Source organism: Zychaea mexicana, assembly GCF_025766255.1.
Source record: "Zychaea mexicana strain RSA 1403 chromosome Unknown BDB00scaffold_87, whole genome shotgun sequence".
Lineage (NCBI taxonomy): Eukaryota > Fungi > Mucoromycota > Mucoromycetes > Mucorales > Lichtheimiaceae > Zychaea > Zychaea mexicana.
In genome coordinates, this window is record NW_026516750.1 from 1 (window position 1) to 131,148 (window position 131,148).

A 131,148-nucleotide genomic window follows, 5' to 3' on the forward strand; every position below is an offset into this window, starting at 1 on the left:
CACTCGTGATCTTTTCCTAGTATTCGATCGTGAACGATGATGAAGCTGGCATAGCTGACAATGTTTTGCATGTAAAGATTTCTGCTGCTGGTTTCAACACGAGCTTGTATAATCTTTTGTTGCAGTAACTGGTCAAAGCTGCTTTCGGTGGGATCTTCAAGGTCCTCCTCATCGAAATCCTTATCCGTCAAGTGGAAGATGGATGACCGGTTTCGAATCTTGTCTCCTTGAACATAGGCCTCAGCCATCCATGTTTTGGCGCTATTGTCCTTAGGAGTAGATATTTTGGTGGCCTGTGGTCTTGTCTTGAACTGTAGATAGGCACGTAAAATATCATTATTCTTAAGTATACATTGGAGCACGTCTGCTGGGTCTCCGAATACCCCTTTGCGCTCGATATTTAACTTTGCACCGTGGTCCCAGATATACTGGCGGAAGGACAAGACAGGACCTGTAAAGTCCTGCTGTCTGGACGCACTCCAAAGGTCTGATAGTAAATGTGCTCTTTCATCATTATCGATTTTTGGAGGTTCAGGAATGTAAGGCAGAATCACCCTTAACATTATTTGTAAAAAGCAGTCGATGAAGCAAGCATTATCAGCATTGGGAACAATAGCGATTGGATACTTGTTTAGCGAGCTGAAATGCGAAGAACGTTCACTAAAGGTATCAGGTATACATAAGATTTACATTAGGCTTTAAATAATTTCTCTCTCAATTTACGTACGTCATATTTTTCGTTGCATTTTTCTTCGCTCTATATTCTTGCTTCTTTTGCTGTTTGAACAACTCTCGGATATCAGATAGCTTTTTCGCGCGTTCTTCTCGAGCATTGGCCGCTTCTTTTCTTTTTCTGTCACAATCTTCAGCTGCTTCTTTTTGACTACTATAATCTTTTTTTTCGGTATCCTCTCGATATTCAGGTACAGCCAAAGAGTCTATATACATGTTTTAATTAGGTTTCAATTACTGTATTCTCAAACTCTTACAAACAACAAGCTTATTGTTTTACCAAGTGAAGTATCATTAGTTGTTTTTCTTGCTCTTTTGGTTGGCTCATTTTGATCTGAATTATTTTCTGTATAGCGCTTTCTGGTATTGGTGGTAGAACTTCTTGACAATAATTGCTTGAGTTTCTCTGGAGGACGACTGTCGCTTATGTTTTTCTTTTTAGGCGCTTTGAAAGGACTGCATATATAAAGCGTAGAATAAGCCAGATGCTAACTAGTTTCGATGCAATACACACCCTCACTACGCTAAGAAGAAACTTACGAAGGCGCAGATATCTTATAACGTATATTTTTGCCAGCAAGAACATGTTCCAAGTTACTCTCTTCATTTCGCATGTAGTTGAAAAGTTCAGGTAACGTTGAAAGAATCGGCTTGGATTGCTGAACGAAACGGTAGATATTACGATGGAATGATTCTACGCCGTTCGTTGTTCTTGTGGCATTGAGTAAAAGCTCTTCATGCATCGTCGTTTTCGAGCGAAAGATCATACTAGCAACGCCAGGTCGAAGCCACCAGTTTAGCCATTTTGAAGTATGCGGGAATTCTTTCTCCATTTGAGCGGTTACAACATCAAACATCTGTTCCACCGTCGTCTCATACATGACCCTGGTGTATTCCAAGAATATCCTTCGGCGTTCCACTGGTACAACATCACCCATTTTTTGTATACGTTCAACCGACTGTTTCCAGTGAAAATAGCAACCCTTTAAGTAAGTCTCCCCACTTTTGGCACCGGGAAAAATGTTGCTGAACGCGATAAAAAAGCCGGTTCTTTGCGCTTGGGAAAAGTCCATCATTATCCCGCACATAGATGGTTCACCGTCGTCGTTTTTCTTTACATTCAAAACTTTGAACATTGTCGTGAAGAACGAAACGAAGTTTTTAGTGGTTAAACCACCAAGAACCGCTTGGAAAACTGGAACATACTTTTCCAGTTTTTCTTGATATATGACAGAGTTGCAGAGGTAATAGCCGTCGCCAAAGCAGGAGTAAGTGACATCCATTGGAATTGGTTGGCAGCTGTAGTCAACATCGTCCAGAATGTACGGCGAAGCGAAAGGAATGCAAAAACTGTCAGGATGGAGGTCGAGTGGTGAACGAAGATAACCGGGATACTCGACATTGAGCTTCATTACTGAAGCAGTTACTGTTTCGATGCTGGGTATACCTTTAGCGTTGAAGCCATTGGCTGCAAGGATGTTGCGGCGGTGATACGCAACTTTACCAGCATGCTGTAAGTCGCTGTCGATCTCGCGCAGAGGTTGTGGTGGGTTCATTGGTCTTTGAGAGCTGGTGCCTATAACAAGAGCCATGGGTCTTTCCTGCGGGGATCGCAAAACTCTCTCGGCAAGTTTGGCGACGGAGCTCTTGCTGATATGAACGGCTTCATATCGACTGTGCGAATGCACACCACAATGTTCGACACTGCCCACACTGCCAACGAACTTGAAGTGGACACGAACCTTACAGGGAATATGTCGCAACTCCGTATCGCACTTGACACACTTCTGCAGCTTGATAAGTGCTTTGGTGCTGGCTGACTTGACCGGAAGGTTCTTTCGTACGCAATCGTCTTTTACACATTGCACGGCACCGAGACAAACCTTCGTGATGCTAACACCGCTTTCAGTTTTCTTTTGATTTTGCTGATGTAGCTGCCAGCCGATGTCAGTGGGTCGCGCATAAGTTTGGTCCGTTTTACGAATTAACGTGACCTGCTCAATCTCATCGCCGTCGATCCATTTTGTAAATTCAGATTTCATGTTGTAGGACATGGTACGTAAAGGTTGATGTACGTAAAAATTGGTGTCAGTGATTTGTATGACTAGTGAGTGTAAGTAGTCAAGGAACGCACTCAGAAAAAAGAGACCGGTTTTCCTGCCAGAGCGACTGCTTTTCCTGCAATCGCCGAAAATGGAAGTACGTAAAAATTCGCGCACCCCAACCAAGAGTATCAGAAAACAAAATATATGATGTAATAAGTATCTTTGCTAAAAACTTATAATGATCTTTATTGTTGACGAGAGGGACGTGCATTTGGATTGATAATTTTTTCTATGTCTGTGTATAGCCTTTTTTGTAGGACAATCATATTCTCTAGTTGTGTTGTAGATATGTTTGTTTTGTTTTTTGCAAATAGAGAAGCGACTTATTTATTTTTACGCATTGCGACTTGGGCTCATCTGCTGAGTCGACCTAATTTATCACTAAGAGCGACTAAAATTCCATCCAACCAGCGACTTAGATTTTCTTGTATCGTGACACAAATTTCACTCCTTGAACGACTTATGATTTTTGGGAGGACCGCCTAAAAATTTGCAACTGACTGTACATCGTTTGCATTGTATCGCCTACTATCAGCTGATAAGAAGGGTGTCCGAGTGGAACCTCAAAGTGATACGGTGAATGAATTATCCGGATTTATTGGCTTTTTTCAGAGCGCTGTAAATTTATGATTTCATGACAGCCTGCCTTTTCTAAAACACGACGTCGACCCCATAAAATCCGGCATATTGTTCTATAGCTCTTTTAATACTATACACAAACTCCTTGACAAAGGCTCTCTCCAAATGATCGTACAAACATGGAAGAGGACCATTAAGATGTATTATGTAGCAAGTTACATTACACATCGTTACAACTGAAATTTTGCTATCCTGATATTATTCATATTTCCAGATCAATTTATAAATTCGCGCTAAGCAGAGAACATTTTCATCTAATGCTAAGAGAGCCGATCGCACCCATGTTTAAAGTTCTTTTGAATTTGTAAAACAAAGTCGTATGTATCGTTTTTCTCTCTTATCATGAATTAAAATGCTACCTTCAAGCTTATACATCTGTTACAGTCAAAGCTACATCGGCCAAGAGTGATTTTGTATATCATGACCTTGCGTTAATCACGGCAACAACATTAAGGCAAAAGAGTCGACTTTTTCCAGTGACAGTCGTCGAAGAACATAGTTGCTCATTACGACCAAAAGAAAAGTACAACTGTTCGTTCACACGGCGAGTGTCATTAGCACATTCGTTATTCATCTAACCAATTCGACTTAAATAGCTGTAGCTTGAGAGCTATGAAGAATCGACGTGAAAGTTCGATCAAAGGAATAGGTATATTAAAGAACTGGATCAAAGGGCGAGCTGATGATGATGTCTGTATAAGCATCTGATTAAACAGTATCATAACGGCTCCATTTAGCGATAAATCATGATAACGATACAGAAAGCGGTAGCGATGGCTACTAAAAGATAGGGGAGATAATTTGTTTGGGCTTTAACCTTTGTTATCGGCCTTTTTTGCTGTTTATATAAGTTGAAATCTGCTTCATCCATACGACTAAGTGGCTTCGACCTGAACGACACAATCCATCTTCGTTCACGCTAAGTTGTTCAGCTGTTTTGCGATAAATCGATTTAAGTACTCATGACGCGTTATGTGTAGTGTTTGGTACCTACTAATCCATTGCCTCATTACGGGCCTAAATTTGGCACGGTCATTGGCGTCCTGGACCTGCAAGTGATACTCTGCTTCTTCCCGTGACCGAAGCACGTATCCATTGGGTTTTCCTTCTTCAACACAGGCGTCGCAAGCGCATCTGACAAGAGGGGAGGCAGCACCAAAACGGTTCATCACAAGAAAATAAATAAATTCTGACACAATAAAAATAACAATTCATGAGTATTCAGCGGTAAGAAAAAAAAGTAAATGGGTTGTATTAGTATATAATATGCTTCATTTACCAAGATTTTCTTAACACTAGGCAACAAAAACGCAAGAACTAAAGAGCCAGAATTGTTTTTCATTACGTATTTATATGAGCTGTAATAATAAAGTTAGGAGACATAGCACGGTCTCAAGCAGCGAGCTGCAGACGGCCGGCATTCCGTGCAGCCTACATTGTAAGTGTCCTGCATCCCCGGTTCGCTAATATATACAACATTGATCTGAGCACTGTATCCTAAACGAATACAGCTGTACTCGATACTGCCAAGGTCAACTCTCAAACATCACTGAGCGCGTTGACGGTTAGGTTTTACATTTTGCTTTGTCACAGAGATTGAAACTCATTATTGACTAGCACCACGTTATGAGCAAGTTCTCGTACCTACGTAGGTATTCATTATACCAAATACATCCAAGCCACGCAACCATCTATTTCTCGTTACAAATTTATGTATGTAACCTTCGAAAAAGCGGATGAATAAGCAGCCAAGATGTGAAGCAACTAGTGAAATGGAATACCTTTACAGAGGGGTCAGCCCCTTTAATGTCGACCCCCGATAAGGTCAACGTTTTTCTGGGTGCCAAGCCAGGGTCGACCTCTCATCGAGGTCAAACATTTCCAATCAAAAAAAGTTTATTTCGTCGTTGGTTGATCAGGGATGACTGCGTAGCATACATATATTCTATACTGATAATTACAGGATATTGTTCTCCTCTATTGCGAGCCCTTTTGGCGTCCCTTTCATCACCAAGAACTTCGGTGGATTTTCGCTTAATAATCTCGGAGATAGTGCTCTTGGTAGGGACCTAACTTAAGCAAAACTTCTTTTTGGATAAATCTGCTGCCATTTGCAGTGTAATGCCTTTCTTCGAGTCTTTATAGGCGACAATAAGACCGCCCGTTACTCGTTAGTGACGGAGACATACTCGTGTAGTGTGGTAGTTGGGGTGGATCCGAGCATTTTGACAACATCTTATTCTCTCAGAAGCTATTCCTTATATACAGTGTGTCAGGATGCGTTGGTTCAACATTTTTATTTAGTGCCTGACTAGTCCAGCCCCGGCGAAACGTCAAACCCCCGTTTGCGTCAACGCTTTCGGCTGAACTTGAGGGTTGACATTAACGGGATCCATTGTATATCCAGAACGATCTAAAAATAGAGAAGCATGTTCTTCTAACTGGACTTTGTCTCCCAGTGACCAAAGAAGTTGCTCAACATGAGTTGTGCAGCATATTTTCAACACCACCAATTATGGGCACGCTCACTTTTCAAACAGCAAAGATGTTCTTGAGCAGTATTTCACCTGCTTTGATGGTTTCCCAATTTGACGTACACCTTGATACACTATAACCTTCCCAAATGTTCTGTATCTTACTACTTGAAACTTAGTTAGGAGAGAAGTTAATAGGAAAGCCACAGCGATATGTACCATTGTTACGGAGATTTGTATTAAAACCTGATGGTGCAAGTTAATCCTAAGCCCTTGGTATACACCACTGCTGTTGATTTTAATTAAAAGAAGTGCTTTGCTATGAATGATAGAGAATCATTACAATTGTATCAAAGAAAGATGCTGCGTTGACGAAATTTTCATCAGCAATCGACGTGATATAGTATGTACTGCAGCGTTTATGACTCAAACATGGGCGCCATTTGATGAAGGTGAGAATAAATTATTTGGACATCTGAACTTGTGCTTAAAATGTGCTATTATTATGTTCTATTTAGAAGGGCTTCTGCATCAATGAAGTTGTTAAAAGTATGCAACACCTTCCCAGCAATGGGTAGTATTTAATATTGAGAAGATTATCCATATGATATTATACTACATGTACTTGTCTGTGCATGAATCCGGGGAACAACATCACGCATCACCACAGCACACTGTCAATCACATTTGTATCTGGGAGGAATACACCACCGAATATGGTTTTGCTTGTCTAGCGTAAATCTAGTTCTACGAGCTCACGTTTAAAATATTATCGTGTGGCCGCTTTTCAAATAGCTCCGTGTATATAGTGTCTTGTTTGTAATGATATTTTAACCATTAGTATCACTTTCACAATCTCGCTGAATACACGAACTCGTCCTACTGGCTATTTCCTTAAACATTTCCACTTCAAAAATTTTTGGAACCTTTCCAAAATCCAATAGAAAGATGAAGCACGTCGATAGCATTTTTCTGCTCGATTGCTATAAAGACGATTGCTTTGACACTTATAAGAAATAGCCGTAAGTTATGTAAAGTAAAAAGAAAATTTTTATTATTAATATTCTGTAATTTTTCTAGAGCTTTTGTCACAGCTTCTTATCAGTTCGGCGTACTCTCTCCAAGGTGTTTTGCTACTTCAAACGAAAGCTGATCCCATCCTTTTCTGTATTCTTAGTGGGCGTCTTGCGGTTGCTTATGGCCTTACCCAACTTACAAAAATTTTCGATCGGGTTTAAAACCCACGGCTTCTTTGAGGAGGCCAAAACCCTTGTTATCTGTCATCGTGCCTTCTTGAACTAAATAGTGTAGCTACCTCTTCTAGGAAATTGAACTCGCGCCCTGTTTCTTTAGTGACTTGTTCGAGATATGGATGGAATTTGATCGATCTTACCATCCATGTCAACAAGTGGCCCCAAGCCTCCTGACAAAAAGCAGCCCCAGACCATGACAGATTTTCCTCTCAAACGCTTACGTTTCAAGGATATGCTTGTCAAGGAAGAGTTCCATCATGGCGTATTCCTCATGCACGTCCGTCGTTTTCAACCACACGGAATCGTGACTCGTCAGATGAAACCACATCGCTCCACTAATCTAGTGTCCAATCCTTGTATTACGCGTCCATAGAACAATGATTTCATGCTTAATGCTTTCTGACAATTCTTTACGTCATTCGCAAGAGGCATTGGCATTATAGGTAGAAGGCATTTTGTTTGAAAGAGAAAGAGGTGAAAAGCATCCAAATGTGATGGATATGCTTTTATTAAATCCAAATTTGGGTGGAAGTGTATAGTACTTCATTGTATCATCCACCAGGTGATATAAATAACACCTGACCCAATGTCACACATGCTTAGCAGCAACGCCCCCTGTTAGATGTAACTGTGTTCCTAAAATTAATACTACTATCATGCTACATCACCGTGTCTGCAAACTATAGGCAAGAAGGCGTCGTGTTACTGATGTCGAACTCGGCTGTATCGTTACTGCTGTATGTATACATTTGGTCACATATACGCACGCCATATAATACGTAATGTCGACGTGATACTGGAAAATGTTATACCTGTTTACGTATGTATCTACTAGTGGCGTAAGGACGAATTCGCTGGTAAGAACACCTGATTTCAAATGGTTTGAGCTCTGTTCGTAAGAAGCTTTCATTGAATAGAAAAGATCATACCGTGTCTATTCCTGGGCCCTGCATCTGGGAAACCATGTTAGCACTTGTTGCAGCGACCCTGATAGCAAATGATGATGCTGTTTCCAGAACTTTGTTGTTATTTTACGCGCCGTGTGCACTAAAGTAAAAGGAACGCCACATTCTGTAACACCAAGCGTAATGCATGGAAACTTCGAAACAGAGCAAAGACATAACTTGCCGTCGTGTGCAACAGATGGCGAAGAGGAACAATTTAGTAGTAAATGGGACGCTCCCCCCCCATTTAAAAGCCCAAGAGTCGGTAAAATATAACGCCGCTGAATTGCTTCCGCCATTCTGGGCAAAAGTACGGAGTGTTTGTGCTGGATTCGGGTCCCGAGAGAGGGCAAGAGGCCTAGAGAGACACCGAAAGAAAGAGCTGTCAGGCCAAACCCGAAACCAAAAAATAGCCTCATCAGCCTTCAGGAACGATTCCCATAACCAGTGCTCTATAACAACAAAAGTACGCTACAGCGAAAACTGACACGTCCTTTGCAACGCAGACAACGAGATTTGACGAAAACAATGTGATTCTGACGAAGTTTAATTGTTTTTAGGGACTGTTCTTCGATGGACCACGGTGCAAGTGTGGATCCCAGCACATTAGCAACAGTAACGGGCTGTTTGCTTTTGACATGGCATGCGTTCATGATTTGTCTTAGTCTTTTGGGCCAATATGTCGGGTAAGAGAACAAGAAACACGCATGGAGGAATATATACGTATACTCGAACAAGAAGGGAAAAGAATTCACTCTCTCTCACACACGCAGTCTTTAGCCAAACGCGGTATACGCGAAAACCCAGTCCGCTATCCAGCAAGCTTGGGCAGGATGCACCTGGAGTATCGATCCTGCGACCACTCAAAGGCGTCGACCTCGAACTCACAGACAATCTTATATCATCGTTTGAACAACGCTATCCGAAATTTGAAACAATTTTTTCCGTGGCCAAAGAAGATGATCCAGCTGTGCCTGTTGTTCGCCAGCTAATGAAAGAATACCCGGATGCCGAGTGTCGACTTATCATAGGTATGCAACATAGAAATGGAAGAAAGAAAAGAGAGCAAGAAAACACAATTTGATACTCTGTGTCAGCGCGAGATATGCGAGAATAATAGTAAAATTGATGCGAGATTATGATATTCGCTAGGCGATCGTCAAGTTGGCATTAACCCCAAAGTGAACAATATGGTAAAGTCGTACGAGAGCGCTAAATACGACATCATCTGGATTCTGGACTCAAACGTACACGTGGATCGCGACACTCTTGGCCGCTCAGTAGACGAGCTGATGGAACCTGGTGTTGGTCTTGTTCACCATCTGCCTGTTGCGATGCAACCTACCAGCTATGCGGCCGAAGTAGAACATTTGTTTCTGGACACAAACCACGCGAAAATGTATTTGGCCATCAACCAGGTCGGGATTGCATCGTGTGTCATGGGCAAGTCGAACCTGTATCGCCGCTCAGACCTCGACCGTGCAGGCGGATTGGGCGCGTTTGCGCAGTTTATGGCCGAGGACAACATTGTAGGTGAAGCGCTGTGGCACCAGGGTCTTCGTCATCGCATGAGTGCCGATTCAGCTTGCCAAGTCTTGGGGCATATTACGCCTTCTGAATACTGTCGTCGACGCGCTCGATGGGTCCGCCTACGCAAATACATTGTCACTTCTGCCACACTGACCGAGCCGTTCACCGAGTCGATCCTATGTATCCTCATGGGTGCTACAGGCGCCAATATCTTGTTCGGCACGTCTATCTTTTGGTACTTTTTATTCCACTGGTGTGCATGGTTCGTGAATGACTATGCACTCTATCGGACATTGGTGCACACAGCATCGTATGCTCGCAAGTCGCATCGGCCGCTAGGTCCTTGTCGCTTTGCACGTGCATGGCTTTCGCGGGAAGTACTGGCCCTTCCACTCTACTTGTACGCCATGGTCGGGACCCGCATTACGTGGCGTGGTCAAGATTATCATTGTCTTCGCGATGGCACAGCTGTGCCCATCCTAGCAAAAAAATGACGGGCTAGATCTATAAAATTAATAATAATAGTAGTAATAATAATATCCTCTCTTTTTTCTCATGCTTTCCAATTTCTTCCATGATGCCCGCAGCTGAGACACGTATGCGTTTGTGTTTTATCAATACACTGAGCAGTAGTATTTGTTTATTTCAACACTTTGTACAAAAAAATATATTGGTATGATATTTTCTTTCGTGGTAAACAGAAGGAGAGAGTATGTGTTTGTTTGTGAGGATAATGAGAGGGTATGGTTTGTTTTCTCTTTTTCCTGTTTTGCTATTTACTGGGCCTCGAAGGTGACGAGGAAGTGGACCTCGCCGTGGTCAGACAGACCTAAATGGGCAGGAAGCTTGACCCAAGTGTCAAGGGGTTCGCCGTTGAGGGCACTGTCGAACTCAAAATCAGCATCGCCAATCTTCTCGGTGTCCATTTTGTCCTTGTCAAGAACCTTGAAGTGGAGCTTGTGGACCTTGGAGCCTTCCTCAATGTTGAAGGTGAAGGTCTCGTTCCAGGCAGGCTCGTCAGCGTTCTTCTGGACGCTAGTCTTCTGCTTGTATTCCTCGTCAAGCCAGAGCTCACTATAATTACAAAGGCAACTAGGTTAATATCACGCGTATCTCATTACGTGTAGGCCAACTTTAAGAGCAGGCATCTTGAGCCTGAGAGTGTAGTAATAGCAATAAGCTAGAGAATAGGAAGGAGCTATCCTGTTCCGCACCGTTCTAGCTGCTGACTACCACCGCTGCAAGCAATAGTCATTCTTGACCAGAGCTACTTACACGTAGGGGTCGTTCTATACATAGGAAGGAAGAAACTTGGTGAGCAAAAAGCACTGGTTTATATAGCAACACATCCCTACCCTAGTCCCTATTTTCTTTTCTTTTGCTACTTACGTGGCCGATGGTATCCTCGTTCTTCAAGTTCTTGGCCTCGACTAGAATGGTAAAATACAAGAGAATAGGTCAACATCGCAGCTACTTGTCTTGACAGTAACACCCATCCCTGACCAACAACCAAAGAACAAAACGCAGGTGCAGAGCAGATTACTTACGGACTTGAACGGTCAATACACCTTTGGGGTTCGAGCGGGAAGAAAGCATTTTTGTTTTAGTAGATGTGGATATGTGAAGAAAGAAGAGGAAAAAGAGAAGACGAATGTTGAGCCCTTTTTATAGACGAGGATAGCGGGCTGATGAGGGACTACGAGAGAACGACGCGTCTTTTCTTGTTTATTTTTACAATATATCTTCCCACACAAAACGATTGGCTAACTTCTTATTTACTGCATTAAGCCGAGCTCCTCCGAGTGAGTGTGTGAGTGAGTGAGTGCGTATGTTGTGTAAAGAGAAAGATCTCGAGGTCTGTTACATTTGCAGCGGAGGCTCTAATTTCATGCGTCCGTGAAACACTTTTGACAGTTTTGGGGGGGAGGACCTCATTCGCCACGATCGGCGTGTAGTAGGGCGGGACGATTTACTGGTCCCTCTACCTAACGAAATCCCCGCTATGTAATAGGTCGTAATAAGTGGCGGCGGTGCTCATCAGCCAACCACCTGATGTCATTATTGCCTAGACAAAACGATGCCTACGACCGGAGACTGTCACAGCCTTATCCATTTTGGGAGAACTTCTATTTTACAATGCACTGGGCTTTATCAACAAAGATTACTTATTCGTTCTCTTTGTACCTGTGGTCATGAATTGCTTGTATTGCTTTTTTTAAAAATAAAAGATAATGGAATAGTTGGGGTATTTTCTGCTTTTTTTTACATGCTGCTAGAAGTAATAATATGTACAAGGGAGAGGGACAGAGAGAAATGACATATAAAGAGAGGGGATTGGGGTATGTTGTGGAAGGAGAAGGGTTATGGAAAAGAGAAAATCAGATGAGAGTGTTTTTGTACAGCTTTTTTTTACAGTAAATGCCCGAGAATATTTATCCGTGGCATATGAGTTGTAACAGCCTCTTTTCGTGATGGTGATGCCGGTCGATCGTCATGGTGATGTGTTTTGTTGTATATGCTGGAAGCGCTACTTGAAATGGATGAAGAAAGGGATGGTATCCCAAAGGAATGGTGATGAAGGTGAGGTAATGATGATGATGGTGCTGTTGTTGTTGAGTTGTTGGATGATTCTTGTTGGTTCACTGTTCCCCAAGACGTCCGACGCTCTGTTGCATTAGTGGACAAGAAGCCTCGATACTCGCTAAAGTCATAGCCGAACACGGGATGATGCTGCAGCGCATCTTGGCGCAGACATTCATCAGAGCAATACAGTGAGTCCTGTAGTTGACGCAAAGGAAAAGTCAAAGTTAGGTTCGAATCACAAGCGCAGTAAAGCTACTGTATACATGGTAATGTGTCATGTATACAGGTTGAGGTCGCGTGGCTGCTGCTGTTGTTATAGGTAACTCACCGAGAACGGACTGACAGCCTTGTCGCAATATGAGCACCAATGTGTATCCATTTTTCTTCTAATTTGTATGGTGATTGTTTGTATATATCCGACGTAGGTGAATTGCTGGGAAAGAGATGCGATTTGAAAAGATGGAGAAAGAAACGGAAAGAGCAAAGGAGAAGAAGAAGAACGGCTTCCCAACTGAAGAAGTGAAAAAGTCAGGTTATGAAATAGGTGAGCTGTGCTTTTATATATCGAAGGCTGCGGATGGTTCGAGACATCGCCATGCAAAGATCGTCCAACAAATTTTCAATGTTGATTGGCCGAACTAGCCGGAAAAATTCTGGCGTGCTTTGCCTGTTTAGTAATGCATCGTTCTGCTGTGTTCCACCACGCAATCGAACTTTTCGTTTTCGTTTTGGGTGATCGATTATTCAGCACTGGGCGCGATCGCTCATTCTGATCGATTTTTAATAAGCAATAAATTTATACACAAAATTTTTTTGCAGCGCATCGAACTGAATGGCTGCCACAAGAAAGAAAAGAGTGAATAGCAAAACAGGCTGAAAACAACCGGAATATGCATTAGAAAATTATATTAATTATAATGTTATTACTGCTACTGCTGTTATTATTCTAAGAAGAAAACCGTCGTATGATTTACTTATTAGCCATCCCATTTGACAGGCTCCCATCTCATGATTTTTCTTGCCAAGTCTTTGCTCCTATCTTCTGTCTGCTTGTCCTGATTACTGCTTGGCCCTACCGCGGGGCTTTGTGTAATCGAAAAAGTAAAACACAAACATTGCTTTACAGATACACAGATAAGCATGGTACACATTTACTCACAGGCCAACAGCACGCTGCCGCTTATATAGTAATAATATCGACAGCCAAAAACGGAAAGGAGCTACAAGCCCGATGCGGCCCGTCCGATCTCCGGAAACGAGTGGACCGACGCCATGACCGCAACCGTGCATGCAAAGCGACCCGACACATGCGCCGTTTCATAGCATTTACAAATAAGGCCTATGGGGTAATCTCACTCTCTAATTTTTCGATGCCAGCTCGCATTCAAGATTCACTTCTTTAGTTTTTGAGAAGAAATTCTTTCAAGAAAAGATGGGGCATTAAGGAAGTGAAACCAAAACCAATAAGTTCCTAAGCCAAACTCACACACACAGCCCCGGAGTTTGGAACGCTCGTTGCCAGGTCTATTCCGTCGCTTGGATACCATATAAACTGGGCTTTTCGAGTTGCTTTAAAAAACTATTGCAACTGCTGTTCCAACAACCCCAAAATCGACAAAAAAGAAAATCAGACGGGCAAAACATATACCTTGCTTACAGACATCGCAATGCTACAAAATCTTCCTTACGACTTGCAACAAGTCATTTGCGAGATGGCCATAGGTCCTAATGGCAATGACCCATTCGCTTTCCGGGCCATGCGAGTATGCAAGCTGTGGGCTCACTATGTTTGCAGCGTTCTGTACAGGTAAGGGAAGAGGTGGACAAAGGGGGGTCCATCTATGTACAGATATTGAAGAACGACTTAAATGGTAGGGGTGCTAACTAACATTGAACCATCATATGTATATTTAGGAATTACATCATCAATGACTATTTACAGTTCGTCGGCTTTGTCAAAGTTGTCTCGTCAGACAATCCATTGTTGCCCTACGGCGCATATATCCGTTCGGTTGACTTGACAGCCGTCAATCGCTACGGCATCGACATGCGCGCACACAAGCTGATCAAACACTGTCCCAACTTGCTATCGGTCACATTGGGCCATCCTACGTCCGTGAAGCCGTCGACCATCATGATGATGGCGCGTCACTGCAAGAAGCTGCACTCTCTCCAGATTGGTGGGCTGGAAAGCCATCCTTTTATGCTAGAGTGCAATTTCGCCTGCCTCAAGAGCCTGCGACATGTTGACATTCATACTACCCCGCTGACTGGTTCTTCGCTGAACTCGCTGCCCATTACCCTTGAACGAGTCCGGTTGATGAAACTGGATAGCTTGGAAGACCAGGATCTGGCCACCTTTGTCAAGAACCGCAAGAAATCCCTGAAATCCCTGGCAATAATCCGCTGTGTGCGTTTCAAAGGGCGTATTAGTGACGTCTTGCAGCCATTGACCCATTTAGAACAACTGGAATTGGTTGGCGCCACCATTGACGACAAGCGTATGGAGGGTTTATTTGATTTACCTTTTACGCTCAAGAGCTTGCGCCTCTGTGATACCCAAATCAGTGAACAAACGATATTAGCTTTGGCTGCTGGTCGGCTCAAAGTGCATCATTTGGATATCTCGCACAATCCTCTGCTTACAGACGACTGTGTAAAGTCACTGCTGCTGAAGCGCCATCTGTAATTTGTTTTTTTTTGTCCCTTTGTTTTGGTTCACAAACGACGACAACAACAACATCAGCCCCGTATACAAATGCCTCCAGCGCTCAGCATTACTCTTACCACACAGTAACCACAACAACACACCCGCGTCTATATATATCTCTTGTTTCTATCACCGACTGTATATGTTGTCGCTGTAAATAACCTCTTTCAATCAAGCGTCCATATGCAACCGTCTTGAATTGTCGTGTTTGTGTAATTGAACGGCGTAACATCGTCTTTTTTTTTACCTGGTTTGGACACGAGTATAATGCCTTTATTCAGGGCTCATTAAACCGCCGCTCGAGAATAATGGCGCTGTGGCACCGCGAAAGCTTATTTATAAACCATAGAGTTGTCGGAATCTTTTAAGAGGCAAAGAAAAGGCGACGACAACTTCTTTTTCTTCTCTCTTCCTCCTCTCTCTACCTTTCACTTACTACCCTATCCCTTGATTATCATCACCACCCCCTGGGCCTGTTTGTTCCTTCTTTCTTTACCTTCAAACTGCCACAGCTCCCCTAATTCGCTTTTTCTGTCCTTTCTTCCTTTCTACATCTACTAATAATGATCTTCAAATCGTTCATTTCTACTTCCACAGCCGTTATGGCTTTCGTTTCGGGTATCGCTGCGACTATGGCGCCTAATTACCCTGGGCCCGGCACTATTTGGACTGCCGGCAAACAATACACTCTCACCTGGGGTAATTAATCGACATAGTGTGTACATACTCAGCTTGCGCAATTCATTCTGACGGTGTACTATTTTCTTTTTACCACTTTTGTTAAATTTATAGCTGATGATGGTAGCTCGCCCAGCATGAACGAGACCTGGACGAACTTCAAGATTGGTATGTCACTTGAAACCAACATACTGCCCCACAATCGCATTTTCTGCATTGACAACCCACTAATTGGATGATATATATCATAGACTTTATGACTGGAGACAACACCAACATGGTTCTCTTGGAGAATGTTGCCTCAGTAAGCAAAAGCACCAGAGGAATATAGAAAATCTCCCTTTTTTATTATTTTTTTACTAATGTGGAGCACATTTACTCTATTTAGGGATTGGACGCAAGCACCGCATCCTCTTACACGTGGACTGCTCCACAAGTTGATCCTTACTCCGCAGTCTACTTTTTCCAATACACCAACGGTTCGTATACAGTGCCATCGATCTCATCGTTCATATATCCACTTTATTCTGTGATCAATTGGAACGAGCATCCAGCTAACTCGGTTTGTTTTTGTATATCTGTATTTGTGGCGTAACACTGTAGATGCTGGCGCGGCTGCATGGACCACTCGCTTTGCCATCGTCGCTCAGGATGGCGATACTCCCACTGCTGAGCCCCAACAGACTCAGCCCGGCGGTAAGTTTAACATCACATCAATTATAATCGCTTAATTCAGCAAATTCGGTAAAGTAATTAAGCTGTTATGCTGACGATTTCTGTTTTATTTTTTTCCTTGTTTGACAATAGGTGAGGCCATTCCATGGGGTACTGGTAAATTAGCCAGCGGCGTTGCTGCTTCGTCTAGTGCTGCCTCTTCTCCTGCAGTAGAGTCTTCTCCTGCTCCTGCAAGCAGCTCCGTTGCTGCTAGCAGCAGCAGCAGCCCTGCTTCCTCCAGCAGTGATGATGCTCAGAGCTCGCCTGCCTCGACATCTTCGGGTGTTCCCGCATCTGCCGATTCCGATGAAGTCGCTGACGATAACGCTGCTGGATCCACCCGTGCTTCGCTTGGTGCCATGGTCGTTGGCTTGGTTGCTGCTGGCTATGCTCTTGCTTAAATCCAACATAATAGGTTATTTTGTGTTCTGTGTTGTAGACGTTGACGTTGTGTGTACTAGTACTCTAAATTATTATTGTCGTGTATACTCCCGCTACCTCTCACTCCCTTCCATCACTGTTACTAATACTACCTACTACTACCCTCTATTATCCACCATTATCCACCATCTATTTTCGATCGTCCCTTTCCCTCCTATTTCAGCTTCCTTTTTTTTTTGTTTTTGGCAAAAAGCCGAGGAAAAACAAACACACAAATTCAAAACGCTTCCTCAGTCAAAATACACAGCAATTAATTTATCAGATAACTTAACTTAACTCAATTTCAATATAAACGTATAAATAATTATTTCAATCCTTTCTCTTCTATTTTTTTATGCAACGAAAATAGCATCCTTGAGCGCGTTGTAAGCAGTCTCCAAATCATCATTAACCACAACACGATCATAGGCACCAGGGGTTTCACCGTATTCCCATTCTCGCTTAGAAGCTTCCAAACGTGCCTTGACGGCTTCCTCGGTCTCCGTGCCACGACCACGCAACCGTTGCTCCAAAACTTCAAGACTTGGTGGCCGAACAAAGATATAACGAGGGTTCAATTGGGTTTGCTTGACTAACTTTACGCCTTGCATATCAATATCCAACATGCATACTTTGCCTGACTCAACCACATCCTCAACTGCTTTGATCGAGGTACCTGCATACAGTATATAAATATGTGTACGTGTGTGAGTGGATTTGGATATATGCATTGTGCGTGAATTAATACATAATAGGTTACCCTCTTTTTTTTCCCAGATATTAAAAAAAGGCTTATTTCTCTCTTTTTTGATTTTTTTTTGGCCGTGAATGACTTACCATACATGTTACCGGAAAACGTGGCGCTTTCAATGAACTTGCCAGCAGCAATTTCCGCTTCCATACGTTCCTTGGCTACAAAGTGGTAGTCTTTGCCATTACTTTCTCCTGGGCGTGGCTTCCGCGTAGTGTCTGTGTAATTTTTATATTCCAGCATTTAGAGAAATTGTATAAAAAAACAGGCCACGATAATCTCGCTTGTTGTTGGAGAATTCAGAGAGTAATTGTGTTATTAAATACATTACGCGAAATGCTGAATCCAAAGGTGTCTGGGTATTCTGCAAAAAGACGCTTCAACAATGTCGATTTTCCGGATCCGGATGGACCTGAGATTACAAAGATTCTGGAGGCAGTTTGCATGGCTGTGTGATGTGGAATGTGGATTGTCAAGAGTTAGGGAGACGACAAGGAGGAAAAAAAAGTTACAAGGAAGGAAAGAACGTGGGCTAAGCCTGCTAACTAAATACGAACAAGGATCGACAATTTTTGCTGTTGCGTTCCCGACTCCGAGTGATTAGATGATGCTAATTAGTTTGCACTTGATTGAACTTCTGATGCATATGTGTCTGCTTTTTAACTATCAGTATTTTCCTTTTATTACCTGAATCAAAGCATAAATTAGCAACTACGACATGTGGTACCTTTGACAGACCTGTCAAACGCATGAAGACGTCATGGGATATTCTCTTGTACCATGATGACATGCGGCCTCTATCTAACAGATAAAGAAGGGATCAAAGGCAAATTTAAGCCATATACCATTTGGACTTTCACAGTACACTCTTTAGGATACTGCAGATTAGTATGCGCCTTTGCCATACTGTGATAACTCCCCCACCTTGTACCGTGCCTTCGCTGGAAAAAGCACGATTATCATTGTAGGTTTTTCACTTCCCTAAGTGGTTGAATGTGGTATGCGGACATGAGTGATTCAATAGAAATGCTTCTAGTAAATCATTGTATGCGTACTGTTAGCATGCTTTGATGTGAGAAAGTGATATATCAATAGCTTCTAGTTAGTCCATGTCGTTTGTCGGCCTCAACAGTATAGTATAAAGTTTTCTGTATCACCCGTTTTATCTTATCGCATCCGCTCGGGCCACAAAATACGACCATGGGCATCATTAAACATGCACCCGTAGGTGTCCTCACTATTCTGATTTGATCACTATCAGTACACCCCGCCATTATTGGCTTTGCTTGCAACGAAAGTAATCATAGCTTCTAGTGATTCAGACGCTACATACGGTAACTTCTAGGTGTTTGTTGCAAATGGCGATAACCACAAAACATTGCTTGTCGCCCCTTTATCGCTACTCAAGGATTCATACATAGCGACCAAGGGAAGACATAACTTCAAGCTGACAATGACCCAGTATTTCGGCTCAAAACTGAAGGGAGTGTCGCTGATAAACAATTAAGCTTACTTTTAACAGCGAAAATCATCATCATCTTTATGAGCGATTTCATGCCAGTCTGCTGGTGCGGGGCCCGAGAGTCTCGGTCTTTATTCTTACATTCATTAAACTGAAGAAGCAGCCGGTTCAATACTTATCCTCATCAATAACTTGGAAAGACGAACATGCCCAGTAATTGAGTTACCCATCTACTAAGCATGAGTGGCAATAGCTTAACCACTATCGGTTTTGGCATTTCACACAAAGTAGGGAAATTTTTTCTCCACACACTACTTTGACCTGGGCCTGAATTTTCACTCGTTTGTTGAGGCAAACCAGATAGAAGCAGTAGCAGCTTATTTTATTTACACTTTCAAACAATGTTTCGCAACATAATTACGAAATCGTTACCCATTCAACAAACAGCTGCACGACGCAATTATGCTTCTACACCATTCTTAAAAGATTTTATCACTTCTGAAGAAAAGGGTCCTGTCGAAACCTCGATTGAGGCCAAGGTACGCTTGCACAAATAATTAAATAAAAACGACGTGATACTGATACTATTTCCCTTTAACATACATAAAAGCTTATTGAAGAATTTGATCCCTCCACACTGCACATTGTTAATGAATCGCACATGCACTCACACCATTCTGCCATGAAGGGCAACACAAACAAGGAAACCCATTTTCGGTATGTCACAGGGGCAAGAAGGGAGAGTTGACAACTTTTCAAAAAAACATAGCACTAAATGTTATATGGGGAACAACACAAAATTATGACAGGATAACGCTTATCTCGAAAAAGTTTGATGGCAAGGTAAAGTTGATATATTGTTGAAACGAGTTGCGACAAAGTACTGATCCTTAAAACGGGGAACTATGTATGTAGTCTTTGATGCAACGCCATCGCTCAGTCTACAAGCTTTTGCAACAAGAAATTGATGAAGGCGTCCACGCCCTTACCCTTAGAACTAAAACACAAGCAGAGATCGAAAAGAAGGTTTAGAAACAGCAATAAACAATAGTAAACCCTCTTATTAACGAGATGACGATGATGATGCATTACTTGTGTATAAAAGTTTAATCTAGTATTAGTGAATCAACAAATTGACGAACGACTGCTTGCCCACCGGAATTAACAAATCGATTTGCTCGACATACAATAGAAGCATGTGCGTTCATTGCGTCGATATAGATAAGTACACGCTCCCATTCGAGCTGGAGCATGTTCATTTGGATCTCAAACTGCTCCTTTGCAAGATGCATGGCCGAATGTTTTGTTTTCAATGCTTTGGATGGTTCGATGTTGTACAACGACCTGTGATCTTTGGTATCACGTTGCTGCTGAGTCGTTTGCGGAGCCTTATCAGCATTGGCCTCGTTGGGTATCGTTTCTCCAGCGTCGAGTGTATCCACCAAGATGGGGTCTTCTTCGTGATCGTTGTGATGGTGATGGTGACGCTTATTATTATTATTTTTATCGTGAGTTAGGGTATCGTCGCTATAGCTATGACCACACTCTTCGTCATACTGCAGCATTTCCTTTCCGCTCTTGTCCGATGCTAGCAGTCTTGCTACTCGATACCGAGACGCGAGTCCTTGGGTGCCGATATATGTGAACGCCAAAATTCCAAAGATGGGGACCAAAATTGGGCTAAATAGTAGCAACACAAGTCTGATCACTGATCCAGTTTTGATTCGTCGCTTCTTATTCTTGTGCCGTTCTTTGTCTGGATGCCGTGCGTCAAAGGCAGTGATCACACTCGAGTATTCCGAATCTAGTGATCTAGCGTTCGATATTAATATCATTATTTCTAATATATTAATTAAAAGTTGACCCCCTGTAGAACAGCTCGATATCTTTTACATACAATTCAACTTCCTTGATGTCTTTAAAGTAGTTACATGTATCCATGGCTGCACTCCAGTAGGGCACAGTACGATCGTTGGCTACGTTTGCATATGTGCGCCGTGTCTTGAATTTGGCCAAGTATTGATAAAACTCGCGGTCTGGATCTGCTAATATGCTCAATATCGGACGCCCATTTTCATGCGAATCCAAAAGTTGTAATTGCTCGCCTGTCCTTGACAGCATATGACCAGTGACAAAATTGTACACTTTTCCGAACTTTGTGTTTGCTTCACGGCGTACGCCTAAATGAGGTGTGGCAAATGTTACGTACAGCTAGGTACACAAAAAAAGCAACGATACAGGGTGCCAAGTTAGTCTTAAAGAAAAATAGCTCTTTTGATTCCTGAGATAATCACCATTTCCGTTACTTACAAGAGGTTCGACGGTATCAAAGAATCCTTTTTTGCCCAAGACACCAATGGCATAACGAGCCATTAACCCTCCCAATGAATATCCGATTAAGATCAGGCGAGTAACGATCTTGCGTTCTTCATCTGCCAAATACTTGACATAATCTTGTATCTATTCTTAAAAGTAGCATTCCATTACGATCTGTCACTTTTATGGTTCCTTTCCTCTAAGGCTCCCATACCTCGGCAGCAAGTCTTTTACCGCAGATATCAACCTATCCATAAAATTCATCCTTCCCTTTCGTCAGGAAATGTATGATAACGTAATATCAACCTAAAAACCTCGTACCCCATCGTAGGTATATTTGCTCTCGTTACAAGCAACATTTAACTTTTAATCATGAAGAAATAGGAAAAAAGAAAGCATTAGTTTATATTCCCTAATAATTATTTTGTCATGACGATCAATAACTTACCACGGAAATGGATTTAGAATCCATGACTTCCGTGATTTGCTTTTCAATGAAGCCCATGTGGCTTTTAACTCCCCACAATCCGTGCTGGCATACTACAAGTGTGGTTTTCTCTGACATTCTTCAATCGAAAGGAAGAGAAAAAAGAAGGATGCAAGGGCTGAAACTAAGCTTTATATATATTACTGCTTAAAGGAAGCCGAAATAATGATAATGCGCATTTCGGGTAAACTCGGCCCGTTCTGATTAGAAAGTACGCGTTCACTTGCCTGATTTGCTTTCTATTCTTTATGTCTTGGCGATCTGTAGTGATGTTCTCCTCTCATGCGTGTATGTATTCATACGTAGAGAACACAAGAAAGCATTGCTCAAGATTAAATATGATGATTGTCTTTATTGCTAGTGATGCTAAAGGTGGCAGATTATGAGGCAAAGAACCGAAAAAAAGCCGGACTGTTCCAGTAAAATATAAAAAGGGGAGAAGATGCGATATATAGCGTAAGCCTATTGATCTGATTTTTATTCGCTTTTAAATATATCATGTCGGGTATAATACATGACTCATCTTCAATTTCGCGCATGCCAATGATTATTCAGTTGTTATCATATAGCAAGACCGAAGAAGCCTTTACTCAGTCTACTTGATGATGGCGCAAACCAGCCCCTTTCCTACAAAGATATACCTGGGCAAACATGGCAACATTGATGATACAATGTGGAAAGGGATAGATGAGAAATATAATCCTGATCTGTGCCTGCCATCATTCAAGATCTCATAGTATAAAGATACAATTATAGTATCATACTGTATGATCGTACAGTACATACTATTATTCATCTGAGGTCGTTCCCGACAAAACGCCAATGTCGTTGTGTATAACCCTGTGAATGACGAAGATGGATGGTTTTTCAGAACCTTTGTGTATGGACAGTGTACACATGTAGTGCTCAATCAGATACACGTGCATTCGTTGTAAATTACTCTATTTTGTTGATGTGCTATTTAACAAACAAATAAGTATGTACAATTTCGCATGAACCGCTTTTCCATTAGGCTGCTGACATTGTGAGTAGTTCATGCAACAAGAATAGATCTCATAGGAACAGACCTTATAACTCAAAGGAACGCTTACCTACTCTGAGCCCAAACAGATCATATTCTCCATTATTCGATATATACACATTACATATTTTCCCTTAGACTTCTAATTTTTATTATTATTCGGTAAAGATATTTGTAAACTTTAATCGACCTTAATGCTGCCAAAAATCTTGCGCAAGAAGAAAAGACATGCCAAGTAACCGACAGCACCTGTAAATAAAGATTGTATTAGGTCCGATTCTCGCTCCTTTGTCAATGATGCTTGACATATTTTCCTTTTTAAAAAAAACATCACTTACCAGTCAAGACCGTCAACAATATACTAATAATGGCAGAGTACCCAAGGTAAAGTACAGTACTCGTGAAGCTGTTGATATCGAGTTTGGTGAGGTAGTAAAGAATGGAGTACAAGAAGACGTAGAAGCCACAGGCACCGGCAGTCAAGAATGAGCGCCATGACCAATGGTAATCTTCATTGCACAAGTGGAAATAGCACATGAGGATGGTGACTTGGGAGCAGGTCAGAAGCAGGACGCCAAAGACGAGGAACAAGAAACCGATGCCATAGTAAATGCGGTGGAACCAGATGCTGTTCATGATGAAGTATAATTCAATAAAGATGGCACCGAATGGTAAGATACCACCCATAAAGATTGAAGGGATAGGGCGAAGGTAGAATGGCTGGTCAGGGATTTGGCGAGGGATCTGGTTGGTGCGAACGGGCGCTTCGATTCTGGGCTTACGGAATCCAAAGTAGGAACCAGCAACGCTGAGCGGGAAGGAGATGATGGCGTACAAGCCAAGTACGGCGACCATGGTGCCAAACGGAACGGCTCCGGATGAATCCGAGGCGATCAAGAAAAAGTTGAGAGCAAACAAAGAACCGAGGATCAAACTAACAGCATAACGCGATGTCAGTTTCAGTTTTCTAAAACGCATTTCTCTGTTTCTTTACCACCACTTTTTTGTCTCCTTCCACTAATTGATATAGCTTACCCAGGGAAGAAAACAGCAGTCAAAGCCACGTTCGACTTCCATGCCTCACCGCCATTCATCTTATATGTGCGAGCTGACACGAAACCGGCAATGCAGCCAAAAACCATGAAGAAAATGATCATGACAGTAGCAAGCGAACCACGATTCGATGGCGAAAGGAAACCGAGAACAGCGAACACTGTTGAAAGCAAAGATGTTTAAATGAGCAACCGCGTGAAAATTCACCCGCCTATCAACCTTATTTGCGTGCCGTTTCCTTACCAAGGGTCAGCGCTGTCATGGCAATCAATTGGGTACCGCTACCAACAAGAACAGACAGCATCATCAACTGGGTTGGTGGGCGGAAAACATCACCATGGACCAACTTCCAGCCATAATCTTCCTGGACATCCTCCTAGACATTATACCCCCATTATAATGTCAGTAACCTTCTTTTTTTTTTCTCTCTCTCTCTCTCTCTCTCTCTCTTCCATCGTAAACAGACGCACCTGAGCCTCAACAGCGTTGTAGCGAGAGATATCCTTGTGCAATGCACGGAGCAAAATCATGCCAACCATGCCGGTCAAGAACAGCACAATGACAATCGAGTTGACAAGGGAGAACCAGTGAATCGAAGGATCAAGAATATGCAAGTAGTTATCCCATCGAGTGGCCCAAGCAGTGTTTGATGGCTAAAATTTAAGTTCCCATTCAACACCAAAAATAGCAAATTTTTCAGTTAGTTTCTTTTTTTTTTTTCTACTTGCTCGTATACCAAATGTATTTTAGTCCTAGTCAACTAAAAATATCTCTCCGTTTGAACCCTTCTCTCAACGCCATCGTGAGCTTCCCCGTGCACCCTGACACACTTACCAACCAAGTGACGCTATAGGTGTAGACAACCTTGGACTTGCCATCCTCCTTCAAACTAAATGCCAAATCCTTCTTGTCGCAGACAGGATTCTTGTTCTTATCCAACTTGGTGTCCTTGCTTGCGGGAAACACGACGACACCGACAACGCGGCGGAAGCCTCCGGGACGATCATGGAAATAGATATAGATGTTATAGTGGTTGTTGAGCATCGCCTTGTCACCGTTGGTGTAGCCGAGGCTGAAACCAATGTTGTAGTACTTTTCGCCAGTGTGGTCATCTGTGTTCTCGTGTGCAGCTGGCAAGCCATCAATTACCCAATTGATTCCATAGTCGTCCGTAATGAGCTGATTGATGAACTGAGCATCTTCCTTCGGGATGGGCTTGGTTTCGCACAATAACTGGCAGGTTTCGTTGCTAGCCATACGAAGCTATATATAAAAACATATGTGTATAGAGAAAGCTTCACTAAGTATATCGCATATAGATTTACAGGGCACGCCTCTCCCCTCTTATAGCGCACTTGGCCAGGGTCCCTTCCCTTCCCCTATTCGTTTCCAACGCCTACTTACCTCAAAGGGCGAAGTGAAAATACGATCACCAAAAAGAATGCTGCCCAGGCTTTCTGATTGCTTTTGTGGACCGCCTTCCGGTTCGCAAAAATGAAGCTTTTCATAGTAATAGTCGTACGAGATAATGGACTTGACTTGCTGGTTGGACATGGGCGTTAAGCTGTTGACGTAAAGTGCTACAGGATCTTCCATAGCATAATCCTTCGGCGCCACACCGGGCAAGTAAAAGGCTGTGCAAATGTTAGACCATAGTGCCACCAGGGCTACTATGACCCAAGTTTTCGGCAAGCTGTGCATCATATAAAGATGATGGAGAAGGAAAAGATGTAGAAGAATACAAGAGAGAGAAAGAAAGCGCGAGAGTTTAAGGAAAAGCCAAGCCCGTGGCACCAAGGTACTACCTGTTCCGCCTCCGCTTTTGGTAAAGGCGTAGATCCACGATCGGGTAAATGGCATTCCGTATCGAGAATTGGCACTAAAAACCGTTGCGAGTTAGTTTAACGCTACTTCAAGCTTATTCGATGAATAAATTGACTGTGATATTTTGAGCAAATTTATGCCTCACAAAACATATGCTCATTTGATGACAGCCTATACGCGAGTAATTTTTGGCATTTCCCCCTCACCTTTCATTCGTTTAATACATGAACAAAACAAACAGAGCTCCAGAAAAAGTAGTTCTTCGCACTATAAGAATAACCAAGCTAATAAAAGAGACATTACCTAAAAGTGTATGATGTCAGCTTACGCGGGAAGTTATATGTAGTAGAGCTTAGTACTAACACTACGTGCTAAGGATTGAGAAACTTTGCCTTGAAAAATGTCAACAATGTTTTGGTTTCTTTAATATTGCGTCCGCATCTTTGGTAACGTTTACAACTGTTTATATCATAGGTTATAGACATATAAATTAAGGCAAGAGAAATCCAACCTTTGCAGGATGATGCTTTTAGCAAATGGCACTGGTACCCTTATAGATAAAATTATTGCTGTATGAGTGTAACCATGAGTGACGCTCTTGTAATTCGACTCTTAATTTTATGAATGGATTTCGCCTGCAATTTGATTAGGCGAAAGACTCTGACGCATCGTTTTCCGTGCACTTTCCTCCTTGATACTTTCCTACCTACGCAGTAATAACTTGAAGTAGGTATGTATGACTCTAATGCAACGTAGTTAACAGAAATATTAAACTTGGTACATAAGGTTTTTAAGTGACTTCGGAACATCCCAAGGACAGATCTGTAGCTTACGCATATGTAGATAGGGTAAACCAAATCAAAGATCCCTCTCCCCTTGCTCATTGAAGCCCCTTCTACTAAAATTTAAATGAAGTGAGCAGGGGTGGAGGATATCATTAAATATAAGCCAGCGGGACCTCTTTATCTGTGTAAGCTACAGATATGCACAATATGGCATGTATGGTAAAGTGCTTCGTTTTCAATGGTGCATTAAAAAAACATGACGCGAGTTTCTAGAAAAAATGTTTAGTCGATACATTCAACATATCATAGGAAAAAAGCATGACTGGTTTCGTTATGGACTGAATAGCTCACCTACAAACAACAGATTGTACGGTAATTGTGCACTGGATAGACAGTCGCAGTGTGTCATCTGTATGCGTCAACAAATGTTCAGGGAGAAAAACAACATCATTAATGAGGAACACGTTCAAGGGAGATCAATCAGCAACGAAAGCAGAAATTCTAATGTTTACAATCTGGTTTGTGGTTTGCAAAAAGGATGGGACCCCTGTTTGCAAGGATATAAAACCATAAGGACCTTCATCGTCGCTAGCGACGGATGGTGTTTGTAGTAATAATGAACAATGTGATTACGACGAATTGGATGTTTTAAGACCACGGCCAGTTTTTGATAGTAGCATATAGCGTGACCTGTGCCTATTGGACCAACATCTGCATCTTTCTTTGCGGATCTTCCACGCTCTTGGTATATGTCTTTGTCATTTAAAGGTAAGGAATCCATAACAACAATACAAGTTTTACCCTTTTCTAAGTTAGGGGCGTCAATGCAGTTGTATTTATTATGCTTGTCATTGATGCTACTGTATCATTAGATGTCATTCAAGATATTTATTTATGAGTCTAATATTTTTGGAACCGACCCTGACCATCTTACTGACATAAGTTGAAAGCTTGAATCAAGGAAGTATGTTTATATATTCGATTCCTGCAACCAACATGCTATATGTGCCCTGGGGACCTATAAAGCTGACGATTATTGGATCTTTTTATTCTTTCCTTAGCCTCATGATGCGGAAAGAGCTGCGGTATGTAATTGTTCACAATAGCAAAACCATTACATAGGCTTTTCCCCCCGTATTTCCTATGGATATACCAATATTTTTAGAGGCACTAAATGTAATGTAAAATAATTTTGATATGACCTCGAATGGCGTATGCACTGGTTTAGGTGTATGTAGGATGTAAGTACATAATGCTCAAAGCTGAAGATCTGATCGATATTATAAATGTGAGATGAAGCAAACAGTATATGAAAATGCCCATTTGCCAAAGTAAACCTTCGATAACCTTTTTGATATGGGCACAATTAAAGCGAAGGGCGGCGTTATAGAACGGCTAATAACGATGAAGCAAACCCCAAACGCCGATTTCAAACACAGTATAAGATGGTGGATTTCACGCAGCAGTAGTTGCTGTGCATCCTCTCTTTCTACTGCTCATGCTCAAGTTCAAGCATCCAAGTCGCGTAGATGCACCTTTCGTATTGTTTTGCGAGTATCTGTAGTTGCTAACTTTGACGTTTGCTTTTCGTTGTCGTTTTTACTACTATTTACTTAACAATGAGCCCTGTTGCTTGTGATTTAAGAAGGAATTGCGTTTACGCATCTGATGTCTTGGTTTGCTCCTAATTACTGGGATCGATCGCGTTTCCTGTCATGGTAAGCAAAATCTCAGGTTTATTGTATATCTCACAACAAAAGGAAAGGAGCTGCATTTTTTTTTCTTTTTAACTGAGTATAGATCTCACGTACTCACTGTCATGCTTTCGCTTTTTTATTACATATGATAGCAATAGCTTGCTTCTCGCACTGTCTTGCTCAGGTAAAGTAACGTTAAACCAAAAACAACTCAGCATCTTATTTTGTTTGTATCATGAAAATGCTAGGATAATCAAATTATACTGCTGTTATCCCTTCTCCTCCCGTTGCCGCCAGGTTTTCCATTGCTACGCGAATGCCTAACTCGCTGATTTTGATCAGGTGTGTTTGCTATGGAACACGCTTGAGGTTCGAGTCCTCTCCTGATCTGGGAGGGCAGGGCGCGGCTATAGGCTTCTCGGCATCCTTTACGGTTTGCCTTGAGAGTGCCTAAAAGTCTGAACATGTGAGGGTGAGATTCCCTCAAGGCGACCCTGCCTCCGAGTGTGGACTGAAATAAATTATTTTCCACCAGGTGGGTACCGAGAGCAGTTACCATTAACAGGAATAGCGTATATGCCGGCGAAAGTCGCGGCAGCTGTCAGCGGGTCAAGTGCCGGTGGCTTCCTGGGTAATCATTTTCCACTGAAACTAGTGCTCTCCGCCATAGGTTCTTCGTGAACCTGCGCCCATGCGACAGTTGGGCCTGTCTCCGTCCCCCATATTCTACTTTTTTTGCGCTCACTTTCTTGAGCATTAGCAACGATCCTGGATCCTGTGGATTAAAACACAATCTTGAGGTAAGTACTCATTGCCTATAGTGGGTTTATTTCCGATAAGGATGACTCACTTACTATATCCTAGTTGTTTGGATGTATCTGCTGATGACGGCGACACACGCATTTGGCACACAAGAATTCTTAGTGGATTCATGCCTTAAGGTAATGTTGCAGTTCAAATTTTGTCTTCATATAAGAAACTTCATTCAGGCCACAGAAAACTGACACGCATAGATCCTACCGTATTTACGGTTGGTAGCAGAGGAAAAGAGGAAGGAAGGATTCGGCGAATTGAATTGATACAGTCCATCCCTACTAAATTGACCTCTTTAAAATCAATCCTCGGGAACTCCAATCTTTTGGCGACAACGTCCCCTCAAGCAGATATAGCGCAGAGATCAATCCCACCAAGCTTCAACACTCGCTACTGTCAACACATTCGGCGATATTTGAGGGTCGAAGTTAACGGGGATTGACTGTACAATAAATGATTAAATCATTTTCTGCTTTCTATTATAACTTAATACTTCATTTTCTGACTTAATGTTGTATGCGATGGCTACGATGGGTACATTCTTCAATTACGGATCATATGAGCCTAACAAAGTTTTCTTCAGGTAGTGTTTTCGCTACCTTAATTAGATATGGACTTCAAGTATTGAGGATCAATGTGATAAGTTCTTTTTCGCGTCAAGAGTACGGTTCACGGATACTTGTAGCCATGATTGTTGCTAAGACTAGAAGGTGAAGTATATACTAAACATAGACATGACACTTTCCTCCAGGAGTCGCTAGCAATAGGTGTGTAGTAACTGAACAACTTCAGCTCTTGTAAGTGCGGCGACCTACTCAAATTTTCAAGCTTTGGTTGGAAACCGGTATCATACGTTGGCAAAGCTTACTTTTTCCAGGGATCGTGTTCGTAACAGAAAATCGAGGTTGTTGAACATGGGTTCAAAATAAAGTCTCATATAACCGTAGTGGTACAAGGTGAGATATCTGGGCCGCACTAGCATACCGATAGAGCTTCTATAGCCCTCTACATTTTCTGTTGCTTTGCCGCGATCCTGGATCTTCAGTTAAAGGAACACGACGTGCTGCTTCGTTGTAAAGAATTGGTTCCAGTCCCGTTGAGGTAAAGCCGACATTATCCAAATCTCTGATATGGTGTAGAAAGTTTATAACCAACAAAATTGAGAATCATTTCAATATGAGAATTTAAAATCCTGATTCCTTTATAGTAAACATTTATTTTAGGGCGCTGATGATGAAATGTAGAAACTCTTGTGGTGAAGTTGCACACCTCTTCGTCTGCTGCCCACACATCTATACCCTTACTATAAGCCTCAATGTAGCGCACACATCCATTAAAGTATATTCTAATCTTCGTGGGAGTATTACTGGGTGGAGATGCGTTACACAAAGCTATGGGTAAGTTCTTCTTCAAACTGTCAAATATGTAATATAGAAAGAGGTGAAGATGGATTTAGCGCGTTTCATGCTGCCGTATGTCGCGGATACACTTTGTACCGACTATGCTGCCAACCATTTCAATTTCACCTGCCCCAGCTAAAAGTGGCAGACTTTGAGTGCCCATACCTTTTTTTTGCTGAGACAAATGACAACATAAACGTATAACAATTGTACAGAAAGTACCTAAAAATCATTATTACAGGTTTGTTTTAGCTGGTCATGCATACAAAGGTATTTATGGAACCTCAAAAAAATGCATCGTTTATGTCGGTTATAAACTTGTTGCACCATAACCGTTTGGGCCTTCAGGGATTTTACAGGGCCGTGACGAGCGGCATGAATCGAAATTTGGACTTTTGGGATAGTAACTAAAATATAGATAGATTGAGCGAGTGAATTGCGCACTTGCCAGAGAGTCGAAAACGCGTAATGCTATTATGATTATCGGCAACGCTTAGCTCCACCACTGTTTGAACATATTCTTCCAGTAACGGGAGTAACTTCTCGTAATTGCCTTTTACCCTAGTTGTTGTAGCCAATACTTTAATCTACAGACATGAACGACTCGTTTATTGTTCGTTTTTCAGTCAAAATACTTACACATTATGTAGCGCATGAACACGTACGTTCCATGAATTTTATCTTGCTTTCCTGCACAGTACGCGGGATGGATCTTTTGTGCTCGGTACTAGGCGACAACATTATGTAAAGCATTAGAAAGGTTATGGTTGAGTCTATAGTACATCCGAGCACAGATGTGCAATAATGCGGTGGTGCTTGGTATATACAGTAATGCAGTGAGTGTCCTCATCTCAGGTCCTGCTTGATGCAAAATTCACGGTATAATACGCTGATGACTTTTAAATGCTGCACCACACAGAGAGATCTAAATATCAATCCCAACAACACAAGTTACATAGATAATAAGTAATAGCTTTTATGTATTTAATACATGTATCAATAATATTCTATTTTGAGGAAGAGAGCAAGCTAATGATTTGTTGTTTGTCTAAAAATGGGCGAAATACGCGTTTGAAAAGGATGAGGAATATGATACGAGAGTTATATGGGTACTTTAACATAAAAAGAATCTGGTATGTGTAATAATATGCAGAGAAGAATATATATGCCAAACTATCGATGATTATGAAATCTGTACAATCCGTCTAGCTATAAGGGCTTTGATGAAGATGCTTTTGCTGCTATTGATGTCACGGTGCATCACTGTACCGCAACCGCGGCACCGGTACAGTACACTTCTACACCACCCAATATCCACGCTCCTCCACAGCTCAAGCAGGCCACTGTGGTATGCCTTTTTTCTAATTTAATGATTGTTGCACCACGTACAGCAGCTATACAACAGCGAAAAATGAAATCAGAAATTATTAAGTTCACAATCAACCTCGTCCGTAATTGTTTTCCTCTCATGTGTGTTAAACCTCTCTCTTTCAACTTCGCACGAAACTAGTAGTGCGACCATGTGAGCATTGCTCGGTCTGTTTTATTGGTAATGGACCGTGCTCGACACATGGAAGGGGGGAATGATCATAACATCAAAATTGGCGAGCAACTAATTTATGGCTTGGTTTTGATACTCGTCTCGCAGTTGGCGTATGCGTCGAAACGACCGATGCACGATCACGCTTAAAAATCAGATCATTGAGCTCCGTAGCCAATCGGTAGAATCGCTTCACTGCATTTGGTGCAAGCAAACCTGCCCCCAAAGTTGAGCTATACCAGGCGTGTGGGGTTCGTACGCCTGGCTCCAAGGCAACGACATGCATCAAAACGAGGCTTTGCTGGGCCTTCTGGCGGTATGGTGAGGTGCATATCGAACCAAGTATCCCAATGTTCTTCGAACATGTCGACGTATTTGAGAGTGGGTGTCCACAAAACCGCAGCAAGCTGCTGGGTTCGGAGATCCCAGAATGATCGTGGTTGGTGTTGCTGAGATGTATTGCCGAGGTTCGCGTCAAAGTCAAAGGCACCTGACCAGACGTGTAGCTTGTTAGCTGCTGCGCAAATGTAGCAAGGGTGTTGATATGCGGAACAAGCGCTTGCAAAGGTATGATATGGTAGACAGCAGTGATTGAAGGACTTGTATGTGAGCCTCATGTTGCGCTTGTTGGTGTCGAGCTTGTGCCTCAAAACGCGATGCAAACTGATGGTTGAGATCAGAGAGTTGATGTGCGATTTCGGGAACAGTTCTTCTCAGTCGCATCTGCTCCGGCTCTTCTGTCTCTTGTACAGCCGCCTCAACAGAACTAACAAATAGGCGTTAAAGGGATAAGAACACACTTTATATGATTCTCAATATAGTTACCTTTCGAACTGCTGATACAACTCGCTTTGGAACAAAGGATGGTTCCAAAGGTAATGCTGAGGATACTGTTTCTTAATTTTAAGAAGAACGGAATCCTGCAGAAAGACAACACGCAGCTCATCCAACAGCTTCAAAAGCATGTCGGCGGCGCAAGATACTTCTTCAACTCTGCCTTCATCTAACCTTTGACGCCAGTAATCGACAAACTTGAAGATTTGCTTGCGCAGTTCTTCCGGTGGTTCAACATTGGCGCGAGGAAGGTTAAAAAAAAGCCGCATTCCATTTGAAAACCTGCAAGAGTTCGCAGGAGTTCGTGGGGGAGGTTGGTGAGGTAGGCGGTCGTCAAAGAGCTGGTGTTCCAACGGCCTGCACGACGAATTGCGCCCTCGCTCGAGCCACCAATCTCTGCCATCCGAGCAGCGGCGCCACGCATAGCATGTGTCTTGGCTTTCGAATGAAGCGAGGCTCCCTCGAAAGCCTTGGTGATTGCTTTGAGGTGCTGGCTGTATGACATCTCCTTTTCAGGAGCTGTCGGCGACGCCTTGATCACTTTGCGTAGGAACCAGTCCACGTTCTTGTTGACACCCGGAAATTGTTCCCTGGTTATCTCGTAGCGACTGAACAAATAGCAAGCGAGCATCATTTGCGGACAGATGTTGACGTTTTTGTTGCGCATACAGCCAGCAACCTCCACACGCCCAAACTTGTTAGTCTTGCCTTACTTTAAAACCATTACGAGGGCATGGCAAGGACTTGAACCTTCATCCTCTAGATGTAATGTTTGCAAATCTGCAAACTCCATCTTTCGAATGCTCTCGCCACGAAGCAAACCGTAGTGCTGCAAAAGGAACGCGGTGCCGTTGCGGAGGCCGTTTTCAGTTCCCTTTGCCCAGAACTGCTCGACGATCTTTTCCATCTCTGTATGGGTTGTGTATCCGTCTGCTGCAGTGAAGGCACCCTTTAAATGAAAAGCAGATCTGTTAAGTTACTGTGCTATTAAACATCAATGGCTTCTTTAACTTACCCTATCATCGGAATTGGCGCGAGCAATCTTCTGATCCTCTCTGCGCAACCAGTCGAGTAACGCTTCAACACGTTTTCCGCGAGGGCTCGGGCGGAAATTTGTCGACTAAGCATTGTTCGGCCCATAGGTCGACAATTGCAGCAGCATATGCTTCGACGGTTGTGTATCGCACCCTCTTTCCAGAGACGCCTGCAGCAAGTTGAGCATACGCTGCGAATTCTGGATTAATGAGCGGCTCGGTAGTGGAGGAGGAGGAGGAAGCGGCAGCGGTAGTGCTATTGGTGGTTATGGTCGTGGTAGTACTAGTTGTGTTGATGGTGGTGCCGATAGTAGAAGCGACCGTCGATGCTTCTCTGGCCTCGTCCATAGTGTCCATCATGTCCATCACTTCGTAAGCTGTATCGACATTGGACAGTGTGTTGAGCTCCGTAATGTCGTCATGGTCATCAGCATTGCTGCCATTATTGCTCTCATTAGCGACTATCGACATCGTGTGCAGCTCATGGGCAGGTGGAGACAAACTATTCGCGGCAGCAAGTGCGGGTGAGGTCTCGCTTCAGGCTGATGAGGGTTCTCCGGCGCAGCTTTTTTCTTCCTCGCTTTTGGTGAGCTCGGAAAGCAGCCTCATAGAAGGTTATGATCAATAAAATTGTGTTTATTTCTCTATACGTGTTATATCGTGAACAAGAGAACCAACCTCTTCTTTCGGAAGAAGGTGAAGTTTTCCATCGTCAGGAATGGGATTCACACCCATCTTGGTACACCATCTTTTGAACTCTTTTTGACGGCTCAAGTACTGGTTGGTGGTGTCTGCAAGGCGGCTTTCACGCGCCAGCCTAAACGTCTCGAGAACAACGCAATCTCTGGCCTCTCTGTAAACCACATCTCCATCGTTTTCGACAGTTGCTGCAGCAAGTTCAGCATCGTTCTGCAGAGACAATTCGGTCAAAGAAATCTCCGTTTCTGTTTCGACTTTGTGCAGGAGTGCTGTTAAGCTGTCTTCGTCCGCTTCCAAGACCACCCATGATTACGAAGATATGAAAAGTAAAGTGTGTTTAGTCAAGGAAGAAAAAAGAATCTTTTGAGGGCCGGGTGCCTAAACCACGCATTCCTGCAAAAATTGAATTCGGGTTTTGGAAAAAGATTTTTTCCAAATCCCCGATGTAGTGCGTATCACGAGACATCATTTGCCAAGCTGACGTCTATGAACAACAAAACTTTCCAATATAAAACTACTTACCATTTTCATGCACAGAGGTTTATTTATAAAAGCTGTACTGATCCAATAAAAAGAGGGGTACTTTTATTGTGTGTAGGAATAAAACATGTGGGGTATCATCTCAGGGAAGTTGAGGATCGAGTAAGCGTGAATTATTTATACATGCTCTTTTGATGGACTGACAAGAGATTTCAAGACTATATATTCCTTCAACTTCCTCACTATCTAGCAAATCCTCTGCAAAGTCATCCGCCATTGGCCGAATACCCAGCACCCTTTCATCATCTCTGTTTCGTTGTTGTGGTTGGCGACTATTAGTGCTGCTAGATGGTTCGTTTGTGCGTCGAAAATCATACCATCTCCTACTAGTGGCACCCAAAAACGCGTTGCTTCTTCCTTCTTTGGTTGCTGCTGGCTTGTTGTAACACTGAACAAGCCCAATAGCTGAGAACTGCTGGCCACTTTGCTTGAAGATCTTGCGCACTGAGTGCTGTCCCTCGAAAAGCATATGATTCATGACGAGCGTTTGCAAACTAAGGCTTGGCATTAGAATCGAGGCGCGATACGGCTCTGTTCCAATGATGGCACTGTCTTCCACAACCAAATCTTCCAGAGACGATGGAATGTCACCAAAAAAGGATTCTTTGAGAACTGTTTGTCGAATTGTGAGCTGCCGCAGCGATAAGCATGTAGCCTCCAATGCTCGCTGCTGTAACCGTCGTTGGATATGCAAAAGTAGACTAGCACCACCATTGATGTCTCCTCCGCCCTCGGTGTTATTACTAGCAACGTTGCTATTATATGTGATGGCCATATGTTCAAGTGTCAAAGTTTCTAGACCAGGACAAGCCTCAAGCAAGGAAAACAAGGTGAAATGCTCATAGCGTGCAAGGTTCAGATGTTTGAGATGTATCAAGGAGCCGAGAAATTTCATAAATGAGTCATTGTTGGCAGGCGGTGTGACACATGCTTGGAGTGAAAGCGATACCAAACTTTCACTAAAGCACCAGTTGTTTTCAGCCGTCCAAATGCTGTGAATGTTACGTGTCGTTCCAAAATGTTGTATGGGTAATCCACAGGCAAAGATGGTTGAGAGTAAATGGCGTGTGAGATAGAGCTGGAAGAGATTGACGGTTTGTACCTTGGGGCAAGAGCGTACAAATAACCCAAAAGCTGGGACCTCGGCCTGCTTCCATGTCCGGCTCGCCCACTTGTATGTCATTAGCATGTCCAGTAGATCGTATTCAAATGCTCTTTCTCCAACGCGATCAAGGTGCTTGGGTCTTGTTTCAAGTGAAAAGGATTCCAAATTAGGATAATTCCGCGCAGCATAAACGAACCAGTCGCTCATGTGCTCGGGAAGGCCGCGATAGATGGATAAATAGAAATGCGTAAGCTTCTTGGCAACACTACCACTACTTGTAAATTTTGCTGTTGTTGTTGTTGCTTGTAGCGGTGATGGTGGCGGAAATAGGCGGTTGATGATTTCGTCCGGCGTCATATCGGGCCTATCCCACAGATCTTGATCTTCTTCGTCGTCGTCAATGGCAGCATTCGGCTCGCGCTGTCGTTCTCGTGCTTGGCTCTCAGTATGGAAAGTCTCTGCAAACACCCACACGTGCTGGAGATCTGGACAAAGCTGATGCACAGCATCCATGTAGCTACACGTCCATGAGCCATTGATCCAGTTAAGGTACATACTTGTCAAGCGTGGCACTTTCCGCAGTAAACGAAGTATTGCTCCTTTTTGTAGACGAGGGATTGATAAATGCAGTTGAGTCAAGGTGGTAGGCAGTGTCCAAAACGTGTCAATGGACGTTCCGAGAAAGCTTCTGCTGGGGGCGAGTTTGCCGCAGCTCAATGCCGGTGCTGTTGTTACTATTAAGTTATCGGTGTCATTATCATTTGTGATGTGATTATCAGCCGACTTGGGTAAAGTAATAGAGTGGTTGCCGTGGTCACAACTGGTGGTGTTATTGTTGCCATGGTGATTGCTTTGATGATGAAACGAGGAGACAGTAAATGATTTAAGGAACGGCAAGTGCCCGGGTAACCGACTCGATGACGGCTTTTCCAGGACCTCAGTGCCCAAATCCATATGCAGCTCCTTGACAGCGTGACCCAACTGCAATAGCTCTTGTTGTTCCTCCTTGCCTTGAGATTGCGCGATCGCGTCAAGTACACCGCAAAGGTGGGCACACTGGTTTGCAGTGCGGATAGTAACGCTGGTGTAAAATTTGGCAATAAAGGAGAGGTACCACTGGCGGCAAACAAAGAGGCACGCATAGCAGTCTTCTTCGCAAAGGTAATTGTTTATGTTCAATAGTATATCCTGAGGAAGCGACGACGCGGCGGAAAGAGTTGGTGTGGCGGTGGTGGCTACTGTTTGTGAGCTGCCAGCCGCAGTGCTACAAGTAGTACTAGCGTGGAGCATACTGGTGTATTTGTGTTTAGAAGATGGGCAAGAGAAGAGGAAAGTAAGAAAAAAATAAGAAAGAGAGAAAGAGAGGATGAAATCCGCATTCAACTGTTGGTGCTATTGCTGCTGCGGCTGCTGCTTCTGCAAGTCATGGGCTAGGCAGGCAGACAGGCACTTGGTGTATGTGTGTATGTGAAAAATGGTCGTACACGGCGCAGACCCAGCTGTGCCATGACAGGCTGCTGATTCATTATTGTTGCTCTAATTACATAAAAAGGCAACGCACTCCTTACAAAACGGTTCCCTCTCGCTTTCTCGTGCCCCGCATACTGTGTATGCGCTGCAGAAGCTGATATCTTAGACTCAGATCAAATTTTGATGTAACGACGTACCAGCAAACTGCAATCAGCATTGCTTGCCTTCCTAAAAAGTACCGCCTTTCTGTTTGCTTTTATTATTTGCTTTTCCTCTTCCCTTTCTTTTCGCTCTTCCTTTCTCATTTTTGAATGCTGGAGCTCGTTGAACCATGGTCTTGAATAAACCTGACGAATATAAAAAGGGTCTTGATTCCCCATACGGCGATGAGAAACCGCCCACATCAGCTGGTCTAGTAGGCGATCCTGAAGCGCGGTCTAAAGACGTGTTTGCACAACTGACCGATTTAGATGTAAATTTAGAACAATGAAAAAAAAAGAGGAATCCTTCTTTTGCTTCTTTGCATTTGATGTTTAAAGTGGTACTCCTTATTCGCTCACGCTTATATAGAACGGCTTTCAATGTCTGTTGGACAAAGTCAAGCAAGATATGCAAGCTTCCAAGGTAAAAAATACTATTGCTAACTGAGTGCCACATACATATTTTCACCTCTGACACATAACAAACCATATGCGTATTGAACAAACTTTCGGTCTTTAGGATGCAATGCTGTTCCTAAGAAAGCGAGCCGCCCTTGAAGAAGAATACGGGAAACAGATGATCAAACTCGCGCAATCAATGTCAGAATCTTTTGACAAGGCACATCCGCGTTCAGGGTTTGTGATTCACTTTTTACACGCACACAAAAAAAAATAGAGAAAGGGGGAACAGGGGAAAAGGGAGAAAGCGGACAAAAGGAATGGCGGTTGGTGGTGAATACAGAGAGTTACTGATATGAATGGTCTTACAACTGTAGCACGTACGGTGATGCCTGGACATCGTTCCTCAAAGTACACGAAACGATTGGTGAACAACGTTTACGGTTTTCTTCTGACGTTACTGAAGTCGCAGACGATTTGCAACTGTTAGTCAAGGATACTGAAAAGGGTAGAAAGCAGGTAACGCTTAATTGTTTTTCGTTAGTACAAGAAGCGAAGCGATCAATTAGGAGAATTAAGCCGGTTTTTCTTTTCCTTCACTCCTCCCCCACATAGGTCAAAGATGTTGGTCTGAAGCATGAAAAGCAACTTAGCGACGCAGATCTGACTTTGGAAAAGGTCCGTTCCCATTCTACACTAAGAAATAAGGAGGAAGAGAGCAAGTGCGAAATAATTTACTAACAGACAGACACCATTTAGTGCAAGCAAAAGTACGAAATGCATAGCGAGGAATGGGAGCGAGCAATTTTACAAAAGAACAACGATCCGTTACATGTTCCTAAAAAAGGATTGTTTAAAAACAACAAAACACAAGCCCAGGTACCCGACTTTTTAATACTCGAAATTATTATATATCGTGCTAATTGATTTATCATATGATAGTTGAATAAAATGGAAGAAGATGCCCGAGTCAAGGCAACCATGGCAGATCAAAACTATAGGCAACAGTTGCAGGCAACCAATGCTTCACGGCAAGAATATTTCCAAACCCATTTGCCAAAAATAGTATCGGTACGTTATGGAGTTCTATTTTAAGGAACGAATTCAAGCTAAGGAGCAATGATAATAGCGGGAAAAAAATACTTACTCTTGCTATCTTTACGTAATAGAGCTTAAAAGATGTAGGAGATGAATGTTGCGTGGCACTTCGATACCAACTTGCACGCTATGCGTATATCTTTGAACAGGCATTGACTGCCGACGGTTTGGCGCTCGATAATGATGATGGATTGGGATTACGGTCTTTGACGGAGAAGATTGATAAGGATGCAGATATGACCGATTTTATAAAGTCATACAGCAGCCGTGGAAATGGCAGGGCATACAAAAGCGAGATCCCTTTCAAAGAGTACAGCATGGTAAGAAGGATTGGCAGTGCGACCAGTGTCAAATCGATGGAGAACAGTGGATAGGTCAGCTTACATAGTATGAAATGTGCTTTCTAGTCTGCCAATGCCCTTACTGTCCTAAATCCAAATCCAGTGTTTGGCGTGGATCTCAACACATTGATGGATCGTGACCGAGAAGAAGTTCCATTAATTCTTATAAAATGCGCTGAAGTTGTCGAAACATACGGCTTGAATACCGTTGGCATTTACCGTCTGTCTGGAGTAAATACCCAAATCCAAAAACTCAGGGCAGCATTCGACCGCGATTGTCGTGGCGTAAACCTCCTCACGGAAGAATACATTTCGGATATCAACAATATTACCAGTGTACTGAAGTTATGGTTCCGCGAGCTACCGGATCCACTATTCCCACGTTCAACTTATCAGCACTTTTTGTCTGCAGCCAGTAAGTAAACATTTTTCTTGTTGCGGCGTTACTGGCTGTAAATAGGGCGCTATTGCTGCATGGGAAATGGAGCGCACATTTTATTGACGTGATCAATGTTACACAGAAATCGAGGATGAGCGGATGCGTGTGTTGGGTTTGCATACAGTCATCAATGATTTACCAGATGCCCATTATGCCACATTGAAATACCTCATGGGTCATCTTGACAAGTAAGAATGCCTCCATTTTAATTCTTTTGACGGAAAAGAAAAACCAAAGAAAAATGTCCAGATTACTTATTGCAAGCATGTATGTTTATCGCAGAGTACAACAACTTCAGCGATATAACAAGATGGGTTCTGCGAACCTGGCGACTATTTTCGGCTTGACACTGATGGGCAATGAGTCGGGAGTGACAGGCGCAAGTATTGATTCGCAGGATAGTGAGCGGTTAGCAGAAACACAATGGCAGGTCAGGGTTGTTCAAACAATTCTGGACAACTACCGGTTGATATTTGAACCTGATGAGCCATAAAGGTGGATCCGCGATGTATAGTATTTCAAGACACACACTGACGCATTTATATAAGATATCCCTCTTAATAAAAACCATCAAAAAGGTTACTTCATCTCTTGTATTTAATCTCCTATAGATTATCCCAAACAAATCACACAGTCATCTTCTGTTGTTACATATGTGTGGATGATCTGATTTGAGAAGACCTGAGTACTGCAGATTGCAGAGCCTTGATTTAGGGCTGACAGACAAACTATGAAGCTATTTTATATTATGGTAGGATTATATATGATACTCTTCGTATACCCTGTGATGGATTTCCACTCTTATGCGGTAGAAGATGGCTTCTGCCCGGGTCCCTGACCATATTTTGTGTAATCACAGCAGATACCCACTCTCCTTGCCACATACTTATGTGGTCCACTGGGCCACAGTAAACATGACAACAATAACGGCATGATATCGTTATACGAGCTCAATTTGTAGAGCATTAACATGACTTCTATTCTGATGACTCTTCTAGACCATTACATGTTGTTAACTCACAGTAGCTGCTTTTAATGTAGTAGGTGTAGTACATATTGTGTTACATTCCTCCGAAAAAGAAAGAAAAGCACCAAGACATATGATACATACAGTTATATACATTTCATGGCTGGAGAAAGACGATGACAATACCCGTTCGGAACTCTCGGCCACCCGAAAAAAAAACAGAAGCCCCTACATGGTTTACATATAAGTAATATGTATCCCATTTTTTTTTATTGTTTCAAAAATATTCTAAAACAGATGCTTCAATAATTCATCGTCTGGTGATCAGCTAAAAAGGCACCCAAACCGACAGAAAAGCTACAATTAACACTATACCTTCCTTCTCTCTAGCACATATACAAGCACACGTATATCACCTACCATCAGACCGCTTGATGGTTCTCTTGGCATTCTTTGATAGCGCATTGACGATAAAAATAAAATATGCATATACTTTAAAGTACTGACCTGGAACACTCGAGCATATAAACAGCCAGCAATTCTGTGTTACCGAAATCGGCCACGTACAGAAACGGAACTACGCCTTGAATTTATTGATTGCTGTTGCAACAAGCAACGTGCCTGTAAGTATGCAGCACGTAGTTGATAAAGAAAACGTGGGCTTTTTGTTTCGCTAAGAGTACGAAAGTTTCTACTGCTTATGCTCGTACTAAGCTGCTGTGATAACAACATCATCGTCAGTGTTGTTTGTGCTCCATATTAGGGTTCAATACAGTATAGTTTGACTTGTACACTTTGTTTTTACCAAGAGTACAGACACAAACAAACAAACAAAGCTCCATTTTTTATATGTCGAGAAATCCTTAAACGAAGGGGATTGCACGACGACAAGGTAAATATGCAACATAAGACATAAGGGCGATTCCGATGTCCCTGATGACGATATTCAGATTACTGCGACGAGTATGATTTCTTGCATGGTTGTGTTAGCAGTAGTAGCTTATACTATATTTCGGCAATGGAAATGGCTTGTTGTTTTTTGTTTCCGCGTGATGAAACTGCATTTCCTTGGCTATGTGTCTAGAAAGATGCCAATAAGCGCCGGGGCATGAAGAGTGGAAGGTGAGAGGGGCTTGAACTGTATGATATGTAGATAGTGAGCCGTGCATGCATTACTACTGCCACATGAGACGAAGGTTGCAGCAGCGTCGTGATATATCTTACGTATTTAGAGAGATTGTTCTTCTTTCCGTCCTACCAACCTCCTCGTGATAGCAGTGACAGTAGTGTCGCAGCAGTGGCAGTATATAAACAGAGCATATTTTATTTTACCTGGCGAAGAGTAAGATTTTGATATCCTTTGCGCACATCGATTTCAAAACAGGACGGGTTCGTTCACTTCTTTTCATTCACTTTGGTGCCGTTGTTGTTGTTGTTGTTGCCGGTTTGACCACCAACGGGTCTGTGCCCAACAAATTTATTTACCCGGATCTCGTTTCTTCACCTCTCCCCTCTCCCCTCTCTTTCTCTTTCACTCACTCTTTCTTCTTTTTCCCTGTTTCTCTTCTACCTTCTTTCTCGTCTACCGTCCTAATGCTTGCTTGGCAGTGGGCTTTGATAGCGTTGGCGATCGCAGCAGTTGTTTCTTCAGTAGCTTTCACCATTTACTTGCTATGGAGGCGACGTGTTTGGCATAACAAGCAGCAAATACAAGCAACCCGCTGTTGCCCGGGGCCCCACGATCAACGACGACGACGGAGAGGAATGGATTTTGGAGCCGACGAAGTACGAAAAAAGGACAGCGACTCTGCCATCGGACGGGTATCGCCAAAGTTTCCGTCTTCGTTTTTACTGCAGCAGCATCGGCAAAACAATACGACCACAACACCATCAACAACGTCAGATTCTGTTTTTTCTGCAGAAGATCTCGAAAAGGCACAGCATCTCGTCATGATGCCACTTTCGGCACCGCCACCGCGAGCAGGAAAAAAACCAAAATTATGCATGCCACAACAATCAAAAGCGGACATTGATTGCCCCATGAAGAGCGTCTCATCTTCGTCGGCAACACAGCAAAAGAGGCTGGCACAAAAAGAGGATAACGGCAGTAGTAACGTCAGTAAAAGCGAAAGTGAGTGCAATGGTAGTGGTGTTGTTGATCACGATGACGGGAACGTTGAAAACTATGGTGACCAGACAAATATTTTACCAAATACAGCAGCGTCTGTTACATCAACCACCTCCGCAACAACAACAACACCAACACCAACAAAGAGATCCTTTGTATTGACACCGTTTTTGGAAAGTCCCACAACAACACCGACATCCGGGCGATCGACGGCCGAGCATATTGTGGCCAACGCTATAATAAGTGATTCCAACATGGAGCCTCACTACCACCACCATCATTATAGTTTTCCACAACAGCATCATCAAAATCATCAAGAACATCGACAGCAATACTATCATCGACGTGGATCGTCTGCGACAACAACCGCATCGTCTTCCAACAATCTAACAGCTTCGTACTCTTCTTCTAATGGCAATATCATTAGTAGCAGTAAAAAACAATGCAGTAATAATAGTAGCGGATGTGGATCATCACCAACACTTCCTCCGCCATCATCTTCTTCTGTTGCTATGCGAAATAGCACTACTACTACTACTACATCTCCATTGACCACAGGGCAATGGCGTGGGCCGACACCGCCTTGGACCCTACTAGGAAATGACTCATCGAGCAACAATAAAAATTGATGCATTATCTACCTCGGTGAATTTCTGTATATAATATCATGGTGTGTGTATATCTACGACAATATGTATCTGGCTGTCGGGATCCCTCCAGTTCTTTTCACTCTTCTATTATTCCCACTTTTTACTTGTTTCTATTGCATTACGTTTATACATAAATTATTGATATAGAACTATGATTCGAGAGATAGTAAATGACACCGCCCGTAATCAACGATTAATAAATGAATATCGACGAATGACACAGCTGGGTAACGAGTACGAACGGAAGCAAGTATATCAAATTCGATGCGGTCACTGTCAAACGATGCTGACGAATCGTGGCATGAATGTTCGTCATCAATTGTCTGCCTTTTTTTCATGACTGCTGCAAAGCATACCATATTATACTCAAATACAATATCATATAGGCCGTGCTTTTGTCAGATCGATCCGTTCAATTATTCTCAACAGATTTATTACCAAACACGTAAATCACATCAACATCAAATGATTGAAAACAAAAAGGAGCATGTCGCATCTAATTTGTTGTATATAGTCTCGGATTTGTACAAGGAGACTATTCTGCAGCATCATGTACATGCAGGGTTCGAGACACAGCATGCCTTAATTGGTAGGTCTAGTCAGATCTTCAATTTGATTCGATCGCAATATGTATTTATCTATTCTTTGTTCTAACGAAAACGTAGTGGTAACGTAGTAGGCTATCATGTCAATGTCCCTTGTAAAGTGTGTTTAAGTCAGCCGAACAATGGGCATTACTGGATGTTTCGAAGTGCGGATATCAAGCCATACCAGATCTTTGCACACTGTAAGGAAGAGATAATTATTACAAGGACGAACGCAAGTGATTGTCATGCACCACTTACAAATGATAAGAATCTAAAACAATGCATTTGCCTTTCTATCCCAGTAAACGGTCCTAAATGTTCAGATTTGCCATTGCTATGGGGATTCGTACATGGTGCAGGAGACTTTGTTGCAGGTTATCATCGTTTGGGAGACGAAGTTGCTGCATTTGAATCGTGTCAATTGTCAGTTCACCTGCCAGCATCTGTGCCACTGATTGTTTGTCACCCTAAAATTACACGAGTAACTGCAAGGACGCCAGATGAACATCTTAGAGATCAATATGCGGAAACTTGTAGATAGCATCTGTTTTCAACCTATAAAACATATTTATTTTTCAGCTGCCATCCATGCTTCATCACTATGATGAACGAGTCGATTTTATATATGCATCAGTTAAGCGGACTACTTCTAATAATAAATATGTGTTGTTGCGTGTCATACTAAAAGTTTTCTGTTGAAATAAACGTACGTTATTACATCCATGCTTCTTTAAACGCATAGGATGTATCTTTTGTGCTGAAATGAAAGAATTTTGTGGAACAAGGGGAAAATGTTGATCGCCGAAAAGTGGACAGCCAAATAGATACAAGCGTCTTGGCATTAGCATGTTTGTCGGACTGCGCATGTATTGATAAACTTTGAATTAAGAGAAAATCGAGCCGTTGCAATTGCAATGGGTGGTACAACAAGTTGACCTGTCAACATTCCGAGAATGCCTGAAGATAATACCACCTGCATATGTATCACGATCAGTGTACAAGTAGTTGATATTCTGCTATACTGCAAATGGCGATATAAGTTGAGTTTGATCTTTAGATTACAATAGTTCTTTACGCATTTTTGTTTCCCTTTTTCCTTCTCGCGTCTGGGCTGTATACGCTCCTTTTTTATTCTTATTGTACACAACATCGGCTGCGACCGACCACCAATAATCATTATCACGAACGATGAACATTGGCCGCTTTAGCACATACAGCAACTTGGTCAGGCATTGGTACCTGCTGTTTCTGTTCAACATATTAATACTTTTATTGCTACTTGGATACCGTTGCCGGCCACTGATAGGCGGCGGCCAGTGGACAGCAGCAAGTGTTGGCGATCGCTTTGCCAATGGTGTTGCGAATGATCAGATCCCAATCGCGGACTACCTGGCTGCAATCGAGGGCAATGACGATTATGCAATCGATGCTGCACTGATACGACTATTCCCAACACGAGCATATGAAGTTATACAAGAGCTGGAGGACTACAGAGCACAATCGTTTCTATTCAGGCCGTTGTGGACCTGGTGGCATGCAAGGCAGTCGTGGAAACGGATCACCAGTGCAACTTTGCCTGCCTTTGCGGGGAATGAATCCGTGCCCTGTCCAGCAGATGAGATACCGCTGCCACTTTTGCGACGTATGGTATCCAACAATCTCGGCTTGCCTGATCCAAGAGACGGCCACACGATCGATGAGCCCTATATTTTTATCACACAAGCTCAATCAAGGCTCTGTGTTCGCGCAGTCATACCAGAGCCATCAGCTTTCACGACTATCAGCAGCAACGTATCCGAATATCACTATTTCTACCAACCTGCAGATACACAACAATCGACGCTCAGATCACCTTGGTGGGACTCGTTCATGGTTTATGCATTCAACATGGACACAGATGGGACTATTCCAGTTCACATGGAGCCTTGGAAAGGGCATAAAAAGCTACGTGATGAGTGGCTCCTGCACTCACCCGACAAACCGCATTTTATGCTTGCAGTTGAAGTCATGATGCACGAGCGCAAGCTCCTCCATATCTACGAAGGCAGCCTAGCGCTCCCCGATCCAGGCCTTTACAAATTGGATGCTCGACTTGAGTACCAAGGAGGGGAGTGGAACTTTGAAAAAGGGCCGATTGTACCTTACAATCCAGATAGCATGGACGTGTACCCGCATGGGCTGTTTTCGGTTTCAAACCCCATGTATGATAAAGAAGAACGAGAACATATGAATGAAGAGAATGATGGCAAAGATACCGAGGTCCGACATATTGTTGCGCACCACATGTCATTGCCTCTTTGCACACGCGCAGATTTGCCAGGACGCTGGTTACCATCGTTTGCATTACCAACGGATCGATCAGCCGAGCCGGCAGCGCTCGATCGGAACGACAAATTTTGGGCTCCATACGCATGTCGACTTCGCCGCATTAGCTACGAGGATTTTGGTGCATGCTTGAAAAAAAAGTTTCCCCGAGGCATTGACACGTACGGCGACTCGAATACGCGTCGGTCGATTAAAAAGATTATTACGCACGGACGTTGGTGTGACGACTGGCATTTGGTAGGTGATGCAGGAGCATCATTTCCTCCGAAGGAACCCTTTCGAGCGCCCCCGGTAGCAACAGTAACGAACACTTCGGATACGTACGATGATCCGCCACTACGAAATCAAAGCGCCGATCCACTCAACTGGGATTATATAGGCAGCATGTCACAACTACGGTCATGTTACTGCGAGGACTTCAAGGAACCAGGGTGGAACAAAGAATGGTTTGATCCAGAGAAGCGAAGTTCGGTGGTATGGGTTGGCAACAAGACGACAGGCGTTAGATTACACAGCTACAAGTGGGATGGATTGACCTATCTCAACAACCCTTCGTGGCGCACAGCACTCGAAGCGACCACGCTCGCTGGAACAATCGGTGATGCTGCTATAATTTCCGTCGGCAACTGGGATGCAGCCTTTATGAAGGTCGAACAATTTGAAAAGCAACTAGATATTTTGATCGAGTTAGTACGTCGACGTTATAGTAACAAGCTTATCATATATCGGACACCCCAGTACTACTGTTGTCGCGTTGACCATTCCGATCGAAATCGTCTCGTAAGCGGACCACGTGTACAGCTTTTTGATCAGCTAGCGAGAGACCGATTTCTACAAGCGTTTAACAACTTGATGGTATGGGATACAATGACCATGGGAGAGTCAAGGACCTGGGAAGAGAAACAACTAAGCAATGGCTGCGCATCAAATCACGTTGCTGCTGATGTTGTTGAAGTGGAAAACCAACTACTTATGAATGCACTTTGTAACGCCAACTAAAAAGATTGTACATACCCCACATTTAACTGTTATACACGCAATAAAGAGCATTAAAATATTAAAAAGAGCTAAAATCATACATCCACCATGGTATCATATTAAGGTTGGATAAGTTCATAACGACAAGGAGCGCTTTTACAAAATTTCATCATTTAATTCTACTAGCTGGTTATGCTACGGTTTTAGGCCGTTGCTATATATCGAGACCTCGTTTAGAAACTTGGTAGTGCTCAGAGATTATAGGTAGCATATACAAAGCTGGTCCGCTTACAAAGTCGATCTAATGTGGGCTACTTCGATATCATATTTGCGCGAACTTGTTGTGCAGTAGCCTTCAAGCTCATTTCTTAAACTTGCTACGCACCTCTTTGTTGAAAAACTACACCTAATAACCTTTTCTTCGTTAATATTTTCTATTCAATAGATTCTTTTCTCATTATTATGTGATGACTAAACATAAACTGCTCCTTTTTCATTAATCCCGTCGGGTTCAATCCCTTCAGCATGCTTAAAAGTAAAACAAACCCAAGTGTGAAAAATTTATTATTCCCTCTATACCATTGCTGCGAATTCCTTGAAATAATGAGGGTTGAAAGTTGACGGATATATAATGAACGGGTGAACCACTGTATGAACCCAAAACTATCAGTATATTAAATTATAGTTATATTTAATGGATACTCAGGGCACGGAGTCTGGGAAAAAGGCTACAGTATCCGTGTCATTTTGTGCAGATGTTTTACGAAAAACAAAAATATACAGTATGCGGTACTGACCCATTAATGCAAATTAAAAGCTAAAAAGCAGCTGACTGACTTTACTAGGATTGCGTAGTTATTATAGTTTTCTTAAGAAGGATCAGCTGAAAAGATAACTCCTCCTTAGTGAATGAATGACACAAGACAAGTGCATTTTTCATCATATCACTCAGTAAGAGCACTATACACTAGAGTGCTTGGTATACTGACGTTTTGGAGCATCTTATCGATCGTTCAGCGTCAAATAGTGAAATCGGCATCACACGCGAGAATTCTACCGTCATATTAAATTATTGGAATAGCGCGCGGCCACGGATGATGCTTTTTCTGGCAATAGCACCATAACAAAAATAGTGGAAAACATATTTGATCCATTGATCGTCGAAGCACAAGTACAAACGAGCGAAAAATGGCTCCTCTTGATGACCCAAAAGTTTTTTGTGTGATAGAAAATGAATTGTAAGGAATGAAAGGAGATATATATCTATATTACATTTCTTCCAATTCATCATCAGTAGCCATTAAATCCTCCTCCGGAAAGTCGCCCACGGTCACCTTGATTGGCCGGACAAACGCACCATACTTAGGAGGACAAGAGAAATACCGAGTGCCTTGAACAGTACCATCGTTTTTACCCATGGGTTCATCATACTGTACACCAACCCACACACCCGGCTGGAATTCCGTCGTGCCGACGAAACGAACTGTTCCACGCCGCCGATTAAGAGCATCTTCTGACAATGCGACCTCGCACCGATCGCCTATTTTGATACTGGCTGCTGCACGTTCATTTTCATTTGCAAACTGTGCCATTTGTTCTTGTGCTTCTGCTGAAAAACGCCCCAATTTGTTACGTTCCTTAAATGCACGGACAGTATCCGTGCGTTTCTGGTACTCATCCTCGGTCAGTTCGAATTTTTCCACCAAGGATACGTCCGTGTATTGGTTCTTTATCCGATTTGGGTTCGTGTCAACGACGTGTAGCCGCATGAAATCTTCGATTGGATAGGATCCCACCATACGCTCGTCGTCGTCAATAGGTCCAACAAGCGATTCTCCCTGGTACAGGCTTAGTTTTTGGGTATCAGCCGGGACGCCCGTAATGGGCTCGAGTTTATACTGGATCGTGCAAGCGGAGGAGCTGTCTGTCAGGTTGCCCATATGTTTTGAATCCATTTTCTTCTTTCAAGATCTAAACGAGTAAATTTACCTTGAGGTCCAAAATGGTCCATCCTTTGTCAAGTCTTCTTTCAGCGTTGATATTTTCGGGTGTAGTTACAATGACTGTTACGATTGACATAATTCTCTCTTTTTCTTTTGTAGAGTGTGACAAAAAGAAGACGTGTGTTATAATGGAACGAAAAAGAAAGGAGACGAAAAAAGACAGCAGCACGCGGTTTGTGTTACAAAGGTTCCAATGAAAAAGTTTAATTTTAGACACGGCGTTCAACCATGCTTTGAATCATGCCAAGTGCAGAAGGATCATATTCTTTGAGTACAACTTGTTCGTTCTCAATGAACGTATTGCCCTGTACAAACACTTTACGAGGCTGTTTACTACGTAATACAATATCCCGAATGCTCTTCCAATCTTCAGGTACGCTGGTTGCATCCAAGTAGAACTGTGTGCCTTCCTTTTCGTCTGCAGTTGCCTTGTAGATTTGGAGTTTTGCCAAAAAGTCAGCCACAGCAGGTGCACCAACAGACCGAATCTTGGATCGATCCATGTTGATTTCTAAGCTGCCGTCGTCTGTCTTTTCAATGACCACAAAATCTTGTCCAGCCTTCAACATGACATTGAAGATGGCGTAACGACCCTGCATGTGTGCTTGGCCCCACTACACAAAAATAATAACATGTCACGTTGGTAAAATCTTTTGAGATCGATAATAACTGAGAGATTTCCCACTACTGCCGTATCAACTAATCGATCTCTCTTGCTTACCTTCTTTGCCTCTGGATCGTAAAACTCCAACGCCATTAAACCAGCTCTAGCCATATTTAAATACATGACATAGACGACATCCTCTGCCTCTTGATCCCGGTATCCAAAGATGTCCAGGATATCCTTGTGATGACTGAGCGTCAATGCAATGCACTCTGCACGACACTCTTCATAGCTACTGGCAATAGCCTTGAAAATGGAATTGAACGTTTGACCGGGTTTGTACCATGTCTGAACAGTTTTTCCAGGCGTGAGCGGGTTCTCGACCATTTCCTTGTCAAAATTGAGCTTGCCATCCGCGTCCTCAGTGAACAATTTGCCAGTTCCGTGACCCAACTCGTGCGTGCCCACCTGAACCTCGAATGATGGATTGCGGTACTTGCGGTACAAATCGAGATCGCACTGTTTTATAAACGGAAATTTTTCATCCGGAGACTGCGCCGAAATCACGTTGCCCAGTGACACGTTCTTGGATCCCAACACTTGGGTGATATTTGTGTAGTTGGGGATATTGATTCCCGCAGGGACACCACCGGTAGCGAATGCAAGCACTTCGAGCGAGGTGAAATCAGGTTTGTTGATGGTTTCACGCTCGAACGTAGATGGCCATGGCAACCGTGAGACAAATGTCGGTGCCTGGTCGACTAGGTTGCCGAACTTGATCGTTTGTTCCTTGTTCACCATGGCAACAAAACCTTCCCATTCCGCACGGACACCTGTGTGTAACGGCTCTTTATGCTTAACACAAAATCCCAAATACTTAGTTTGATAATAGGAGACATGACACTTTACCTTGTGGATCGCGGTAGGTCTCAATAAATCCAATGTTGGTTTCCACGTTAGGTCCAATATCCTTCAGCCAATGTCGCTGTGATTCCATGTGTGCTTCAACGGATCCCGTAGTAAAGGACTCGTAGTAGGCTTCCAGCATATCGGTTTGATGTTCATTGGCACTGTATGCAGCTGCCTGACGTATATTCTCGGAAACCTTTTGCATCTCTTTTTGGAAGTCACCAAAACTAATTTCGAGCTCCTTGCCATTACTCAAAGCATACTTTCGAGAGTCTGCCACATTGCCTGATGCGGTCACCACTTTGTATCCTTCGTTTGTTTTGAAGATTCTATACCAACCAGCAAAAAGCATGTTTAAATTATCTCTTGAAGGGAGGTGAGATCGCAATAATCGCTATTACCTTGTGTTCAATGGTTCGATCTTATGCTCTTCTAAGAAATCCTGCACAAGGCGGATATCAGCCTTAGTCATGTCGGAAGAATAGTAACCAGATAGATGGCCGTCTTCTGGGAATCCAAGAAGCGTGTTTTTCTCCACATTGTAAATCTCTTGTTGGGTCTCCAGTGAAAGCCTTGCACCCGCAGCCTCTACAATCTTCTTCAAATCTTCTACGGGAAGACGTGGGATGAACTTTTCGTCACCAAACGACTTGTAGTTGCTCAAGTTGCCCAGGAACTGTGCAGAGTATTGCAAAAACTGTTCAAATGATTCTTTGGATACACCACTACACAGATGATATAAATACAACACACGCATCAAAGAGTCAATAGCAGCAAAGAGTAGATATTTTCCTTTAACTGTTTTTTACCTCTTGGCGGCAAGCTGTTCTACGTTGACCATTCCGCCAGTCTTGTCGTCACGGAAGATTTCAAGAATCAAGATATAGATGGGAACGGCGTTGGGATTGGTTTGGGCGACGATCACACGAGTACCTTCAAAAGAAGCGCGCGACATGTAATGAGCATAGTGCTTTTCACGGTTGGAAAGTGATTCGAAGAAGGGCTTTGCCTCCAGACGAGAGTAAGGGGGGTGTTCGTCAGCAAAGTAGCGCGTCATATTAGCTTTGTTGGCAGTAGCAGTAGCAGTAGTAAAGCGACGGGATAATAAAGTGTTGGAATAGTGGTGTTTTGGGGTAGAAGAAGAAGAAGAAAAGAGGCGCTTGACAATAGGAGCAGCAGGCGATCGAATTGCGTAATAAGAAGATAGCATCTTTTTTTTGTGTGTTTTCGCAGGCTGCGTGTGATGATGCTTGTGTTTTGGTGGACCTGAAAATAAAAAAACGCCTTGCACTAAAACAGGCAATAATTGTCAAATGCGACAAAAGTTACCCTATATTTCACATTGAATATGACCGAACCACCGAAACCTGTTAATTTAACCCCGTCTGTCCGTGCTCATTAGCCTTGCTTGCTTGCTCTTGCAACAGGACGAAGGAAGCGGATGTGGGCAACGTTTCTCAATACAATAAAATCCATAGTATATACGCTCAAGAACTTGTATGATACAACTTATGGCGCCTAGATTTGTTTTTCAGCTTGGCGTCACACGAACTTTTTGAACAGGGCAGGTGATACTTTTCTTTTTTACTTGGCGATTCAATACTTTTTAGGGTTCTATCTGTCACAGTAGTAGCTCTTGTAAGTTGCTGAGCTGCCAAGTAACTTCTGAGCTTAAGTATGTGATTGAGCAATTGAAGCTTTCTGCAGAAGTGTGTGCGTGTAGTAATGGAACTATCCATTCACTATGGAAGCTTTATTCTTTGAAAAAATGTGTCCTACATGGTATAATACAGAAAAGACAGGCAACTAATGGTAATACGTCAAGTATAGCAAATGGTAATCCGCAGTGACTATTTTCTGAAAACAAATATTGCTGCTATGTCTTCTCTATGCCGGAATGATGTTCGGTGCACGCCATCCCGATTGACCTTTCGAAATCCACCACGTCAATATAATTGAATACAAAGCACATCTTGAAAAAAGCCAGGTCTGTCCCCAAACTCGGCTACCTAAAAGTCTTACTTAATTTAGTGCTGTCATAGCACTTTGCAAGAAAAAGGATCGTAATACTCTTATTGCTTGAAATAGGAGCAGGAATGTTATTATACATGTACAAATACACCTGCCGATGATATCATTTTCTTATTGGTAAAAAAATTGTTGTTGGTGTCAGAAAATACAGGGTTACTGAAAAATCTTGTCGCACATTTTGAAATATCAAGTTGTATTGTAGTAATAAATAATGTCGCATTTTTTAATATAGATATCGCCTGTTTTAGTAGCAACATAACGAATTCTGAATAAAACTGTCTAATGAAGACTATTTTAAATAGTATTTGCATAAAGCTATGATGGTTCACTGGATATGATAAAGAAAAAAGAGATTCTACTTACCTTTTATACTTACAATTTACTACATAGGTAGCTCTCTTTTCTACAACACTTAATTAAGCATATATATATGTGAATGAGAAACGAATCCTAGAAATCCATAGATTTTACGTATTACATGCCTCACGGATTCTTGTAGTCAAGGTCTTTCTTGTTGTGAGAAATCGCTGACGTTTAATCTTGCTCTTTGTTACAGACCAAAACTGTTTTACTGTACATATGTATTGGATTGAGCTCAGGCGAATATGAAGGAAGATATGATATGCACATTGATATCCACGACATTGAATATATTCTGCAGTATCAATGGAAGTGTGGATAGGTAATGGCCTTTCATATGTGGATATTCATTCATTTCATCTAAGTGCTCCCTTCAAAAAATTAATATAGTGACCTGTAACAGTCCCAGTACTCAGAACTTCATATTTTTGCCTGGCTTTTCTCTTCTTTTTAGGACGAAGTGTTCTCACATTAACTCTAATTAAACCTAGGCAGAAATGGCGCCCAACACTGTTATAGCTTTTGCGCTTGTAGTTGGCATCGTTACAACAGCAGCAGTAACCAACCTTTGACCAAGCTCTTGTACGCTTCATATTTATAAGGAATGTTGATTTATCCATAGATACACAATTAGTTAAGAACTTCATATTGGTTTGATCTTATTCTTAAAAAACATGATCAAAGCGTTCTTCAAATATCTGTCCTATTTCTTTACAGAGAGAAACTCTGCTTTTTTCAATAATAAGTTGCATTCTGTCCTTATAAAATTATGTACATACTGTGCTACTGGATACTTTTAGATCACTACAGTAGGGCTAAACTCAATTCAATAAATGCTCAGTAATATCCACGACTGCAGCAGTAGGATTAAAGTCAATGTACTTAATAATCGTCTTTCAATGTTCCTCATTAAGAATGCATTTGCGGCCTTATTTCTGACTATCTACATAAATCGAATACAAATTCTCTTGATATTGCTTTACCCATCTCTGTGCAGCACGAACATGTATACATAATTGCTTCGCAACTGCTGAAGCACTCATACATTTATCAATCTTTATTTTAAAAAAATTGGCCTTGTCCTCATTGGCATACGAGTATATAAACGTTTCACAGCTATTCCTCTCATATATACGTCTTCATATCTTTCCTCCCTTGGATGATTTAAATGCTGTACATTGACGTGTGTAGTACTGGCAGATATACGGTGTGTGATGTGAGCGATCCAAGTGCAAAATAATTCTGATGAACTATGTTATCCATAGGTTCAGGTCTGCCATTATCATCAACAGCACTTCCCTGCCATCTCCATAGAAAATTTTCTTATCATACTATGATGTAAAGTTCGATGATGTATAGTTTGATTGTAAAGCCTTCCAATAGTATTTATATTTTTACAGTGCGCAAGTATCTGATATCGAAGCAGAGCGACATCAATTTTGAAACATGTGACACTGATTGTGCTGCCAAGCGACTTTGATTTTTATCATTTATCACTTCATCCTCAAATCTGGGCCTTTTAAACTTGCATAACATTGATCATCAGTACCGCATACTTTTGATTAAAAAGCCTTCTCAATGGAATTGGGAAGCTATTGCTTACAGCTATAAGTGTAGATGCGTAGATTCCTGATTACAGTAGCATTTTTGACAGAATATAAGAAGTTTCAGTCGCTGTAAGATAAAGTTATATTGTGTTGGGGGCAACACTTTATTTTATCTCATCACAGTATTATAAAATTGAAGCCACACAGATATGAATATATACCATTGTATATCAAGCGAATGGGTTTATATTGGCGTGTCTGTGACATACTTACGATGCTACTGGCGTATATACGTAAAAAAGCGTATCTGGTCGTATCTAGGATTTTTTCAACGTACTGTATATAGCTCCGTATATGCCATAGATCTCACTAGAAACGTATGTTGGCGAAACTGGTGCAAGAGAACCAAATGATCTCCAGACAGTGATTTCGTTCTTTTAGTCTTTGCACGATATGTAGCAGCTGTTACAATAGATAATAGAATGACCATTAATAAGTAGGTATTCATGCAAGGTGTATCACAATCAGGCGGAGGGTCTATATATAGACAATCTCATCATGCTGCTGCTATTGCTGCTGCAACAAATTGCGCTATAATTCGATGATGGTTGCACAATTAATGTAAAGCGTAGATTTTTAGGCTCAAATGGCGTGCGGATTTTCGTTTTAACTCCTTCCTTGTCAATCTACTTACCCAGTGCGTGCGACAGCATGAATGTGCTTGCCACATGGTATGTATTTTTAATGCTTCAACACTAAAGAGATGCAACGTCCAATGCAAGTACTAGTATAGATCATATAACACGCTCGTATATTGGTACTACTATTGCTAGTAATGCTATTACTTTCTAAGAAGATGATGACAAAAGTAGTGTTGTGATGCGCATTGATGTACATACCTTCCTTATTCGTGCTACACTCATCATGGGTTTTTTTTTCAGCTTTTCGCTCTCGTGAGGCTTTAGTAACAATGAATGATTCGGTAGGTTTCAAATGCCTTGACCCGCCAACCAGGCCGAATAAGTAACCAGTACTTTGGTGGTTTCTTAACCCACCTGGAAATCAAGTCACAGCAGAGAGTAGAAAGAGGCGGGCAATGCTTAGTCGCCGAGTATTTTTTTTTTTGTTTTTCTGGGACCGAGAAAAAAACATCTGCAAGCCAAGCGCGGAGAACTGTCGCATTGAATGATCTGCTTTTTTTTGTGTGTTTGCAAATCCTAATAAGCAGCATTTTTTTTTCTCTCGTTTTGCCTCTCTCTCACTCTTTCTTTTGAAGCACCTTTTTTTATCTTCTACTTTCCTTACCTTTTCTCTCTCTCTCTCCCTACCACCCTACTCACCGTTTTTACTCTTTGTAAATGAATATTCAAGACTATATTCCATCTAATGCAAAGGAATCCCAACCTTTGCATTATGCAAACGGTGATGACCTTATTCGCTCAAATAACTTTGAGTCCAGCAGACGCATAACGGCATCTTCTTCGACAATGCTTTCGAGTATCCCAGAAAACGAGGCTGCTACAACCACTATGGCTCCGGCGGTACCGTCCATAACGACAACACAAGGCATGAGCAACGCTAATAATATGTCTTCGTCGATTGCTGTTGGCGACGACTTTGGACAGCAACCAGCAACACAAGATTTAATTGACAGTGACACGCAAGATTCAGTACAAGACACATTGGACCCAGCATTGCTGCTTTCTCGATACTCTCGGTACGACAAGCGCAAAAGTAGTCCTGCAGTATTGGGCTTATTGCCAGGTCTAAGTCAAAATCAACTGGCCATGCATTTGTCACAGCAACGAAATTCGATTGAGGCTGCCATGTTGCTCGCCAATTTGAATAAGCTTAGTACGGAAGCCACTACAGCTGCCCCCACAGCAAGCAACAGCAGCAGTAGCAGCAGCAAACCTGAACAAGGCAACAAGGGTAAGATTTGAAACAATTTAGTGCGTTTTGTTGGGGGTTGTTGTTGAAGAGTTTGAAAGAATTGGGAAGGGAGAAAGGAAAAGACGACGCCTGTAGTCTGGTTTTTGTATTATTGTGGTGTGTTTGCATTGTGTATTTCATGCCAGAAGATGAGGGCGTGTATATTTGTGTGAGGGGGGCTGGTTGGTGGGATTCAATCTTTATGCGCATAAAAAATTTTCATCCTACGTTACTACCAAAATTTACACGCCCACGCTAAATCTCCCTTGTCTTTATCAAATGTATACTTTGCAGGCACACCATGGCAGGATGACATGTCTCTTGAGACACAGCAAAAGTCTAGTTGGGATGACGATCTCGGCACCTCTTTGGAAGCAGAAAGTATGCGGCGCCACTCGTATGATGTGGGCATGACCTGGAACACCATGCCCGAATCTTTCCTTGGCCGGTCCGATCTCATGCCGAATCTTGGAAGCTCGTCTTCCTCCACCGAAAACGAAGAAATGGAAGTGTCAGCATCAAAGCTTACATGGACGCAAGATGGTATGGTCGTGACTGGGAACGACACAGGCTCTTCGACGACAGGCGAATATGCACACATGTTTGAATTCATGCAGCATCCAACATCTCCACGACCGCCCTCTTCGCCACCATCACTACCACCATCATCATCACAAACGCCCTCGTTTCCAAAACACTCGCCGTTTTATTACCAGCAGTTACCGCCTCCACCCTATCCGCCTCCACATCCATCGTATCCTGCATACCAACAACAACTGCAACACCCGCATCAGCAAACCCAAGGTGTTTCACAACCGCCTCTGCCACAACATCCTCAGATGACTGCCCATCACGACCAGTCTCGTCCTTTACCGCCACCTCCACAGCCGATGGATCCTTACTATCGTCCGTACAACCAGCATCCAATGCATCCTCCTCCACACCCTTACTATTATCATCCTCACCAACAGCCACCGCCACACCAGGGCCCTCCACCGTTGATGCACCCAGCACAGATACCCGGATCGATGCAAGCTGCACCACCCCCTCCTCCCGCGGCACCACGAACCACAAAACGGAAAAAGGCCAAGGTGGATGAAGACGAAGGCGATGTGGTGGAGCCAGGCGACCCTGATTTCCCTGACATGGCACAACGAGACGTTGAAGCTGCTCGTAATGATCCAGAGGCTCGTCCAAGACGTCAAAAAATGCGTTTTGATGATGACCAGTATACTCCACGATGGGTCCGTTATAATGGTCAGGCCAAGGAAGGTCTTTGTGATACGTGCACGCCGGGCAAATGGTTACAGCTCAAAAACAGTGCTTTTTGGTAAGAAGAGAAAGAGAGAAAAGACGTAGAGGAAAAGGGATCCTCTTCTTTTTTGGTCCTTCGTGTAGGAGCTGTTTTAACATGTCATTTCTTTTCTTAACTCCCTCCCCCTCCCCGCAGGTATCACAAACAGTTCTTCCACGGTATTTCTTCAGTTTCGGGTAGACCATTCATCCAGCCAGTGGAGACTCGATGGGTTGACCAAGATCTAGTGGAAGGCCTATGCCATCAATGCGGTCAGTGGGTTGCGGTCAGCAATGTCAAAAGGAAGAACAGTGTTCTGTGGTATCGTCACGCACACAAGGTATGTATAGCTGTCTAGTATCGTTGCTGCTACTAAAAGGCCTACTATGTGAGCTAACAGAGTGATTGCTTGCTATGTAGTGTCACGTATATCACAAACCTAAAACGGGAACACCTAAAAAACGTTAATATCGTATACCTTGTCCTTCTCTTTACTGCACTTTCAAAAGCACACTCTCCTAGCACATCTCGAACGCACACAACCACACAACCACACACACACGTACACATATTACCATCACACTAGCAGTAACAACATCAAAAGTTTTTTCCTCTTTATTTTCATACACTTTGCTTATCGTTGTGCTCTGAAGTATTAGTAGAAAACACATCACACACAAATTTTATTTTCTCTTTGTATATAATATTGTTATCCCTCCCCAGCCTTTTTTCCTCGCCCTACACTTTTCCTTTTCATTTGTATGTTGTAAAAAAATAACGCAAAAATAGCTATAATACACTCTTTATCTCCTCTTGATAGTTCTTCCTTATCATATAAATAAGTACTGTACCTTACTTTTACCCCGGCATTGAATTAGCCGGAGTGTTCAAACTAAACATGTAGTTTCATCCCAAGGCTGAATATTAACACCTTTTCGTACCTGAGGAATCTTACCGCCGTGTTACACATGTTCTCGTAGTACTGCACGACTGTACATACCGCTAGCACACAGTTTTGGACATTAGTACCATGCTTAGAAACATTTGCCAAAGTTAGTCAAAGGAGTTTGATAGAAAGCTGCTCGCTGCTAAATTCACTACTCATGAAGCATAAAAAACATTTTACAGTTGGCCACATTAAGATTTGAGCTCTTTTGAGAGAGAGAGAGAAAGAGACTCTCTGTGCAACTAGGCGCGGCTTGTTTCCTTCTTTCACTTCTTCTTTATCCTTATATCATCTTCAGACTTTTGGTGAGGTTACAAACGGATCGATCTTCTCACTTACATCCTTCCTTTTATTATTATAATTATTATTATTAGAAGCATATAACTAAATAGGCAGCGATCAACATCAGCTAATGCACGTTGACCCGTTCCACACTACTATATGACTTATTCTATGTACTCTGATGATGACCATCTGTATGTGCTTTCGCTCTCCGTTCTTCTATCTTGTTTTATTAGCATGAACAAGAAGTCTGTCGCACCATAAGCATGTATAATAGATACTCTTGTACACAAAGAAGGATCTGCAGCGATTGGTCATTCTGTTATGTAAACATTCCCCCCCCCCTTCACACTTGTTCCTTCGAGTACTTCACGAAAGGACAGCGATGTGGCTGCTTGTACGTGGAGAAAGAAAAGTAATCGGTCAGCCGTATAGCCGCGTTAGGCCGTCAACTAGTTCAATCACAAACAGTCAATTTCTAGCTGCAACGTTGGACAAATGTAAATATGTAAACTATCGTTCCAGAAGGTTTCCTGGTTACATATTTCCGCCCACTTGGTGTCGTCGGGGCTTAACACTACATTCTTTTCCCGAAGAGCCGTAAAACACTCGAAAAACGGCCTATTCTGCGTCTGCATTTAAGACCGGTGGCGACGCACTAGTCATATGGAGCGTACTGGGAGTCATTAGCAAATATAGAAATCTTTGATTGAGGAAGATAGACGATCTTGTCAATAATAAGCAAGTCCCGGTCTTGGTTGCACTACATATTTGGCCCCTGTGACAAACAAGAACCCTCTTTCTCCTACCACTTTTTAATTATGTAAACTGTTATTAATTAAAACTTCTATTAGTTACTGTATCAGGTATTGACTTAATAAGAACATGCGTTGATTAGAAATATGCATGCTGATGTAGCGCCGCCTCTTCTTGATGATGCACGCGTACAAAATTAATCCTTGCTGAGCTGGGAATTGATACACAACATCGGGTTAGTTGTTGATAATGATTCAGAATCACATCATAATCATCGTCCAATGCTATCAGAGATTAGTACGTCCGCAGGTTTCGCTCTTGGTAACGTGATGGGCTTAGCATTGACGCTCTTATAATATGCTCATCAATCGACTTATTATATATGAATTGTGGTGTCACGTTCTACTACACCTCCAAAATTGGAAAACTTCCCAATAACAGCTACTGCGACAAATATATCTGGCAAGAATGAAGAGAGCTATTTCATACTAAACCATAGTCGACGATGATTGCTCTTTTTCTGTTGCCGGTTTATATGATACACATGATAAGTAGGGAGCGTTGCTGTGTATGACAATCTCTTCGTCTCCAAGAACAGAAAGATTCTAGTTCGTACGACGTTGAAGCAGGTGGGCGAGGGATCGGAAAGGGATATTAAGAAGACATGTTGTGTGGAGAAATAGGGTCATTCTCTTATGGAACGGGATACGAAAGGTGAAGCGGGGTGAAAACGTGCGTTATCGGCTTGATACATTTTTAGCAGCAATCAAGACTGTTGGAAGAACGTCAACCCAAAAGAGACTCAGCAACGGAGAGCGATAAGTTTGAAAGAGATGACCAAGTTTTAAAAAAGGTGTGTATGCTTTATTTCTTGCTGTGGTACAGTGGTACAATGTGGTAGTAGTTGTAGCAATAGTAGTAGTAGTAGTAGTAGTGAAGTGCGCGGACGTTGGAGATGAAAAGTCCAGCTCTTCTTGTAAAGGATCTTTTTTTGGCGTGTTTATATGAATTGTGATTGTGTACATGGGAGCGTGCTTATGTGATTGTGTGTGTGGGTGGGTGGTAGTAATGATAAATTATTTTCTTTTTGGATGTGGGAGACTGTTACAAATTGGAACGTTGTTCACGCATGCGTATGGCTTGCCGTCGGTTCTGGAACCAGATCTGTACAGTCCTCGGACTCATCCCTAGCTCCTTTCCCAGTTGCATTCGTAGCTGTGTTGATGGGAACAGCGTCTGCTCAAATACTTGATTAAGCACTCGTACTTGCTTTGCCGTTGCTCTTCGTCGTTTGATTTTCTTCTTTTGCTGCTCCGGTGACGACAAGGGTGAGGATGTCGATGAGGATAATGAAGTTGCCGAAGAAGAGAAGGATTTGGGTGATGCAGGTGGTGATAACAGATTGCAGATGTCTAAAACTGCTGGGCGTTGTTGTTGTTTTGTCGCTGTTAGCGGTGGTGACGGGAGTGGTGGTATCAGCTGCAGCTCATTCACTGCTGTTGTCAGCAGAGATGAAGTAGAAGATGATGAAGGCGAGCCTTGGTGGTATGGATGATAATGCGACGAGTTGTTGTTGGAGGAATGTTGATAGACACATGGAGGATCTCGGTTGAGTAAGCTGGTGACTGAAAGCATTTTGTGTATGGAAGTGTGCAAGAAGAAGAAGAAAGAAAGAAAAGAGAGTGAAAAATGGCAGGTCTATGTTTACGATTGATAGATGAGATAATGGGGAGGTGATTAATAAATAGCAAAACATGTTTTGCGCGCGCCAAACAAATAAATAGCAAAGCTACTTATTATCATAAATAGCAAATGCAAGGTTGTTGGCCGGATCACCGAAAAAAGGGAAGAGCAGGTTATTTTTATTTGATTGGAGTAGGCGGCGGATTTGGCGAGGCGATGCGCAACTTGATTTGTCTTAAGCATATGACACAAGGAGGATTGCTAGGACAGAGCGGAGACAGGCCAAGGGTAGAGAGGGGGCAGGCGGGTTACATAAAATTCTTAGTTCCGGCTTTGGGAGCAGTAATACGGACATAATAATACACAGGAAGCGCGGATAGCAAGGACAATAGAGCGCTGTGAAAATGGCTATTTATATGACATAGAGCTATCACATATATTGCATCCAGCCCTCAGACAGATCACGATTAGCGAATGTAGCTTAGAGAGAGATCGAACTGGTGGTAGGTAGTACACCGTCATTTCATTAAGATTTCACGGTGCGGGTTACTAAAACGCCGTGCTCCGAGAAAACAAGTAACGTGCAATTCTATATATATCAACTACTACTCTATAAGGGTTTTTGCGTCCAGCTTCGTTTTGCTTCCATTCTCCCGTTGTGTCTGTGCATCTCGTTCTTCCTCCTCTCCGGGCAATTTTTCTTTCTTTGTCGACGCGTTTTTCTCATTCGTATTTACGCGCTCGTTCAATGTCGCTTTCTCGCAAAGGTGCACTAATTGTCCCAGCATCAATGCTTACAAACACTTCACAGCTGTAATCGTCACGTTAATGAATCGTTTCAAGTTGAAGTGTGTTTAATCGCTCGAGCAACTATCGTAGATCCGGAATTATTTACACATATCTGAGACAAGACATTGGGCCCATGTCAAAACGTTATGGCTTCGAGGTGGATGGTATCTGACAATCGTCAGAAGCTGGAAGATCAAAAAGCAGTGACTTCTAAGGTGATGGAGTAATAAATGCATGATTGCTTTTGGCGGGTGTGGTCTCGATATGAAGTTAGGAGATGAACAGTCATTACTGCTGGTCAATATCGACTTCATACAAACACTCTAGGCCCGGTGACAAATGCATTTTAATGACCTGTGCGACCATTGCCTCAGCGATTATATATTTTCAATCGTGGACTTTTAAGAGCAAAGATGTTTTTACATGGCCATTATGATGACGGTATATATTTTGGACACACAAAAACGAATATGACAACGCTCTTTTATAAGCTTTTTTTTCAAAGGGTATGCGTTGAGGGAAAAAGATTGTTTACCTTCTAACTTTTGCGTATTTAAGGTGAAACCACAGTTGTCCACCCTAGGCTTTTCTCCGTAGTAAAAGTATGTAAGCGGCCACAGATGTTTTAAGGGAAGTAAGGAGTTCTGTCGACAATTTATGGGATCCGAATATTTAACCATCCTGTGCCAAGCATGTGCTACCTAAAAACTGAGGGCTGTTTTTTGTTTGTACCACACTGCTGTTACCGTTATTTGCCCTTATCCTTTTAGAATAGCATTTTACGGTAGGCTCGCGGTCAGGCATCTTTATAAAAGGCTTGCTGTTGTTTACTGTAATTTACCGTTATTAGCCTATGAAACAGTCTTTATCATGGAAGGCTAGCCGTTGACTACCTTTTGGTAGCCGTTGTCGTTCGTCTACTAGCTCTAAATACTGAATAACAGAAAGGAGCGTACTATTGGTAGGCTTGCATCTTCTTTTGACCATCTTTTTGGCTATTGAATTATTGAAATAACATTCTTGAAGTGTGTTCTTTTCAATGATATCTATGGCGCTGCTACATTGATTTTTTATACATATGCTATGTGCTGCTCTTGGGCAGATACTTCCACTACTACATAGGATTGTACTCTTCCTCAATTGTGTTTCAAAACACCTCCTCATGCGGATCTTCTTCTTCCTGTACATTTGCACCCTCTGGAACTACAGACTTATCAGATGTTTCTTGCTACATATCTCTTCAAAACGTCGCTCAATTAATCTTTTCTGACACCTTTTTCCAAATGGTACGTCCGTGCTCAGAACAATTTGGAAGAAAAACTTCGGTGTCGTCTGCTTGTGCTTGCACGTTTGCGCTAAAGCAAAGTAAAGCTAAGTATCGAGGAGAATTATACCATCCCTATATGAGATTACTCCACTCTTTCATATACCAACCAGTGTAAAGCTCAGTGCTATTATCTCCTGCTATGAAATTTGACGCAATCATGGCTGTTCCTTTGTCAAAACTTAAGCCAAAAAAAGCAAGCTTGGATACAATTCAGCATGGTAGGGTTCTATATACAGCCACTCTGTCTGTTTGAAAATGTGGTCATTGAAAGCTGAATAAAGCACTATTGCTGTCAAGGGTACTCATGTACTACAGTCAGGTATACCATAGTTCAATGCTGCAATACGATATGTAGCAACAATAACTGGAGCTGAGAAGAACAGAAAGACTATTTACGTAAGTGTTCGGTTTGTTTTTGTAGCTATTGCTCTCCTCATCATCGTTCATCAGCTTCTTGCTTTCTTCGTTGGTGCGGCACAGCAACATTAAAATGATGTCCTTTGCTTTGCTGATATATGTACTACACTAACTGTGCTGGTTACATATTAGTGGCAAAGCGGAATGTTGTTGGGCGCGACTCCGGGTTTAAGTTATTACGACGTCGCAATACAGCTATTCGTCTTCGAGCCTAATCATTGCTTAGTTGAACTTTCTAATTTTTTTTTCTAACACCAGTATAGGAAAGCTTACTCTAATATTTTCACCACCAGCAGCATACAGAGCGCGTGCAGCTTCGTTTCTCTGGGTTTGATTTTGAAGGTTAGAACGTCTATGTCGACCGACTTTGAAAAGAAACAAGAAGCTAAATAAGTTGCACCTTCTCTCCGCCTCCTGTCTAATTTGGGTTTTCTTGTTTCTTTTCAAAGCTTTGTGATTGCTCCAATACAACAAATCGACGTCTGCGAATCCTATGAGCACAAAGGTGACGCGTTAACATAGCTGTGGCAAGAGGAAAAGGCCAAGTTTATCTTTCTGCTATAAAAATGATATAGAGAAAGAAGAAAAGCGGAAAAAACGGGGAGGTCTGTCCGCAAAATTCAAGTTTTGCCAACGGCAAAACTTGTTGCTCCAAACTGCAGAGCTCTTCCTGATTTGAATTGATGTGCATAATAATAAACAATTGATAGTAGTAAAAATCGTTTTAAAAATTGGAGCTCCCTGTTCTTGCTTAACAGATATATATAATTAAAACTTATTTACTGTGAATTGATGTTATTTTCTCTGTGAATCATGTTAAAACTTGTTATTTTTTTTTCTGTGGAAACTTTATGGATTTGCCATTTTCATTCGGACTCACATAAGAAAACTTCACACAGAATTATATTTTTCCACATATTCTTTTGCCGTGGTGTAAAGCCGGCTCTTGAGAGCATATTTGTATATAATGATATTGTTATTCTTTGACAAAAAAGTGGCAGGAGAGAGAAAGAAAGGAGGGAGACGTAAGCATGGAAGAGAATGGACTAGATATTAAAAACGAGCAAAGAAAGAAGTACATAGCAGGGCTATTTGTTTATAAATCGACGATCCATTTGTTGACGATGCTGCGTTTGTTGTCGTCAATATGCAAAAGATCCACCATTCCTAAAAAATCGATTGTGTATATAGAATGTAATTTTAAGATAAGGTATATATTATGCCTAAAAAATACACTAAAAACTTACGACTTTGTAACGGAAATTGATACTGTGGATTTTAACCTTGATGAAAAAGAAAAAGGTCGTATCATGACATCTCTTTTCGGAACATGATGATACTACATACCTCTGTACTGCTTGGATATCCGCCAGTAATATCCAACAAATGCAATTGCTTTTATCAGGCTGCATGGCATCTAAAGAAACGTGCTTGTCGACCTCTTCAAAGAGTTCATTCTTTTCAGTGGTATTTTGGAACCTGGTTGGTGGCATTATATATCGTTAGTAAAATACATTTTTCTTACAGTATTTCCATCCTACTGTAACTCTCAACACAGCACGTTGGTTGGTGGCTTGCTTACATTTCCTTGATATCGGAAGAAGTACACCGTAATATCCAAACAGGTTCAAGGTTGGATGATGATTTGGCTGCAGTCTATCCCAGCTTTCTTGTCGAGCAGCCTTGACTCTTGATACTGTAATATATGCAATTAAGTCGTAAAAGTTGGAAGTATAGTTTAACCAAGTCTACGTTACAACATTGTAATTTTTTCAACTCTAAGAATCTTGCCGGGCAGGCTTGGTCTTGGAAACATTTATCAGCGACATCCAACTTTGGTCTCTTATAACTTTTTATAGCATGATTATTTTAGCAATCTGATGTGTACAAACTACTCACTAGCATCTAAAGAGTATGCTCGACATTTTGTTTCTTGAAAGAATTTATTGGATGCTGCCTGTATGTTTCGAAAATGGTCGCTCACTATGGTGGTTTAAGATGAGCTGCACCAATTTAGAACTTGATTATTAGCATGTTCGAAAGGCCATAGCAACTGGCCGTTATGGACGAAGCACTCTGCACTGTTTTGACGCAGGCGGAAATGCTTTGCTTCGCACTTCCCAGCGCCTTAATCTCGTGATTCTGCATGATTGGCGCAGAGCATTGGTCCTGCGAAAGTTGCTGGGTTTTTTTTTTATCTGGCGTTGGGTTTTCTACCTTTAGCTTTGATATAGCTTATCACACATTATTCGCAAATGTGTAACTGATCGAAGGCGGCTTTAATACAACAAGCAAATCAGTCGTGACAAATCGCGGCTATCGATGGGTAGAGCAAGAGCAAGAGCTAGACAACCAACTTCATGGTAATTGTGAAGGTGACGAAGAAGTACCGATAGGCCTCTAAGGATGAATTGGCCAGCTTCAGTACATACTGGGATGAAGTGTATGATTCTTTTGAGGAATTGCGGTATGGCAATCTTCTTTGATTTATCTCTTTCCTCTACTTAGTACATATGATATACGTAGTTGTAATTATATCGTTCACTAAATTTTTTCGATTCTCCTCTATAATTATAGAACATCACATAAAGAACATGAATAAGACTTATGACAATCAGGAACTAATTTACTCCAAGTACGAAAGTATGTGGATAATGGGTTGAATAGAAATGTATCGTTTATTGAATTAGCATAATAAAAAACGATGGTTAAGCAGATGAGCCTGTATATGTTACAGACTGCGCTGGTGTAATGGAAAGACTTGGTGCCTCTGCAGCAGAATACATATATCCTTCTGTTTCCATCACTGCAAGACCGATATTGTTCTCATCAGTAACGCCGTTATCGTCGTCGTCGTTATCACCACGGTCGTAAACAAGGCCTGATCCCGAGTCATCAATATAACGAGCATCAATAGCATTATGACACGGTAATTGGGTACCAAAAGCGTTTTCTTGGTTCATGCCGCTGCTTTTTTTAAATTTGCAGTAATTGTATAGAAAATAAGAATAGCTGCCATAGCAACAGATGAAAGAGCTGCGTGCCCACATGAATGAAGCAAATTTCAGCAAAGCGTCAAAAAGGAAGCCAAAAAGAAGATAGACCGGGTAGGCGACAGCATAGATTGGTATAAAAGTAGCAAGGAATAAAGTTTCACGCCATCCGCTTTCACTACCTATGATATTGATGACCAAATGCATATTTCGATGAGAAGCTGTTATCTGCTTCTTAATTTCAATGTTTTTTCCCCTTTACACTTTTCCACACGATGTCTTTATTTTCACTTTGATCGAGAGCTGACTGATACTTACTTGTTTTCCAAGGTTTTAAGATACAAAAAATGCACAAAAACATGAATAGATATATCCCTAATATTATCGCGGGCAAATAATATTTTAATTTATTCGTCATCGGCACTCCATCGTCAGCGGGGTAACGATCCATGATTTAGGCTTTAATTTTGGGCTTTTTTTTAAGAAAAAAAAGAAGAGGAAGAAAAATAAAAGTATTCGGATTGCAGATAGACACTTGGACTCAATATGTAAGAAATTGAGATTGCATAAAAGCCATCAAAGATTCGGGATCGATTGCCTCTTTTATCCTGCTGAGTACTTTTGGTGCTCTGCTAAGCATATATACAGTATAGTGCCGCATTACCGTTACATACATATTCACCTCTATTCATGAGATTGCAGAGCGATAGTGATAGAGATAACTAAAGGAAGCAACTAACTGATGCTTTCTATTGTGATTCGTAAGTCATGCACTTTGTTGTTGATTTTGGACACTACATCATATACAGTAATGCTATTAAGTAAGCTGCTAACATGCGGTGATAACGTTGGTCGAAAAAGCTTCTGAATCTGCTACTAGCTGATATATATATATATATATATATATATAAGCTGTATGTATTCCTGTAACACCAAAACGTTTTAGAGGCTAAGCCTTTACACTAAAACAAAGCCTTGTGTAATGACGACGATAGAGCTGCTGAAGATGGATACACTATTGTCGGTGAAGACCAAAAAGAAGCACATCTGTAAATCAATAGGACACCTGTCTAGAAGAGGTCTTTTATTTTCACTTACTTTGTCTGTCCACTACATCATTGGGGCTGGTTAAGCATGATGGGAGTGAAAGAAAGCAAATATCTGACATAAAGGTGTTCCAGTAGTAGCTTTACGCTGCGGATTCTTGTTTAGAATTATACTTGAAAAGAAGAAAGCTAGTTACTGTACTATGCATGATATCAATGCTGCTTGTAACATAAAAACATGTGTAGAAACCACGACATGCATCATTCAAACATGGTTAGCCCGTGTACTATAGTGATAATCTGGGATAATCACTTTGTTCAGCATGCATGTTGTATTTCATCAAATATACTTATTTGGATGACTAGACTAATCCGCTTATACATATCCTACTTTTGAAATGTGAAAGATTGCAATTACAGCCCAACCCAAAAACGAAAAGCGGAAGGAAGGGACGATCGACTTCCCGGGGCATTGTGTCAAAAATGTAAACAAAGCTGTAAGTACATAGAGGAATTCGCGGTGGCCTAGTCCATAATAAAATCACGTCGCACCAAATCAACATTCACAGCATTCGATTGGACCATCATGGCGTCCGTCGCTCTGGGCTTAAATAGAGTCGAATTATTTCCACAGGTGGCCACCATTTAGAGGTCGAATAAACGTAGTCCAAGGCCAAAGTCGTATGCCTCGTGGTCTTCCCGCCCTCTTATTCTTCTTCGTGTGGCCTTTCTTACCGCTCGCAGTTGCTCCTCCAGTTTTTGAACGCGAGTTTTTCAATCGCAAAATGCTTCTCCCTGCACCACTCAAAGAACCCATCGTCGCCCTTATTGGCGATAAATGCTACGTCTCATTAGTTGAAGATTTCGATTTAACAGATGTGCCTTGCATCAAGTACGCCATTTCCAAAGCCCTCGGTTTCGGTATCGTTCTGGGCGGCTCCATTGTCAAAATTCCGCAGATCTTGACCATTGTCAGCGCTGGTTCCGCACGCGGTCTTTCGTTGACCTCCTATATTCTGGAAACCCTAAGCTGCTGCATAACTTTCTCATACAACTGGCGTCAAGGCAACCCGTTCAGCACCTATGGCGAAACCTGTTTCCTGACAGCGCAAAACATCATTATCACGCTCCTCATTTTGTTTTATGCACAACGGCTCTCTGAAACAACACTCACATTGGTCGGCTATGCGGCTGTATTGTATGGCCTGACTTGTGTTGTGCCATCCTGGGTGATGGCCAGCCTCTATGCTGCCACGATCCCTTTGAGCCTCGCGAGCAAGGTGCCGCAGATATATACCAACTTTGCCAACAAGTCCACGGGCCAACTGTCTGTGTTTGCCGTCGTCAACTATTTTGCTGGAACCACTGCTCGTGTGTTTACTACAATGACCGAACTGGATGATCCGTTGATGCTTACTGGGAGCGTCTTGGCTAGTGTACTCAATGGCATCCTGATGATACAAGTGTTTTTATACTGGGGCAAGAAATTGGAGGAGGAAAAACCAAGAAAGGTTGAATAAATTCGTATATAACTCAAATCACAAATAAATGAGTGCACTGGCTCGTGTTTTGCTGGATTCATGCTGCAAACCTATCGGCTCGCTCTTTCCGGTTGATCCGACCAGGGGCCCTGTTTAATCACCACAGAAGGTTCCACTATACCAGTTGTTGGGGAATAGGGGAGAGACGGCAGCTGACTTTGTAGCTAGGGGATATCGTGTATATTGCGTGCTTTATGCAGTTGATCAACCGTGTAACCCACACATACAACTGACAACCTAGCAAGCTGTAGCTACGATCGTTATTTCTGGCGAAACGGAAGAACAAATGCTTATCCAAACCGGGAACGATAATTTCAAGTAATATCTTCGGAAAACAACTTTAGCCATCATTTTACTCCGATGATACAACTCTTGGGCATTCGTCAAAAGGAGGGGTGATGAACCTGCGTCTGCTGCATCGACATCCGAGTCGCCTGGCGTCATCTTGCGTACATAAGATACGCATCACTGCTTCGGCTCTTTATTGCTCGAATTGGATAAAGAAACAAACGTCGTTACACACAGCTGTCATCTCTGCTGATAACAGAAAAAGTACGTGCTTCTAGACAACAAAAAAAAATGATGACCAAGCGTACCGGATATTGAAATCCGGCCAATAACCAGTACCAAGTCAGCCCAAACTGTATGAAGCCAACACCCAGCAAACCCAACTCTTTGCAACAATAGAATGCTCAGCTTATTGCGACGATCCGCAATTGAAACAGCGGCAAAGAGTATATATAGACGGGGTATCGTTGTCCAGCGTCCGAGATCATTTTCTTCAAAGCAGCAATCGTCTCTCTCTAAAAAGAAGCAAATCTCTACTACCCTCGGCTGTTGCATTCTTACCGGTGTCGCTCTTTATTCTACAATGTCAGCACAACATGCTACCGAACTTTATGACCAGAAGCAGGCCTTGACCGGTGCAAGCGACGAACACTTTACTGTTGCGAAGGCCGAGCAGGATGCTCTTGCTGTTGTCAAGGCAGCACGCGAAAGTCCGGATTATTTCGAGATTGAAGCTTATGGCCAGCTGAATATTAAGGGCAAAGCCCAGTCCTTGACAGCTTCGGTAAGCTTATTCCAGAAGAATCGGCGGGAGCAGAGAAAGGGGAGGGATCAGAAGCAAACAGTTATTGTTCGGTTGGATGAAATGCATGCAAGTGTAACTAAATTATTCTGGTGAGTGTGCCATATCAGACTTTGCGTGGTAAGGACAAGATCATTGTGCCTCCAGTCCTGTTTTATAACAAAGAGCAGAGCGAAGTTATGGCTGCCGTCCATCTCGGCAAGGATCTGTGCGGACACCCATCGGTTGTGCATGGAGGCATGCAAGCCACTCTTTTGGACGAAATCTTGGCATGTGTGGTAAGTGATTGGAGAGGTGGCAGCTATGTTACAGAGGGAAATTCAGCAGATGAAACCTAACTGCGCGTAAATTACGGTTATTAGGCTATGCCTGCGCTGCCAAACAAAATTGGTTTCACTGCCAATTTGAACATTGACTACCGCAAACCTTTGATGGCCGATCAATGGGTCATTTTGCGTGGACAATTGGATCGTGCTGAAGGTCGCAAAGCGTATGTCAAGGCATGGATCGAGAGCCCGGATGGTAAGACCGTGTACTCTGAAGCCACGTCGTTGTATATTGCTCCCAAGACGCCAATTCCTGGTGCCTAAATATAGAAAAAGCTCGACATGTACACACACCGCATTATTATTGCCATCATCCCATCCTCAACCAAACCCACTGTTACCCAGAATCCATTAGAAACAACCACTACAAACATTACACACGCATACTTACACACCAATACATATCTAATTAGTTTGTCGCTTTGGTACACATGCTTATGTACTCTTCCTCGGGGCTGGGGCGCATGTGTCAAAAAGTTTAATTTTGGTGTTTCCAGGATACACAGTGTGCTTTGCTTGGCAACTAGCAATAATAGATCATATACATTTAATTAAGATCACTCCCAATAAGAACTAATTAGCCAAGCCTGCAATCTTCGAACATTCCAGTATGCCCTTTGCAGTAAACATGAAACTGCCTTCACCAATGATATTAGGCAGAGATAGGAAGCCAAGACTAATAAGCCTCTTTAAAAGACGTCATGAATGTGGGCAAGTTTCAGTATATTTAGTGGACCACAGCGGTTTCAAATCGACATTGGAAAAGTCCGCATTGTTGTTGATCCCTCCCGTCGTGTGATTTGGGAAAATTCCGCATAGATCGATCCCTTTCTTCTGTTTTTTTACTCATTTTTCTACAGCGCTTCATACCCTCGTTTCTCCCTTTTCTTACATCATTTCCTTTTTTCTTTTTCTTCAAAAACTCTTCTATTCTTCTGTCCAAAAAGTCCAGCGAACAAGCTCTTCATACTCTTCTTTCGATGTCCCATTTGACCTCACCCTCAGAATGGGTCGCTCCGATTGTTTCGTTACTATCCCTAGCGATCCTGCCTTTGGGCCCTGTCTTGTTTCCTAGAGCTTATTTGATCCTGCTCTTTGTCTATTTCTTTGTATTCCTGTATTCCCAAGTCAACCATTTATGCAAGTTCTATTTGACCGCTCGCCGTATGCGTCGTACGATCAGCAAATGGAACGCACGACTTGCAGCAACTTGCTCTTCGGCCTCCGCCTCGTGCGATGACGATACCAGCGGTTATGGTGACCTCATTGACGATGCCAAGGCAAGCAGCAGCGGCAGAATCGAGTCACCAAACTTTACGCGCGGACGCATTGTGGATATCGAAGAAAAGCTGCAGTACTACGAAGATCCACGGTTCATGCATGCCTTCATTATTCCCAACTACTGTGAACCCGAAGGCCTTTTACGTGACACGATTGGCCGTCTTGCGAACCACCGGTAAGAAAGGGTCTCACATTACTATGTATATTCATCGCTCTTATTATAAGCAATGATTTGGATATAATAGAAACGCACAAACGCATTATATCATCATACTTGCAATGGAACAATCTGAAGCTGGTTATGAAGAGAAAGGGCGACGCATTCAGGAGGCTTTTGCAGGTCAATTTCTCCAATTCATCGTGACAGGCCATCCTGCGGACATCCCTGGTGAATCCCGTGGCAAGGGGTCTAACGTTGCGTATGCGGCCCGGTACGGTTGTTCAGAGCTGTCAGACCGAATTGATCGACGCCGGGTGATTTTGACCGTGACTGACTCGGATTCTGCCATCCCTGAGCTCTATGTGCGCGAGATGGAAGATGCGCTCAACAAGGCAGACAATCCATACCACCTCCTTTTGGCCCCACCCATTTTCTTTTCGCGCAATTGTTTTGAAGTGCCTGCAGCGGTGCGAGTGACCGACATCACTTGGTCTGCCATGGTCATGGCCAATTTGGGCAACAGTCGCGGAATCGCTTTCCCTTGCTCCACATACAGCCTGAGCATGGTGCTCGCAGAACGTGTTGGGTATTGGGACACTGGTGCCGATGCCGTGGGCGAAGACATGCACATGTTTCTGAAATGCTTCTTCAAAACGGATGGCCAAGCACGCACAGTACCAATCCATGTTCCTATCAACCTCACGAACGTTCAAACAAGCGGCTATCTTTCCAACATCAACGCTCGTTATATCCAAGCCAAGCGTCATTACAACGGCGTTGCCGATGTCGCCTACACTTTACGAAATGCAATGCGAAGCCGCACAATGTCCTGGTATGATAAAATGCTAGTCTGCCTGAAGGTTTTGGAAGCGCACATGATCCCTGTCACTTCAGGTTGGCTCATGTTTGCGGCCGTGCCATTGATGCAATTTATCCTGTTTCCGCCCTACCCATTGTTTGCTATCGTGAAACCTCTGGAAAACCCCATCTTGACTTCCGACTTTTATGCCAATCTTTGGAATATCGTCCGACTTGTCACGGTGTTTTTGCCATTCCCTTTGTTTGGTACTCTCGCTGTGTATGAGCACATGCATCGTTCTGTCGATCGTGAACTTTTGCGGAAGGTAGAATCGAGACGATGGACCAACTTGTTCGACTATGCTACCCTGCCCCTGGCTGCCTGGCTGTTTATGACCCTACCGTCGACGCTGGCGTGCGTCAAGCGCCTGAGGAAAAGGGAAGAACAATATATAGTCGCGGAGAAGTTTTTCAAGGATGACGGTGTTGCCGCAAGGATTGAGGCATTGGCTGTATAACAACAACACAAGAATGGGAAAGAATCCTGACTCTATATTTGGGAGGAAAGGAAAAATAACAGACGAGAGGGAAGGGATGAGGGACAGGATCCCTTATTTTGGTGATGAACTGCATTTATTGATTTTTTTATTTATTTTTGTTCCTATTATTATACACTCTACCTACTTATTCATGTTGCATTTACTCTATTTTACCATTTACAACTGCATAATATATTATTCACGTTACAATTCTGAACCTACTCCCATAGTGCCCATGTAACAAATGTTTGTGTGACAATGCTAACATAACAAACTATATGCAGCCCTTAAATTGTCTAGTGTCGTTAGCTCAGAAATCTGCCAACATATTGACACTTGCATCCATACAAGGCAAACATAATTAAACGGATCGATTACTCTATGCACCGTTCATACAAGTGTTCGTGTTTAATTGTATATCCAAGCATCATAAACTGAACGCTTGCAACCGATGCCTCACGTTGGATGAGTGCTTCTCTTCCTGGAAGTTGGCAGCATATTGTGACAATCACATTATTACACTGTACGCTTAGAACTTGGATGAAACATTCTACACGTCAAAATTATAGAGTCTATAAAAATTCGCTTTTTAGGAGTTGCTTTGTTTTTCTTGAGATGATACTGACTATGTCCTTCTGAGTTTTAGTCTAGACGCCCTTGACCCGGCCTCTTTTCTTGTAGCTTCAATCCGTGAGCGATAGCTTGGTCGCCGCTTGCCGTTCTTCGCAGCAGCGTCTTGGTCTGCATGGTTGTCTGAAAGTATTTTTTCATATGGACTAGGAAGCACGAGACAGTTCAGAATTAACAGTAGAAGTTGGTTAGGAGACCAAATTATATAACATTTTTTCGAGCTCGTACGATGAACGAATGTGTCAATGTATCCGATAGTAGAAACAATGTTGTTGTCGAGTAGCTCCAATGGCTTCCGTTAGGTACTACGGCGATAATAATACTTAATCGGGTTGTAAGTCGAGTTGTATACCCCCATGCGATGGTCCGGACATTGTAGTTATTTTTGTTTAATCGTACTTGATGTATTGATCTATATATAAAGATAACCACTACTACGACAGTACTTGATTGATCATAAGAGAGGTCTCGCAGTTTTTGGGAGCCGCCATATGCCATAATGTAATAGCAGGCGGCGCTTTTCACTCTCGAGAAAAGCAAGGTTTTCCTTAAAGACGTCAAAAAAAGCAACTGAGATGTTGTCTTATACTGCGTACTTATCGATGACGTTGAATATTCACTTAGTATGAAAACCCGAACAAAAAACTGTTGCGCATGCTGAAAAATAAAAGTATACATATTAGATCAGCCAGTTGTATACGATATAGTGCAATGTGTGATCATAAAGCCAATAGATATTGCAGGTGTGTCATTAGGTTCATAAGGAGGGTACTTGTGCTTATTTAGAGGAACAGCAGTATCTAGATTATCTCGTTAATTTAAAGAAAACGCGCATATGCTTCTTGAACAGTTCTCCATGGAATGTCGAATTGTTAAGTTAAATCATGGTGGTAGTAATACTTGTTATCCAATTCATCTTTAAATATAGTCACCCATATGATAAGCTAATAATTTGTTTTTTCGAACAAACTGTTTGGTTAAAAGTGTGCTTGTACATAGCCGACCGTGTTGCATCTGAATGTGATGACAGTATTACTCATGATTTGTTGGAAATATTTGGTACTGCTCAACGCCTCAACAGAATACGACTTGGAAAACTGACCATGTTCTCGCCCACACCGAAAAGTACATATGACTTAGAAACGCTCACAAGACTGACCAAACATTTCGATGTAAGCATCTCGTTACTTAAATCAATACTGTACTGTACAACTCGTTGCTCGAACAGAAAAATTCGGTTATCTACCAATCTAGGGTTTAGGTGCGAAAAACCAAGGAAGTGTTAATAATTGAGAAGGCTTTATCGACAATATTACTGACACTGGGAGAGATGATAAGCAAAGAATGTAAATCCCTCAGAAACCTGTTTGTAACGGCTATCCTGGATTCTAAAGTACATTTATTCGTTTTGACTCAATGATCTATTATAGTCTTAAAAACTGTATTAAATAGCGTCACTAGTAGGAAATACTCCAGAAGTGGATCTATGCAATAGCTAACTCAACATCGTCCTGGCAGCATTAATCACCAACCGGGAGCAACGTCTGCAGTAGTAAGGATCAGAAGTGTAAAAAATGAGGAAGAGATCGCTACTAAATCCACGTGGTTTATAGGGCCAAGCTCTAGAAGCTCGCATCATATATCAATTACATCTAATCCCAAGTTACCCCTTATACCACAGCCTTCCATGCAATTAACATCGCCGCCATCATTTTGCCCCTTGGTTTTATTCTCTGATGGATTCTCTGAGATCTTGACCGTTTCAGAGGCAACCTACGAACCACCCGTTAAAAAAAATGATCTGTTTACTAGCATGCTCTTGATATCCTCGGGATGATTATGTTACTCAATCAACCACAAGACCCTCTCAATTTCATTTTTACAACCAGAAAAACTCCTTTAGTAGCGAAAATCATTGGTCACATTAGAAAGTAAAAGAAAACGGCATCATTTTTAGGACGATGAAAACATATATAAAAACAGTTTAATAATGTATTGGTTTACAAGTAAAGTGATAATAAAAATGAAACTTATACAGTACTTAGTGAGGCATGGGTAGCTGATGACCAAGCTGATTGATCAGTGGGTCAAAGCGGGTAATAGCAGTCTGCAGACTGATTCCTCCTATACATCAAATAGAAACGACTGCACTTGGAATATCATACAGAGGTTACCCATTACTTTCTATCTAGGTATGATATTCCTTGAAAAGATTGAATTATGAAGCGATGGAAGTTAACGAGGTGTTGGGAATTTGAGTACAGTACGTAGTCGGCATGATAGCCTCAAGGCCTACTACAGTAGATGTAGTACAACATATACATATATATATGTGTGTGTGTTTATAAAACATTACCTTTCTAGTAACCTTTACACCACTTTTTCTATTCAAATTACATACTATAGCTTATACTATATAAGTTGAAGTACACAACTATACAAGTATAGACAAAATAAAAATCTTTGACTTATTGCCACTAAACGTTTTATTACTATTTAGAATTAAAAATTGAAAAATATCGAATAAAGAATATTATTTGATCTCAATGAGTAAATAGGCCGTTCATTATAATTAAATGAGGAATACAAGTAAAACGCCGAATATATTAATCTATTGCAGTGTGTGTGTGTGTCATATTCTCGCTGGCATTTCTTGCATAAGACCAATAATAGGCGACAATTACTACAAAGCGCATACTGTATATTTTCTCTTGTAAAACATTTGCCACTATACCGTTTAACCATCCTCCTCAAGGATTCGAAGTGAAAGAGAGAAATTGATATTAAACAGCCCCATATCATGATATGGGGGGAAAAGACTGAAATAAGTGAGCGATTGAATTTAGCGTAGGAGTAATTAACGTGTAATCTCTCTGATAGATTATAACAATCGAATTTGGAGAGGCCACACAATAAAAGACAAATTTTTGTAATGGCTGCACCAAAGCCAGAACGAGAACAGCGTAGGCAATATCTACCTACGGCGCAACCATAGGAAGCCTCTTTCCCAATTGCAAAGCGAGAGCAGTCGCTGCTTAAAATGGTGATCAACATATTCGAGTAAGATCGCACAGAGTAGCATCATCGTTTGTCCTGGAGAAGTCGCGAAGGCAGAACAGCTGACCGCGCAGACAATATTCATCCAGGGTGGAGCCATGAGAAGCCTCTTTCCGAATCCCAAAGCGAGAGCGATGGCTTACTTAACCATGCGGATCAATAGGCGGAGGTACTGGTCAGGCCGATTTGGTTCCGCATTCCCCGGTGATGTGTATGATAAACAAAGAGGAGCAAAAGAAAGCTTATACTGGTTAGACTCATGGGAGTAAAACAAAATGTGAGGCATTATAATGTGGATAATATAACGATTGAAACGTTGTAAGAAGATGATGGTATGTTTACGTTGCTTGGGATCATGACATATCCGGTTCTTTAGTTTATCCATGCGAGTATAGCGGTACCTGCAAAGGGTGCGGAGCTTAGTCCCAAGGTGAAACCTGGGTGTAGTGCAGACGAGGCATAAACTGGAAGACTTTTAGAGATACTCGATGTATGTGTAAACCTCTTTTCTCTCTTTTTTGATATCCCATGCAGCAAAGCAGAAAGGCTTAGGCAGTGCGCAGTGGTTGTGTCGTTGTTTCAGTAATTTGGCAGTCAAGTAAAGGTTTTTTCATCACCACTCTTGTCTCTTTCTTCAACAAGAACCGTGATGGCAACAAAACTGGGCATGTAAGTAGAGCAAAGCGCGAACGAGTTACTCCATTCATTTCCTCACTCGCTCTTTCAAAAGAGTTCTTTCTTCTAACACATACTCCATTGGCAATTCGCTTTCTTTATGAACCCTTGTCGGCGAATCTGCTTTTGACACACGCGGTGTACTATGGAACCTTTACAGTGTAAGTTTTTCCTCCTACTTTAATCTTTCTCTTCCCCCCCAAAAAAAAAACACCTTTCAAATTTCAATGATCTCCAACTTGTTTTTTTTTCCAATGCGTCACCAACGTTTCTTTTAATCATTGTCATTGATTTTGCGTGTGTAGTAGTAGCGACGGCGGACGGATATGCGTGACGACTACAGGGTAATTACTTTTTTTCTGTGCTTCTTCAACTAGGGTAGCATTCTTCTGGTATTTACTTCTTAATGACTTGTTTTTCTACGTGCTTTCGTTGCTGTAGTTGTTAAGATTTATCAGGATTGGTTCGCGGATTGGGCGATGCCTAACCTTTTTCTCTTTTGCCGGAAGACCTGAAAGAAATTTTGGTTTACCTTGCGAGTGGAAGAGCGAAAGCATGGTAAGTTCGATTGCGCATGCACCTCTCCAGTAAATCGTGACCTGCGCCCACCTCTTGATCCTGTACTCCCTGTGACCGCTTGCTGAGTCCTGGAAATGACTCGTATAAACTGACCACCGGCCGCGCATAGACGTTAGGTTCGGGGCACGGGTCGGCAACACGTAGAGACTATTTCAGTGGAGCGCGGCCACAACTAAACGCGATGACTGTCAGGGTCATGCCGCCGTAGCAGGCAGCCATACGGGATTGGGCAGTATGGTGAGGTCACGTACACGGATAAGAGGAGGCGTCACAGAGAAAGGTTAGTGGCAAAATATACACAAGAAAACGTTTGAAGAGCGAGCGAGGGGATGATTGTTTTTCTTTTTTTTTTCTGTATCTATGATAAATTCTGAAGCCAAGCAAAGGTGATGGCTTTCCAGCAATGGAGGGTAGTGAATGGGCCGCGACGATCTGTTCTGGAAATACGTGGTGAGTGATTGAATTGAAGGTTTGCTTGCTTACACATTATATACTCCAAGTGTAACTTTCTGATTTTGTCTGTGATTAGGGGCGCGTCATCTTCCAGTGCTGCCGTGTGTATGTGTGGATGACGATCATCTCTTTCTACCCAAAAGCAAGATCATGCAAATGAGGTTTTACCGATGTTAGTCTATTGCTGGGCCGGTTTTCCGATTTTTTGGCCGTTCATCCTGGGATGGCTACTATGGCGAGCGACGGTCGTTCCACTGCGGGTCGCCTTGCTCATCTGTGAGATGTTTGCTATGGTCGTTGATTGTGAATATGCGAAATAGACATTGCGTAATTCTGGACAGTCGCTGAGCAGTACAGGAATGCGAGCGCAAAATGGTGAGCCATCGTTCCTCTCCGATGCTAAAACTGGATAACCACAGCTGTTGCACCAAGGTTTTGTAGGATCTCGCTCAACTTAATATCAGAGCGTAAGGGAAGGCATCGAATCATTCTCAGGTATGTAGAGGAGAAATTTGGTTTTGTGTGTGCGATTGAAGGAAACGCGTATAACTGACTCTTCTTCGCTTGGATGTAGGCGCTTTCTACTGGAGATTTTCACGTGCCTGGAGTTTCCTTCGGTCTTGATCAGCGGTCGCATAGTAAGTTTTATCAATTAATTTAAGGGTTATGATCGAGAAAAAGCGCGGCATAAACTTATAAGTTGATTTGATCATATTGTGGTTCCTTCCATAGAATAAGCGATCGTTTTGTAGGGATATATCAAAGAAGCCGGAAGATTGTATATTTTGGGTATTCTGTTGATCGATTGGTGGCGCCTGCACTTCGCTGCCTTTCGCGACAGCGTATTTTACAAAGCAATCCCGAACCACTGTTTCTATCACTAATCTTCTGGGTGCATGGCCAGGAGCTAGAGACAGAACCAGTATCCGTTTGAGTGTGGTATTACGGCTTACCACTACGAGTTTGATCAGGCGGCGAACACGGATGGGGATCGCTGACGCATCATCTCCTCGCGATGAACCCTGGAAACGCTGCTATATATTGCAACGGCTAAGAGTGTGTCATTGTTCTTATTTGATAATCTTTGACGTTTTTTTATATCACATAACATTAAACTGATGGTTATACGACGAAGATGGGTATATTGCAACTGATCTCTACTCTCTCTTTACTAGTTTTTTTGGTACAGAAATCATATTTCTTTTTACCGAAGAATAGATTGAGACGTTTAAATAATTATCTCGATCAATGTCGTGTACTGAATATATTACTTTGTCTCAGGAAGGTATGTTTTCTTGGATAGGAATTTAAGCGACAGCAGGTTAATTTAGTATTGAGGAATTCATACTTATCTGATCTCATCCGATTTGTAAAGATTCCGATAAGGCCTCGAAAAATTATCGGCGAGCCTTTGGAAATTAGCAAATGACTCTTGCTTTAATTTAAAAAGTGCTTGTAATTAAGGGTTTACTGCTATAGCTATGTACTTAATATTATTCATCATCATCTGGTAAGAATCCACCACCAGCACCACCAGAATTTTCAGGCTGAACTCCACCTCCACCAGCTATATCCTCACTAGGCCGATCTTGGTGTCGGTTCTTCAGGAAAGATTCCCATTGCGTCTCTTGGTGATCATCCTCTGCTGTTGTTGTACTTTTCGAATCATTGTTATCGGCAACAGACGAAGTTGAGGATGATGGCGGGTTGTTACTACCATAGTCTCGCTCCAGTCGAGCTTGGATCAGCGTACCCAAAATAAGCTTTCGCCATCGACCATACACTTCTTTCTCTTGTTTTTTTATTGCTTTAGTGGCTTCAGTATGTTGGTGCTCTTCCCATGCCTATTTTTTACTCAAAGTTTAGTTTTATTTAAACAAATTAGGGGGGACATGGCCGGTAGCCTCTTTAGTGACGAATACATACCTCGAGAAGAACGGCTTTATTTTCTTTGGCGACAACAATGCCAGCTGTGACAGGAACAGAACGTCGTTTGATGAACTCAAAATCCACCACTGCTTCTGCATAATTGATCCCTAACCGTCGAGCAATTTTCGCAATACCATTGACTAGATTGTTACGAGAATCCAAGCATAAGTATACTTTGTAAGCTATGGTCCTCCCCCACAAGCTCACAAGAGTGTAGTCTTACTTGGAATATGAGCTGCTCCAGGCGGTAGCATTTCTGGGGTGTATAGGTCAACTCTTCCATATGCATTTCTTGGAACAATACCCTAAATTTTCCAGCAACATAATATTTTAGATGAGTATATGATTTGTATCCGTAGACCTACGCTATAAAACAGACTCGATAACTTACATCAACCACAGGCGGAGGCTTGTAAACATCTGTCTGCCATGTGCCATAGCACGCAACTTGTAGCGGCGCGCCTTCTTGCTTGGCCAACTCCTGCGCTCGTTTTCTCTCCATGGTTACTGCTCTTGCATTCACACGCTTGACAGGCTGTTCACCATCCTTTATGACACGTCCTTGCTTGATCCACGTTTCTGCTGTATGCACCGGCTTGACACACGACCGCGGATAGATCGACTCGCCTCGAATATGACCCAACACGGGTTCCTTTGGGTGCAACACTTCAAATTTCTTCAAGTGGCGTTCCAAAGCATAGAGTGGATGATTGTTGAATGCACCTATTGACGTCGGCATAGGCTCCCCCGTATTCAAGTTTTCCAATTCATCTTGTTCTTTTTCTTCACGCTTACCCCAGCGTTTTCTCTGAATGATCCTATAACATCCTTCCCACCAAGAATTGAATCCACCTTCCTTTTCCCGTTTCGTGAGTTCTTTCTCGCGTAATCGCATCGCTTTGCCCATGTTGGATGTGTAGCGGCGTGTCACGTCAACACATCCATCCTGGTCTGCTGGAAAAGCAAGTACGATTGACGTGACGTTCCGTCGATCTCCGCTACTCGGTTCCATGGATTTGCGCTGGTTGTAGTAGCCGCGAATCGGATCGATACAGACCCACTGCTCTGTAAATGGATTAAACACCTCGGCCCACACGGTGGGCGGTTTAGCGTTGCGCGCTTTCAGCTCTTCATCTAGGGTAGTGTCCTTTTGTAACTTTGGTCGAGGAGTTCGCATAGGGAATTTGAGTTTTTCAGTAGTAGTGGATGTTTCAGCTGAATTCTCTAATCAAAGTTTCATAATCAGCCATAGTGTATACAAGTGCATTTGTGTTTGTGTTTTGTGCGTTGAGAATATATAGCTAAAGTCAATGTCCCGTTTTCCTTTCCTTTGAGTACGTAGTAATGCTTGTGATAATTGAATTCTTACCTGGTTCTACTGAGGGCTCTTTCCGCTTGTTGGTTGGTATCCGATACGGTAAAGGCTGTAGTGAGCAAACAAGTCGCGCATCAAATGACAGTGCACGTAGTATAGCGACAAAAAGCTCGCCAGATGTGTCTCGAAAACCTTCCTGGGAAACTAACTTGTCGATAAACTCCATGGCCGACGGGATATTCTCACCATCCACCATATCATGCTTTTCCAACGTTCCTAAAATAGGCTTTAAAAAATGTATGTATCAGCAACTGTGTACATTATAAGCATACCACACAAGAAGACAGCAAAATACTTACAAAGTTACCCGCTGTCAAATCAGCGCTTTTTAAGAACGCGTAGTCATCATATGCTCGCGTTACCAAACCGGCACCAACAAGCGTAAAATACTCGCGCCACCATGTTAGTAGCCATTTAACCCCTGTTTCAAAATCCTTTTCTGATTCATCCTTTCGACCGCATTGTTTTTGAATATGGTCTGGAACCACCGATAAACAGACAGCCTTTAATATTAGCGCGTTGTCAGTCATACGTTCGTACTTTCAACAATGGAAATGTTTTGGATTGGTTTAGAAGGAGAAAAGACATAATCTTACTTGTACTTCGTTGGACGCGCACCACGCGTTCCTTATCATATAATGTCCAATCAGCAGCATGACATGACTATGATGCATTGCTTCACGTAAACTTCGATCGTATTCCGCTTGCCACTTTGATTTTCTACATGTCCACAAAACGTTGCTGCATAAGTCTATCACTATCCATCCTGCAGAACATGGCTAATGCTAGTAAGCTCTTACTTTAACACTGCACGTGGCGCCTCGAACACAACTTCAACGTCCTTATACTGAGACGCCTCTTGGGTTTTATAACCAGTACTGCCGTCTTCTTGCTGTTGCTGTTGTTGTTGTGATGAAATCACTTGTTGTTCAGGGACTTTAACATCCTCCCAATCAATATTGTCTTCATCATCCATATCACTGTCGCTATCTTCTTGATCTTGCTCGTTTATAACCATGGGTATAGGTGGTGAAGAAGGTGCAGTTGCCATGTTTTTGAAATCTCTACCTCCCCTGTTCGCTTCATTCTCTTCAGCTTGCATGAACTGTTCAGCTAATTCATCGTCTTGAGTATAAGCTCGCTGTTTGCCCTTGCGAATCTTAGTCTCAGCACCTTTGTCAGGGCGGTGGTTTTTGTTATTGTCATTACTGCTGCTGCTGCGGCGGCCGTGATCGGCACCAGTGGTGGTTGAAGCGGCTTTCTGTCGTCTCGTTTGTCGCCGTTTTGAGGATTCCGCAGGCGAATCATTATTCTTGGATGAACTTTTTAGACGCGTAGATGATCGCGTTGATCGTCGTTTTGTAGGTTCGGTTTCTGGTTGATCGTTGGCTCTTTTAGTACCGCGTTTTGCCATAGTGTTACATACAAAGAAAAAGAAGAGCAAAAAAAAAAAAGAAAGGCGTGAAATGCAGGGTTTGATATTCCGAAACAAGTCAATTTCATGCATGGAGTCTTTTATATAAATGGTTATATGCCACACCGTCTATCAAGAGCTGCTAACTTATTGACCATAGCATTTGGCCAACAGCGAGCTACACCAATATTAATATGCACTATAGCGTGTTCTATCCAAGAACTATGTCATTGTGTGGATTTGTCAATTACATGATTATGTACTTTCTATAATTGGTCCGCTCTATAATTACCACCCTGACAAGGACAATCTAGTATGGTTGTAGAAGGGTAAATGGGTACGATAATAGCTATGTATTTTCATAGCTGCTTCTAATAGTAGTACGCGAATGCTTAAATTATTCTGGAAGCGTATAAAGCGATACAGCATTAGTAGGATCATGGTTAATCAGAGCTTACTTTTGTTGTCTGCGTGCTATTGATGTTTCTTGTCATCCTCACCTAACTAGACTTCAGCAGCAGCAGTTTGCTATTTAACTCGAAAACACATTATGTTATTAAATGAAAACGAGTAATACTACACATAAAACATCATCATCTAGCAGTACAAGACACACCGAAAAGACATTCATTATCCATGGCATTTTTGAGCTTGGGGTTACACAAAGCAGCTTGCAAATCTGGTTCGACTGAATACAGCAGTCACGACTATTCAATGTTCGAGACAGCAAGGGAATAAAAAGCAAAAATACCAACAACCAACCTTTACATATAAAAGTCTACAAAAATGGGTCACGACATCAAGCTCGATCCTGCAATTGAACGATGGGCCCATCTCCGTGAAAACACCCATCTTTACTTTGGCTGGAACAAGAGAAACACAAGACGCTCCCTCGTTTGGCTCGCCATTGTTCCCGTTGGTTTGACCGCTTTGGCCTACGCGACCCAGGTATATATACATATATACATGTGAAATTCAGTGCGAGTTTCTATATATAAACGGAAACGGAAAGTTTTTTTTTGAAGGGCATTTTACTTACTTACCTTACTATTTTAAATGCATTTTTATAGGGCAAGTGGAATCTTACCGCATCACAAACCAAGGCTGAAATGAACAATCAGAAACCCGAATCTCAATAAACAAAACTTGAAGCGTCGACCCTTTTTAGAAACGTTATATTCCAGCACATACAATACACGCGAAAAAGTAACACCAGTGGTGTGCTCATCCTATTATGATTCTGCTTATTTTGTGGCAGGAACGTGCTCTCTCTATGGTTTATTTTTATTATGATTGTTATTATTATAATTACAAAATAGTTGGATATACACATGATTTATGAAAAGTCGAATTCGAACAATACTCGCGGACGCAACGGCCATTGATCGAATTTGATCGCAACCTCATCCAACTGCTCAACAGTCATATCACCCACTTCGACACGCGCATCAAAGGATAATCGGTCGAGAAGAATTTCAGCACCGGGACCAAGTGTCCTGCAAAAAATATATAGAAAACCGCCATGATTAGTGTATGGAACTATACACATATTTCAAAGAAATCGTGTTGATGGGAGGAAAGCGGGAGGAGATGAAGAAGAAGGGGCACTTACTTTATCATCTTGGCCAGCGGTTGACGTTGCATGACAAACAAATGCTTCAATACATATTCAAACACATCCCATTGTGCTATCATGAATCACAATTTCAAAAGTTAGGGTGTTGTGGACAACAACGTAGAGGGAAATTTGATATGCTTTTAAGTGAGACTCGAGATACTTACCAGTAATCCGTCGCTTCTCGTTAGGCAAAACATTAACAAGATAGTATGGCATCTATACATAAGGATAGCCTGTCAGTTTGTCTTCTATGTATCTTCGCTACCAACACTTGGCTACCAACACTTGAAAGTGTACGATGCTTTTTACCCTTCCCGTCCTAAGATTGTGTTCTTACATTTGGGAACATTCCACTTGGCTCAGTGACATACACACATTCCACACTTGCACAGGCTTCGATAACGATGCTCATCTTGCAACGCGCCATTGACCCTGGTGGTGCTGTAAATTTCTACATTAAGCAAAAGTAAAAAGACATTTCAATTCTCCACGTGCTAAGTCATACCACCATCATTACTGATGGTACTCTTTATTCCCCCCTCTCAAACGCCACCACTCACCTGATACAATTGCTCTGGCATCCACATGGCCATCTGGATACGACCGTTAGAATGCATTGCCATCCGATTACTGATACACGAAGCAAACTGGGCTAATAGCTGTTCACCCCTTGATGATCTTGGCAACGTGCCGGTGAAGAATAAATGTGGATGAACTAGAATAAAGTTTTTAGAGTTCCTTCTTATCCCAATACAAATAATCCCAAAAGAGGTAGACAGACAATATACCTCGACTCCAATCAGTATCAGCTATATCGCCAATATAATTTGGTTTTTTGAGTTCGAGGTAAGTATCCCAGTCGTAACCATCCTTCTTCAACAATTCGATCACGCCTTTTGACTCTTTTGCCATATCCTATATATTTCACCCCACAGATTTGTTTTAGAACTCCAGTATCGCGTAATTTCTCGATAATAGAATTTCAACATACAGACATCCACTTTGCGTATTTGGCATTGTTCTCAACAGTAATGATACGCTTGAATCCAGCCTGGACCATGCCACTTGTCCACGCACCAAGTCCTTTCGTATGTTTAAGAAAACGGGTTTAGTAAAAGTCATGTTTTCTTTCCGCATGACACCCAGTACAACTCTGATAGCCTGCCACCTTACCAGGATATAGCTCCACAGCTGTAACATCTCGTGGATTTGCAATTTTTAACTTTTTCAGGGCCATTTCTATAACGATTTATTGTATAAACATAAGCATATTAAAAAAAATTACAATGTCAAAACAGGGAATTCCGCCCACTAGTTACATGTATACATACGTGCAGTTTTGACATTGGCAAGCGTTGCTCGAGGAGAAAGTAATGAGCCCTTGGGTCTGAACGTCGTGTTCCATTCGTTGAGTTCTGGAAGTTTTAGTAATGGAAGCCTTCTCATTATTTTTAAATTATGTGCAGGAATAGACCTATACAAAAATGATAACACCGAAAACTTTTTTTTCGTTGCAAAACTCCCAGATATAGAATTCTGACAGGGGCGTGGCCGAAAATTAAATTGATATGCTCTCGTAAAAAAAAACGAGCAAACGGACCTTGTCTTTTTAAATGCAAGTCTAGGAGGATCACATGGCTCAGCTCTTCATGAAACTCAAATAGTGGAAAGGAGGCTGGTTGCAGTAATAAGTTAAGTATAGTGATCGCACTGACGTCAATCGACGCCATCCTAAGGCTATGCATCTTATTTTCTTTGTTGCAGAAACAGATACAATGAAAACATTTACAAAAAAAGGCTTCGGCTGGGTACACCTGTAACCACAACAATACATTTAGCATTCATCTTGTCTTACAAGTTACAGACTCGAAAGCGGCTGTACAAATCAGAGAAAGAAACAAAGCATATAAAAGCTAGGAAGAAGTACGGAAAACGTGGGAAGCATGATGATGACACATTCGAAACAGGGTACATGCTAAAATAAGAGCGGCAATGATCAGCTCCACCTGTCAAGAAGACCTTTGGCGGGAAGGGAAGAGCGGCGCCATCCTTGGTGTAACGTATGTCCGATGCACATGTGTGTACTGCTTTACGTTGTCGAAGAAAACAACAACACACACCATGGCGCAAACCTTCACGTGGAGTAGTACGAGCAAACTCAGACTGCTAAAACAAGCAACTCGCTCTATAATTAAGGCCGAGAGACTTTTTCTTTCTTTTACCCTTCTTCTTCTTTTCCGAGAGTCACCCTCTTTTCCGCCACCCTCTCCCAACGCATCCTGTCTTTGTCCTCCGGCTCTTCTCAAACTAGGAGGGACTGTAACGGGAACCACAATTAAACGAACGGGAGAAGAAAGAAAAGGAGCGCACGCGAGCACGCGAATAACCAACAGCAACAACTACGACACCACACCACTATGGAATACGTCGGCCGTATCAGCAATCTCATCACCACTGTCCATCAGTTCTACAATGACATAAATCCGGCCACACTGTCGGGTGCGATTGACATTGTCGTTGTCCGACAACAGAACGGTGAACTTGCTTGTTCCCCGTTCCATGTTCGGTTCGGCAAACTTTCCTTATTAATGCCTCAAGAGAAAAAGGTACATTATCGGAGCTACTACTGCTCTTTTTTTTTGACATGTAGGGGTATTGGGGCCTGGGGGGGACAAAGGCAACGACGAGACTTGCCCCATTTTTTCTTTTTGCTGCATTAACGAAATAAAGAGTTCCCAGGGCAAAGAGCTAACAATAATGATTTTGCTAGGTCGAGATCGAAATTAACGGCCAGGTAATACCGTACATGATGAAATTGGGTGAGGCTGGCGAGGCCTTTTTCGTCTTTGAGACAGAGCATGAAGTACCTGAAGAGTTCCAGACGTCGCCCATCATGCAAGCTGAAGAAGAGACCCAAGAAGATGAGGTACTACTAGTGACTAGTTGATGTGATCAATGGTGATATAAATAATACTAAAACACTCACTAATACAGGAACCGCCCTATCTCGATATTGGCGAATCGAAAACCCCCACAAAAGGTAATGATGCCTCTTACAACATTTGGGCGGATTACTCTTGTCTAACTATCAGAAATACTCACATGTTGCTCCTGTGTAATGTGCGCTCTATTAGATCAACAAAAATCAAATGACGTAGCAGCAGATGGCTTCGATGACGAAACAGACAAGAAGCACACAACATTACGGATCCCAGCAGAACTTCAGTCGCCCAAAATGATCATTGAAGAGCAAGTCGATAAAGTCGTGACAAAGATGGACCCATTCCTGCAACAACAACAACAACAAGCGCAGGAGCAGCAACATGATCAAGGCGACAATATTAAGGACTCGGATAACGCGACCCATGAAGCACAGAACGATGTGTATCCCATGGAAGACGGCGCCACTCTTCTCGAGCGCTGCATTCCTGAAGCCATCACTAGCACGACCGTTGCCAAGGAAACATTCATCGTTCGCCCCGCTGACGGAGACATTTACAGCACTTGGATGGATGTTACACACACTTCTGTCCACACTCGGAACGCTCCCACGGAACCCACATCGCCTCGCCAGGGCGATGCAGAGTCGATCTTCTTGGATATTGCTGGCTACAAGACCGAGAACGATGACGACAAGATCAAGGCAGAGGATTTATTAGCAACGCCAACTACTGAAGTCGAGCGATCATTAGCTTCGCTCCAAGTAGACACGACGGCGAAAAAAGGAGTAGAGGAGGAGAAACAGTCAGCTCAAGAAGAACAAGGCATCAATGGGTCTAGCACCGAAGCTGTTACAGCAGCCACCACCACTGCTGCTGCTGAAGAGAAAGAACTTGGATCATTAGAGGAGCAACCACAAGAAGCACTCCAGCAGCAAATAAATGACATCAAACTTACGCCTGGGGAGACTTATCGGATCGAGCTGAGCTTATGTAGCCTTGTTGCATTGGGCTCTGATGAGGAAAAGAACGCAGAGATCTTTGACAAGGAGCAACTCACCTATGACAACTTTGTCCACAATCCCAATCTGCTCAACGATCGTCGCTTGGTATTCCGACACCGCAACCGCTATTATGCTTCCAGCCACGCTGGCCCCTTGTTCACCTCATTATTGCTGTTCCGCAAGCCGCTGGCTGAAGTAGCCGATGCTGTTCAAGAGGATCCGACACAGCAACAAGTGTCCGACAGCAGGGATACCTACTCGTTCGGTCGTGGTTGGCGACAATGGCTGAGTCGATCATCCATCGCCGCAGGTGGAGGAGCTGCACCTTCTGTTGCAAGCACACCAGCAATGACACCATCCGTGGAGGGTGCTGCGGGTGACATGTTGTCAATAGCAGCAGCAGCAGCAACAGCAACAGAAACAGAGGCCAATGAGACGACGACATTCACGACGACTACCAAAACGACCTCTGTTGGCTGGTCTCCCAACCACACGCATCCCGATGAAGAGCCGCTCGATTTCCCTGTCAAGAACTATGCCAAGACGCTTCGACTGACATCGGAGCAGCTCAAAAGTCTGAATCTGAAGAAGGGAGCCAACAATGTGTGCTTTTCAGTGACGTCTGCCTACCAAGGCAAGGCAACGTGCACGGCCAAGGTGTTCTTTTGGGACTATGATGTGAACATTGTGATATCCGACATTGACGGCACGATCACCAAGTCGGATGCCCTGGGCCACATGTTTAATTTCATTGGCAAAGACTGGACGCACACGGGCGTGGCCAAGTTATATACGGACGTTGAAAAGAATGGGTATCAGTTTTTGTACCTGACCAGCCGAGCCATTGGCCAGGCCGACTCGACACGCGACTACTTGCAAAGGGTACAACAGAACCAATACCAGCTGCCCGAGGGCCCCGTCATCATGTCTCCAGACCGTCTGTTCACATCGTTCCACCGCGAAGTGATCATGCGCAAGCCCGAGGTGTTCAAGATGGCCTGCTTGCGCGACGTGCTGCGTCTGTTTGGCGGTAAAAACCCCTTTTATGCGGGTTTTGGCAACCGAATCACCGATGCGATATCGTACCGAAGCGTTGACGTGCCTGCATCGCGCATATTCACGATTGATGCGAACGGTGAGCTCAAGCTGGAGCTTTTGACCGGCTTCAAGTCTTCTTACTTGCACTTGAATGACCTGGTGGACCAGATTTTCCCGCCCATCAACAAGGCGATCCATGAGGAATTTAGCGACTATAATTTTTGGAAAGCGCCGTTGCCGGAAATTGAGCTGCCTGATGAAGAAACTCAACCAACCCCAACCTCTCCTAAAACCAAGCCGAAACCCATCGTCTCCGATCCATCCGCGCTACCGCCCCAATCTGTGGTCGCTTCTACCCCACCACCCTCTCGCCAGCGTGGTATCTTGCGCAGCTTCACTTCAAGATCATCGACAACAACAACAACAACATCCTCATCAACGTCATTATCATCAACGGCTTCAATAACAGCAGCAGCGACTGCAATACCCGCATATCCCTCCTCCTCCAGTCTTAAAATCGCAGCTTCTTCGAGCACGCCAGCCTTGTCAACAACCACAACCTATTCTCCGTTATCTTCGTCACCTCCTGCTCGGCATTCGGCAACAACCCCGCCGCCTGTCGTGGGCAGTCCGATCGAGCCATCCTCGCCGCTGACAAGCGTTGCTTCAACCGACGATCCAACCACACCCGTCGATGGTTCATCCGGTGGTATTGTAAACAAGGTACTGGGCGGTGTCTTCTCGCGCACGTTTGCAAGCAAATCCACGACAAATGTCAGTTCAACAACGTACGAAGACTATGAAGAAGCCGACGACGATGCGTTTGACTCCACGCTGGACGCGATTGCAGACGAAATCGATATGGACAACATCCCATTCATATAAACTTCATGCACACTCCATCAAGTCACTCCACACACGCATTCTTTAATGTGTACTACTGTATTAGATTATTTCTGCAACTAATATATAATTTTATCACCACTGCCACCACCACCTGTTTGTATGTACAGCATAATCATCCTTCGTTATTCTCTACCTTTTTCTTTGCAACCCATCTCCACCATACACAATGTAATATATAATTCCCCACATGCACAAATATAGGAGTGTCCTTTATTCATCAAAAACTGTATTAAAGGTAGGACTAAAAGTGTCCGCAGAAGATCCAAATACATCCGAAGCAGCATCGTGTTGAGGAGCAGAGTGGCTACCTGAAGCAGCATGTGCAGTAGAGGCATCGAGCATGGATTGATTCTCAGTGTTGTACAGTGCATGAATGGGATTGGGATGGTCCTCTTCCCTGCTGATCATTGGCTGTGCTTGTGCTTGTGGTCCTTGTTGCGGAGTGGATGGAATCAGAGTATAACACCGGTAGGAGGCAGGGACACTATTGCTGCCGCTGTAAGTGGTGGCCATTCGAGAGATCATGGTGCGACGCGCTGCTGGGCTAAGCATGATGGGATATGTATGAGAGTGGATGTCTGGTGAGTATTTACAAGTAGTGGTGTGCGAGAGAAAAGTGACCAGTCAAGAAAGTGGAAAGGAAAAAAGGTAGATGAGGAAGTCTCGCCTACTTGGCTCGCATTATATACATTTTTTGAAAGCAGATGTGTGCTGTATGCCGTGTGTGAGTGTGAGGGGGGGGGTATTGGTTACCCAGGACCCATTGTTGTTTTCCTAATAGAAAAAAATACACAAACACTTTGGGCGTATTGCGAATCTTGTTTTAACGCTACCACCCCCTTCTATCTCTTAGATACCTATACTATCTACTACATACTATACTTTCTTTTTTTTTCATGTTGACAACTAGAACCAAGCATATCATCACCCTTGCCACTGTCCTTGAACTTTCTGCTGCTGTTTATGTCCTTTGGTCATTACTATGGCGACAACAGCGATCTCATCATCTTCACAGATAACAACAAATATGTAGTAATGTGCTGATGACCACAGTATCTTTTTCAACGGATGCTACTACGATAGATCTTAATGATTCACCATGATGAACAGCATGCTTCACAGTGATAATATTAGCAGTTAACTGTTACTAAGCTGCTCGTTTCGAAACGGCAATTCTCCGTTTCTTGATTTTCATTTTGTTGTTATATCCATTCTCCCCCCTTACTCCCCAACAAAACCTTGGTTAATTACCTTTATCGGTTCGATATCCATGGCTCCATGTACATATCAAACATTGGCTCTCTTGTTTTTGCCGCTATTTGGTGTTATGTGCTGGCATGTTAGAGAGAGATTGATCAATTCAGGGCCACCACCCACCTTCCCCCAAGAAAAAAAAAGATTCACGTTTCATGTAGTAAAAACACACAATCTCTCCCTCTGAATAGAATTAATCGCGTTATCTAGTATTCCTCTTTTAGAAAAATTGTAAGGGTACTCTTTCAGAAGTTTACCAGATTCTGTTCGAACCCTCATTCATCATGTGGTCCTCTCACTTTCGCCCTCGCCCTTCAATGATCCACATTGAGCAGTAGTATATCATTAATGTAGATATACAACCACTATCACGTTGTTATCCTCTAGATTGCTTTAGGTTGGCGGCTGAGCCGAAAGAAAAACGATTTGCATAGGATTCCCACGCCAATCCTTTTCGCACAAAGAGAAACGCCTTTTCTTCATTCTATCACAGCCAAACAATAATGCCATAGAATATCTAAATTAAAGAGAAGAGCGAGCCACCGATAACTGCTGGACAAAGATCATATGCTCTTGTTGTTGTTGTTGTTGTTGTTGTTATTGCTATCCTTGTTAGAATCTCTTTTTTGACAATTGGGTTCTATAAACAAAACGGAGGCGGTTGCCGAACAGCAAGAGACAACAAACCTTTCTACATTACGATACTATGCAGCAATCCACAAGATTGATTCGCTGCTGCATCAATATGCGTGTATGACAACGTGTGAGTGAGCGAGCTCGCTTATTGGTACTTTTTTCTTTTTCGCCATTTTGTCCATATTCAGTATTCTTCGTCAGTAAATGAATACAGTAGTGTAGCAGCAGCATGCATTATCCAAAAGAAAACACTGCTGTGATCTCGAGAGCTTTTGTTTGCTCCTCTTGGTTGTTTTAGCGATATGACGATGATGCGTGAGATTCTTCTTTGTTCTACTTTACCGCCTATTACGATCTTCTATATTATTCAAAGTGACTCTCTTCGCTTTTTTTTCATGCAGCCACATGCAAAAAGTTAATCTCAAACTTTCTTTTTGGGTAGTTCGTTTAATCACGATTGGTTTATTACATTTCTTCTTAGCCAGAAGAGCCTCGTGATACAAATAAAAGAAAATTGGGTGGTCCACTGCTACGCCATGAGCATACATACCATTTTTATGTGGCCCAACGGTTATACTTGTGAATACACCGGCACTGCTACTGCTACTCTTGGCGAAGCAGTTCTTTTCCCTATAACTCGAATTCGCGTCCTACCTCAAACCACATCGACAAGTATTTGCGTGCCAGCCCCATGTTACTAATGAATTTTAGATATATTATACCCTGCTAAAGCAAAGGGCATGGATGATAAAGAAATGCTTAGGGATATGCCCTCGATTTGATGGTTATTGTGACTCGCTGCTATTCGCAATGGCATATAGGCGAAAAATGCTGCTGCTCAGGAAAATACCGAACCTGTCAACAAAAGAAATAAGCAATCGCAAACCATCAAGACCATCATTTACCTTTGCCATCGTCAGGACTATGCAAACCCTTCCCCAGCAAGTTGGCGATCTAAAAGGGTGGAAATCCGACGTTGATTCTGTTGATAGCAACCATCCTCGTCGGCCGATCCAAAAGTAGTCCTTGCAAGTTGGATGCGGTGCCTTGTTATCATTCAAGATTGACGTTGAAGATCCAACAATTGCTCGAGTACAAAGGCCAGCACACTGGGCGTGTACCCGGCACAGTTGAAATTGTTCAGTACCTTCCTGCATTTGACGACGAGTTCAAGGAGAAGATTGCGCAAAGGGTACAACGTCCGTGGAATACATACCCACTTACAACGCACGCTTGGGCATCTTGATGCAAACCAACGGGATTCCTACGTCAATTCTGTTGATGTTTATAATATATTTTATAAGTATCGACAGGAGCACTGCACCAAAGATACCGATGACTTTGCACCAGTTGAAGAATGGTTGGCTTCCCTATAATGTTTGGATTGACACCAATGGAGCTGGTCTACGCCTTCTTTCTGCTCAACGGTTCACCTTTGGCTTCTTTGCTCCTTGGCAGAAAGCATTGTTGCTTAGCAGAAGTGGCGGCTTCATATGTCTGGATGCGACCCATGATGTGTCGCAATACGCAAACGGTGTGCTATACACGATGGTTATCCGCCATCCTCTTACGGGTCGTGGCGTTCCTGTCGCTTATCTCATAACTGATGAGAAATTATCTCTCCCCCTTCTTGGTTGCTTCCGTTTCCTTGCTTTTCTTGGTTTGAATCCACAGCGTATAACGATCGATCGTGACCTCGCAGAGGATAATGCAATTACTAAGGTGTGGCCAACTTGCAGCACAGCACTGCCTTTGGCACGTTATACGTGCTTGGACAAAGAATGTCCGTGGACGGTTGCATGCTCTTATGTATGAACCAAGCCAGGCGCTCTCTAGAGACCTACTGGAAGACTTTCTTGGTTACACTCGGCGCAACCATCGCCTATTCCACGATTATTTCAACCAGTATTGGATCAGGGCCTTAAATGGAGCAGCTGTCGAACGTTGGGCCAGTTGCTATCAGCCAGAAATATACACCAATATGCAAACGAACAACTATGTCGAGTCTTGGCACAACCATTTAAAGACACTGTATTTGAAGCGCAAGAGGATGCATCGTCTCGATATGCTCGTCCAAATTCTCTCCTCTGACATCGCATTTGACGTTCAATCCGAAATAAGACGCTTAACGGCAAACGTTGGCCGCATGAGTGCCCATGAGCACTCTTTACGAAAAGAGGAAATCAAGGCTGAGAAGAAACGGAAGATGATTGCGCGAATGGTAACTACAGTGCTGTCAGAAGCGCAATACATTGTTGCATCGTTTACAGGCAACAGTTTTTTCGTATTATGTAATAAAACCATTCCATTTATCTCCTGTATGCTATTCCTCATGCGGTGCTGTCATCGTTTTTTTATATGTGGCTCACTGCTGAGAACAAGTGGATTACCTTTACCTGCCTAAATTCTTTTTAACTTTGTTCCCTTGTAAGCACATGTTTTTTGGTAGAGCATCATGTCAAAGTGTTACTGTGCGTCCTTCCTTGGAGATCCTGCAGCAATGGGCTCAACAGACTGCCATAAGGCCATCTTCATTATCAACACTCGAAGGTCAAAAACTCCAGGACCAAGGCGAAGTGCAGCAATTAGAGCAGGCTATTTTAGCACTCACAAAGAAACGTTGATTAAAACGACTCTATACGGTATACAACGCCTTCGGCCTTGAAAGATACAGACTTTGAACTTTGATTGTGTCTATTCACTGGCTAATAACTTATTTCTATTGAAACATCGAATGGTCTAGAGCAAAGATATTCTTTTCTTCTCCCTCGATTTCTTAATACTTTGGCAATGTAAAAGAAGTGTCTCAAATAACATGAGGAACACATCGAGTTTATGATGAGAGCCGTTTTGGCTAACCGTACATGAGCGCTCTTACACCTTGGCAGTGACATGGAAATGGTGAGTTTAATATACCAAATGTATATAAATTTTAAATGAGAGATGGAGTAGGAGTAGGAGCGGCAATATATGCCATGCATTCTTATTTGTAAATCTCTTCAATGTCATCCTTATAATCCTTTTCGATATCCTTTCGCTTCAACTTTCCACTGTTAGAAAGGTACTTTTCGCTCCACTCGACGTCTTTGGTGATGAGAATATCCTTGATGATTTCGGCTCGGTTACAATCCGCTTTGCGCGCTGTATCCTGCAACTCCTTCAAAAGCGACTCCTTGTCTGCATTCTTGTCCGTTGGCTCGACGACTGCAATGATATAGTCCTTGTCGCTGTCAGCCTGGATACAAATGTTCTTGATGCTGTTGTTGTTTCTGTAAGTCGATTCCAAACTCTCGAGGGCAATGTACTCGCCGTGAGCCAACTTGACCAGGTTCTTTGCTCGGTCTGTGATAGCAAATGAGCCATCCTCACGGAGCCGTGCAACGTCACCGGTCTTGAACCATCCGTCTTTGTCAAATGCTTCCTTGTTCAGGTCTGGTCGCTGAAAATATCCATGCATCAGTGAGGGTCCACGTACGAGCAATTCGCCAATTCCGTGTTCGGCCTTATAGTCGGTCTCAGGCACGTCAACAAGCTTGAATTCGATCGAGGGAGATGGAGGACCAATAGAGCCGGTAATCATGCCTAGAGCTGGGACAGTAATAGCTGCCAATCCCGTGCATTCTGTCAAACTGCAATTATGTGTACAGAGTAAGAAGCCAAAAATACATCTTCAGAAGAAAAAAAGTGGTCTAAACGTTACCCATAACCCTGCAAGAGGAAACAAAGCGTGCTTGCCACAAACTTGTGTGTATTGAGTGAAAGTGGAGCGCCGCCCGATATACCATACATAAGCCGACCACCAAGCTTGGCACGAACAGGAGCAAATAGTGTGGCGTCGAATGCTCGAGTCAACATGTTTTCTTGACCAAAGAAACAGAGCATTTGCCATTTCAGCTCGACTGCTGCTTCAAATGCTTTTCTAAGTGTCCAGTGCTGCTTCTCCAACTCGGTCAATACGCCGTTTCGGATCTTTTCCCAAATAGCAGGTACACCGGCCATAATGGTAGGCGCAAGAGTTTCCAGGTCGCCTTTACCCTTGCCTTGGCCGTCTTTACCGCATACAGAATCGCTCATCAAGGTACGCGGAGTGGCATAACCAATAGGAATACCCTGGATAGGTAATGATTCAAACTAAGTGTGCGAAAAGAACAAATGTGGGGTGGAGTGGGGTGATATATGAGGACGAAAAAGCATAACGTACCGTAGAAATTGCAATGAACTCAATAATGAACTCCAGTACATGTGCTAAAGGAAGGAACCCAATGTAACAGTGCTGGCCGTGATTAAGAATATCCATCACCAAATGCTCAGCTGCTCCCATGGCAGCTACAACGTTACCATGCGTCAGCTCAATACCTTTGGGAGCACCCGTAGTTCCGGATCTACAAGTATACCTTAAAGTTTAATTTACAAATTGCAGTGCCAGATAGCCAGAAGAAACACGTACGTATACATGATCATTGCAATATCATCTGGCTTTGGGATTGTTTGCTGATGTTTCTTTTTCTGTTGCTTGATATCGTCTCCGTTGATGATATCGTTCCAGTGAGAAATTTTAACGTTTTTGTTTTGGGTCTTGAAGGTCTTTAATTGGTCTGCGCCCTCAAACTCTTCACCAGCATAAATGAAATACGATGGCTCGTGCTTTCCCGGGACCTTTTCTTTAGCCTTGTTCAATGTTCCCATCAGTGATATCTGGTAAAAAAGCAGCAGCATTAGTGATGAGGCGCGCATATAAAAGATGATAATCATAGGGACCATGCTCTACCTCTGTCAAAACAGCTTTGGGCTGCGTTTCTTGCATGATATGAGCAACGGCCTCGGGAGGCATACTGTCGTATGCTGTGCTGATAACGATTCCTGCCGAACAGCATGCTAGAAGTAGTAATGGTAATGTAAATATGACATTCATATTTGTTTGTAGCACAAAAATATAATAAAAAACCGCATTATATGTGTCTCTTACCTAGAGCCATCTGGATCCATTCTGGTCTGGTTTTTGCATAAATCAGCATTCGGTCACCTGCTTTCAGACCCTGTTGATCGAGCCATTCCGCCAACCGATCGGTGGATTCCTTGGCTTCGCCATATGTCTTCCAGCGGTAATCTTCGAGTTCATACATGTTCCATTTTTTCGTCTCTCCCTTATTGTTTTTCTTCTCTTGTGAATGGATCTACACACATCATCAATGTCATTGTTAAGATTATGGGAAGCTATATGCGGATCATGAGAGATGGGAAGAAAAACCCTTGTGTCGTTATCACTACCTTGATAAGTTTACGATGACCAAATGCTGGTTTGTGGGCATTGGCACCAGAAACTTCGTTCCACACATGATAAATAGTACACTCGTCGTCTTTAAGGCGCGGAAAGATGGGCGATTTTACGAGTCCATTGCGCGCGTCTCGATGGCGATAAACATGGTCGCCAGTCTCAACGGTTGGGTTGGGTTGTCTCGGTAGGAATAGGTTGTTGATATACTGCATCGCGCTTGCTGTAGCAGAGTGCAAAAAGGAAAGAAATAAGCGGTGGGGAAAAGGAAGATAAACCTTGGGAGAAACTGACAGCTGAGAAGGGAAAAGCAAACATTTACCACTGTTTGCTTATCCGGTGATCTCTGACGAAAACATGACAACATTGGGCCTAACTCTGCCATCGCCTGTTTCTCTTTATAATCCCGACCATGTTTCCATGGCTATCTATTTTGTGACGAAATGTCACTTGCAGGCGCCGCTCGCATACAAGGCCCGTATCCACTTTTTCTATTTCTTTTATCACAATTTCAAGTTTAGAATGAACACAAATGACTCTCCCAACGCATCCTCACCTCAGCCATCTAGATTAAAGCACCCTGACGATCAGTCAAGTGCACCTCACGCCGACGAAGAAAACACATCAGGTTCGGATAAAGCACAAGTTGATGCATCTGGGTCTGACGCTGATCGATCTAGCCAGTCGAAACAAGCAACGGCGAGCAACAGCAGCACCAATAACGACGACGACGAAAACAAGATTACAGACGTTGATCAAGCATGGACAGCTACTTGGGATGCAAACAACCAGGCATATTACTGGTGGAATATGGTGACATACGAAACGACCTGGGAGAACCCACTTATTAAAAACCCAGGCGACGGCAAAACTGAAGGCAGCAATGACAAAGTAATAAAGGGAGAAAAAGAAGGAAGCCGAGAACTTTCGGGCTCTCCAGCATTGAGTAGTGAAAACAACTACGTTGCTGGCACGGACAGTACTACTGCTGCCACTTTGACAGATCATACAACATACCCACAGTATCCAGGACAAGATTATTCATACTCGGTCCAAGCGTATTTCAATTCACGGACGGGCAAGTTCCAAGCAGCGAGTGAAATGGAACGTCTTAACCCGGAACATTTATCGATAGAAAGTCGAGCGACGCGACAAATGAAGTATTACTTTGATGTCGATGATTATACCGAACAACGCAATCGTGACCGATCTTTAGGCGTTAGCAGCGGCTCTAAACAGCGGCTGTCAAAGAAGGATGTCAATCGATACAAGAGGGCCAAACAAGATAAAAAGTTGAAACGAGCTCGGGAATGGCTTCGTGATTAAGTAAATTGAAGTTTCTACGGTTACTATTAAAAAAACTCTTCGTGGTGGTTTTCTTTAATAATATCAGTAGTGGTATATCTTGACAAACAACCGGAGGTGCTTTTCTTGTGTATCTGAGGTGGGGATTTACAATGCTTAGACACGTTTACCTTGAAGAGTGGAACGTTACTTTAGTTAGGAACGGATCAACGGATATGCTGTGTACAAAAGGAAATTGCAGATTATCATGGCAGAAATGTTTTATACATCCCAAATGACTAATCTACCAGTGAATATGCTCATCTAACAGCTGCAATAAAAAAGGCTTTTTCCCTGCCTCCAATATATCGAAATCTGATGATCCCGCCGCTGTAAATATCGCATGAGAATAATCATCGCTTTGTACAATACTGTATGCTATGATTTTAGGGGCTTACAGTGGGGAGAAGGGAAGAACATCTAGCTAACAGGATGAGAAGATGGTTGACAGCTGCTTAGAAGCATTAGCAATGGGCTCGATACTGTAGCAAACTAAACGAATTCTTTAATTAGCCTACTATATCTTTCCATGCTATATTGCGACATGCACACACACGAACACACGAAACTCACCAACGTCTGTTAGACATGGTTTTAAAAAGTTATGTAAACCAGGTGTAGCTTAATCTTATCAGTACCGATACAAATCATTAGAAACAGTAGAGTCGAAGCAATAGAATACCTTGTGGATGACTTAGCTATCCGATCAAATATTTTTGCCACTTGGTTCAGTTACCATCAACAGCTCTCGGTCGTGGAACAAGATAAGAAGAATGGTATGGCGACTAAGAAAAAGGACAGGTTACATATTAGGCATGTAAAGAAGACGAGGAGAAGAATCTTGATACTTCGCTAAGCTTTTCTCTATTTTGACGCGCTGTAATAAACTCTTTTTAGGGTTTAGGATGCCTCTTCAGTAAGACTAAAACCCAGTACACTTTATGATCTTGAAGCCAAGTTTGAGCAAAACATACATACAATCACTTACCCGGAAATCCTTGTAAACTATGCGTTCATAAACTATCAGACATAGGGAAGCCTATTAGCTCTCATAATTTCCCCTCACCTTGTACTTGCACCGGAATCGGGTTGCCTCACTACAAGCAGAAACAATAATGAGCAAGCAGCAGACTAAGCGGGATATCAAATTTTGTTAGTGGATGGTTCGTAAAACAAAAAAAAAAGTCGCGTCTGCGACAAAGTGCAACAAAACTCCTTTCCAAACAGCTATTGCTAAAGCCGTCAATGAGGTAAAAGGATTAATCTCTTCAGATTGAATACTACTCCACGATTTATTCCGTACAGACACTCGTACAGACACTCGTATACTGAAAACTCTTGTGGGATTATATCAGTAAAAAGCCTTTGAGATCCAAGAAAGGTAGCAACGACAGCAGCATTCCCAATTTCGTGTTCAACGCAGGAAACGTCGATTTCAATTTCACAGGCGGCAGCGCGCCATCCAGTCCTTCATCACCAGGCTTCCCCAACCAACCAATGACATTCGGAAATACTACTGGATCAGCAGCAGCATCGCCAACAACGGCAACGTTTGGCACACCAGCAGCAGCAGCCTCACAATCAACTTCGCCAGCATCACCGTTCGTCTTTGGAGCAAATCCACCAAACCCGAGTACCCCTAGTGCTACTGGCGCCGGCGCCACAGGTCAATCGCCAAAGCCCTTTGTTTTTGGAACACCTCCTTCTGGTGCTGGTGCAGCCAGTACAACAGGAATAGGCACTGGTGCTTCGCCATTCGCCTTCGGTGGTGGAGCAGCAGCAGCAGCAGGAACTCAGAACATGGGTGGTGCTTTCGGTGGTGGTATTGGAGGGTTGAGACGTGGTGCATCTGAAGTGGTGCCAAGCAGTCCTTCCGATCAGAGTATGCTGCGACGATCGACGTCTGATATCAGCTCGCCCACTTCTTCTTTCCTGTTCAATTCATCTTCTTCGTCAGATGCCACATCCACAGCTCCGGCCGCTTCAACAGCAACAACAACGGCACCGGCACCTTCTCTTTTTGGCCAAGCATCAACATCCGCAGCACCGTCGTCCACTGCTGCTCAACCTACATCTACTGCATCTACCGGATTTACATTTGGAGCGTCTCAGGGAACGGCAAAACCAAGCACGACGGGTGGATTCTCATTTGGCGCTCCAGGAGCATCCAACACCGCACCGTCCTCAACTCAATCCAAGCCAGCAGCTCCTTTTGGAGGTGGTCAAGCATCCACAGCATCGACCACACTCTCAACACCTGCAATATCCTTTGGTGCTCCTAAAACTGGTGCATCGCCTTTTGGTTCATCGCCACCTTCAGGTTCATCTCCTTTTGGCACTACCCCACCTACCAGTACAACTACAACATCTTCCGACACTACTGCTGCTGCCACGGCTCCAAAGTCTGCATTCTCCTTTGGTGGTGGCGCCGCATCGACAAGCACCTCAACGAGCACCTTGCCATCAACAAGTAGCTCATCACTATCATCAACACCTCCAGCAGCGGCGCCATCGTCTCCATTTTCATTCGGTGCAGCAGCTAAGAAAGATGATAGCAACAAACCAACATCAATTACGACCACAACTGCTGCTGCAACAAGTACCTCATCCGCCGAAGCACCAAAGCCAGCTTCAACTTTTTCATTTGGATCGCCCAAGACGACAACTGCTGCTGCTCCAACTGCTACGACGCCAGCATCTACACCTTCAACACCTACATTCTCATTTGGCACTGCTAAATCCGGTGAGCCATCACCATCTTCGACTGCCAGCACACCCAAATTCTCGTTTGCAACCCCGGGCAAAAAAGATGACAGCGCCACTGCTGCTACTACTACAATGTCAGCTCCATCATCGACAGCGGCAGCAGCGACCACAACGGCAACAAGCACATCTACAACAGCTGCTACTTCGACTGCTGGTACTACAGGATTTTCGTTTGGATCTACGCCATCGACGACGTCTTCCACAAGCTCGTTTTCACTGACTACACCGGCACCCACACAACAGTCTGCTCAACCACAGCAACCGAATGCATTCTCTTTTACAAAGATGCTTGAGGACATGGAAAAGATTGCATCACAGCCTCCAACACAAATACATGCTTCATTACTCACGCCGGCACTGCTGGGACGACAGTAAGTTCTTTACCCGGTGGATTTACTTTTGTATGTTCAGGGGGGATGATTTTCGTGTCGATTTACCAAGACCATTATCTTTACTACTATTATAGACAAAACCAGATCGTCACTTCTACGAACTTCCGAATTGACAATATCACACAAACCACGCTATTTAAAGAATTACCGGAACAAGCGCAAAAAGAACTAGACGAGCTGGATAACTACATACGTACTCAGGGCCATAAATGTGATTATATCCTCAAGCACAGTCGCCATCATGCAGATACCATCCAAAACGGCAAGGCAGAAAGGGAGGCAATGGAGCAGGTACTGTACTAGATGAGGACGGATAGAAGAGTGATTGGTTGAGACGTAAAATGAGGGAGAGAGATCTAATACGTTGTCTTGAAACTTAGCAATTGGCCGCTTTATTAAGCAGCCTAAAAGTACAAAAGCAAAAGTTGAGCGACTTGTTTGACCAAACAGCTGGCCAGTTAAGACATGCTGTAGACGCCGGCAATATCATTGAGGCCTCCAAGGATCCGGGACGTGCGTCGCGTTGGCTGTTTGGCTATGGTAGTGATGACGAGTAAGTATTTCTAATCTCCAGAACAACTCGTCTAATCTCCAGAACAAAAAAATAAGAATGAGAGTAAGGTAGAAGATGGCTTAAAATCACTCGTCTATTCTAGCTACTTTGTCAATCTTTCCCATCAGCTTGGTGAGCGGCTTGAGGAATACAAGAAGATTATTTGGGTAAGTAACTAGGTATATGCTGATATGGTAATGCTGTCGTCTGGGATTCTCATGCTTCGTGTGTTGATTTTTAGGAAATTGAACGTACAACAGTATCCTGGTCAAAACACAACGTGCGGACACCCCAAGGTAAGGATAGTGGAATTTTTATATGAAATGAGGTGGACATTAGATGTGTGGCTTACTCCGTTGTCATTGTAGATATTGTTCGGATCATGCGCGAACAAAACGAGACGTTCCTGTCACTCGCAAACCGTGCTGCAGCGTTGGATGAGCAGGTCAAGCTGCAAAAGGAGCACTATTCCCAGTACCTTAATATGTACGGTTAAGCATTGGTCTATACTTAGCTTATTATTTTTCTTACTTTTCCAGTCGATGACATATAATATAAAGTATAAAATACGTGTATACCGTGATTTGACAAGTGAGGGTTCAGGGATCACAGGGTTTGCATAATATTTATGCGAGATTTTATTTTTACGATGATTGGCTCCCAAATATGTGCTTCACGCAAAGTTATATCTTCTATTTAAAACGTTTTGTGACCGAGGTTAATGATAATTAAGACAGCTATCCCACCACTGGCTTTTCCTGTAGATCTTTGCCTGTTATCATATCCGCTCTTTATATATACACCTATGTCAGCTCTTGCTAGCACCATTCACGCTTATAACGCGGCACAAGCATCTGCATCCTTCCCTTTGTCCTCCTCTCCAGGTCGTGGTACCGAAGAGGCACCACCAGTGCTAAGCAGTAAACATGACGATGATGATGATGATGAACAACGATTATTATCAAGACTTTTGCCGGCCGACCCCAAATTAAACCAGAAAGGGCTGATGAAAAATCAAGTATGGAATATGATTGCCTAGCTGGGGATCAACATTGGTATTCCACTCGCAATCTACTATAGTATTCGGGGCGACATGGATATCATTTACGCCCTTGCAATATCTGGTATCCCGCCACCGGTCTATGTCATCTACACTATTTATCAAGAGCGGCATGTGGATATACTCGGTTGTATCATTTGTCCCTGCTTTATCTTATCTGCTGTGGTTTCTAGCATCAGAGGTAATATACATCATATATGATAAGAATTTACCAAATATTAGCGGTCCTTCCTCGCTTCGCTCGGATGAATGAGCCCCTCCGCTTCGCTCCGTGTCATTCAACGGAAACGCGTCGCAAGGGGGTTCCCCCTTGACCCCCAAGTGAGGGGCAAGCCCCCCAAACCCCCCTGTCAAGCGAGGTTGGATCAATGTTTTGGTATTAGATGCGTATTGTCTGTTTTCAAAATCAAAAGCAAGATCATTGTGCAGTGCAGTGAGAAGTAGCCTATCATAGAAAGTCGTCAAAGTAGGATACTTAACTATCTCCAGTTTAGAATGCAATGCGAAAAGAAGTCTTGACAAAGATGATGTAGTGATATTGATAAAAAGAGAATAGGCGTGAAAAAAAGAGAATAGGTGAGAAAAAAAGAGAATAGGTGATAAAAAAGAGAATAGGTGATGATAAAGAGAATAGAAGATAAAAAAGAGGATAGAAGATAAAAAGAATTATAGAAGAACTTCGTGAAAAACAACATTTCTTGTGCTTTGGCCTTGCTGACCCGCGATACGTGAGTTCTCAGGATCTAACATGATTCTGATGGATGAAGGGGTGCGGACGCGCGACATGGCTACATAGAGTAGACCATGCGTGAACGGAGGTTCAGGCAAGTAGAGGCCGACAGTGTTGAAAGTTTGACCCTGTGCCTTATTGATGGTCATAGCGAATGCCAGGCGAACAGGGAATTGGGTGCGTTTGAAGAGAATGGGCGAGCGTGTTTGCGATGGTGTGAGTGTTATGCGAGGGATCAGGACAATGTTGCCAGCATGAGGTCCAGTGGCTATTTCAGCTTCAAATACATATCGCTGGAAAGAGCGTACAATCAGCCGTGTCTCGTTGCAGAGACCACTTTGGGTGTGCAAGTTTCTCAAAAGCATGACTGGGCAACCGACTTTAAGTTTTAGCAAATGCGGAGGGAGGTCGGATGGATTCATGGAATTGAGCAGCTCTGGTGGGTACGTTATTTGCACTTCAAGATCATCCACGGTATCTACGCTCTGGAATTCGTGGATAGTGCCTGGGAAATGGTCGAGTATTAGATCGTTGATTGCTGAAACGTCGACATTTTTTGGAGTTAGAATGGAGCGACTGATGAGGTAATCGCGATCCACGTGTGGTGCGTCAAGGCTGCCGTAAATGGCTTCGATGAGCGATTTAAGCACTGCTGTACGATCTGCGAGCGCGACGCATTTGGTATCACTGGAAGGACCTGTTACCATATACTTTACTGTGAGTACTACCGCTTAATAGTAAAAAACATGCAAAGTAGAAGAGAGGATACAATGTTGAGTACCTGGCAAAAGTCAACACCAAGGACCATAATTTTTCCATCAAATGGAACATCGGCAAGCGCGGGATCGCCATGTCTCATGAGATTTTGGATACTCTTGTATACGTTGATACTTGTATTGATACTTGTGTCCAGCGTGTTTAAAGCGATGACACTTCTCATATGATGAAGGACGTGAAGTGAGCTTCATCTCGTGTTAATGAAAGTTATCCCCTTAAGTCTTTCCTCGATGCGATACCCGTCTACTCACATAGTCATACATTCATGTAGAACAAATTTCCTGATCTGGAGGAGCCACACATTTCGGCGCGTCATAAACGTGAGAGAGCAATCTGATTGGATAGATTGAACTGGCTCAAATGCCGTGTTCATTACTACTATATAACCGCGCGGCCGCAGCAATCATGGGGCTCTTCTTCCTCTTCGTCAACGTTTGTAAACCAAAGCTATTCAATGTGAGTATCATTGGAACGGATTAGAGGATCGAAGAGTGTATGTTTATGGTGGTGAGTGAGAAGAGCGTATGCAACCGGTTGCGAGTATCACAAGATCCGTTTATCTCACTTTCTTTCTTTTTGACACAAACCTTCTTCTCGTCTTAACCTGGTCCATCTCCCCCTCACGTTGGCTTTCAAAGCGTAGATGCAAGAGTAAGTACAATATGGAAAGTGTGAAGTGTACTTTGAGGTTTTGCATGTGGATGTGATATACGAAAGAAGATATGAATTTCGACGTGTCTAAAGAAGTGTGTGTACAGCATACAGTCGCTAATGTTATCCTCCTTTCTTCTCTGCTACTACTATAGGATTCTGACTTTTTGAAATGGTTGGTTCGGTTTGTTGTTTGCATCCCACCCTTAAACATAAGCAACAACTGTAAGTACGGTAGGGAATGAAATGTGAGGATGAGTTGGAGAGAAGTCGAGTGTCTGTTGGAGGTGCTGATGCCATGACGTGTTAGGAATAGTTGCCTATTAAGAACAGCCTGCTCATGATCTTTCTTCTTTTCATTCTACTTCAGGTTTCGCTTTATGCTGGTTGGGTTAATTGTGTCCTGCGGACAAATAACAGATAGTAAGTATAAGCAAAAGGGGACTTGAACATTGGTATGATAGGTGAGTAGGATGACATGGGTGTTGGGGATGACGCGTCAAAGGTGTGCAGTGTGTACAGCAGCGTGACGGGAAAGGGCTCCTGACCATGACGTATGCAATATGGCAGTCTCTCAAAAAAGTTTTCTTTCTCTCCTCCCCTTTCTTCTCTTATTCTTTTTTCAGAATTGGTCATCCCCTTCTTGCTTTTCCTCTCTCTAACTCAAGGCTCTCTTCCTCCAAGCCAAGGATGTCATAATAGTAAGTATCGCTGTGCTTGTGTTTGTCTTTGCGTGTTTGAAGAACCAGGAAGATGTCTGCCGTGACATGTCAAAAAGTGTATGCAGCTGCTCATAGATGTCTTCTTTTTCCTATTAGAGGATGGCTCTGCGATGATCTGTTTGGACTTGGATTGGCTTAGACCCCATCTCTCTCTGTCTATAACTTTGCTGTAAAACGACAAAACAAATGTAAGTCAGCTTGGGATGGAGGAGGATGGTAATGCCGTGTCAAAAATAAAGATAGCACAGTGGGTGCAGCCCTCTAATAATCTTTTTTTTTATCCAGCTAGAAGAAGTGTTTCTGTTCTGGCTGCGATTCTCTGCTCTACACTGGCTGGGTGTTCGGTTCTCCTGTGTCTCATCGTAGAAGTATAGGTAAGTATAGCACGATAGAATCTTGTGATGGTGGTTTGACAGTTTCCCATTAACTGTTCATCTCTTTCGTTTCTCGGAATGGCGATAGTGCACAGACACCTCCATGCTAGTCAAGATTGATGCTCCACTGTCATCCCGCTCCTAGAAGCCGACCTGTCAAGTAGTCCATCGGCAGTGGTCAAGATCTATCCATCCATCTGGACGGTGGCGTGTGCTTTTTGCTTTGACTTGGACCTGAGGAAGTCCTTAAAAGCCTCATATTCTTCTTTGCGTTCTTTGTATAATTTATCCCCCCCTCCCCTTCCCCTTGCTCTGACCCAGGAAGTCGTTAAAAGCGTCTATTGCGTTTTTCATATAGTTTATCCCCCTCCCCTTCTCCTCCCCCTTTGCTTTTCTCTCGCAGTTCCTAGTAGCCTCTGTCTCGACCCATCTTCGGATGTTGCATCGTTTCACGCGAACGGCTGTTTTTTTACCCAGGCAGCCTCCGGGCGTAAGTCCTGCTTCTTTCAAAATTCCCCGTGCCCACGGGTAAAAAGTGCGGCCGAGGTCCCCCATGAATTTGGGGAATGCTTTGCGTAAGTATTTACTTTCTCTTTTTCTGTCTGTGAATTTACATGGATGAGAGTTTCCTTTTTTGGTTTTCTTTGTTCTATTTCTGCTTCTTCTCCTTCTCTCACACTCAGCAATCTTCCTTGCATATATAAAACATGGGAGATCCACGGATCATTCTGCTGCGTGATGTCATTGTTACAGCATTCATGGGGTTTCTATTCTTGGCCACATTGATACCACTGGAAACGCGTTGGTTTACGATGCGACCTACGGTACTGCTTGTGGGCCGACAACTCTTTCGTCCCTCTCAAATATCGTTGGACCGATCGAGAGGGTCAGAGACAAGAAATGCTCGTATCCGAATGGTTATGACTGGATTTCGATGGTCCATGTACGGTCTGACAGCTTCATGGGGTGTGTTGCTTATTTTGGAATGTGTCGCTACCCTGATCATGGTCTATGCTGCCCCCAGTCTGTCGGTAAACACTATTGTCGTGTACAATAATAAGTTTATTAATGGTGTGGTTATTTGGGTTATGATAATTGCTTATGTACTATTATTTATCTTGTATTCATTCGGCGTGCCGAGATGCGCGTTGGATGGAAATGGGCAGAAGAAAACGATTACACGGACAAGAATTGATGGAAAAAAAGGGTTGTTGAATATGTCTCTCGTATAACTTAGTAAGGAGAACTTATACCACATGATAGATGAGGATTAAAGCTATGTTGATCGTTACTGAACAGTGAATTCTTTGGAATATCCATGATGCGGTTCGATTTTACTATAATTTATTAGGGCAAAAATTAGTACACATTGGTCTACTCTATCTTCTAGTATAAACAAAGCTGAATTTACCCGCTTAGAATGATTTTGTGGTGACCAAAGTAACCAATCCGATAGATTCCAGCTACAATAAACGTTGAATTCGTGTAAGAGTCACCCCAATTACTACTCAAATCCATATAGAACGTTATACATACCCTCCACAATCTCACTCAAGATCCATTCAATGGTTGCTTGTGACAAACCGAGAATTTTGGCTTTGTATTCCCAATGGAATCGAGTATCATAGTCATCGTCCGTTCGGACCACTTTCCACGACCCATCCTCCTGCTTTTTTTCAACCGTCAAGAATGTGCCATCTAACATGACATTGTTGCGTGGATTGCCAGAAACAAACCGCACTGACACCGTAGGTTTTTGTGCTCGATTAAACGACTCTGCGCCCACATCACGAAGTACATCGCCAAAATGTCGACCCAAAGGTGCTGTATCAGCACCATACCCAGGCGTCAAGTTGTACGTTTTACTGGTGCTATCGGGTAGTTTCTCAGAAGCAACGGATCCACCCTCAGCCATGGATACCACAAGCTCTTCAAAGACTTGCTGGTAGGCTTCCAATGTATGAGGACCATACGGTGTCTATTTTTCATATAAAAGAGTGTTAATGTGATACAAGAAATTGATCGTCGTTCAATCCCACAAATATATTAGTGACGCCATCCACACGTTTAATATATCTCATTAAACCCTTACTGAAGCTCCTTCATAGCGCTGCATTTGGTATTCCTCGTATGTGGCACAATACGACTAAATTTAGTGGCAACACAGTTAAAAGTAAAGATATTGTGCTGATGTTACTATTATGATAAACAAAAAGATTGTAGTTACCGCATATCCGTTCGCAGGACCTGATTGAATCACGATAGTATCGTCGTCACCGAGACCGTTCTTGATCAATGCTTGCTTAATTGTATTTCTGAGACGGCGACCTGACATTGTTGTCATTTCGGAAGGAACAGCAGCAATGTACAAGTTACCAATACGAAATAGTTGCACGTCAATGATTCTTGGCTGCCATTCGTCCGGGGCATGCATCTCCCCGGTGTCTATTAGGATAGGTTTTGGTGCCTGACACTCTTTCTGTTCTCTGCTCGCAGGATGAAGTATCGATGATATTATTTCCCTAAACGGATTTTCATGCGTCGTATTCTAACAACAATTCCCAGATACAGTACGCATACCACGCGCCACAAAGAGGAAAAAAAGAGTTGGTGCATATTCTTTTTGTTTTAAGTTCATAGAATGAATACTTCCATACCTGGTAAAACCCATTCAATGCAGGACCGTCGGTTGTACCAGCAGCTACATTTCGAAATTAGTGATATGTGTGTGAAAGAAGAGTATACTGATAACATGTGGAGTTAAACGTGGAAGACCTACCAAAGGCATATCCCTACAAATGGAAGTTAGACATAAGCATTGAATCATTTTCCATGCTGCTAAGTCTAATAAAACTGTATGCAATTTGTGATAACAAACTCACCATGGCAGGTACACACGTTTCAGCACTTGTGCCATCAGTACGGCGCACAACGACTGAGCTAATATTCCAATACTTCTGACGATAGTCAATAGGGCCACTCAAAGCCATGATCCTTAAGGATTCATCGCTAAACATTTCGATCGCCTTATCCGCTTGCTTTTGTCCGATTATACGATTAGATTCAAGATCACTGACTTTCCAGCCGGGTCCTCTATATATCCACAAATCATAGTAAACAAGAAGAACTGCGTGCAAGAGACAGGTAGAATAGCAACAAGGACCTTACCTTCCATTACAGGTGGATTTTCCAGGGCACTGTGTTTCTTTTGTCCCGTCACAAGGAGTATCAGTTCCAGTACAATATGCTCCAAGGGTGTTAGGGCTTGAGTCGCCTACGTTCGCTTGTGCAAAGGCAGCAACAAATGGACCTTTTCCAGGCAGGCTGTCAGGATTAAAGTGTTTCTCAGTCGCATAAGCAGCATAGCCCTTGTTGTCACCATTGATAAGGCGGTTAGTATTATTGACTGACACGCCATGAACAGCAAACCTTTAATTTAAAAAATTATAAATTAACTTCGAAGTCTCCCCATACTGCATGAAATAGGAGAAGACAGTCCCATCCGGCTACACATGACTTCCTTGTTGTTCTTCTTCAGGTTTATTGCCAGTAAATAGCCATACATACCAGCTAAACAGTCCAAGACCGTCACCGCTGGTATCGAAAAAGCTCAACATGGTCATATCCTTATCAACGTCATACTTGTACTGCGCTCGTTCCTCTTTAGGATTCAATAGATAAGCAGCTGCTGATCGGCTAATGTTGGTATCCAACAACTCGCTACGACTAACGACCACAGTGCCTTTTTGCAACTTGTCGTGCGCTCGAACAATGGCTCGTACAATACCCTCGACCATAGGTTTGTTGGTTTCCTCGATCCAGCCATAAACAGAAGTTTCGTATAGCACTAAAGCAACACAAGTAGCACAAGGTCGATAAACGCCAACGGCAAGTGCGCCGATAAAAATGAACTAAATTAGGTTAAATAATATACGTATGCGTGTGGTGTCTTGCAGGTTGTCTTCTTCTGTACTACGTACCATGCTCCAAATATCCTCCCATGCTACTGTGGGAATGCGTGCTCGAGAGCATTACATTTTTTTCGGTGTAAAGCGTATTTCCGTACAGATCTTGTAATTCCTTGACTACTCGTTCCTTGATGATGTCTCCCATAGATTGTGTCTCAGTATTGACAAAACATACACGTTCCTTGTCATCTTCAGAAGCAACGATAAAAGCTCGTGCATAGATCCGTTGAAGTAGCCCTTTTCCCGTTTGTCCGGTCTGTTATATGGTGTGTGGGTGTGGTTTGTCATTAAAGAAAAAAGAGATGAACTAAGCAGGTATTTTGCAAGTTCGGATCTTTACTTTAGCATAGCCCATCATTTGCACTTCGGCCACCGGTCCAGTGATATCTGCGACGCCCGTGCCAATGCGATACTTTTGCCCTTGTTGTTTCTCTTGTCGTGCATAGGAGCCAAGAACAAGAGCTGTGGCAATGAAAAGCAACAAAACCTGCTGTTTAATAAACACTAACATGATCGATCCAGTCACTCAGGGGTAAGACAGGGTTTCGAGACGAGAAAAAGAAGCGAAAGAAAGAAAGAAAAAGAAGCCCGTATACGGCGTACATTTTTGTATACTCATTGAAACACCTCTCCCTTTATTCATCTGACCCCCCTTACATATCTTATTACTACTTCATGCATCTAATTTTTGCTTTTCTGCCATCAGCCATCCTAGTGCTAAGGAAGCAGTTATGGGATTATTGAACTGTCTGTTCATAAAAAATTGGTGTATTCATGCTGCACAGCTACACATACGGCCCTATTGATCGATAATTCTCAAGTCAATTTTAGAATAAATGCTTCTTATGTATATTCGTTTTGCAGAAAGCGTTAATGAAAGTCTTTCCAGTGCCTTGAACTTTTTTATACGAAATGGTACTGGAAAAAACAAATTCTTTGAGTTGATTGCTATATGACAACTGTATAAATTTGGACGAGCAGTATAGTAGTACTGCATACAAGCTTTCTTGCTTCATCCAAGCGACATGAGAAGAAGAAAACGAAAGGAAAAATAGGTTGTATATAGTTTGACGGTCGATGGTCCGGCACTTCAGAAGTTGAGGAGCTGCACGCCAAGGATTCAAGAACATATGTTGATGGATTCGAAAATTAGCTGCTTCCATTTCTGGGATTCTTTTTTCGAAAATCAAGCGTTTGATATACTCAAGGTATGAATGTATCGGTGATGCATACCACCATATATGTCTTTCACCGTATTTGCGGAAGATCGGATTACATAATATAATATGTGGACATCGTGATGGTCCAAAAATTCATCAGCAAGCAACAACATGCGACTTCTAACCTGCGTATTAATCATTTCATTTCTCTCTCTGGGACGTCTGTTAATCCTGACATGTGCTTCTTTTCTACTTACCTATCATGATTTAAAGATGTATAATCCAGATGCCTCACCACGAGAAGTCATATGGAGCTACTAACAACGTAGAAACCGGACAAATAGGTAAGTGCAAGAAAAGGATGGATGAGGAGGATGTCAGCAAGATTAAACGATAGTAGTAATGATGATGTAGTAAGGAAAGGAAGAAGAGAGAAGGAAAGAGAATGATGTTTGATGAGCTGCTACGGATGAATGGATCGAGCATCAAAGAGTTCGTTTAAGTATTAATACCAAACTTCTTTTGTTTTCATATATCTGAACTGTTATCCATTTTGCACTCGCACACACACACACACACAAAACAGCCAAAATGAATAGTTTTTTCTGTCCGTGGCTACCTCCACAATGCGCTGCTTCGCCGGCTTTTTCCATCCGAAAATGACAAACAAAGACAAAAACGAGCAAACCGGATGCTTAGGATGGCAAAGCTATCGCTTACGACAATTCGAGCTTAAACAGCGAACTCATTTCACTGGCCATCCCATCCTTCTTACCGAAGAATTGGCCCTTTTGATATCAGCCATGATAAGCCGTATTCAGTTCGACATTATTTGTTTCCTTTCGAGCATTACAAGTACTATACTATATGCTGCTGCAAGTGATATATAATTGAAGAAGAAAATTATTATATAAAGGTGTATCAATTTACAATTAAATTATGTTCCATTTTATTCAAAATTGTCAAACTAAGCCCAACGTGGAGGGGGGTTTAGAAAGAGAGAAGTCAATAGACGAGCCCTACCATGTAATTGCTGCTGTTGTTGACATTGTTAATGATGCGCGCTGTGAGTCAACTCAAATTCTTCGTGGTCTGCAGGAACAGCAAACAATCGCTGTTCCTCTTCGATGCCGTCTCGATGCCTTGATCGTCGGTTGCTACTGTTATCGCTATTTCCGGTACTGCTGTTACCCCCAACATTTTGCGCACTGGTGTGCTTGTATTCAAGTGACGTGTATTCACTGCTGCTTGTACTATGACGGTGATGAATATTGTTGGGATCCGGGATATGGTACACCGTCGAATTCCTATGTTCAAATAGTTGTTTTGTTTTTGGTTTTCATTTTTTTTAGCCAGAAAGACTTTCAGTATGGAACTGATACTTACCGTGTTGCTTTCAGGGCTTCAACAACAAGCTGTCCACTTGTCAATGCAACTACCTAACATGGTATAGCATACCAACAGTTAGCTTTTTTTGTTCTGGTATATACACACAGTATTATATGTGACGAAACACGGACTTACCACCACAATGAAAAATCCAATGTTGAAGTACATGGTAACCAGCATGTACCACAATCTTAAGGTGGTTGCCACGCCATAAAGGACCGTGCGTAAGATGATATCCTTCCATTGGCGGCTTCGTCCACCTTCTGTGCCTGATCCTTCCCCTGGCTTGGGCCTGTCCAGATAATAAGTTACCGCGCGTTCTGACCAGCACATCGCGACAATAAACACGTAGCCAAAGAAGAGTGACACGCCGCTCTCAATGACGAATGATTCAAAGAGTAAATGTGTGCCTTGTGCTTCTACAAGAAAGAATCGTGAACGTGTTCAGTTTATTCAGGGTAAAAGCAGGATAGTGGTTTCCCCACAACCTGTAATTGTGACACCTCTGCCAGTAGTGGCAGTCATCTCCTCTGTCAATTCTTATAAATTAGTGAAGCGGCAGTGTAATTTGCCTACCATAGTGAAACCACCAATTCATTGGTTTCGGGGAATCCATGTGGGGTTTCCGTCTCAAGAAAAAAAAAATGCGGAGAGACAGGAATATGTAGAGCGTATCTTCTTAATGGCAATATTTCATTTCCAGCGTCAGTCTTGGCGTTAACAGATTACCGAGTAATTTGTCACTTTGAGAGACTTTTGCTGCTTTATCAATATCTTTTCTCCACTTTAATTTCACACCGGCATCGCCGCTTCTCAATCTCTAAATCGTTGACTTGATGTATCGTCCTGTTGCTGCCATAATCGTCACGCGCAGACCAACGACTGCTGCTGCTGTCAGTGCCGCGAATAATAATAATAATAACACGGGTAATGTCCAGGCACTCACGCGAAAGCTCAGCGAACCACTCTATTTGTTTGTCAAAAAACCCCGGCGACATAACGCATGGCAGTTCCCGCAAGGCGGTATCGATGACGGTGAAACAGTGAGCCAAGCTGTACTACGTGAATTGGCCGAAGAATGTGGAACGGATATCAAGGTCAAGCTGATCGACCAAGAACAACCTTGTTGCACGTACCAATATCGCTTTCCACCAGATTTCGTACGACATAAACGCAGCAACTTTGTTGGTGCCAAAGTCGAATTTATCAGGGCAGAGTGGATTGAGGGTCAGTGCCAGCCCGATGGACACGAGATTGTGGATTTTGCTTGGTTAACTCGGCATGAACTCGATGATCATATTCTGAACCCAGAATACAAAAGCCTTATCAGCCGTTACATGGAGTAAAAGTAGTATCTTCCCAGCTTCTACCTTTAGTGTACACCATCTGTAAATGATACATCAATTGTAAATATATTGGCATTTCACCTCCTCTACATACAGTGACATGACAAATGACCAACAATCCAGCTTGCTTCATAGTGTTACACTGTCCATTACGTGGAACTGCTGTCGTAGCCCCTATCCGGCGATGGCTTTCCATTTTGAGCGAACAAAAGAAGCTTTTTTGCATAAAAGAAATATGCAGTTGCCTCGGTGTCGAATCACTTTTAATAATCCTACCTTTTCCATTGAGAGCACAACCATCATCTTCACGTAATGCGCGTACAAGGAAATCTTTTTTTGGTTACTGGAGCGTAAGTCATGCTTCAATTTTCTTCTGTATCTTTACTCTCTCAAACTTACTTAATTTCTGCTTGATGCTTCTCATGACTTAAAGTGCGAGTGGACTGGGAGAACAAGTGGCAAAATCTATTGTTGAGCAAGGTGGTTATGTTGTGGTAAGAAACAGTATGCATTTTTTGTTTTGGCGACACATTTATCAGAAGAGCCGATGCTCAAACAGAGTGTACCGTGAGTATAGGCTGTCGATATCAACGCAGCTGGCTTAGAAGATGTCGTTCGTTCGCTTGGATTGAATAGAGTATACAGTCCAGGGTCGGTGGATGTTACGTCAGAGGTACTTTATCTACTTTTCAATCCTTGGACGAGGTTTGTGATTACAATAAGAAGCGAAAAAGGGGTAACATCTCACGTATTTCATAAAAAATTGGCTTTAGAATCAAGTTCAGGAAGCAATCAAGAAGGGTTTAAACCACTTTAAAGAATCACCGTTGGCAGGAGCCGTCATATGTAGCGGCATTGTATGGCCTCCACAAAGTATCAAGGGCTATGGTCAGGATGAGCGCTTGACGAGCTATTCACAGTTCAAGCATATTGTTACTGTTAACTTGCTGGGTGCTTATAATGTAGCTCAACAGGTGGCACAAACCATCATGGATCACAAACCCATGAACGAAGATGGTAAATACATACGCATGACACCCATAGAAAGTTGACTTCTCCATTGATGTTGCTAGTGTTTTCTGTATCACGGAATGAATTAATCTAGGAGAACGAGGTGTAATTATCACGACCTCTTCTATGTTGGGACTGGATGGTACTTTGGTCGGTTACGGAACTTCAAAAGGTAGAAGCAATATATTTTCATCCGTTTTAATATAACCAAGAAGTATACAACTGCTTATAACTGCCATCGGAAAACAATTTTAATATATAGCTGGTGTCGCGGGTATGACACTTCCTCTTGCGAAAGAACTCTCCGAGTTTGGTATCAGAGTCATGAGTATTGCCCCAGGACCTTTTGGTAAAACAAACAGTTTTCTTATTCTCGAGGTTATCTCTCAGTAATAGTCTAAGTAAGATACCGCCACCATATTAGAGACGCCTCTTGTACGAGCCGTGCCTGGTGTTGAAGCACCCGTGTCCCTGTTCCCCAAGCGGTATGGTTACCCAAATGAATTCAGCGACCTTGTGCTCCATATCATTGGCAATCCCATGTTGAATGGCTCAGTTATCCGTCTTGATGGTGGCCTGAGAGGTTAAAAAAAGCACAAGTCTAGTGCTTTGCTATTGTGTATCACACTACTACTGTTAAATAAAGTGTGGGGGCTAAAACAGAATCACTAACCCTGAAGGATGAATATAAGGCGCGTTCGCTCCGCTTGGATCATTTTCGCGTTTCTTTTATTCTTAATTTGGTATATCCCTGCACTTCTCTTCCACCCTCCTCCAACAGACCTGTACACATATAAAGCGAAATGGATCAAACCGAAATTAATCGCATGGCTGCTCAAGTACAAGAATTATGCAGCGATAGACGATTGTCTGATATTCGTGTTGATTTACAAAAGACTCGCAGTGCTGAAATTACCATAAATCGTATCCTTAACGGTGGTGTGCGTTTTGTTTTTTGTCTTCCATTCACACTTTATTTCAGGGCGCCCTCTTTCATTTATTTATAAGTTTCAAATCTTGATTAGTTTCTAGAAGGAACTGACCGCGATCCGTCACGATTAGCACACATTATTCTCGATTCCGAAGACGAGGAGGACACCAACAACAACAACGAAAATGAGCAACCAATATCACAGCGCGAACGGCGACAGTCTTCTCCTGCAGTAGAGCTTTCTTCATCACCATTAGCACCACGGATATCGACTCCTCCACGCTCTGCTGTACAAAGACAGTAAGTCAATATTATACTGCAAGGATACGATACAGAAAAGACAACTTGACAACGTTTTTTGAAACTGTTGTTGCTAGGATATCCATACATTCTTCACCAGATCAACCTCGAACAAAAACTACTCTTCAAAACACTCATCATAGCAACCATGACAACGATCATGACAACGATGATGATGATAACAACTCGCTTCCATCACTAGACGCACTCATCACGAAAATGACGGATAAAGAAGAACGACAGATTGATACCATCGAACTAGACGAGACACCGCCACGGAAATACGATGCTTTGGCTCTTTTGGATGCACGAGACGAAACAGAAGCGTCGTTACCAAGGAGACAATCTCTGGGTGATCTGTTGAAAGAATGGGAAGATGATCTAGAAGAGGATGAAGCAAATCAACCACAACAAGAACAAAAGAAGCGGTCAAGTAACAGCAAGAGAAGTCGTAGCAGCAGTAACAGCAATCCAGGAAAACAGAAGCCCAAGAAAAGAAAATCACCGTCAGCAGAAATTGATTACCTTAAACCATGGAGTTCCAGCAGTGATAATAGTGATAAGGACGAGGAGCAAGAAGAAGAGGGGCAAAGCTCACACTCTCGTGAAGAAACCACACAAGAAAAGCGCGAACGGCTCAAGAAGGAAATAGCGCTGCAGCGCAAAGAGCAGCAGAAGGCTAGAAAAGAGGCTAAAAAGGTATGTGGAGCTTAGGACTGTGGTGATATGCATACAGCTGATTTTGACATTGTGTGGGCTTTCTTATAGGCGGAACGAGAACGGGCTAAACAAGAGAAAAAGGTTAGACAAATTGCTTTTATTGTTCAAAAGTGTATATAAAAGTGCGGGCAACTACTAAACATATTTTATCGCCTCTGTAAAAGGCTGAAAAGGAGCGGAAAAGGATTTTCGAACAAGCAAACAAGCTACGAACCAATCGTCATGAGCTGCTAGCCGAAATGATTCTTGATGTCCAGCCACTATTTAACTGTTCTACACGTGGCGAGCTTTTAAAAGAAGTCATTGAGTCCAAGGAAGCTCAAGTACATGTTGCGGATACTGGATTACATACCATTGGCTGGCGACGGAAAACACAAGCGACGTGGGACGAAGAGCAAGGGACCTTTATCCCACACCCTGACAATCAAGTCCATATCATCGAAGAGCCCTTTGTCTTGGTGTTTATGGACATGCAACAACTATGTACATTGGTTAAATCGACTGATATGGACACTCAGATCGACAGGATCCAAAACCGCGCTGGCGCTTCTCGAAAGATCATGTTAATGATTGAAGGATTGGAGACCTATTACAAAAGGAAAACATTGCTTATCCAACGTGACTTCAATAGTGCTGTGTTGGTGAATCTTGGTCAGGCTGATGCCGGTGCCAGTGGTAGTAGAAGAAAACGAGCATCCACGGCGAAAAGTGATACGATTATGGAAGCGGCTCGGACAGGACCGACGAAAGCCGAAATGGAAGAAAAGCTTACGTATTTGCAAATGATGAAAAGTGTGCGGCTGGTACCGACGGTAGATCAAGCGGATTCGGTGGACTGGATCGTAGCATTGACAGCAGATATTGCCAATGCTATGTACAAGTAAGTCCTGCGTTTCATCTACGTATGTGAGTTTTTTCGAAGAGACAGCTCATACCAACGTCGGATCTCAATCAGGAACCGAAATATCAACTTTTTCAAACACCAAGGGCCAGCCAAGAGCGGCACGGATGCTGCCGATACTTGGTCCAAAATGTTGCAAGAAATCCAACTGTGCACCCCAGCCGTTGCACGAGCCATCACATCGGCTTATCCGAATCTACCGTCCTTACATCACGCATATCAGCGTACCCCCGATACCCGAGATAAACAAGAATTACTTGCCGATCTAGAGGTCGAGCGCAGTGTTCTTTCACAGCGAGACCGTACAATCAGTGTGAACATGTCTAAAAAAATCTATACCATCTTTACATGCACCGATGACCAGCATTACATTGCGTAAAAGCTTTCTTAATAATAGTAATAAAAAAGTAAATGAGGATGCTAAGATATAGGAGAAGGAAAACAATAACAAAAAAGAAAGAGAAAATCAACTATTTATACAAATTTTTATGATACGAGGGTGGGCTGGAGGGGGGAGTGAAGAAAGAGAGTATCGTTCATATAAACTCGTGAGGAAAGACGCACCATGTTGATTTGGGTGTAGTCCATAGTTTTGAGGTATGAGATGCAACTTTTAAAATTTGAGAGTATTGTACTTGTTGTTGTTGCTCTATGATAGTACTGTTATTTGCTGGTTGTTTAGAAGTCAAATTCTGCTCGAAAGACATTCAGGTTACGCTTGTCACACTGGCTAGCGAGATCTTCGCGGTTCATCCTAAAGTACACAGCATATCAGCATTCCACACTATACTGCAACAAGAATAACGGCTTCTCTCTTTCTTTCCACAAACATACATGAACATGAGCATGCGCAAGCTATCCCAGACATTGTCGCTCATGCCACCCTGTACGGGCACATTGTTGCCTTGCTCGTCCACCAATACGGATGCGCCTTGTGCTGCATCAACCGTCTGCTGTATTGCCAACGCTGTCAATAAATGCTCAGCTGCCTCACGATGTTGCCCCAAGTTGATACAGCTGATAGCCAGGTTATAGCGTGCGCGAACATAGGACGGATTAATTTCGAGTGCATTGAAATAAGCGTCGATAGCACCGGTAGGATCGCGCGAATTGGCGAGAGTGGCACCCAATTTGTTCCACAGCAAGTAATCTTGCGGTCGACTCTGCAATGCTGCCTTGAAGCAATCGATTGCCTTTGCAAATTCTTCAGACACATTAAACAGGATACCCAAACCGACTTGCACATCCGCATCCATCTCGGCACCGGGCGAGCTCCGTGCGGCTTCCAAAAATAAGTTTGTGATATATCCGTGGCGGTTGTGCTGCATGGGCGTCTTTCCAGAGCCGACAAGGTGCTTGTACTTGTCGTTGTTGGTGACCCATTGCTCCAGAGCATCATAGGCGTCCAATCGACAGTTTTCGTTGGTGTAGCTCACTGCCAGCGCGAGCCATCCATCCAATAAGCCGGGATCCATCGAAACTGCACGTCGTAAGGCTGCAATGGCTGCTCCGTCGCGTTCGTTCTCTTGCTGCTTGAAACCGAGTTCCTGCCATGCCGAGGCGTCGGATGTTGCCAGCTGAGCCTTGGCTTCGAGGGCCATGATTGAGTCGGCGAGGGTATTGTGCTGTGTTCGGTCAATCGCGGATGGATTCAGCAAATAGTGATTGTCGGTAGCAAAGTTGTACGTGTCGTACTCGGGGTTGACAGCTCGATAGCCCATGCCATTTTCCTGTGGCGTCAGCCTCTCCCAATCCTTTTGCATATTGTCCCATTCCGCATCCTGTGAATTTTTCAGATGGGCAATGTTTTGTTGGTATTGTTGAACCCAATCTTCCATCTCACTACCCCTTTCAAACACCTTTTGCATCTCTGCCTCTGTCATATTATCTTTCTCCTGCTGTTGGCCGCTGTGTTGGCTGAACTGCGCTGCCCAGCCTGCACTGCCTCCCATTGTTTGTGGTGCAGCTCCCATAGGACCCATCGGTCGCATGGCGCTACTACCACCAGCAAATTCTTCCGACCAACCACGCTCTGCCTTGGCTGCAAATTCACTACTCCACATGTTGCCACTTGATGCCTTGCCAGACATTTTGGCAAAGTCTTCAGACCACGACGAAGACGGACCATGACCAAATTCAGATGCCCAGTCTCCTCCTTGGTTGCCTTCTGTAGGCACCATCTTGTTGCCTTCAATCTGGACTTTGCGGTCTCGAAGACTTCGCATTAACGACATGAAGCTCGAATTTTTGAACTTTGGATTGTTTTCTGCATCCACCGTATCCAACAACATGCCAGCCGTCCGTGCTAATGCTTCCTTGTCGCCATCCGTGGTCACTGGCTCTGTGATACCCTCCTTTTCTGCAAACTCATTGGCCCAGGATGTCGATTCTTGAGCAGCAAACTCTTGATCCCAATTGACTTGAGCGCCCTGTTTGGCTTCATCAAAGGCTCGTTCGAATGCCTGTCGCTCGGTATGTGTCAGTTGCTGTTGATGTGGATTTTGTTGGAACCCAGCAAATTCGTCATGCCATTGGTGTGGTTGCTGTTGGGATGAACCTGTTATAGATTGTAAGGTTATATGTGTCCCGTCTATTATCAATCCCACCTTCCCTTCCCTTTTACCGATCACCGAGTATAAACAACCAAAAAGATTTACCCGCCATGCGATTCTGCTGATAAATCTTTTCGAAATCTTCAAAGTGTTGGTCAGGTGGTGGACCCATAGTATGCGATTGCCGGTTAAAGTCGGCCGCCCAGCTGTCGTGCGGTTGCTGGATCGCCTCCAGCTCTCGAGACAATCCGCCGAGTTCAAAGGCGCCAGGAGGGCGTTCCATTGGCCCCGCCATATCATCTCGCAGAAACTCTTCGGTAAACTTTAAAGTTTAAAATCCAATCGGCCCCTTTCATCTTTAGTATTTGCCACTTGTCTTGTCAAGAGTCTAAAGTCAAATAAAGGGTAGTGGTTGAAAAGGCATTTGTTTACTACACACCTGTCTATCCATAGGCATTGTCCGGTTGCCACGGCTTCGAAAAGCAGGTGCCTAAGTCATAATTGTTCCATACATAAAGCTTAATTTTTCACGCTATCTTATTTCATACATATACTCTTTCGGATTAGAAGTCTAAACTATACAGTTCACTCATTACCTTTGAGCTTTCACCTCGTTGATCCCCCATGCGATCCTAAGAAACACAAGTTTCATTTCGATAAAGGTTAAATATACGCACGTCAAAAAGACAGAGAAAGTGTGTGTTTGTGTTTTTGAGAAAAGTTGTGTCGTACTTGTTGCAAAGAGCGATCCTGTTGGAACTGCTTCATTAAGTTAGCCATGGGGTTGACAGGACCACAATCAGCTCCGCCTGCACCACCAGCAAGCTGAGGAAATGACATTGTGTGTATAAGCTATGAAAACAAGAAGAAAAAGAGGAGTGTGGAAAAGAAAAGAGAGAGAGAGAGGGGTGGGAGGTAAGCGCCGACATGACTAACCACTTTTAAGCGGGGTTTAGGGCAATCCCACTGTTTTATGTGCATCACAAGCGAAAATATATATACTGTGGAGAAGTGGAACAACATGTGAATTATTATGGATACTGTTGCCTGTATGCCCTTTCTTTCTTTTAGCCTTTTCCGAGACCATCTGATTTCTTTTTAGTAGATATGTGTAATAGATCTCCACAATGATTTGTTGTAGATGTGATAGTGGTAGTCGTAGTAGTAGTAGTACACAGTCATAGACATCCTTGGATATCTGTGGGGAATCAACAAGATGTTTCATTAGTAATCGCATTGATCCGAACCGGAAACCGGTGGTATACTTTGATGATAGCGCATAATTAACAGCTCCGCTGATGCCATAGATTTGATGCACTTCATACAGCATTGACAGTTGAGTTTGCCCACGCATCCATCAAATAAAAATGAGCCACTGAGCCACCTCTTTGAATTGGTGAAACAGAACCTGAAATCGATCATTTCAGAAACGTAAAGGGTATGCTTTTTACATGCTTCATTTATACAGGTTCGAATGTAGCTCAACCGAGGATATGAAATTTAAACGCTATTGGCGAACAAGACCTGCTAATTGCAAAAATGCAATGATGGAACATGACCTTCAGACACCATAGTTCACCTGTACTACATATTTTTTGGAAGATAAGCCGGAGTTTGTGATCATCATATCGTAGAAATGCGGTGGTATGCTTAAAGCTGTTGGTTATTGTTCATAATAGGAAGGGCTTCCTTGATGATTCGAAACCAACAACAGAAGACACATGTTAGCTCAGAAAATTCAATTAAAGGGACTTTATATGACTTTGAAAGACGATGGCGAGGAAACAAGGAGCTCTAATTCTGATGAAACTTGCTTACTTGATTGATCGAGTACACCATGCTTCGGATTGTTTGGGTGGAGGGTATCGATTGACTCCTCGTCCGTTCTCACCGGTCAAGAAAGGATGCCTTCTTATTTTTCTTCAGTATCGTGACGGTCTAGCTTTTGAGCAATGCTTTTGGTAGGCCAGATATGCCTATGTAATAATGATGGATCCATAAAAGCTTCACTAATGTTACGTTAGGACTGTGGGAGCAGAAACATTAATCGAACCAAGTTCTTAAAAACTGGCAGTCATCAATTCTATCTAGTAGAACATCACTAGTTGTCGTCCTGGGTCCTGACCGTCTGTTAACGTATTCGAGCAATATTGATTGGTGCATCTAGAAAATGTCGCAAAAATGATATGTTGCGCTTTTACGCCGATCTGTAAGAGTTTTTCGAGTTTCGCTTCTACGAATATTAGCACCCATCTGAAATATTCGAGTTTATTATTTCTGCACCAACGATGTTAGAATATACGGGAGTTATCATAACGTGCAGATTCTATATATAAGGCAAGGTATTACTACTAAATAAACACTTTGACAGCAGCGTCTCGCTCCAATGTGCTTTTTACCTATATATAAACCTAGTGAGGTCTCGCTTTACCTCTTCAGAGCTCGATTTCACTGTCATATCTATTGCGATTGCTTTAACGAACATGACTGCAGTAAGTGACGAGCAACCCAAGACTGAGAATAGAGAATTTGAAGTTGTTTGTCATGCATGTAATAGGCTTGGGTCGGTAGTTAAATATAAAGAAGATACGATTGTGTGAAAGAACTGTCCTTTATTGAATGATAGAGAAGGTTCTATACGTCTCTATATTCCGGGCTCTATCGGTAGTAATAATATGGATACCGGTGGCTATTCTTGATGATGATGATCGTGATGTTGTTATACACTATTGTGGTGTGAGTGTTGGATGTAATAATGCAGTGATTTGTCGGAGTACTAGGATTACAATGCAGTAGTAGCTGGCTTCTTCCTTTTACAGCCACGTTTTTTCTTTTCTCTAAAACCAACCAAGTATGGCTTCCGTGCAAAGACAATGCAAGGTCGTTCCTGCAGGATCGCCCATCCCAAACGCAAGAACAACAACAACAACAACGAATGACTACAACAATGAGAGCACAATTACTAAAAAGGACGACACCCATAGCAGTAACAATACAGTAACTCCCGTTTTGACAGTAACCCAACGACGTGCCGAACGCACCACAACCGTTAGGGCACCAAGAGCTCGCGTTTTATGGGAAGAGTGCGAACTTAGTGGCGTGCTTGCGTGGATTTGCAGGAACAGAGATCGGTGGCAAGCAAATAAAATAGGATCCGTTCGGGAGATTCATGACACTGTGGTCAAGAAGCCGCATTCAGTAAACTCGATTCTCTCCAAAATACGTACTATGGAAAACGAGTATGTACAATGCTTCGAATATGTCACGTATGATGGCAACGATGAGCCCATTCGCCGAGGTAAATGTCTTTGTTGGAGAGTAGGCATGATAAAACAGTGCGGTTCAAAAGATAACTGTATAAGACGTTGTTCATAATAGTTATCCCTGACCGCGCGAGAAACCACAAGCTTTTTAAGGAATGCCGGGCAGCTTTTGGGCCTCCTGTCTACGTCAAAGGAATGAACGTGAGACGCATTCCTGCACCACCACCATCATTACCCTTACAACAACAACAACAAGCACAAGCAACACTTTTACCACAAAATGACGCGTCGTCTTCAGGTTCATCTTCCGCAGCACCATTGCCCTCTCCTTCGACGCGTTGCCCAGAGTCTATCCCCGAGCCCCATACGCCACAGCCATCATCGAAACGGACTCGAACAGATTCGTCGTCCTCAGCTTCGGCAATGGAACCAGCAGTAAAGCGTCGCAACCGTGGCCACATCGTTAGCGCGCGTCAACATGACCATCAACAGACAGAACAGCTAGAGGAAGATTTAAAACAAAAGAAAGGACGAGCAGTATCAAGCTGTGAACGACGGATGATGACAGAAGATCAAGCACGAGAGATGGAGCTAAAGAACGAAGAACTGCACATGATGATCCAAGGTATTGAAACCAAGATGAAGAGAGCAGATCTACGGTTTGAGCGAAACAAGGCAAGGCATGAGAAAAGGCAAGCAAGACGGCTGCGACGGATCACAAAATATCAAGATGCCTTGGGCAAGCTGGCGCTTCCTAGCATGACTACTTTTGTGGCCCCAAAATAAGCGTCATGATCATCATCGTTTATCCCGTCTCTTTCGTCTTGTAAGCTTTTCCACCTTTTGTTGTGGTCATATCCTCTATGAGTGTATCGCGTAAAATATAGCAACAGTAAAAGGTCATCTTTCTCTCTCAGAACAAATTTCTGTGAACAACGACGACAGTGTAGTCTCAATAGTACCGATGCATCGTCAAGTAGCATAGTGTAACCGTCTGTAACTGATCAGCAAAATGACCTTCCAAATTGAGAACAGTCACTACGACACCGTATCATGTTGCGTTGGGGGGGATAGCCGTCTGCTTCTAATATCGTAATCATGGCATCGCGTTTGAAGACACTGACATTGTTCTCATCAAGCACTTGCTCATTGTGCACCACTGCCAAGGAGTCCATCCTAAAAGTTCAAAAACAGGTAATACAAAGCAATTGGTTGCATCTCGCGTTGGTGGTGGAGGTGGAATTGTTGGAGTCATTTCTGCGACATTTAGACTAGTTTTCTTATTTGTGAGATTTTTCATGTTAACGCACTCGCGTGGCAAAAAGCAACCGTTTCGACTGGTGGTGTTAGACATCCACCAAGATCAAGAATGTCCCAAGGAATTCGCGGATAAATACGTGTTTGATATCCCTGTGGTGCACCTGAACGATCAATTCTTGACCCAGCATCGTGTGCAGGAGGACAAACTCTCAGAAGCATTGAAAAAGTTTGATGCTACAGGCGTTGTTGAGAAGATTAAATAAGTTGTGTTGTGATTTCTGACAACCTTGCAGCTCGTTTTTTTTTTTTTTGATTTCTTCATTTGCTTGGGGGGTGGTTGTTGTTTGTAAGAGAGTAATTATAAGTTGCACGCAATGTCATTGGTTGGGAGTAAGAAAATATTACAACCTGCGCTGGTTACACATGGCTGACTCTGGATGTTCCGCAATGTGTTCTTTATTCCATGAATAGAAACGCAGACTATAAAGAGGTCTGCTACTCTAAGTGAGTGTAGTAGCGTTGGAGGGCTTGAGAGAGGAGTAAGAAAGAGTACTTGGTAGGTGTAGTAGTAGTAGTAGTCGTAGTAGTAATTATTTACAGAGAGGAGTTGATTGGAGCTGTTTAGATAAGTCAAAGTATGCGTGTGAGATGGAATAAGCGACGTATGGCTCGGTTGATTGTTCGAAAGCAATGTCGTGCATGTGTATATGATGTGGAGGAGGAGGAAGTTGCTGTTGCTGTTGTTATACTTGTTGGTTGTTCGATTGAGAGAGCGGATATATCATAGTGAGAGTTAAGAAATAAAAGGAGGAGAAGGAGACGACAGGCGTGCACCTTTCGTATTTGCTTTTGCTTTTTGCTTTAGCTTTTACATCACCGTGCAGCATCCACTTCCCGAAGTAGGTGCGAACGGATCATCCTTTTTGTCGATCGGTCCCCATACAGAGGGCACCATGGGATCTCTGGTGTTTTTGCAGTGATCAATCATCCTACGAAGGTTCATAAGTTACTAGTGAGTTTCCGGGTCTTTCGATGCGTGAATGCAGGGAGAGTTACCGTGTGGATGCTTCGGATACCGTGGTTCTGGGGATATCAAGGAGCTCCCGTAAGCGCTGGTTGTATTCAAGAAGACGGTTGAGTTTGGCTTCGGAAAGGTTCTGTGTCCGTCGTGCGTTCATCATGTGGAGCAAAAAACGAGAGGGGGGGTATGTAGCGTGTATAAAAAGTCAAGTGAGTAGTGAAAAAAGAAGCAACAAGAAAAAAGGGCAAGCCCGTTCGTTCGTGGTAAGAAAAAAAGAAAGAAGCAAAAGAAGTGCCTGTGTGTCCGTTGCGTGGACACGATAAGCCGAGCAAAAGTGTGACTGAGCTTGGTGGTAGCTCTCCGCTGACTGCTTTGTACTTTAACAGCAGTAGCAGTAGTGTGTGTGAAGCTCCTTCCATAAAGGGCTGCGATCAGCGGAAACCAGATAGATAATCTCTTGAAACACCACCTTGCTGCTGATTTGTTTTCCCTTTCCTTCTTTCTTTCTTTTCTTACTCTTTGCCACACAAACGTACAACTCCCCACTCTTCCTCTTTCTCTTTCTCTTGCCCTTGAACCATGCTTGTAACCATATCGACCAAGGCCATCCTACGACGCTCAGCAACGCCCGGTCGAGTGGTGTCGAGCGCTTTGTGCCGTCGGACTTTTGCATCTTCCTCAACTGATGTCACTGACACACAGAACTTGGTCGAAAAGATCGTTCAGAAGTATGCCCTTGATTTGCCTGATGGCTACAAAGTCAAGAGCGGTGACTATGTCTCCATCCGCCCTCACCACATCTTGACCCACGACAACACGGGTGCCGTTATTCCCAAGTACGTCTTTACTACTTCATGCTTCCGCACCCACACGGCACACGGGGCTGTGTCTGAGATATATGCTGACAAAAACATCATCTTCTCTTTGACAGATTCAAATCTATCGGTGCCACCAAGTTCTACAACCCCAAGCAACCTGTCTTTGCCCTTGATCACGATGTGCAGAACAAGACGGATAAGAACCTGAAGAAGTATGCCAACATTGAAAAGTTCGCCACGGAACATGGCGTCGACTTTTACCCTGCTGGACGAGGCATTGGCCATCAGATCATGATTGAGGAAGGCTATGCCTTCCCACACACGTTGACCGTCGCCTCTGACTCGCACTCGAACGTCTATGGTGGCATTGGTGCAGTAGGTACACCCATTGTGCGCACTGACGCTGCTGCCATCTGGGCGACCGGCCAGACCTGGTGGCAGATCCCACCCGTGGTCAAGGTTGAGCTGCAAGGCAAACTTCAACCTGGTGTCACTGGCAAGGATGTGATTGTGAGCTTGTGTGGTTTGTTTAACCAGGACCAAGTGTTGAACACGGCTATTGAGTTCCATGGCGGTGAAGCTTTGTCTGTGGAAGATCGTTTGGCCATTTCCAACATGACCACGGAATGGGGTGCCTTGGCCGGTGTGTTCCCTGTCGATGACTTGACCATTGAATACCTCCGCAAGCGTATGCGTCGGATCGAATTGACCCATTTTGAAAACAAGAACTTGCCTCCTACACCCAAGGGAGAAAAGTTTGTCCACCCACGCATCAATGACACCACGATCCAAGCTTTGATGGATAACCCGATCTCGCCTTCGCCTAACGCTACCTATGCAAAGAAGCTCACCTTGGATCTGTCGACTTTGAATCCATTCGTCTCTGGTCCCAACTCGGTCAAGCTCGCTACCCCGCTCGCCGAATTGGAGGCCAAAGATATCAAGATTAACAAGGCTTACCTGGTCTCGTGCGTTAACTCGCGTGCTAGTGATTTGAGACAGGCTGCGGAGGTCGTCAAGGGTAAACAGATCAAGGAAGGTGTCGAGTTCTATGTCGCTGCAGCTAGTTCTGAAGTCCAAAAGGAAGTTGAGGAGACTGGTGATTGGCAGACATTGTTGGCAGCTGGCGCCAAACCTCTTCCTGCTGGTTGCGGTCCCTGCATTGGTAAGTCTTATAAGTAAAGAGTGTGTAGGCACAAAAACATTGCATAATTAACCGGTACTATCATAGGTTTGGGTACCGGTTTGCTCAAGGACAACGAAGTCGGTATCTCGGCTACCAACCGTAACTTCAAGGGCCGTATGGGCTCGCCATCATCGTTGGCTTACTTGGCTTCGCCTGGTATGTAATCACTTGTCTACTTTTGTATATGGATCTTGTAATCTAATCCCACCAAATCTGACATAGCTGTCGTGGCTGCTTCCGCTCTTGCTGGCAAGATCGCCTCCCCTAGCGGTTCCTTGGACCCTAGCGCCCCACTTCCCAAATTCACCATTGAAACCGCTCAATCGAATGGTGGTGACGACGTCGCAGCTGCCGGCGAACCCGAAGTTTTGCCCAACTTCCCTGCCGTGATCAAGGGCGAGCTTTTGTTCTGCCATGCCGACAACTTGAACACCGACGGTATCTACCCCGGTAAATACACCTACAACGACGACATGACCATCGACGATATGCGCAAGGTCGTCATGGAGAACTACGATCCCGAATTTGTCAACATTGTCAAGCCCGGTGACGTTCTTGTCGGTGGTTTCAATTTCGGCACTGGTTCTTCGCGTGAACAGGCTGCCACTGCCATCAAGTCGCGCAATATCCAGATCATGATCGCCGGCTCGTACTCGGATATTTTCAAGCGCAACTCGATCAACAATGCTTTGCTTTTGATTGATTCGCCCGAGTTGTCGCAGGATTTGAAGAACGAATTTGGTACTGAGTCGTTGACCAAGCGTACGTCGTGGAACGTCGCCATCCATGTTGCTG

At 43.0% G+C, this 131,148-nt stretch overlaps 43 protein-coding genes across 43 annotated transcripts in view; 24 read left to right on the forward strand and 19 right to left on the reverse strand.

Annotated features, from left to right (window-relative positions):
* Window positions 1-7,856: 7,856 nt before the first annotated feature.
* On the reverse strand, window positions 7,857-8,710 carry BDB00DRAFT_612264 (uncharacterized protein). The gene has a single exon (XM_053118026.1). It carries the CDS (start codon window positions 8,564-8,566, stop codon window positions 8,138-8,140), a length of 429 nt encoding a protein of 142 aa, XP_052975704.1. The 5' UTR covers window positions 8,567-8,710; the 3' UTR covers window positions 7,857-8,137.
* A 116-nt stretch (window positions 8,711-8,826) lies between these two features.
* Window positions 8,827-10,171, forward strand: BDB00DRAFT_770525 (glucosylceramide synthase; the record flags this gene model as incomplete). The annotated part of the gene is made up of 2 exons (XM_053119884.1): window positions 8,827-9,178; window positions 9,300-10,171. 2 exons carry the CDS (start codon window positions 8,827-8,829, stop codon window positions 10,169-10,171), a joined length of 1,224 nt encoding a protein of 407 aa, XP_052975705.1.
* A 282-nt stretch (window positions 10,172-10,453) lies between these two features.
* Window positions 10,454-11,273, reverse strand: BDB00DRAFT_770537 (C2 domain-containing protein; the record flags this gene model as incomplete). The annotated part of the gene is made up of 4 exons (XM_053119886.1): window positions 10,454-10,751; window positions 10,953-10,966; window positions 11,067-11,107; window positions 11,225-11,273. 4 exons carry the CDS (start codon window positions 11,271-11,273, stop codon window positions 10,454-10,456), a joined length of 402 nt encoding a protein of 133 aa, XP_052975706.1.
* A 969-nt stretch (window positions 11,274-12,242) lies between these two features.
* On the reverse strand, window positions 12,243-12,636 carry BDB00DRAFT_746360 (uncharacterized protein; the record flags this gene model as incomplete). Its single annotated transcript, XM_053118547.1, has 2 exons — window positions 12,243-12,455; window positions 12,589-12,636. Coding segments are annotated over 2 exons (261 nt in total), but the record flags the coding sequence as incomplete, so codon positions are not given.
* A 473-nt stretch (window positions 12,637-13,109) lies between these two features.
* On the forward strand, window positions 13,110-14,083 carry BDB00DRAFT_842939 (uncharacterized protein). The gene is made up of 3 exons (XM_053124920.1): window positions 13,110-13,619; window positions 13,747-13,817; window positions 13,909-14,083. The coding sequence occupies exons 1-2, from the start codon at window positions 13,226-13,228 to the stop codon at window positions 13,809-13,811; spliced, it is 459 nt and encodes a 152-aa protein (XP_052975708.1). The 5' UTR covers window positions 13,110-13,225; the 3' UTR covers window positions 13,812-13,817; window positions 13,909-14,083.
* On the forward strand, window positions 13,796-15,241 carry BDB00DRAFT_612303 (uncharacterized protein). The gene is made up of 2 exons (XM_053118027.1): window positions 13,796-14,067; window positions 14,175-15,241. Exons 1-2 carry the CDS (start codon window positions 13,928-13,930, stop codon window positions 14,947-14,949), a joined length of 915 nt encoding a protein of 304 aa, XP_052975709.1. The 5' UTR covers window positions 13,796-13,927; the 3' UTR covers window positions 14,950-15,241.
* A 114-nt stretch (window positions 15,242-15,355) lies between these two features.
* On the forward strand, window positions 15,356-17,097 carry BDB00DRAFT_842944 (uncharacterized protein). Its single transcript, XM_053124921.1, has 6 exons — window positions 15,356-15,669; window positions 15,763-15,816; window positions 15,900-15,952; window positions 16,037-16,127; window positions 16,252-16,344; window positions 16,456-17,097. The coding sequence occupies exons 1-6, from the start codon at window positions 15,534-15,536 to the stop codon at window positions 16,761-16,763; spliced, it is 735 nt and encodes a 244-aa protein (XP_052975710.1). The 5' UTR covers window positions 15,356-15,533; the 3' UTR covers window positions 16,764-17,097.
* BDB00DRAFT_842946 (guanylate kinase) lies at window positions 17,098-18,063 on the reverse strand. The gene is made up of 3 exons (XM_053124922.1): window positions 17,865-18,063; window positions 17,620-17,751; window positions 17,098-17,458 (listed from the first exon to the last, which is right to left on the reverse strand). The coding sequence occupies exons 1-3, from the start codon at window positions 17,977-17,979 to the stop codon at window positions 17,136-17,138; spliced, it is 570 nt and encodes a 189-aa protein (XP_052975711.1). The 5' UTR covers window positions 17,980-18,063; the 3' UTR covers window positions 17,098-17,135.
* Window positions 18,064-19,396: 1,333 nt separating this feature from the next.
* Window positions 19,397-20,027, forward strand: BDB00DRAFT_770543 (bola protein; the record flags this gene model as incomplete). The annotated part of the gene is made up of 3 exons (XM_053119888.1): window positions 19,397-19,534; window positions 19,606-19,716; window positions 19,911-20,027. 3 exons carry the CDS (start codon window positions 19,397-19,399, stop codon window positions 20,025-20,027), a joined length of 366 nt encoding a protein of 121 aa, XP_052975712.1.
* Window positions 19,816-22,226, reverse strand: BDB00DRAFT_941600 (putative serine esterase-domain-containing protein). The gene is made up of 7 exons (XM_053129373.1): window positions 21,760-22,226; window positions 21,633-21,674; window positions 21,526-21,558; window positions 21,306-21,455; window positions 20,893-21,206; window positions 20,088-20,807; window positions 19,816-19,992 (listed from the first exon to the last, which is right to left on the reverse strand). Exons 1-6 carry the CDS (start codon window positions 21,874-21,876, stop codon window positions 20,102-20,104), a joined length of 1,362 nt encoding a protein of 453 aa, XP_052975713.1. The 5' UTR covers window positions 21,877-22,226; the 3' UTR covers window positions 19,816-19,992; window positions 20,088-20,101.
* A 774-nt stretch (window positions 22,227-23,000) lies between these two features.
* BDB00DRAFT_884491 (uncharacterized protein) lies at window positions 23,001-25,573 on the reverse strand (the record flags this gene model as incomplete). Its single annotated transcript, XM_053128333.1, has 7 exons — window positions 23,001-23,068; window positions 23,158-23,753; window positions 23,855-24,032; window positions 24,116-24,248; window positions 24,343-24,525; window positions 24,707-25,135; window positions 25,277-25,573. 7 exons carry the CDS (start codon window positions 25,571-25,573, stop codon window positions 23,001-23,003), a joined length of 1,884 nt encoding a protein of 627 aa, XP_052975714.1.
* A 9,457-nt stretch (window positions 25,574-35,030) lies between these two features.
* On the reverse strand, window positions 35,031-37,520 carry BDB00DRAFT_941602 (uncharacterized protein). The gene has a single exon (XM_053129374.1). It carries the CDS (start codon window positions 37,431-37,433, stop codon window positions 35,121-35,123), a length of 2,313 nt encoding a protein of 770 aa, XP_052975715.1. The 5' UTR covers window positions 37,434-37,520; the 3' UTR covers window positions 35,031-35,120.
* A 204-nt stretch (window positions 37,521-37,724) lies between these two features.
* BDB00DRAFT_842971 (Rho GTPase activation protein) lies at window positions 37,725-40,684 on the forward strand. The gene is made up of 10 exons (XM_053124923.1): window positions 37,725-38,237; window positions 38,334-38,449; window positions 38,590-38,731; window positions 38,828-38,890; window positions 38,972-39,091; window positions 39,155-39,283; window positions 39,382-39,630; window positions 39,718-40,066; window positions 40,173-40,278; window positions 40,373-40,684. Exons 1-10 carry the CDS (start codon window positions 38,223-38,225, stop codon window positions 40,581-40,583), a joined length of 1,500 nt encoding a protein of 499 aa, XP_052975716.1. The 5' UTR covers window positions 37,725-38,222; the 3' UTR covers window positions 40,584-40,684.
* Window positions 40,685-42,531: 1,847 nt separating this feature from the next.
* Window positions 42,532-43,977, forward strand: BDB00DRAFT_613277 (uncharacterized protein). Its single transcript, XM_053118028.1, has one exon. It carries the CDS (start codon window positions 42,651-42,653, stop codon window positions 43,812-43,814), a length of 1,164 nt encoding a protein of 387 aa, XP_052975717.1. The 5' UTR covers window positions 42,532-42,650; the 3' UTR covers window positions 43,815-43,977.
* On the forward strand, window positions 43,901-44,825 carry BDB00DRAFT_613286 (FAM72 protein-domain-containing protein). The gene is made up of 5 exons (XM_053118029.1): window positions 43,901-44,142; window positions 44,222-44,280; window positions 44,350-44,424; window positions 44,501-44,654; window positions 44,725-44,825. The coding sequence occupies exons 1-5, from the start codon at window positions 43,987-43,989 to the stop codon at window positions 44,725-44,727; spliced, it is 447 nt and encodes a 148-aa protein (XP_052975718.1). The 5' UTR covers window positions 43,901-43,986; the 3' UTR covers window positions 44,728-44,825.
* Window positions 44,826-45,473: 648 nt separating this feature from the next.
* Window positions 45,474-47,814, forward strand: BDB00DRAFT_842982 (uncharacterized protein). The gene has a single exon (XM_053124924.1). It carries the CDS (start codon window positions 45,611-45,613, stop codon window positions 47,744-47,746), a length of 2,136 nt encoding a protein of 711 aa, XP_052975719.1. The 5' UTR covers window positions 45,474-45,610; the 3' UTR covers window positions 47,747-47,814.
* Window positions 47,815-48,993: 1,179 nt separating this feature from the next.
* On the reverse strand, window positions 48,994-49,804 carry BDB00DRAFT_876328 (CAP Gly-rich domain-containing protein; the record flags this gene model as incomplete). Its single annotated transcript, XM_053127466.1, has 2 exons — window positions 48,994-49,623; window positions 49,715-49,804. The coding sequence occupies 2 exons, from the start codon at window positions 49,802-49,804 to the stop codon at window positions 48,994-48,996; spliced, it is 720 nt and encodes a 239-aa protein (XP_052975720.1).
* Window positions 49,805-49,937: 133 nt separating this feature from the next.
* On the reverse strand, window positions 49,938-52,298 carry BDB00DRAFT_770548 (dipeptidyl peptidase-like protein III; the record flags this gene model as incomplete). Its single annotated transcript, XM_053119891.1, has 5 exons — window positions 49,938-50,342; window positions 50,450-51,165; window positions 51,242-51,570; window positions 51,643-51,966; window positions 52,051-52,298. The coding sequence occupies 5 exons, from the start codon at window positions 52,296-52,298 to the stop codon at window positions 49,938-49,940; spliced, it is 2,022 nt and encodes a 673-aa protein (XP_052975721.1).
* A 3,784-nt stretch (window positions 52,299-56,082) lies between these two features.
* BDB00DRAFT_842993 (uncharacterized protein) lies at window positions 56,083-59,213 on the forward strand. The gene is made up of 4 exons (XM_053124925.1): window positions 56,083-57,111; window positions 57,406-58,441; window positions 58,562-58,745; window positions 58,826-59,213. Exons 1-4 carry the CDS (start codon window positions 56,538-56,540, stop codon window positions 58,871-58,873), a joined length of 1,842 nt encoding a protein of 613 aa, XP_052975722.1. The 5' UTR covers window positions 56,083-56,537; the 3' UTR covers window positions 58,874-59,213.
* A 2,025-nt stretch (window positions 59,214-61,238) lies between these two features.
* Window positions 61,239-62,440, reverse strand: BDB00DRAFT_842996 (Homeodomain-like protein). The gene has a single exon (XM_053124926.1). It carries the CDS (start codon window positions 62,022-62,024, stop codon window positions 61,494-61,496), a length of 531 nt encoding a protein of 176 aa, XP_052975723.1. The 5' UTR covers window positions 62,025-62,440; the 3' UTR covers window positions 61,239-61,493.
* A 4,523-nt stretch (window positions 62,441-66,963) lies between these two features.
* Window positions 66,964-68,091, reverse strand: BDB00DRAFT_931943 (uncharacterized protein; the record flags this gene model as incomplete). Its single annotated transcript, XM_053129057.1, has 3 exons — window positions 67,917-68,091; window positions 67,341-67,780; window positions 66,964-67,005 (listed from the first exon to the last, which is right to left on the reverse strand). Exons 1-3 carry the CDS (start codon window positions 68,047-68,049, stop codon window positions 66,964-66,966), a joined length of 615 nt encoding a protein of 204 aa, XP_052975724.1. The 5' UTR covers window positions 68,050-68,091.
* A 1,338-nt stretch (window positions 68,092-69,429) lies between these two features.
* Window positions 69,430-70,164, forward strand: BDB00DRAFT_884496 (uncharacterized protein; the record flags this gene model as incomplete). The annotated part of the gene is made up of 1 exon (XM_053128334.1): window positions 69,430-70,164. One exon carries the CDS (start codon window positions 69,430-69,432, stop codon window positions 70,162-70,164), a length of 735 nt encoding a protein of 244 aa, XP_052975725.1.
* An 892-nt stretch (window positions 70,165-71,056) lies between these two features.
* On the forward strand, window positions 71,057-71,865 carry BDB00DRAFT_770584 (HotDog domain-containing protein; the record flags this gene model as incomplete). The annotated part of the gene is made up of 3 exons (XM_053119895.1): window positions 71,057-71,257; window positions 71,386-71,553; window positions 71,638-71,865. The coding sequence occupies 3 exons, from the start codon at window positions 71,057-71,059 to the stop codon at window positions 71,863-71,865; spliced, it is 597 nt and encodes a 198-aa protein (XP_052975726.1).
* A 374-nt stretch (window positions 71,866-72,239) lies between these two features.
* Window positions 72,240-74,703, forward strand: BDB00DRAFT_843008 (uncharacterized protein). Its single transcript, XM_053124927.1, has 2 exons — window positions 72,240-73,057; window positions 73,128-74,703. The coding sequence occupies exons 1-2, from the start codon at window positions 72,582-72,584 to the stop codon at window positions 74,356-74,358; spliced, it is 1,707 nt and encodes a 568-aa protein (XP_052975727.1). The 5' UTR covers window positions 72,240-72,581; the 3' UTR covers window positions 74,359-74,703.
* Window positions 74,704-81,266: 6,563 nt separating this feature from the next.
* Window positions 81,267-84,095, reverse strand: BDB00DRAFT_770608 (uncharacterized protein; the record flags this gene model as incomplete). Its single annotated transcript, XM_053119897.1, has 8 exons — window positions 81,267-81,617; window positions 81,700-81,842; window positions 81,926-82,007; window positions 82,094-82,917; window positions 83,072-83,293; window positions 83,385-83,580; window positions 83,674-83,797; window positions 83,878-84,095. 8 exons carry the CDS (start codon window positions 84,093-84,095, stop codon window positions 81,267-81,269), a joined length of 2,160 nt encoding a protein of 719 aa, XP_052975728.1.
* Window positions 84,096-85,277: 1,182 nt separating this feature from the next.
* BDB00DRAFT_876337 (uncharacterized protein) lies at window positions 85,278-85,630 on the forward strand (the record flags this gene model as incomplete). Its single annotated transcript, XM_053127467.1, has 2 exons — window positions 85,278-85,439; window positions 85,562-85,630. 2 exons carry the CDS (start codon window positions 85,278-85,280, stop codon window positions 85,628-85,630), a joined length of 231 nt encoding a protein of 76 aa, XP_052975729.1.
* Window positions 85,631-86,099: 469 nt separating this feature from the next.
* Window positions 86,100-87,555, reverse strand: BDB00DRAFT_770544 (ribosomal RNA adenine methyltransferase KsgA/Erm; the record flags this gene model as incomplete). The annotated part of the gene is made up of 8 exons (XM_053119889.1): window positions 86,100-86,179; window positions 86,274-86,325; window positions 86,447-86,560; window positions 86,670-86,824; window positions 86,898-87,024; window positions 87,101-87,192; window positions 87,283-87,348; window positions 87,441-87,555. The coding sequence occupies 8 exons, from the start codon at window positions 87,553-87,555 to the stop codon at window positions 86,100-86,102; spliced, it is 801 nt and encodes a 266-aa protein (XP_052975730.1).
* Window positions 87,556-88,526: 971 nt separating this feature from the next.
* Window positions 88,527-91,975, forward strand: BDB00DRAFT_876339 (Lipin/Ned1/Smp2-domain-containing protein; the record flags this gene model as incomplete). Its single annotated transcript, XM_053127468.1, has 4 exons — window positions 88,527-88,715; window positions 88,880-89,035; window positions 89,104-89,149; window positions 89,244-91,975. 4 exons carry the CDS (start codon window positions 88,527-88,529, stop codon window positions 91,973-91,975), a joined length of 3,123 nt encoding a protein of 1,040 aa, XP_052975731.1.
* Window positions 91,976-92,206: 231 nt separating this feature from the next.
* Window positions 92,207-92,548, reverse strand: BDB00DRAFT_791067 (uncharacterized protein; the record flags this gene model as incomplete). The annotated part of the gene is made up of 1 exon (XM_053121015.1): window positions 92,207-92,548. One exon carries the CDS (start codon window positions 92,546-92,548, stop codon window positions 92,207-92,209), a length of 342 nt encoding a protein of 113 aa, XP_052975732.1.
* A 4,053-nt stretch (window positions 92,549-96,601) lies between these two features.
* Window positions 96,602-99,101, reverse strand: BDB00DRAFT_613968 (uncharacterized protein). Its single transcript, XM_053118030.1, has 6 exons — window positions 98,853-99,101; window positions 98,655-98,761; window positions 98,334-98,581; window positions 98,088-98,268; window positions 97,587-97,996; window positions 96,602-97,515 (listed from the first exon to the last, which is right to left on the reverse strand). The coding sequence occupies exons 1-6, from the start codon at window positions 99,007-99,009 to the stop codon at window positions 96,870-96,872; spliced, it is 1,749 nt and encodes a 582-aa protein (XP_052975733.1). The 5' UTR covers window positions 99,010-99,101; the 3' UTR covers window positions 96,602-96,869.
* Window positions 99,102-99,515: 414 nt separating this feature from the next.
* Window positions 99,516-100,484, forward strand: BDB00DRAFT_876343 (uncharacterized protein; the record flags this gene model as incomplete). Its single annotated transcript, XM_053127469.1, has 1 exon — window positions 99,516-100,484. One exon carries the CDS (start codon window positions 99,516-99,518, stop codon window positions 100,482-100,484), a length of 969 nt encoding a protein of 322 aa, XP_052975734.1.
* Window positions 100,485-101,639: 1,155 nt separating this feature from the next.
* BDB00DRAFT_843056 (uncharacterized protein) lies at window positions 101,640-104,852 on the forward strand. Its single transcript, XM_053124928.1, has 7 exons — window positions 101,640-101,752; window positions 101,858-103,639; window positions 103,735-103,951; window positions 104,041-104,213; window positions 104,317-104,380; window positions 104,455-104,509; window positions 104,582-104,852. Exons 1-7 carry the CDS (start codon window positions 101,748-101,750, stop codon window positions 104,707-104,709), a joined length of 2,424 nt encoding a protein of 807 aa, XP_052975735.1. The 5' UTR covers window positions 101,640-101,747; the 3' UTR covers window positions 104,710-104,852.
* A 4,382-nt stretch (window positions 104,853-109,234) lies between these two features.
* Window positions 109,235-109,722, forward strand: BDB00DRAFT_876346 (uncharacterized protein; the record flags this gene model as incomplete). The annotated part of the gene is made up of 2 exons (XM_053127470.1): window positions 109,235-109,558; window positions 109,669-109,722. The coding sequence occupies 2 exons, from the start codon at window positions 109,235-109,237 to the stop codon at window positions 109,720-109,722; spliced, it is 378 nt and encodes a 125-aa protein (XP_052975736.1).
* Window positions 109,723-109,934: 212 nt separating this feature from the next.
* On the reverse strand, window positions 109,935-112,529 carry BDB00DRAFT_770597 (Neutral/alkaline nonlysosomal ceramidase; the record flags this gene model as incomplete). Its single annotated transcript, XM_053119896.1, has 9 exons — window positions 109,935-109,990; window positions 110,064-110,505; window positions 110,620-110,673; window positions 110,755-111,075; window positions 111,185-111,228; window positions 111,451-111,620; window positions 111,696-111,956; window positions 112,095-112,374; window positions 112,508-112,529. The coding sequence occupies 9 exons, from the start codon at window positions 112,527-112,529 to the stop codon at window positions 109,935-109,937; spliced, it is 1,650 nt and encodes a 549-aa protein (XP_052975737.1).
* Window positions 112,530-114,573: 2,044 nt separating this feature from the next.
* On the reverse strand, window positions 114,574-115,696 carry BDB00DRAFT_843106 (uncharacterized protein). The gene is made up of 3 exons (XM_053124929.1): window positions 115,621-115,696; window positions 115,180-115,463; window positions 114,574-115,094 (listed from the first exon to the last, which is right to left on the reverse strand). The coding sequence occupies exons 1-3, from the start codon at window positions 115,658-115,660 to the stop codon at window positions 115,038-115,040; spliced, it is 381 nt and encodes a 126-aa protein (XP_052975738.1). The 5' UTR covers window positions 115,661-115,696; the 3' UTR covers window positions 114,574-115,037.
* A 52-nt stretch (window positions 115,697-115,748) lies between these two features.
* Window positions 115,749-116,513, forward strand: BDB00DRAFT_843107 (NUDIX hydrolase domain-like protein). Its single transcript, XM_053124930.1, has one exon. The coding sequence runs from the start codon at window positions 115,881-115,883 to the stop codon at window positions 116,388-116,390; it is 510 nt and encodes a 169-aa protein (XP_052975739.1). The 5' UTR covers window positions 115,749-115,880; the 3' UTR covers window positions 116,391-116,513.
* Window positions 116,514-116,537: 24 nt separating this feature from the next.
* Window positions 116,538-118,113, forward strand: BDB00DRAFT_614311 (3-hydroxyacyl-CoA dehydrogenase). The gene is made up of 7 exons (XM_053118031.1): window positions 116,538-116,740; window positions 116,824-116,884; window positions 116,968-117,063; window positions 117,164-117,407; window positions 117,496-117,573; window positions 117,664-117,750; window positions 117,826-118,113. The coding sequence occupies exons 1-7, from the start codon at window positions 116,703-116,705 to the stop codon at window positions 117,987-117,989; spliced, it is 768 nt and encodes a 255-aa protein (XP_052975740.1). The 5' UTR covers window positions 116,538-116,702; the 3' UTR covers window positions 117,990-118,113.
* Window positions 118,114-118,204: 91 nt separating this feature from the next.
* Window positions 118,205-120,632, forward strand: BDB00DRAFT_876350 (uncharacterized protein; the record flags this gene model as incomplete). Its single annotated transcript, XM_053127471.1, has 6 exons — window positions 118,205-118,342; window positions 118,427-118,632; window positions 118,710-119,331; window positions 119,401-119,433; window positions 119,517-120,226; window positions 120,308-120,632. The coding sequence occupies 6 exons, from the start codon at window positions 118,205-118,207 to the stop codon at window positions 120,630-120,632; spliced, it is 2,034 nt and encodes a 677-aa protein (XP_052975741.1).
* BDB00DRAFT_843113 (uncharacterized protein) lies at window positions 120,623-123,715 on the reverse strand. Its single transcript, XM_053124931.1, has 6 exons — window positions 123,538-123,715; window positions 123,402-123,437; window positions 123,245-123,295; window positions 122,911-123,127; window positions 121,088-122,810; window positions 120,623-121,007 (listed from the first exon to the last, which is right to left on the reverse strand). Exons 1-6 carry the CDS (start codon window positions 123,643-123,645, stop codon window positions 120,932-120,934), a joined length of 2,211 nt encoding a protein of 736 aa, XP_052975742.1. The 5' UTR covers window positions 123,646-123,715; the 3' UTR covers window positions 120,623-120,931.
* A 1,943-nt stretch (window positions 123,716-125,658) lies between these two features.
* Window positions 125,659-126,854, forward strand: BDB00DRAFT_876352 (uncharacterized protein; the record flags this gene model as incomplete). Its single annotated transcript, XM_053127472.1, has 2 exons — window positions 125,659-126,103; window positions 126,184-126,854. 2 exons carry the CDS (start codon window positions 125,659-125,661, stop codon window positions 126,852-126,854), a joined length of 1,116 nt encoding a protein of 371 aa, XP_052975743.1.
* Window positions 126,855-127,166: 312 nt separating this feature from the next.
* Window positions 127,167-127,591, forward strand: BDB00DRAFT_876353 (thioredoxin-like protein; the record flags this gene model as incomplete). The annotated part of the gene is made up of 2 exons (XM_053127473.1): window positions 127,167-127,262; window positions 127,394-127,591. 2 exons carry the CDS (start codon window positions 127,167-127,169, stop codon window positions 127,589-127,591), a joined length of 294 nt encoding a protein of 97 aa, XP_052975744.1.
* A 605-nt stretch (window positions 127,592-128,196) lies between these two features.
* Window positions 128,197-128,506, reverse strand: BDB00DRAFT_770542 (G-protein gamma subunit; the record flags this gene model as incomplete). Its single annotated transcript, XM_053119887.1, has 2 exons — window positions 128,197-128,317; window positions 128,385-128,506. The coding sequence occupies 2 exons, from the start codon at window positions 128,504-128,506 to the stop codon at window positions 128,197-128,199; spliced, it is 243 nt and encodes an 80-aa protein (XP_052975745.1).
* Window positions 128,507-128,928: 422 nt separating this feature from the next.
* BDB00DRAFT_876355 (uncharacterized protein) overlaps window positions 128,929-131,148 on the forward strand; it is a gene marked incomplete at both ends in the record, with an annotated part of 2,348 nt that continues 128 nt past the window's right edge. The window contains 4 exons of the mRNA XM_053127474.1: window positions 128,929-129,185; window positions 129,281-130,332; window positions 130,399-130,509; window positions 130,576-131,148. The exon at window positions 130,576-131,148 is cut by the window's right edge and continues 128 nt beyond it. Coding sequence (XP_052975746.1) covers window positions 128,929-129,185; window positions 129,281-130,332; window positions 130,399-130,509; window positions 130,576-131,148 — 1,993 coding nt within the window. The remainder of the gene's footprint in view (window positions 129,186-129,280; window positions 130,333-130,398; window positions 130,510-130,575) is intronic.

Bases quoted from the DNA above. Each gene is read 5' to 3' on its own strand.
- BDB00DRAFT_612264 (XM_053118026.1), bottom strand. From the start codon at position 8,566: ATGAGGCTATTTTTTGGTTTCGGGTTTGGCCTGACAGCTCTTTCTTTC.
- BDB00DRAFT_842939 (XM_053124920.1), top strand. From the start codon at position 13,226: ATGATTTACTTATTAGCCATCCCATTTGACAGGCTCCCATCTCATGAT. The intron at 13,620-13,746 runs CTAATTTTTCGA...AGCCAAACTCAC, and splicing joins CTATGGGGTAATCTCACTCT to ACACACAGCCCCGGAGTTTG.
- BDB00DRAFT_612303 (XM_053118027.1), top strand. From the start codon at position 13,928: ATGCTACAAAATCTTCCTTACGACTTGCAACAAGTCATTTGCGAGATG. The intron at 14,068-14,174 runs GTAAGGGAAGAG...ATGTATATTTAG, and splicing joins GTTTGCAGCGTTCTGTACAG to GAATTACATCATCAATGACT.
- BDB00DRAFT_842944 (XM_053124921.1), top strand. From the start codon at position 15,534: ATGATCTTCAAATCGTTCATTTCTACTTCCACAGCCGTTATGGCTTTC. The intron at 15,670-15,762 runs GTAATTAATCGA...TTAAATTTATAG, and splicing joins ACAATACACTCTCACCTGGG to CTGATGATGGTAGCTCGCCC. The intron at 16,128-16,251 runs GTTCGTATACAG...GTAACACTGTAG, and splicing joins CTTTTTCCAATACACCAACG to ATGCTGGCGCGGCTGCATGG.
- BDB00DRAFT_842946 (XM_053124922.1), bottom strand. From the start codon at position 17,979: ATGCAAACTGCCTCCAGAATCTTTGTAATCTCAGGTCCATCCGGATCC. The intron at 17,752-17,864 runs GTAATGTATTTA...AAAATTACACAG, and splicing joins CTTTGGATTCAGCATTTCGC to ACACTACGCGGAAGCCACGC. The intron at 17,459-17,619 runs GTAAGTCATTCA...TACTGTATGCAG, and splicing joins GTTTTCCGGTAACATGTATG to GTACCTCGATCAAAGCAGTT.
- BDB00DRAFT_941600 (XM_053129373.1), bottom strand. From the start codon at position 21,876: ATGTCAGAGAAAACCACACTTGTAGTATGCCAGCACGGATTGTGGGGA. The intron at 21,559-21,632 runs GTACGAGGTTTT...TTTTATGGATAG, and splicing joins GCAAATATACCTACGATGGG to GTTGATATCTGCGGTAAAAG. The intron at 20,808-20,892 runs GTATGTAAAAGA...ATCGAACGCTAG, and splicing joins GACATCAAGGAAGTTGAATT to ATCACTAGATTCGGAATACT.
- BDB00DRAFT_941602 (XM_053129374.1), bottom strand. From the start codon at position 37,433: ATGCTCCACGCTAGTACTACTTGTAGCACTGCGGCTGGCAGCTCACAA.
- BDB00DRAFT_842971 (XM_053124923.1), top strand. The intron at 38,732-38,827 runs GTAACGCTTAAT...TCCCCCACATAG, and splicing joins CTGAAAAGGGTAGAAAGCAG to GTCAAAGATGTTGGTCTGAA. The intron at 39,631-39,717 runs GTAAGAAGGATT...TGTGCTTTCTAG, and splicing joins CTTTCAAAGAGTACAGCATG to TCTGCCAATGCCCTTACTGT.
- BDB00DRAFT_613277 (XM_053118028.1), top strand. From the start codon at position 42,651: ATGCTTGCTTGGCAGTGGGCTTTGATAGCGTTGGCGATCGCAGCAGTT.
- BDB00DRAFT_613286 (XM_053118029.1), top strand. From the start codon at position 43,987: ATGATTCGAGAGATAGTAAATGACACCGCCCGTAATCAACGATTAATA. The intron at 44,143-44,221 runs GTTCGTCATCAA...AATATCATATAG, and splicing joins TGACGAATCGTGGCATGAAT to GCCGTGCTTTTGTCAGATCG. The intron at 44,281-44,349 runs GTAAATCACATC...TGTTGTATATAG, and splicing joins ACAGATTTATTACCAAACAC to TCTCGGATTTGTACAAGGAG.
- BDB00DRAFT_842982 (XM_053124924.1), top strand. From the start codon at position 45,611: ATGAACATTGGCCGCTTTAGCACATACAGCAACTTGGTCAGGCATTGG.
- BDB00DRAFT_842993 (XM_053124925.1), top strand. From the start codon at position 56,538: ATGAATATTCAAGACTATATTCCATCTAATGCAAAGGAATCCCAACCT. The intron at 57,112-57,405 runs GTAAGATTTGAA...TATACTTTGCAG, and splicing joins ACCTGAACAAGGCAACAAGG to GCACACCATGGCAGGATGAC. The intron at 58,746-58,825 runs GTATGTATAGCT...CTTGCTATGTAG, and splicing joins GGTATCGTCACGCACACAAG to TGTCACGTATATCACAAACC.
- BDB00DRAFT_842996 (XM_053124926.1), bottom strand. From the start codon at position 62,024: ATGCTTTCAGTCACCAGCTTACTCAACCGAGATCCTCCATGTGTCTAT.
- BDB00DRAFT_843008 (XM_053124927.1), top strand. From the start codon at position 72,582: ATGTCCCATTTGACCTCACCCTCAGAATGGGTCGCTCCGATTGTTTCG. The intron at 73,058-73,127 runs GTAAGAAAGGGT...TGGATATAATAG, and splicing joins GGCCGTCTTGCGAACCACCG to AAACGCACAAACGCATTATA.
- BDB00DRAFT_613968 (XM_053118030.1), bottom strand. From the start codon at position 99,009: ATGTATGAACTCGAAGATTACCGCTGGAAGACATATGGCGAAGCCAAG. The intron at 98,762-98,852 runs GTAAGAGACACA...TACTACTTCTAG, and splicing joins ATGGATCCAGATGGCTCTAG to CATGCTGTTCGGCAGGAATC. The intron at 97,997-98,087 runs GTACGTTATGCT...TTACCTATCCAG, and splicing joins AGTTCATTGCAATTTCTACG to GGTATTCCTATTGGTTATGC.
- BDB00DRAFT_843056 (XM_053124928.1), top strand. The intron at 103,640-103,734 runs GTAAGTTCTTTA...CTACTATTATAG, and splicing joins CCGGCACTGCTGGGACGACA to ACAAAACCAGATCGTCACTT. The intron at 104,381-104,454 runs GTAAGTAACTAG...GTTGATTTTTAG, and splicing joins AATACAAGAAGATTATTTGG to GAAATTGAACGTACAACAGT.
- BDB00DRAFT_843106 (XM_053124929.1), bottom strand. From the start codon at position 115,660: ATGGATTCCCCGAAACCAATGAATTGGTGGTTTCACTATG. The intron at 115,464-115,620 runs GTAGGCAAATTA...TCTTTCTTGTAG, and splicing joins GAATTGGTGGTTTCACTATG to AAGCACAAGGCACACATTTA. The intron at 115,095-115,179 runs GTAAGTCCGTGT...ATACCATGTTAG, and splicing joins TTGGATTTTTCATTGTGGTG to GTAGTTGCATTGACAAGTGG.
- BDB00DRAFT_843107 (XM_053124930.1), top strand. From the start codon at position 115,881: ATGTATCGTCCTGTTGCTGCCATAATCGTCACGCGCAGACCAACGACT.
- BDB00DRAFT_614311 (XM_053118031.1), top strand. From the start codon at position 116,703: ATGCGCGTACAAGGAAATCTTTTTTTGGTTACTGGAGC. The intron at 116,741-116,823 runs GTAAGTCATGCT...CATGACTTAAAG, and splicing joins CTTTTTTTGGTTACTGGAGC to TGCGAGTGGACTGGGAGAAC. The intron at 117,064-117,163 runs GTACTTTATCTA...AATTGGCTTTAG, and splicing joins CGGTGGATGTTACGTCAGAG to AATCAAGTTCAGGAAGCAAT.
- BDB00DRAFT_843113 (XM_053124931.1), bottom strand. From the start codon at position 123,645: ATGTCATTTCCTCAGCTTGCTGGTGGTGCAGGCGGAGCTGATTGTGGT. The intron at 123,128-123,244 runs GTGTGTAGTAAA...TAAACTTTAAAG, and splicing joins CAATGCCTATGGATAGACAG to TTTACCGAAGAGTTTCTGCG. The intron at 122,811-122,910 runs GTAAATCTTTTT...AATCTATAACAG, and splicing joins TCAGCAGAATCGCATGGCGG to GTTCATCCCAACAGCAACCA.